General features: G+C 40.2%; 4 protein-coding genes and 2 long non-coding RNA genes across 9 annotated transcripts; 1 reads left to right on the top strand and 5 right to left on the bottom strand.

Annotated features, from left to right (window-relative positions):
- Positions 1–36,952: 36,952 nt before the first annotated feature.
- LOC105354330 lies at positions 36,953–50,168 on the bottom strand. Its single transcript, XR_002873509.1, has 3 exons — positions 49,917–50,168; positions 49,700–49,770; positions 36,953–37,666 (listed from the first exon to the last, which is right to left on the bottom strand). It is a non-coding gene; the product is annotated as an uncharacterized LOC105354330 (long non-coding RNA).
- Positions 42,924–66,161, top strand: snph (syntaphilin). 3 transcript variants are annotated; one of them, XM_023956403.1, is made up of 7 exons: positions 42,924–43,110; positions 51,343–51,451; positions 52,133–52,285; positions 55,511–55,690; positions 56,060–56,167; positions 56,578–56,721; positions 56,803–66,161. In XM_023956403.1, the coding sequence occupies exons 2-7, from the start codon at positions 51,402–51,404 to the stop codon at positions 58,745–58,747; spliced, it is 2,580 nt and encodes an 859-aa protein (XP_023812171.1). In that variant the 5' UTR covers positions 42,924–43,110; positions 51,343–51,401; the 3' UTR covers positions 58,748–66,161. The 3 variants fall into 3 exon arrangements, with proteins under 3 accessions (XP_023812171.1, XP_023812172.1, XP_023812173.1); XM_023956404.1 differs by lacking the exon at positions 52,133–52,285; XM_023956405.1 differs by lacking the exons at positions 52,133–52,285; positions 55,511–55,690.
- Positions 66,162–69,780: 3,619 nt separating this feature from the next.
- Positions 69,781–86,097, bottom strand: LOC101156166 (syntenin-1). Its single transcript, XM_004070310.4, has 9 exons — positions 85,930–86,097; positions 81,160–81,211; positions 80,688–80,784; positions 78,367–78,467; positions 77,473–77,637; positions 75,353–75,528; positions 74,026–74,197; positions 72,634–72,725; positions 69,781–70,987 (listed from the first exon to the last, which is right to left on the bottom strand). The coding sequence occupies exons 2-9, from the start codon at positions 81,208–81,210 to the stop codon at positions 70,933–70,935; spliced, it is 909 nt and encodes a 302-aa protein (XP_004070358.1). The 5' UTR covers position 81,211; positions 85,930–86,097; the 3' UTR covers positions 69,781–70,932.
- A 2,003-nt stretch (positions 86,098–88,100) lies between these two features.
- Positions 88,101–101,936, bottom strand: LOC101156407 (peptidyl-prolyl cis-trans isomerase FKBP1A). The gene is made up of 5 exons (XM_004070311.3): positions 101,765–101,936; positions 101,636–101,683; positions 94,852–94,964; positions 92,843–92,996; positions 88,101–89,233 (listed from the first exon to the last, which is right to left on the bottom strand). Exons 1-4 carry the CDS (start codon positions 101,799–101,801, stop codon positions 92,868–92,870), a joined length of 327 nt encoding a protein of 108 aa, XP_004070359.1. The 5' UTR covers positions 101,802–101,936; the 3' UTR covers positions 88,101–89,233; positions 92,843–92,867.
- Positions 101,937–103,024: 1,088 nt separating this feature from the next.
- Positions 103,025–109,468, bottom strand: nsfl1c (NSFL1 cofactor). Of its 2 annotated transcripts, none has more exons than XM_023956407.1 (9): positions 109,320–109,468; positions 108,685–108,785; positions 106,440–106,514; positions 105,159–105,321; positions 104,928–105,023; positions 104,730–104,839; positions 104,513–104,650; positions 104,209–104,379; positions 103,025–103,954 (listed from the first exon to the last, which is right to left on the bottom strand). In XM_023956407.1, exons 1-9 carry the CDS (start codon positions 109,419–109,421, stop codon positions 103,792–103,794), a joined length of 1,119 nt encoding a protein of 372 aa, XP_023812175.1. In that variant the 5' UTR covers positions 109,422–109,468; the 3' UTR covers positions 103,025–103,791. The 2 variants fall into 2 exon arrangements, with proteins under 2 accessions (XP_023812175.1, XP_023812174.1); XM_023956406.1 differs by having other exon boundaries at positions 106,440–106,517; positions 109,320–109,467.
- Positions 109,469–115,899: 6,431 nt separating this feature from the next.
- LOC110015332 lies at positions 115,900–119,021 on the bottom strand. The gene is made up of 2 exons (XR_002290517.2): positions 116,202–119,021; positions 115,900–116,122 (listed from the first exon to the last, which is right to left on the bottom strand). It is a non-coding gene; the product is annotated as an uncharacterized LOC110015332 (long non-coding RNA).
- Positions 119,022–144,179: the final 25,158 nt, after the last annotated feature.

A 144,179-nucleotide genomic window follows, 5' to 3' on the forward strand; every position in this document is an offset into this window, starting at 1 on the left:
ACCAATCTGGTTAAAATAGACAAATTGTGTAAATGATCATGCAGACTAAATGGAAAAATCTCTGGCACTGTCAGTAACCGAAGAAGCCTCTCTGGACTATTTACCAACAACGGGCCACAGAATACAGCAAAACCCCTGTTCTGTTTCTATTTACCTCATCCTTGCATCCCACCTCTTCTCTCCAATAGCCAATCAAATAATCATTGCGTAGATAAAGCCCACTTTATCTTCAATAGGTTAAACAATCAAACAATTCCTGAAAAAAAAGAACAATGGGTGGTGTGAAGACATAAGACGACGATGTCTTCAAAAAAAAAAAAACTTCATGTCCCTTCTTTAAATGGACCTGTTTGCATTATCTGGCTATTTTTACGTTTTACTCCAAAAAGACACAGAAAAATAAATTATTTTGTTAAGCATATTGGATCATATATGAAAATTCTAAAAAATATCCAAAACAACTATTCGCACAGCAAAATAATTACTTTTTTTTAATTACTAACTCACTTTTTTTAAATCAATAATTAAACATTGAGTGTGTTGTTTTTTTCTCAGGACACACTGACACATTTCTTTCATGCAAGCTGAACTTAAGCAAAATTAAGTGTAATGAGCAAATCAAAAGATGAAGACTAACAATCAGGCTTTGTGATTACCATATTACTTATCAAGGCGGCCCGCCTGATCCAGTCCTCAGAGTTATTAGACGTAATTGTTGGATGTGTGACTAATCAGTGAAACTCTGCAGAAGAAATGGATCAATGAAAGTGGTTGTGGTCGAAACAAACACAAAGTCAGAACAGCATCCCAAACTTACTTTAGGGCAGGGGTCGGGAACCTATGGCTCGCAAGCCATATATGGCTCTTTTGATGGTCACATGTGGCTCGCAGACAAATCTTTAATTATAGTTTTTTTTTTCATTAGACCAGTCCTTCTCGGGCGCGATGCGATGCCAGAGGCGCGCAGTAGTAGCGGTGCTTAGAGAGAGAAATCTGCGCCAGCGCTATCAGTTACTATTATCTATTATTTCACAGAGTTTGTACCAGCTGGAAACCTGTGAATTGACGTACCTAAAACTGCGCGCTCCCGTCTCTGAGAAAGAGCGCGCAGATGCGGGGACGGGATGTGTGAGGGAGAAAGCAGAGGGTGGGGGTGGGGGGTTGTGGGGACAGCAGGTGAATCGCGCAGGGATTATAAAAACGTAAAACCCGCTGCCTGTCACTCACTGTGGCGTGTGAGTGTGTGTTTGGCTCCAGGTCTGCATGTGATCAGTCTGTCTCACATCTACAGAACATTCAGACCTACGATCACGTTTAAAGTCTCAACGCCTGAACGAAGCAGAAACTCACCACGTATCAACCAGACTAGACCATCAGCAAAACCACCACGAGAAATACTCATCATTTATTAGCAACAGAATAACAATGTTATTAAAAAAGAATCCACAGACTTATTGTACTTTAAAAATGTTGAAATTAAATCAAATGCACACATTCATTTGTATATTTAGTTTTAAACAAATTGTCGCGGACTGAGTTGGATGGCTGTTGGGCCGCGTTAAAAGTTCTGGAGTTCATTGAACGCGTCAAGCAGAGATCTGATTGGCTCTCAGTTCTGTCGCTCAGCCTGTTGTTAGGTAGTTTGGACCAATGGGGTTCAGCTATGGGCCGAATAAGGGAAATGGGAGGGCTGCAGCGGGAGCAGGGGAATATAAAGTTGGGAGAAGCGCTCTCGTCTCGGCGGGAGAGATTCAGGAGTTGCTGAATTAATTGAACGGCGTTTGTTGCGGTCTGCAGTAATCGGAATAAAGAACTTTAAAAGAGGTTAAGTCTCCGTGCCTCAGTGTGGGAAAGGGACACTACATTATTGTATGGCTCTTTCAAAATTACATTTCAAAATATGTGGCGTTTATGGCTCTCTTGGCCAAAAAGGTTCCCGACCCCTGCTTTAGGGGAACGGAGTAAATGGAAAGAAACAATACATTTGCAAGCTGACAATTGATCTGTTAGGAGAAATCAATGAGCAGTGAAACACAAGTAACTGAGCAGTTAATAGTGGTTAAGGGTTTGTATTACCTATCCACCTGAAAATGGCCGCTTTCTCTCTTTTGCTCATTCTTGCATCATTTTGTCAGGTTTCAACCTAAATCTCTTTCTTGCTGCAAAAATCCCTCTGACGCCCTTTTCTATTCGCAGGTATTATCCAGCTTGACTTTGCTGGTTTTCATCCCCAGCGCATCTCAGGCGTCACAGAGCTGCTCTTCCGTGTGGGCGGCTGGGATTACCCAAGCAGACGGGATACGAAAATGATTTCTGTTCACTTTTCGATCAAGTAAGCTTTGGTAAATGCCTGTGGGCAACAAAAAACAAGACATTTGTTGACAGTCAAATCCATCTGGCTTGTATTTTTAACTGGAGGGATTTTGTTAGATGAAGGACAGGTTTAAAGTGTTTATTCAGTGATGGATCACAGGCTAAACATCTTGATTATATTAAAATACTATTTTTTTTCAAGCTAACAGGGGTGAAAAAAAACAATCATTCCTGATCCAAATTTAAAAAAAAAACTACATGAATGTACAAATTTTAATAGGGAAGCACCAAAAAAACATCTGAACCGAAACCCAGCCACTTAAATTCACTGAGGGTAATTATTCCAAATGAAGACATTTGTAGATAATTACCGAATGAAACCAGATGAGGCTGTGACTGGTGAGAAAAACGAGCTACATGAACCAAGAAAACAACACAATCCTCACACAGAGACTCGCACAACAATGAACGCCACAAAGGCAGAGAGAAGCAAAGGCACACTTTCTCACAATCACTAAATGAACCCTACTCGGTTTGAGCAAATCAACCGGAAAAAAACATCTCTCACGCCATTTTGACAGGTGGCTCTCAGCCGTAGATGGCCCCACTGCAGACGTCAGTCTCTGCACTGCCTGTTGCTTTGGCACAACTGAAGTACGGACTTTGAATACTTTTAGAAAGAACTCATTTTCCTTAGCTCACACAGCCTATTCGTTATCTGTGTAAGCACTTCATTTATTCAGTATGGCTTTACAGAGTAACTTGGGTAATAAGTTGTCTCTCAGCTGATTCCAATGCTGCACAAATATGTACAGTGGAGGAAAACAAGTATTGGATCCCAAACTCATTTTATAGGATTGCCCACCAAAAAACAAACTGACAGTCTGTCAACTTACTGGTAGGTGCATTTGAACAGTGAGAGATAGAAAATCAAGGAACCGTCTTTAAATAATTGATATAAATGTATTTCATCGTGGGAAAGTATTTGATCCGCTGGTAAATATTAAGAGTTCTGGTTTACACAGACCAATGCCAACTCACCACGTGTGACTCATTTAATAATGTGCTACGGACAAGCAGGAAGCAGCAGGGAGCGGCTTCCTCTTCTTTTGTTTTTCTACTGTTTACTGTTACTGTTTTCTACTGTTGTCCACCACCTACAGTTGGAAAAGGCTTGATGTGTCTTTCTCCAGGCTTTTTCTTTCACAAATCTGTTCCTGAGAATGTACGTCACTGTGCTTTTTTTATTCCAGCTGGGCAGAAAAAGTGCAACCATTAATTTCTCCTTTGTTATCATATTTATAACGGTTCTCATTCTTTGTTTTGAAAAAGACGCGACCTACACATAACTACCAAATCTGAGTCCCTAATTGGTTACAGTTGAATTAAATAATGAGTTTAAGTTTAACTGATTGAACTTCCAGCACGCGATCAATGAACGGCCGTACTGTATGTAGAGCCCACGACCGGCCCTAAAAACTCGTGTAGCGGCGCGTGAAAGCGGAAGCCCAAAATTCAGGTTGACATGTATATTTTTCCGGGAAACTGGCCGTCTAAACGCGAGTAGATGCAGCAGGCGTGAATTTAGCTTCTGAGTCTCCTAATCCACATGTCACCTGAACTGAAGATGGCAACAAATTGGCTGTCACCTCGCCCTGGTTGCTCACAATATGGGCAAACTGTAAAACTACAAGTGAGTCTCTCTGTCTGACTTACTGTGACAGTGCATGGCAATAATTGGCCCCTGTTGAGTTCCGGAGTCATCCTCAAGCATTAGTTTATGCTCAGATATCGGCAACATGGCAGACTCAAAGAATGATGACATCACCTGGAAACACCCTATAGGGAATCCTGGGAAATTTTGTGAATTTATTTGTGTAGGATTTTCCCCAGAAATTATGTTAGAACTGGACTAACAGCTGAAGAATTCTAAATCGTTCTAGAATCTTTTTTTTAGCCATGTTTTAAGGTTTTTTTCTTCCTTTTGCTTTCCAGATCATATTCTTGCTCTTTGGAACCCCCATCTCAAGACAATCGTAGTTTTACCTTTGACTGCAAAATTCAAAAAAGGGTTTCTTTTTTTGAGTCCTTCTTTAGTCCATTCTCTTTTAATTATCTATAAACTTATCTAGAAACTTACTTTAGGTGAATGGAAAAAAATATATATCTTTAAAGGGCATATATCATGCTTTTCGCCTTTCAGAGTAATCTACCAGCATATCTATCTATATGAAAATATAAATGGAAACCTTTGGCACACTGAAGAACCATTTTTCCTATCCGAAAAAAGTGGGTGTGTGTTAGCCTGGGGGCGGGGCTGGCAGCGCAGACTCTTCCTGGAAGGGGCTGTTCCTCACTTTGTAGTGAGCTTTGATAATTATTCCCCCAAATTTCTATACAGTAGGGGAAATATGGTAGTATTAAGGAGCAGTAGATATCTACTGTTGTATTCTAATATATGTTTAGATTTATTTACGATTGAAATACTTTTTGAGACTTTAGTTTGTATGTGTCTGATGTGTGGCTTCCAACTTAGTTTGTCATCGAAAAAAAACCCTAAGAATTTGATTTCTGTAACACTTTCAATGAAGACATTATTTATTTCAATTGAGAGCTCTTTTTTGCGTTGTATTTTCTAAAAAAAAAAATACTTTGGTTTTATCTAGGTTCAAAGATAATTTGTTGTAATCCATCCATAATTTTATTTTGTTTAACTCTGTGTTTACCACATTGATAAGTTCCCTATGACATGATTGTGTCATCAGCAAATAATATGAGTTTCATAAGCTTTGAAACATTGAATATATCATTTATGTAAATATTGAATAGCAGCGGGCCCAGGATTGATCCTTGTGGGACACCACAACTTATCTCTTTGGTTTCTGATGTATATCAATCAATCTTGACAAATTGTTTTCTTCCCATTAAATAGCTTTTGACCCAAGTTAACGCTTGTCCTCTTATCCCATACACTTCCTGTTTTTCAAGCAGGATGTCATGATTGAGAGTGTCAAAGGCTTTTTTTTAAGTCAATGAAAATTCCAGCTGCATATTTCTTTTTGTCCAGAGCATTTGTGATTTCTTCCACAGCATCAATGATAGCCAATGAGGTTGATCTGTTTTCTCTAAAACCATATTGGTTTTAATTTATAATGTTATGTTTGTCAATAAAGAAAACTAATTTATCATTCAACATTTTTTCTAAAATTTTTGAGAATTGTGGAAGAAGACAGACAGGTCTATAGTTTGTAAATTGGTGTTTGTCTCCATTCTTATAGATAGGAATCACTTTTGCAATTTTCATTTGATTTGGGAATCTCCCAGTTTGTAATGATAAGTTACATAATGTATGTTAGAGGCTTAGATACACTATAAATGACCTTTTTCACCACCTTCATAATCGATATCCTCACAATATTTTGAGTTTTTACTTTTGAATTTATTCACAACTGATATCAGCTCATTTTCGTTCACATCAGAGAGAAATATTGAGTTTGTGATCTTTTCAATGGGTGTATTATTGTCTTTGCTGGTTTTGCATTATGGAATTTCCGCTGCCAACTCTGGACCCACGTTTACAATATAGATATTGAGACTGTTTGCTGCTGCATTGATGTTATAGCTTTGACCCTTCTCATCTGTGAAGTACTCTAAATATGCCTCTTTTTTTGTCCCATTTTTAATGGAGAGCTATTCAGACGTACAGTTTAGATCCAGATTCCAGCTCAGACGAGGAGAACAAAGACGAACATGGATCTATTATTCTGCGAGTGGATGCATCAGAACGGAGCAGAGCAGGGAGCTTGTGGCCCACTCACCGTATTTTCTACATTACAAATAAGCTCTTCTTTAAAATAATTTTTTTGCTTTTCTTCTGCTCCTGATTCACAACAATTTTAATAAAGAAATACTCAGAATTGCAATTTTGATGTCCTCCATCACCAGTAAAATACCACAAGAGCAAGTAAAATCACCATTTTCAGACTGGGTCTTCAGCATAACTGTCATTGATTAGTTTTTTGACCGTGAAATAGTTTAACTGCACAAAGCAGACGGCGCTTAGGGAAAAAAAATCTCAGTGATGTGAATGTTAAAAACATTCCTACACACACTGCAGCTCAAGTCAGCTTTGATTTGCCAGTTTCATTTCACTTCATTTGAAAGAGATTGGGAACTGATTACCCGGCACGTTTACCTGCAAAGCAACACTCTTCGGATTTTCACTCCCCCCAGTGAACTGAAGCAAACCCTGATCTCCATCTGCCTTCATTAACCTACTGAGTCAGACCTGCTTTACGAGATGTCTCTGCACTGCTGGAAGGATTGCGGTGTGGCGGCACAGTGCTGTGAACCCATTTTTAAGTCGCTCTACATTCAGAAACACGAGGCAGACCTGATTCTGACGAGCCCTTCAGTCAGATGAACACGTACTTTCAGCTGCTGATTTCCTTGGTATTGTTTCATTGATGCTTGTGTGGCTTTCATGCAAGAACTTGGATTCTCTTGGAGAGTCTGATTCTTATTTTTGTCAAACACAGCTAAATTTCAAAGCATTTAAAGAAAAAAAATGGCTGACAAGATTTTCAGAGCCCTTCAAAACAGCCTGACTGATTATTTTTAAAGAGAAATAGATCCAAATGCAAGTAACTGGTCAACAAAGGAAATTGTAAAGCCCTGCAAAAACATTAGACAAACTCCTACACAAGCACCATTTGCAATTTCCCCACAAGTCACAGTGCAACGAGATACAAATCTCTAGCTTCCTGAGTCAGCCTTTAGATGTTTTGTTTAAATTTAAAGCTTTTATTTTGCTTTGTATGTTGTAACTGACAATAAAAGAGAAAAAATGTATGTAAATCCCTACAATCAGAGCTCGGAATTTTCAGGTTTTCACCAGCTCACCCGAGTAGAAACCTACCTCTGAAAAAAGAATTTACCTTTAGAAACAGCAGCCAAACAATATTTTGAGTCACTTTTCTTCAAACAATAGGGTGTCTAAATATCAAGTGAAAAACAAAAGCTTTTAGTCCACTTCCCATTTCAATGCCGGTCAGGAGATGAGAGATAAAATTCATTTGTTCTTTCAGCTTCAGAGAGATCGGTGAGACGCAGCACTTTTTCTTCATGGTCATGAAGTTTCAATTAAAAAAATAAGTATGAAGCAATAAAATCAACACAAAATGGTATTGATTAGTTAGAGGCACAAAGAAAGAGTCTGAAATTATTCAAGGATGATGGGAGACGGAGAGGCAACAGGAATACTAACTGGGAGATGTGTGGAAAAGTGCATACAACTGGAAGACTGATGAGGAAGCAGCTCATCATCAATCACTCATTAGAAGCCATTTATGCCAAGTCCAGGCGAAGTCTTTGTTTGAAATGCTTGTTTGACCTTCACTGAAGAGCTTTCTCTCAAGTTCATGAGACACAGAGGCTGCTTCGACTTTTTCTTCTTAGTTTTAAATGACTTTTTTTTAAACAAAACTGTTTTGATAAACATTTCTAAGCATAGCAGAAAGATTGTAAACTGTGACAGGAAGCATGAAATGAGCTCAAATTATCCGCCACGACCTGCAGTGACTGTCATTTTGCAAGAGAATTGCAGCACAATCATCTCTTTTAACAAAGGAAACACAGGACTATTCTCGGTGAGAGAAAGTTCCATCTCACAAATCTTTCCAAAGGGACGCATCCACCGATTGTTACCTGTTGCTGCTGAGCGTGATGGAAGAAACTGACATGCCATTTTCAGTTGTGTGGTCGATAAATGATGCATTCTGGAACAGAATTCATGAAAAACAAGGGTTAGGGTGGTGGGTGTGAGTCTTCTCAGGCGTATGTTGGACAAACAGACCTCTGTTGGGTTTCAGGACCCCAGCTCCTCTGGAACTCACTGTTCTGTCATCTAATTACACAGAATGGTGTCACTTTGGCATCCGGCCTACTCAGAGAAACCTTTTAAGACTGGAACATTTCTTTCATTACACACCATGCATGCATTCGTATCTGCAATATTTTCAAAAAAAAAAAAAATCAGGAACATACTGTCCCAATAACCTGTACATGTGATTTTTTCTTTTACTTTTTTTTTAATATCAGACTGTTTCAAAACTTATGGTAATCCTGTTGATGCTGCATCCAAAATCTGAAAAGAAAAATTAGAAAAGAATTAGAAAAACATTGATTTTAGCTCTTATTTTAGCATTTTTCTGTTGGCTGTCTGGAAATTAGTTTTTATTTAATTTTTTTGTAATTGTGGAGACGAGGCTCCATCTGTTCAGAATTTTTCAGAAAACTTTATAGTTGTTCATTTCCTTAAACAGGCTGTATAACCCACAGGACAAGAGAAAGATGTGACAAAAAAAATGTCTTTTCAAAATTCAAAGTGTTTCCACACATCGGACTGTAATGATGGCTTGATCATTTTTGCTGTCATCATGTGTGTAGTCCACTGTGATCTTCTTTGTCATTTTTTTAACAAGAATAGGCGGACGGCTGGTTCCAAATGCAGCAGGTTTGTCATCTCAGCTAAAAGTCCAAAAGCTAAATCAGGGTCAAGCAGGCAGGAGTCAATAACAGGCCTGAGATCATCAGAGGAGAGACAGGATAGTCAGCAGTAGCGGTTCTAGGCACGGGCCGTCCGGGCGGTGGCCTGGGGCGGAAAACTGAAGGGGGGCGGCACCGGCGGCCCTTGTAAAATATTATATGCACCACTATTGGTTTACTTATTTCACAGTTTGTGAGTTTGTAACAGCCTGAACCTGGCCGCGCCGCCGGCCTCGCCCCGCAGCTGCGCTCTCCTGTCTTTGAGAAGTAGACACAAATGTGTGTGAAGAAGGAGAAGGGAGGGGGCGAGGGGGGAGCACGGAGCGCCGCCGCGTTTGCGCATGCGTAAAACCTGGCTGGCTCATCTTTCAGGGGAGGCGACGGTCGCGGGCTTGATGAAAAAAATAAAAGTTAAAACTGCGACTGCGCCGTCATGTAGCGAATCAGCGCCCCTGGCTGTAGCTGCACGCGCTCCTGCTGGAAATGTGTGAGGGGGGGGGGGCTGCGGGGAATCAGTTCAATTGTGGGACGCTTCCAAATTAAGTGTCTAGGTGGGGACAAGGGCGGGGGTTTGAATCTACTTTATACAACCTTTTTATAAGTCAGTCATAAGGTGACATTCTATAACCTACATTTTAATAAAGGTATAGAAATATATTCTGCTTTTTTGGGTTAATTTTGTGTGAAATGCCCAAATGAAAAAATGGCAACACAAAACAATGTTGTCACTAAGGTGACAGTTGGTTCAGTCGACGGACTTGATGCCTTCTTCGTGACGTGAGGACATTTATGCCAAACAAACGCCAAAAACATCTAAAATATGGAGAAAAAAAGGTCAAAGCCATCTGGTGCCCAATTTAGAAAGAAAAGAAAAGAAGAGGAGAAAAGAGATAAAGAAAAGGGTAAATCCTCACAGCTTGATGCATGTTTTTTCTAAATTCTAATGCTACCTGCCCTACAACAACGTTGCCGATGAAAACTTTATTTTGGTCGATGACCAACACTGAAGTAGGCCCAAATGTTGCAAATAGCGTCATTTTTTATTTATTTTTTTAGATTTTATTCTTAAAAATTTGCTCTGCCTTAACTTGTAACATTAGTTATGATTCATGTGTCTGTCTGCTCTGCTGTAACACAAAGGTTTTGTTGTGTTTTGTTGTTGTATACTAGTTCATAATGTTAAAAAAGCTGTGATGGTTACACAGCATGCTGCTGCTGCCATAAGATGCTAATGGGGCAAATAATTTGAGATTGGTCATTAATTTAATAATCATTTGTGGCAGCCTAAACGTTTTCACAATGTTTTTTTGACCTTTAACTGGGGATTTAGGGGTTAATTTTGAGCCTGCATATGAAGTTTATTTTTTATTTGTTTTACAAATGTTGGGTTATATTTTTAGCCAATATAATTTCCATAAATCTGTAGGTAGTTTTAAAAATGAATATTTACCATTTACTGCAACTCTATGGGGACAAAACATAATTCAACAGGTCATAACTAAAAATGTGCCAATCAAAGGATTGAGGACGGAAAACATGAGCTAATTTTTCTTCTCTGAAGTAGAGATCATTATAGAACATGACAATTTAAATTTCCAATTCATAAATGTTTTTAAAATATTTATTTTATATTATTTATTTAATATTGATTTAATATTTCTTAGCTAACTGTATTTTTGCCATGCTTATGGTTTTTAATTTTTTGTGTTCTGATAACTATTATAATGCTGTTCAGAATTCTGACATCTTTTGTATCCACTTCTTAATTTCAATGACAATAAAACATGTCAGTTGACAAAGACAAACAAAGTTCTGTTGTGACTATGGGGGGGGGGGGGGGGGGGGGGGGGGCGCCTGGGGAGGGTCTCGCCCGGGGATTAATTCAGGGTAGAACCGCCACTGATAGTCAGGATCCAGGCAAGAGTCCCGGCAGGTAAAAAGAGTCAGAAACAGAAGACCAGGTCCAAATACAACACTCAGTAAAGAGGACAAAGTGGCACAAACAATACTTCACACTGAGTGAGGCTCAGTGCAGTGTTTATATAGACTATGATTGATTTGGCAAATGAGAGTCAGGTGTGCAGCACTCACAAACTGCAGGCTGGGGTTGCTGGGAGATGTAGTGCAGTCAGTACTCTGAAGACTGCTCCCGCCAGTGACCAGAAGGGGAGACAGAGGCCTGACCTCTGACAGTTTTTACATTATAGTGTCAATCCAAATGGTATTTTCTAGGGATGTCCCAATCAGATTGTTTTGGGCCCAATCCGATTCCGAGTCATTTGACTTTGAGTATCTGCCGATACCAATACTTTTGGAACACATTTAAAAAATGAACAGATTTAATAAACAGATCCAGGTTATTAGTCCTATTTCTATTTTATTAATCTTCTTTTATCATTTAACATTTAAACAGAGCACTTCTGTGAAGTAACCTCAACAATCAAGTTAGAATAGTGCAACTATCGACTGTGAGTAGCTAGCTATAAACTACTAAAAATAGGTGATAATTAGTGGTGTGGAGAAAGCTTGGTGACTGAAGCTTTAGTATCTTCTATCGAAGATTTTTGATGAAATGTGATTTCCGATGACGTGGTTCTGCTGACGTCTCTCCATTGTGGCAGTTGCATTTGTGACTGTAGCACTAGATTGAACTTTGATGTCATTTTAGTTTTCCTTATTTTTAATTTAAAAGTTCTACTCGACATTCTACTCTTTGAGATTTGTTGTCTGTACTGAACTCCTAAAGTGGGTTTTTAGAACCTTTTACTGTGTATTAGATGACTTAACCTGCACTAGAACAACTTCTACCTAAAATATTTTATTTGTTTGTTTTCTCCTTCAGATGAAAGTTATTTTGTGTTGCAGCTGAAAAATTGAAAACTTGTCATCTTGAATATCTGTGAACAGCTTTTTTCAGAATTCATGTTCAGTTTTTCCCATCTGCTTCCTAATTACAGTCATGATCCGTTCTTGGTCTGACTAAAAGGAGGAGCTGCAAAACTAAAGAACACACAGAACAGCTTCCTAATCCTCAAAGTAAATGGACGTCTGGACTAGGATATTTTAGGGTGGAAAATTGAAAAGCCAGTGTTTTTATTAAACCAGAGAAGCAAAGAATCTCATTTCTGGCTTCCAGCCCAGACGAGCGTACAGCTCACCTCTCCTCTCGATAAGCCCCATTCTTTCTTTGTTTTTTGCTTCAGTCTGGTGTGATTCTTCTGATCCCCTGCTCTGTCTAATTAACAGGAACATATTTCAGCAGGAACTTTGGTCATCTGTGATGTTTAACCAACACAGCTGTTCAGCCAAAGCACAGGACAAAATGTCAGCTTTTTAATTAATACCTTCTTCTTTCACTCTTTACATCTGATATAAGCTTATCAGAAATCCCTCCTGACGCGACTTTAATATTTTTGTTTAGTAATTACGACACATAGTAACTGTTGGCTGGATTTTCCCAGACTGCTTTGCGTTTAAAAAGTCACATAAAAGTTGAACGCCACTCATAAACTTAAGGTTTCATCGAATTAAGGCAGAACAGCAAATTGACTAAAACAGTAGAAGGAAAATGGTCTCTGCTCTACATACAAGGAAAACAAAAACAAAAATTTATGTCTGAGGCTAATAAATATATGAAACAATTTTTGAGTTGCTTCAGGAAAGTAAAGTTTTTCTCATTTTTTAGGAACATTTTTTAAGCCTCTCACATTGTAAACATGGTCACAAAAATAGCAAAAGCATGTGTTTATCCAATTGTTCACATATTTAGAGAAAAACATATTTACTTGTAGCTTGTTTACAATTGTTTGTCATCTTGTCTGTCAACATTTTTGTTCTTACCTCTCCTGCTGAGAAGCCCCATTCTTGCCTTGTTTTTTTTCCAGTCAGGTGTGAATATATTATTTCAAAACTCAGATTTCAGATGACTTCAAAAAGTACTTTTTGTTTTTAAATTGTATATTAAAAGGAATTTTGCGCAACAATACCAACAACAATAGAAATCCTCCCAAAAACGTATATATGCAATCATAAAACAAATCATTTGTCGTTCGTACTATATAACAAAAAGTCCTGTTGTTTTCCTGCCTTCATTATTCTGTCTTTTCATGTCAGATCTAAAGATATGTACATTACCTATCATAGAGAAAGTGAGGATATGGAATAAAAATAGCTAGATACAACATACACTGAATAAACTAAAGGCACAATCAACCCGACTTCACTCAGGATTGCATAATGTCTCGTGCACAGAGCTCGCAGCCTGCGCTGAAATTGAACAGAAAGTACACAAAATAGTGATGTTAGGGGTAAAAAGGATTGGAATCAAACTTGTAATTTGCATTTGTGGAACATGTTAGTGGACACATCTTTATTTAATGACGGCAGGTGAGGAAGTTGACAGGTGAAGCACTGCCTGTCATCTGCTTCTCCCCTGCTTGTAACGTGTTTCAACCAGGAACTAAAAGCTCCCGGACCGATCCCAAACCCGCCCAAATTATGTCCATCCACCTAAAGTCATTTTTGCTATAAAGTCAGAAAAAAACACTCTATTGAGCTAAAAACCGCCCAATCTAACAATGCTGCGTCCGATCGCTAACTTGCAAGTCTCTGGACTTGCTGTTGACTGGAATATACCATTGCTGCAGAAGGACGGGGGAGGATCAAACACTTTTCATGCATTTCTTTTATGTTAAATTTATTTTTATGTCTTTTAATTGTTTTGTGTGCATTGTGACAAATGGACATTGATTCTGTAACACCGCTGGTTACAAAAATACTATGAAAAACCTGATCTAGCCAAACAGCAAGTCATAAAGAAATAAATGTCTGTAAAACAAGCAGAGCTGTAGCTGTGGAGGACATTTGAAGGAGCAAAGCTGTCTAAACGTGTGACATTACCAAAAACCAGATTCATAAAAAAAAAAAAAGCTTTAAAGGATGAAAGACAAAACGATTGAATGTTAGGACAGGAAGTGTTCCATTTCCACAATAAAGAGTAGGAAGTGTTTCATTTACATGATTCTAGGCAGGGCGAGAGACAGCGGCCCTGCCTTCAACATGTGTCAGAATTCATCAGTCCATAATCCTTTTTTTTTACGCTGTTTTGCAAAGCTGTAAATATGTGGTGGAAATAAAAATCCAAGTTCAGAAAGGCCCAATGGAAGCATCTTTCAAAAGCAGACGCAGCCCTCAGGATCATTACCAGGCAATGCAGATAAAAGAAGACAGAACCACTGATGGGGCGTTTGCTCCAACAGTAGACCCTTTTTTTTTATAGCCTCAAAGACGTGCATTGTTGAAATATTTTTTTTAAGAAAAAGAACAAAGTTCCAAGGGTTAATTGGTTTGACTTGCATCTGAAAGACCTTTCCGACATTCTTTCACATTCACATCTACAGTTGTACTCATTTACACACCCAGGAAGAAATTGTGATTTCTTGGCCATTTTTAATAGACCATGAATGATAACAGAAAAAAATGTCCCACTCATAGTTAGTTGGGTAGTTGGGTGAAGCCGTTTTTTGGTCAAAAATTCTGTTTATCCTTTTTAAATAATAATGGCAACAAATACTTCCCAAATGACCCTGTACATACCCCAGTTCTTAATACATTGTATTGGCTCCTTTTGCATCAGTAACAATTTGAAGTTTCCTGTGGTCATTGTGGAGGAGGTTCTTTATCATCTCTAATAGCAAAGCAGCCAATTCAGATTCCATGTTGGTTTAAGACTCCCCCGTCTGATTTCATCATCAACATGCCACAGGCCAAAGCTGAGTTCCAGATTGGTTGACGAACCACAAATTCGTTGCCCAAATTCAGATATTTGATCTCTGTAAACATTGCGTTATATCGTGATGCACCGAGATGCCCGAAACCTGCTGCTTCAAGACCGCCACTCCATGGCCAACGCTCAAAATGAGCTGCAGGGCCTCTGATCATGTCTGTACATTGACTTAACATTGAAACTTGATCCCCGGTGTGAATGTGGCTTGAGACAGACACATAAATAGGTTTATGCTGTTTATTGGGGAACTAATATGCTATTTAAACAATGCACAAACACAGGTAAATTTGAAAAAAAATGTTTAAGAAACCTGTGCATTAGATGAATAAACTACGATGGAAAGCAATTAGGCTAAATCAAACTGTAAACCGGCAACTTGGATCAGTTCGGGAAGGGGTTCTGATTTAGGAAAGAAATTCTGTTTACTTACTTTTTAATAATATTGTTTGTTGTTGACATGTTGTGTTGATGTGCTGATGTTGAAGAAGCAGAAACAATAAGAAATGAATTCTGTTGAAAGGAAGCAGGCTGAAGGTATCGCGAGGATGCTGTAGTATCGCGAGACCCAGCGAGACGAGTGTGGTGAGTCGACTTGGCGGCGCGTAAGCATTTGAACAAACATTTTCGATCTTGTTTCATTTTTCCGCCATATTAAAATATTTCCTGCTAACTAACATAACCTGTTAAGAGTATTAAGCTTCTGTCAGCCTGGAGGACCTGGAGAATTTCATTGACGAGTGTTTTAATACCTGCAACATGGTGAAGCCCAGAACCGCCACCACCACCCCCTCCGCCAAGCGTGAACGGCCTGAGGACTCTCCCGGGGCTGTGTCCTCTCCGGGCAGCGGAATGAGCGATATCCTGGATTCGATTGACAAAAAGCTCTCCAGCTTTGATGGCCGCCTCAATCTGCTGGAGATCCTCCATAGAGAATTTCAAGGTCTGCGGGAGTCTCTGGAATTCAGCCAGCAGCAGGTGCGGGAGCTCGCAGCGGAGAACCAGGCCCTCAGAGAGACCGTGAAGACCCTGAGCAATGACACCGCCCGTCTCTCCGAGGAGAACCGATCCATCAAGGAAACCCTCCTGGATCTTCAGTCGAGGAGCATGAGGGACAATCTAGTGGTCGCGGGGGTTCCAGAGGAAGCAGGAGAAGACCCCGAAGCCACCGTGAGATCCTTTTTACAGGTCCACCTGAAGCTCCCCCAGGAGGAGGTGCAGAAGATCTCTTTCCACAGGGTTCACCGCCTCGGAGGAAGAAGGTCCGACCACCAGCGCCCGCGTCCTATTGTGGCTAAATTCGAACATTTCAAACAGAAGGAGTTGGTGAAGGGCCGCGGACGGGAACTGAGAGGCACGCATTACAGCGTGAATGACCAGTTCCCGGCAGAAATCCTCCGTAGAAGGAAGATCCTGTTCCCGCTGAGGAGGAAGCATCTTGCTGCTGGTTCGAGAGCGATTGTGGCCGTTGACAAACTTTACGTGGACGGCCGGCTGTTCCGGGACCCGGAGATCACCCCCTGGCTGTGCTGAAGGCTTTCAGACCCGCGCTGAGAACATCTGCGCTGCCCAGAAGAAACCCGCTAAATTTACCTCAATGAATGGAAAACCGGATCATCAATAATCCACACCTCGATCGCAGGAAAACAGTCTTTTTTTTCTTCTTCGTCACCTCAGTCCCACTGATGTTTCTATTGTTGTTTTGTTGTTGTTTTCGTTTTCCCTTCTATCTCTTTTTTTCTTTCCTTTACTCTCCCCCCCCCCCTCTCCCCCCTCATTATATGTAAATCACCTGGAAGCAACTCATCCTCGGTAAGTATTTATTTATGCACGGAACGGGCGCGCGCACACACAAGCGCACACAGGGGCGTGCACATGCGATCCCGCACACACACGCCGACATACTGCAATCACCTCACACAGGCTCTCATAGGACGCACGCGACACGCAGCTCACATAGCCAGAAAACGTTCACGCGCACAGTGCTTCTCAATGCGGGCACGCGCACACGGAACGGTACACAAGCACTACTTAGCTTTACACCTTTTCAGTCAGAGCAGTTATGAACAGTCTTAACATCGTTAGCTGGAATGTGCGTGGACTTGGCTCTGAGCCAAAGAGACTGAAAGTGTTAAATCACCTGGATGGTCTAAAAGCAGATATAGCTCTACTGCAGGAGACCCATTTATCAAATTCTTTGAATCACCTTATGTGCTGCTTACAATTTCCAGTTATATACTCTGCCAGTTACAACTCCAAACAACGAGGAGTTGCTGTTTTAATTAATAAAAATCTTAATTTTACTCATAAGGATACAGTTACTGACCCAGAAGGCAGATTTGTAATCATTAATATATCCATTCAGAATAAGGACTATTGTATAGTGAGTATTTATGGTCCTAATGTTGACGACTCTTCCTTCTTTCACAGATTCTTCACCTCACTCTCAGTTCACTCTGACTCCACAATCATTATAGGAGGAGACTTCAACCTTGTTTTGGACCCTGAACTTGACAGACTCAGCACAGCAGCAAACCAGCGTACATGGCGATCTGCAAGTATTCTAAAGCAGTACATGAATGATCTGGGTCTCTGCGACGCGTGGCGCTCATGTCACCCAAGCACTAAAGGGTTCACCTTTTTTTTCTCCAGTTCACTATTCACACTCCCGTTTAGACTATTTATTAATCAGTAACTCTCTTTTAAAAAATATTCAAAGCTCCAATATCCATCCAATCATTATCAGTGATCATGCACCAGTCTCTGTAAACATTTCTAGGGAAAAATCCACACCCTCTGGTACAACCTGGAGGTTTAATACGTCTCTGTTAAAGGACCAGGAATTTCTTGAATTCTTTAAAAAAGAGTGGGCAACCTTCTTAGACTTCAACAATACTCCAGACATCCCACCGTGCGTTCTTTGGGAAACAGCAAAGGCAGTCATGAGAGGGAAAATCATTTCTTATTCAACGCACAAAAAACGCAAAGAGAAAGCAGATTTATTAGAATTAGAAAATAAAATCAAAACCCTGGAGACTGCTTATGCTGCTTCTGCACAGGAACACATTCTGGGAGATCTGAAAAATTTAAAGCTGCGGTTAAATGACATCATTAATAAACAAACACAATTTCAAATACAAAGGCTACGACTTGAAAGATTTGAAAACTCTAATAAATCTGGCAAATTTCTGGCTAATCAGCTTAAAATTAACAGAGAAAAATCATCAATCACCTCTATTATGGACCAAACAGGAAATGTCACCCATGACCCGGTCGAAATTAATAACGCATTTGAAAACTTTTATAAAAACCTGTACACACCGCAGATCAATCCGTCAGAGCAAAGTATTGACTCATTTCTTAATAATGTAAACCTACCCAGGCTAAATGAGGATCAAATCACAAACTTAGATTCTCCGCTCTCGCCGTCTGAACTTCATGAAGCTCTGTTACTTATGCCTAATGGTAAAGCACCAGGGCCTGACGGCTTTCCTGCTGAGTTTTATAAAGAATTCTGGGAACAACTGGCACCAACATTTTATAAAACTGTCACATCTATTAATGAGAGCCAATCAATGCCACCTAACATGAACTCAGCCAACATAATTCTTCTTCTAAAACCAGACAAAGATCCCACTAGTCCTTCAAGCTATCGCCCTATTTCTCTAATCAATGCAGATGTAAAAATTATCTGCAAAGCACTAGCACAGAGAATAGAAAAAATCACTCCTCACATAATTCACTTCGACCAGACTGGATTCATCAAAGGCAGACACTCGGATGATAATGTCCGTAGACTAGTTAATATAATAGACTTTGCCACCATTAAAAACCAGGAAATGACGGTACTATCGCTGGATGCTGAAAAAGCCTTTGACAGAGTTAATTGGAAGTTCCTTATTGCTGCCCTCCATAAGTTTGGTTTTGGAGAAGCATTCATCAATTGGATCAAAATATTATATCACAACCCCAATGCATCAGTTAGAACTAATAAACAGACTTCAAACAGTTTTTTTCTTGGAAGAGGAACCAGACAGGGCTGCCCACTCTCTCCTTCTCTTTTTGCTATATTCATTGAGCCTTTAGCTGCAGCAATAAGACAGAATGAGAGCATTATAGGAATAAAAACCAAACACAGCCATCATAAAATTAGTCTTTATGCGGATGACATATTACTGTTTTTAAGGAATTTACATTCTGTAAATGAAACAGCAATGATCATAAATGAATTCTCCTCCATATCAGACTATTCCATTAATTGGAATAAGTCTGTTTTATTACCACTCAACAGGAATATGGAACAAAGACTCACAATTCCAGTTAAAACAGGAAATATCAAATATCTGGGTATCTACTTTTCCCCCAAACTATCAGAACTGGTGCAGCTAAACCACACCCCATTACTGAAAAGCATACAGGACGATCTAACACGCTGGACCAACCTGCCTTTGTCACTTATGGGCAAGGTAGCCACGGTTAAAATGAAAATCTTACCCAAAGTTAATTATCTCTTCTCAATGATTCCCACACAACCGCCATTAAAATGGTTCAAAACATTAGACTCATCCATATCAAGCTTTTTATGGAACAACAAACCTGCAAGAATTAGTCTAAAAACTTTAAAATCTGCAAAAAGCTGTGGAGGATTAGAACTACCTAATTTCCACAAATACTTTCTTGCAAATAGATTACAATATATCTTAAAATGGTTAAAAAATAATCCAGAAACCAACTCATGGTTAGACTTGGAACAGGTGTTATGTGGAAAGATCAACCTGTCACAGCTACCATTTATTAGCCAAACAGTTAAAAAACAGGATTGTTTCAAAAGCATTAATATAAATGCCACCTTAACAGCCTGGTGGGAATTTCTCAAAATATCAAAATCATCAATTCAACCGTGCAAAATGACACCCATCTGGAACAACACGGACATCCTTATTAACAAAAAAATGATTCACTTCCCAGCTTGGCAAGCAGGGGGCATAAAACAACTAGAGCACGTAATTATTGATAGAAGATTCATAACCCCCCAGGAACTTCAAGACAAACATGGAATAAATAACTTCTTGGAATATCAGCAACTTAAATCAAGTATTACTAAAAAGTATAAAATTAAAGACGACGATTTAAAGCTACCAGATGTAGTTACCACTCTGATTAATTTTTCAATGAATAGAACTCTCTCCAAAATTTACAAACTTTTATGTAATTTAGATAACAATATTGCCCTTCCAACAAAAAAATGGGATGCAGACTTGAGCATCAGCACAGATGAAAGCTTCTGGTCAGAACTTTGTCTAAACACCTTTAAACTGACAAAAAGTCCAAATCTGCAGCTAATCCATCTCAAAACTCTTCACAGAATTTACTACACTGGACAGAGGATGTTCAAGATGGGTCTCAGTAACTCAGACATTTGCGAGCACTGTGATAATAATCTACCCGACAGCTACATGCACGCACTGTGGTTCTGCACGCCTGTCCAGGCTCTCTGGCAGCAGGTATGTGCCGATTTATCAGTCTGGCTTAAGGTTTCAATCACTGCCTCACCGTCACTTTGTGTGCTTGGTGACATGAGTGCCATCGATATAGAAGAAGGATTAGCATCTATCATTTTCATAACTCTTTGTATTGCCAAAAAAACTATTTTAATAAATTGGAAAAACAAGAAAAATATAAACATAAGTCAACACAGAAATCTGCTGTTTGATCATATCAGCTTGGAAAAAATGTCAGCCCAAAGCTCAAGTAACTTTGAAAGAATTCAGTCTCTCTGGTCTCCTGTGGTTGACTCCATGACTTAGGGGGTGGAGGGTTTGGTCGTCGCTGCTCCTTGCCCTTCTGCCGTGGTTTGGGGTGGGGGTCGGGGCTTCCGGTGCCTGGCGGGGGCGGTGGGGGGCTCCGTTGGTCGGGGGGTCGGGTCCGGTGCCTGGGTGGGGCGGGCTGGGGCGCTGCGTGGTCCTCTGGGCTTGGGTGTGGGGGTGCGTGGTGGGGGGGTGGGGTGGTGGTCTGGCTTGGCTTGGGGGGGTGGTCCCTTTGCCTGTGCTGGGGGGGGTTGGCGGGGGGCCCTGCTCGGGTGGGGGGGGCCCAGCGGCGCCGGATGGGCTGCCCATCTGCACCTGGGGCTGGGATCAGCCCTTCCGTGGCTCTGGGACGGGACGGGACAACCCTCTCGGGGCCCCCGGTCGCTCTGGGTGTCACCCGCTTCGGCTGCGGGGTCTGGGGTGGGGTGGGGTGGGGGGCTTGTCGGCCCTGTCCTGTGGGGGGGCGTTCTGGGGGGGAGGGGGGGCCCATTATTAGTACGGGTCGGGGGGGGCTAGCGGGTCAGGGTCTCCGCTGAGGCAATCAGTGGTTGCCTCGGCCGGTTGGCCTCCTCGGTCCCGTCGAGGCCTGACCAGAGCTCTTCTAGGGCCGGCGTCTGGGGGTGGGGGCCTGGGCTTGCTCCGGGGGGGGGCGACGCTTTCTGGCTCCTCTCTCTCTGTGTGGGGTGGGTGGTGCCGGGCCTGGGGTGTCGGCGCCTCCGGGGGTGGGCCCCTGGGCTGGGTGGCCCTGGCCCCTTTGCTGGGGGTGGGCTGGGGGACGGCTGTTTGACCACCGGGGGACAGTCTACCAGCTGTCCCCAACTTACCCCCTTCCTTATATAACCTCATATTAGGGTGAGGGGGTGGGGGGTCTAGCCTGCGATGCGCCTTGGGGGGGGGGCTACTTGGGAGTGGCCCCCCTCCTATGGTTGCCGTATGGAGTGGGCCCCCCCTCTTTCGGTTTTATTTGCACCTTAGACATGTAGGGTCCTTGGTAGGGGGGGTGCTTGGACATCACTGCAAGCAAGCAGCAGATGTCCTCCTGGCACCCTACCCGCCAATTTTAACCGCACCTTAGACATTTAGGGCCCCTTGGTGTGGAGGGTGAGGGGACATCACTGTGAGTAATCAGGAGATGTCCCCTTAGTGCCCTACTCGCCAATTTTAACTGCACCCCCCTTAGTACACACACCCCTCCCCCTTCAATATATACATTCAAACATAAACACACACACATGCACACAAACACCCTCTCAAACACCCATACACGCACACACATTTTACAAGGAAGGTGGGACCTGGGTCCATCTGTCCCCTACCCCTTCCCTGGTGGGGGGTGCGGGCCTCTTGGCGATGGCGGCCGTGTCCCTTGGGTGCCGGCTCCCTGGGCCCGGCGGTGCTCTCTCCGCACGGTGGGGGGGTTCATATTACACCTGAGCCGGGGGTGTTCGTGTCCCTGGGGGGTGGGTCCTGGTCCTTGCCCCTGGACGCTGGGCCCCGCTAAACTTCCAACATGGCCGAGCCTGGTCGGGCCATATTTATAACATCCCTTGTGGGCCGCCCTTTTTTCCCCGGGGTTCCCCCCTCCTGGGCGGGGGCGGCGGGCCCCTGCCTTGCTCCTACCTGGACCAACCGTGGGCCGGGTGGGTGGCTGCCTGGAGTGCGGAGCGGGTCTCCCTTGGGGGGTCCTGGCTCGTACCTGGGGTCGGGGCGGGGGGATGCCCGGAACTCCTGGGTGGTGGTGGGGTGCTCGTCTGGGGCTGTGGGCGTCCCTCTCCGGTGGGGCCCTGCGTTGGGCCCCACCGGAGAGGGACGTTGGGCTGCTTTCCTGGCTGGGCTGGGGCGGCGCTCTCTTTCCCTCTGCGCCTCCCTGCTCTCTGGCTCTGGGGGCCTCGCGGCGGTCCTGCTGGCCCTGGCCTGGGTGGCGGTCTTGGTCGCCCGGGGGGCGGTTGTTCCCTGCCTGTTCCCGTGTGGCGTTGGGGGGGCTCCGGCTGCCGCTGCTGCTGCGGCGGGGGTATGGGTGTGGGGGTGGCTGGGCGCTCTTCCTCCTTCTTTTCACATTCCACCATCCATTTTAGAAGAACATAAACACTCACCTGAGCACAGGTGTTAGCTCACCTTTGCACTAATAGTTTGCATGATTGAATGAAAGATTTCACACTAGTTGGTTTAAAGGCATAGGTATGCGTTCGTGAACACTATCTGTTTTGTGTGCATGTTGACATGTGGACATTTTTGCGGCTAGCAGGTGTGTTGATAATATTTGAGTGTGTGTGAACAGGCCCCGCCCTTTTTGTACTACATTTGAACCGTACCGTAACGATAAACAACCAGTAAACCTGCCTGCTCTATGCTGCTTCATGGTCTTACCCCCCTTCCCCTCCTATTATCACCCTCCTACCCCCCCCTCTCTCTAACGTCCCTCTCTCTTCTTCCCCTCTTTCCTTTTCCGTCCGGTCCAACACCAAAGATTTTCAAACATGATTGAAATTAATAAAGTTTGGCCTCAATTACAAAAGGGGTTTATTCAGACATACCTTTGGTTTGTCTGAAGATGAATAACCCCTCTTGTTAAAATAAAATATGTCCAACACAAGAGGCCCTCAGCTCTCATCTGTTTGCCTAGCTGTTGGACAGGACAAGTTAAAGAAAAAAAAAAAAAAAAAAAAAAAAAAAAAAAAAAAAAAAAGAAATGAATTCTGTCTGACTCCTACTGTTTATACTGTTGCTTGTTTTATTTTCAAATATCTCGTATGCATAAATCACAAAATAAAACGCATGGGAGCCCACTGTTATCGTATGGGAAATGTTTAGAAACAACAAGTGCAACACTGTTTTCACTTCACTGCAACTATAAAAGAATTACCCAAATTCTTGAGAGAGAGAGAGAAAAAAGAGAAAATGACCCCTGAGTCATGAAATACATGTTTCCTCTGTTTCTATTTCATGCCTTTTAATTACGGTCGTGTTAGCCTGAATAACTTGGCAGCTCAGTTGGAGAACAAAGTCCAGCGGCTCCGACTGATGCTGTTACTGAAGGTTGTTTTGAACATCCACAGCAGCTGACGTGCAAAAAAGAGAAGAGACACATTTGGAAAAACAATAAGTAAATAAGTGAAACTGAAAATGTTTTTTGTGGCCACGTGAAGTACTAAATCTAAAATCTCCAGCGGGAATTCAGCCCATCACACCACACTCCATCTCGGCTTCTCTAATCTCATTACTCTGTCAGGGACGGGGATTAAGATTTTATCCTCTTGGCACATTGGGGATGACTGCTTGATGTTAAGATTCGCCTTCTAGTTTACTCCCTGCAGCTGAAGTTCATTCTTTGGATATCGGCTCTTATCTGAAAATCTAATCACTTCTCTCCAGCGAGCCATTTGCCTGTTTTTCTATGGATTGGAGAAAACACAAAGGTTACAGACTTTATTCAGGCTTTATTGAGGGGGAAATTTGGGGATATTTTCTAAACTCAGAGTTGATACCCTTAAGCTTTTTGTCCCTTAAAAAACACCACTATGTGCCTTCTTGCTTTACTGTTTTCAGCCACAGATGAGGACTGGGATGATTATATGTTATGATTCTAGGACTGTTTATTACTGAATAAAGAATAAAGAAGTCAACCCCTAAAAGGCCAAGTGATGCAAATATGCGTCAAACAGCTTTGGTTCCTAAATTACCTTAAAAGTAGCATTAAAAGCAGAAACACAAGGTATATTTTTTTCAAAGCTACAAATAAGGGGTTAAGCATTTACATTACTATTCAATTCAATTCAATTCAATTTTATTTGTATAGCCCAAAATCACAACAACAGTCGTCTCACTACTCAACGTCATTAAAGTTGGGAGAGTAAAACCATAAAGACATTTTTTGGATTAGCTAAAAATTGGGTCAAACCTTCATTTGAGCGATGCCTAAACGAGGACACGTAAATAATAGAGGTCAAGAACTTTGTTAAGCTATAGGCCTGTATTCTTACTAAACAAATACTGTAATTTCTGTATAATCTGATATAAGAGAAATGTATTACATATTGGAATCAAGTGATGGACAGGTGTTGCTGATTTATTGACAATTTTAAGATTAAAATATTTGAATTGCAATTGCAGAAGTATGTCTTTCTTCTGTTTTCGTGTAGCTTAAATCTTGTGAGGGCAAATCAATAAAGCACCAAAGTGGACATTTAGTGCTGATGAATATTGTGTGTGCATATATATATATATATATATATATATATATATATATATATATATATATATATATATATACACATATGTGTGCCCTGTGACAGACTGACGACCTACCCGGTATGTCCCCTGCCTTCGCCCACAATTGGCCGGGATGGGCTCCGGCTGCCCCGTGACCCCTAAAGGGACAAAACGGAAGAAGATGAATGAATGAAAATATACATGTGCCAATCATCACTTAGTGTCTTGGCATCCCTATAAATCCAGTTAGAGTGAAAATTATGATCTAATGTGATGTAGAGGTCAGAGGGTATTCAAGTAAAAGTATTACTGAAAAAATACTACTCAAGTGAATGTCACTGGTAAGTGTAAAAAGCAACTGGTAAACAAAAAGTACTGATTAACACTTTTTTTTTTTTACTAAAACTAACAAAAAAATCCTTTACAAATAGTTTATTACCAAATATTGCAATAAAAATTTAAACTAATTAAATAAACGTTTTCTTGTTTACAGTCTTTTTCCACAACACACAAGCAGCATCAGTGATGTGGTCAGCTTGTCACATTGTCAGATGGATGCAGCTTGAACTGTGCAACTGTTGCAGCCTCTGTATTGTTAAATGTGGCAATTTGTGTGTTTTTGAAGTCCTGCAGCAAAAATTTGCCTTTCCCAGCTTGTGTGCATTGTTTGCATTTGCAGGGCCTTTAGCTCTGTCGGTCGTTGCAGTAAAGAAAACCAATCTTTAGAAAAGAATGTGCTTTTGTTCAGGGCAAAGAGTGCAATTCCAGCTGTGACATTCAGCCATGAAGCAAAGACCACAGGACAAAGGGAACAAAGGAAAAACACACACAACACCCTGAACAAAACAGAAATTTTTAGCTTTCATATTCCGTTCTTTGAAAGTTGTCTTGAGATTGCTGTGAGTTTCTGTTTTGATTATTTGATAACCAACAAAGTGTTTCACCAAACTGCAGAGGGATGAGGAGAAACTTACTGACAATTAAAGACGAGTTGATGTTAAACTCCAGGTCTTTCCCACAAATCCAGTTTGCTCTTTACTCTCAGCAGTTGTCTGTTGCACGAAAAGCAGTAGTGTTGTGGTTATTGGGACTAAAACAAGGCTGAAGCAGATACCAGCAGTAGCAGGAAGTTCAACTTATTCTCGCAGGTTGAAGAAGACATAAACCAAATAAGGAATAGTGTCATCCATAATCACCTTTTCTTCAACTTTAAGCCTTGGTGATGTGCACCATACAGAGGGTTGACCCCTACATGTGCTGTAGGTTCTTGAGTTGTCTGGGCCTGTGGAGAGTCGTAGAGAGGAACTCATCTTTAGGGGAACCCAGGTGTGAATTTAAGTTCCCTCGCATGGCCACCTCAAGGGACTGGTTGTACGTAGTATTTATAAGGAAAATTAGGTAAAGGCACGTATGACATACAGGGAATGCTGTACGGAGCAGCCAGACTCTAGTACAGGGGTGGGCAATTCCAGGCCTCGAGGGCCGGTGTGTCTGCATGATTTCCAGATACTCTTGCCCTACTGATGGCTGATTACCTGGTTCAGGTGTGTCCAGCCAATAATCTTGCCCTACTCATGGCTGATTACCTGGTTCAGGTGTGTCCAGCCAATCAGAACATGCCAGAGCAGGGTATGCTGGAAAACATGCAGGACTGCGGCCCTCAGTGCCCACCTCTGCTCTAGTACAATGCGAGTACTGGCCCCTTACTGACTGCATTCAAATGTTGCAAGCACGGGGTGTACGTGCAATATTTAGTGATATTTAAGCGCCTATATGGAAGCCCACACAACCAATCCTCTTGTTGTAACATTTCCTCATGTCTGACGGCCAGGGTACAGGCAAGGAGCACTAATGGGCTCCCTACACAGTAAGTAGGTTAATTTTTTCATTTTTATTTTTTGGGGGGCTGTAAAGAAAAGAAAGTTCTGTACAATGTGCTCACGTCTCACCTACTTCAACTTTATTTGCCCTTGTGTATTGTATGTTTGCTATGACCTTTCACCCGCAGCATACCCATAGAAGAAATGTATGTTTTTTTGCTTTTTTGCTTTACAGGCTCACAGACTGGTCTACGAACTTGACATTACCTGCGGCAAAGGCTTAAGACTCATAGAAACCAAACCAATACATAACCAACGAAACTAACTTTACAAAAAAAAACTTTATTTTAAAATGACATTCAACTTCTTTTGAGCGGCATTTTATTCTGGAAAAGAAAAATTCAAGATTTAGATTCAACTCCTCAGAATGTTACTGATACCTGCATTTTTCTGAGATTTCATTAAATGTATTTATATTCCCGTCTCAACAAAGATTTTTTTATTTTTTTTTACCCCTTAACTTTTTGTTTTATCCTAATAAATCAAAAACATTTTCCCAGGCCTTGCCGATGTTTAATAAAGGGATTTTATTTAGAATTCAAAGTCTCTAAGACGTGACACATCAATAATTATAATGTCATGCTCCCCCTCTCCATCCTGCAGTGAAACATGTTTAATGAATATGGATCTTTGCAAAGTGTCAGCAAAGGGCGAGGCGGACAAAACTTCAAGCAGAAGAGCTGTTTAAAAAAGGAAAAAGTGACAGGAGAAATTATAAGAAAAAGTATTTTTGAGGTTTCGTGCAGATGGAGTGTCAGGTTTTTGTGAATAAGGGGAAAACATTTAAAAAACTTGAAGGTTTAGATTTCAGTGTTCTGCAAAGTAAACCCATGTACCACTGCTGAGCCTTGAGCTGGCTTCCCTGCAGGATTCAAAGTGGAATTAAAGCCCCTATGTCTGATCTTTTGGCCCCGGGCTGTTGAAGAAAAAGAAAACCAGAGAGCAACGGTGTTTCTGTTAGCTGTCTGCGCCTCCGCCCACAGCTTTTCGTGTGAATATAATTCACAACTCAAGATCACATGCCACGGCACAAACCTCGCACATTTATGGGCATTATTTGTGTTCAACTACAGCCGACGTTAGAGATAAAAACAAAGATGGAATGTGACAAAACAGAAAGTGAGAGGGAGAAAAGTAACCAGAAGTAACCAGATCATATTGATGCTCTCATCCAAAACCATAATTTCACAGTAATTCTAGGTAATGCGCAATTCTCAAAGATTAGTTTTTGTTTTTTATGTTGCTGTTCAATCTATCAAGATATAAGAACATTTAAACATAACTAAATAAAAAATGCATCAGAAGTTCTGGTGTGACGGTTTCTGTGGTTTTGTTCAGTGTTTCTGAGTGGCCTGACTTCAGACCACTCAGCGGAAGAAGCTGTCCTTGTGGTGAGTGGTTTTGGTGCGCATAGTCCAAAAGCGCCGCCCTGACAGGAGAAGACTGAAAAGGCAATGTCCGGGATGAGAGGTGTCCTTTTCAATTATGCAAGCCCGCTTCCTGACCCTGGACCGGTACAGGTCCTGAATGGAGGGAAGAGTGGAACCAATAATCCTCTCAGCAGATCTGATGATTCTCTGTGGTCTGTTCCTGTCGTGTGTATAGTTGCTGATGCAAACCAGACCGTGATGGATGTGGTCAGGACAGCTTGGATTAATGCCGTGTAGAAGATGGTCAGCAGCTCCTGAGGCAGGTTTAACTTCTTGAGTTGTCGCAGGAAGTACAACCTCTGCTGAGCCTTTTTCCGTAGTGAGTCAATGTGAGCGGTCCACTTAAGATCCCGTGAGATTTTGTATCATCATTCAAATAAAAATGCATTTTGCAATCTACAATTCAGTGCTGAATTTTTTCATGCATTTTTGAAATGCAGTTTAGTTCAATGATATTTTAACAAATTGTTTTGCAAAATCAACTTTTTGAGCGTTTAAGTGTATTATAATATTAATTCCTAGCAAAAAATACCCCACACCGAAAATTTTATCCATGCAAGCATTTATACGCATTCCTCTAAAAACCTGCGCTCTGAGCACCAGCCCCTCCCAATCCATGAAAACGAGCGGGTTCTCACACTCATGCGTATGAAAGTAAGGAACAGCCCCTTCCAGGAAGAGTCTGCGCTGCCAGCACCACTGTGGTTGTGATTTGATCTTTTATTGTGACAAATTGTCAAAAATTTAAAGGAAAATATCTCAAAACGAGGCTTTTCACAGAAATTATTAGGGAAAAAATAATTGTGTTTAAAATTAGATTAATTTATTACAGGTCATGATAAATTAATCGCACAAATTTTAACTGCATGACAGCACAGAAGCCCGATCATGTCCTTAGCCCAACCACCCTCACATCACTAAAAATGATAATTTTCATGATTTCCAAATTGTGATTTTTCATACTGCTATTTCATATTTATATATAGATTCGCATATACACAGTTTACTACAATATACATGTTTTGCATACTTCTTTATTTTGCTGCCAGTTTTATTCAAAGGCTTTCTCAAAAATGCCACAAGTCTCAAATGCAACTGATATTGTTGGATCCAGTAGATGTCCTACCAAAGCAAACAAAGCCTAAGCCAATTGGATGAAAGGCTTCACTGCTTCAAGAAGCTTCGTCTACCCATCCCTATGTACAATGTTAATTAGAAGAAAATTTTGGCTGTAGTTTTCCGTGTCATTTTAAGGACACACCATGAACAACAAAAAGGTGACAAAGCAGATGACTTGACACTGAAGAACTGAAAACCAGACACTTAAATACGGATCATTTCCACAAATCAAGAAAGGCGGTGGATAATTGACAGCCTGAACCTGGTGTGACCGACAGAACATGACAAGAATCAAGGAAATCAAACTCACAATCTACAACCCTCACACTTTCAACAGAAAATATACTAGTTTTTTCTCAAGAAGACCTTCTGGAGAGTCTCTTCACTTCGACCCTGATATCTGTTCTTTTTTTTCTTTGTTTTTTTTTTTGAGAGAATGTAACCCTTACAGCTTTTCAATGAGGACTTTTCTGAGCAATAACTCACAGACAGAAGACTCTTCAGTCCCCAACTGCAGGCACACTGTGAAACTGGATTAAAAAAGTATTTTCAGGTTGTAAGTTTCCATTTTCAGTCCCTTTTCACCTTTTTTTGGTCTCACTGGAGCTACGGTGCCTGAACTCCATACAACACCAAAAAACGGAATATGGACTCTTCCAGGTTCAGATTACATTATCTCAGAAGTAATCTATTTTTATCCAAAAGATTCACACTTCGAAACTTTTTACTTTGCTGTGGAGACATTTTTCATTTCTGCTTATAGAGCCAGACAGAGAGTCTGAAACTCTTTAAAATGATCCTTATAAACGTGAAGTTTATGAGTATAAAATATCTGTAGAGAAGTGACAACGCTATTAACTGCTTTAAACAAATTATATCAGCATAATTATATTTTTTGACACTTCATACAGAAGATCAAATTTTTGGCAATAAAAATATTAGGAAAAAAGTCATTTTACACTGAACAAAAATATGAACGCAACACTTTTGTTATTGCTCCCATTTTTTATGGTATGAACTCAAATATGTGAAACATTTTCCAGATACACAGAATAACCAGTTCTCTGAAATATTATTCACAAATCTGTCTAAGTCTGTGATAGTGAGCACTTCTCCTTTGCCAAGACAATCAATCCCACCTCGCAGGTGTGCCATATCAAGATGCTGATTAGACAGCATGATTATTGCACAGGTGTGCCTTAGACTGGCCACAAGAAAAGGCCACTCCGAAATCTTCAGTTTTGTTTTATTGAGTGGGTCAGGGGACCCAGACAACCAGTCAGTATCTGGTGTGAGCACCATTTGCCTCATGAAGTGCGACACATCTCCTTCGCATAGAGTTGATCAGGTTGTCTATTAGTGAAAACTAATGAAATAGGGCTGGACAAAAATGATGGTACCCATAACTTCATATTTTGTTGCACAACCTATTGAGGCAATCACTACAATTAAACGGTTTTTGTATTTGTCAATTAGCCCTCTGCACCTGTCGACAGGTATGACAGGTATTTTGGTATCTTGGGGGTTTTTGGCTGTGTGTTTTGGATCGTTGTCCTGTTGGAAGACCCATGACCTGCAACTGAGACCAAGCTTTCTGGCAGCACATTTCTATCCAGAATGCCTTGATAATCTGGAGATTTCATTTGATCTTGCACAACTTCAAGACACCCTGTGCCAGATGCAGCAAAGCAGCCCCAAAACAGAACTGAGCCTCCTCCATGTTTCACAGTAGGGAAAGTGTTCTTTTCGTTGTATGCTTCATTTTTGAGTCTACTAACATAGAGCTGATGTGCTTTACCTCCAGTTTTGTCTCATCTGTCCAAAGGACATTTTCCCAGAAGCTTTGTGGCTTGTCAACATGCATTTTTGCAAATTCCAGTCTGGCTTTTTTATGATTTCCTTTAAACAGTGGTGTCCTCCTTGGTCGTCTCCCATGAACTCTTCTCTGGCTCAAACAACGACGAATGGTGTGATCTGACACTGATGTACCTTGATCTAGGAGTTCACCTTTAATGTCTTTGGAGGTTGTTCTGGACTCTTTGGATACAGTTCCAACTATCCGTCTCCTTATCAGAGAGGCAAGATGGCGCCTGTGTTTGGCTTAGCCGCTGCCGGCAGGACACTCTCACAGAAATTTACAGTTCTGTTTCTTTCTGTGCTTATTATTTTGTTTTTTGCAAACGACGTTTTAGCTGCTTTTGTTTACGACCGCCTTACGCTGCTGTCTATTGGACTTTCGCTGATCGGGAAAGATACCTCTTCTTCCTGCGCCGGCGTTCTTCGTTCCCTGCATCTGGCGCCTCCAGCCGGTGTCCTGACTGAGGGCCTACCGGTGCCACGCGGATCTCGGTGGAGGAGGAGAGGGAAAAGAGCTGGCGTCCAGGTAAAGATCAGGCTGCGATGGAAGCGAGGAGTGTCTTGTAGACGGCGACGAGCGTTCCTGGTCAGCTGTCATCTGTCGACTTCCACCGACCCAGATGCTTTTCCCGAGTCCCTGCTTGGACACGCAGGGTCTGGATTTCTGAGGCCGTGCTACCTGAGGACCGTTCATCCAAGCTCTTCTTCGACATGGTCGCCTCTCCCTGTGGTTTCCGGATTCTCGGACTGCCTGGGTTCTAACCCTCAGCTCCTGCGGCCCCTGACGCGGGTCGCTGACAACTTGCGCAGGGCTCCCTCCCCTCTGAGCATGGCGCTCCTCAACGCCCGATCCGTGGCTAACAAATCGTTTCTGCTAAACGATCTTATCGACTCCAGGAACGTGGATCTTATGTTTCTGACTGAAACTTGGCAGCGGAATTCCGACCATTCGTCCCTCATTGAACTCTGCCCGGCCGGTTACTCCTTCATCGGACGGCCTCGGCCATCGGGTCGTGGAGGGGGAGTCGCCGCGGTCTTTCGGAATCGCCTCCTATGCCGCTCGGTGAGCGCTGTTCAATTTTCTTCATTCGAGCTCCAGGTGATCAAAGTCGGGAATAAGTACCCTCTTCACTGTGCCGTTGTCTACCGTCCACCTGGATCAAATGGTGTGTTTCTACAGGAGTTCAGCGACTTTCTTTCTTCCACTATGAAGCTGTCTAACCTGATCATAGTTGGTGATTTTAACATGCATATTAATGATGACTCTGATCTATTTGCCAGTGGTTTTATCAGCCTAATGGACTCCTTTAACTTTATTCAGCATGTGTCTGGGCCCACACATGTTAAAGGTGGCACACTCGATCTTGTTTTTAGCTTGGGTGTGCATATTGATTTTATTTTTTCTGAGGACATTTTTATTTCTGACCATCATTGCATTTTTTTTAACTTATCTTTTTCTGTATCACTTTCGCCTGTACGCAGAGAAGTCAGCTCTCGCATCCTTAACTCCTCCACAGCTGAGGTCTTTTCTAATGCTTTTAACCTGGTCCTTTCTCCGTGTACTGATGTTAATACTTTATTATGTAACTTTAACCGTTATTGTCTTTCCATCTTGGATGAAGTCTGTCCTGTTAAAACTAGACTGGCTCCTGTCACTAAGGTTTCCCCTTGGATTAACAATAGTATTCGCCGTCTGAAACAATTATGCAGAAAAGTTGAACGTTTATGGAAAAGAACTCACCTAAATGTTCATCTCCTTCATCTTAAGGATCTTTTAGTTTCTTTTAACAATGCTGTTAGAGATGCGAGGGCTGCATATTTCACTAATCTCATTTCCAAAAGCAGAGGTAATCCTAAAGTGCTGTTCAACACTATTAGTGATATTGTTATGCCCAGTCCACCTGCCGTTCCCATCCATTCAAATGATGATTGTGAAAAGTTTTTATCATTTTTTATTGAAAAGGTCAGATCTGTGAGAAGCTCTCTGTGTCACACAGCTGGTCCTGGCCCTGGTTCTTTTCCTGGTCCGCCTCGTCCTGTGATTTTAGACACTTTCTCGCCTGTTTCCCTCCCTGAGCTAGTCAGATTAGTTGGCACAATGAAGTCATCCTCTTGCTCCCTCGACACGTTGCCAACTTCTCTGCTCAAAGATGTCTTCCAGTCCATTGGTCCCTGTGTCCTGTCAATAATGAACTCGTCTCTGCTGTCTGGTCAAGTCCCTGAGCACTTTAAGGAAGCTGTTGTACTTCCTCTCCTTAAAAAACCTGGGCTTGACCCCTCCCTCTTGAGCAGTTTTAGACCCATTTCTAACCTTCCTTTCATGTCTAAAATTTTAGAAAAGGTTGTTGCCAAACAACTTACAGCTGCTCTCGACAGTCATGGGATATTTGATCATTTTCAGTCAGGTTTTCGCAGAGCTCACTCCACTGAAACAGCCCTTCTCAGAGTCACTAATGACATCCTGATGCAGGGTGATGCAGGAAAATGCTCTGTGTTACTGTTATTAGACCTGACCGCAGCCTTTGACACTGTGGACCATAACATCCTCTTGGACAGGCTGAAAAACTGGGTTGGGGTCTCCGGATCAGCCTTAAACTGGTTTTCATCATATTTGACTGGCAGATCTTTCTCTGTTGTCTTCTCCAAGTTTAAGTCTTCTTCTGCTCCTCTCACTTCTGGTGTGCCCCAAGGCTCAGTTTTGGGACCTTTATTGTTTATTTTATATCTGCTGCCTTTACAGCATATTTTAAGTTCTTTTAATTACATTTCTTATCACTTTTATGCTGACAATATTCAGCTTTATGTGTCTTTTAAACCCCAGGATGTTTTTAAAATACAGACTTTACAAAAGTGTCTGGACTCAGTTAAGAGCTGGATGAATCACAACTTTCTCCAACTCAATGAAGCCAAAACTGAGGTCCTAGTTTGTGCTCCTGACAGTTGTCTCCCCAAGATAATCCATGAGCTCGGCTCACTTGCTTCTTTTATCAAGCCCTCTGTCAGGAACCTAGGTGTAACTTTAGACCCGGCTTTATCCCTGGACTCCCATGTCGGGTCACTCGTTCGCTCTTGTTTTTATCATCTAAAAAACATTGCAAAATTGAGTCCAGTTGTGTCCCGTTCTGAGATGGAGATGCTCATTCACAGTTTTATATCCTCCCGTCTCGACTATTGCAACTCCATCTTCACATGTTTAAGTAAAAAATCTCTAGAACGGCTCCAGATTGTCCAGAACGCTGCTGCTAGGCTTTTAACCAATTCATCCAAGTTCTCACACATCACCCCGTTGTTAATGCAGCTGCACTGGCTCCCCATTCACTACAGAGTGCATTTTAAAATCCTGGTCTTAACATACAGAGCTCTTAATGACCAAGCACCAGTCTACATAAAAGACCTGGTGCAGCCATACACTCCCAGCAGGTCACTGAGGTCATGTGACCAGGGTCTGCTGGCTGTTAAGAGAACCCGTTTAAAGACTAAAGGAGACAGAGCCTTTGCCACGGTGGCCCCATCCCTCTGGAACTCTCTTCCACTCAGCCTCAGATCTGTGGACTCAGTGTTTTCTTTTAAAAAGCAGCTAAAAACATATCTTTTTAAAATAGCCTTTTCTTAATTTCTTTTTAACATGTGTTTTTACTGTGTTTTACTGTTGTTTTATCGTGTTGTACTGTGAAGCACTTTGTGATTTTTATCTGGAAAGGTGCTATACAAATAAAGTTTATTATTATTATTATTATTATTAATTTGTCATCAGTTTTCCTCTTCCGGCCACATCCAGGAAGGTTGGCTACTGTCCCATGGGTCTTAAACTTCTGAATAATATGTGCCACCGTCGTCACAGGAACTTCAAGCTGCTTAGAGATGGTTTTATAGCCTTTACCTTTACAATGTTTGTCTATCATTTTGTTTCTAATATCCTGTGACAATTCTCTCCTTTTCTATCCGTTGACCATGTTCAGTGTGGCACACACCTTTTCACCAAACAGCAACGTGACTATTTGTCTCCCTTTGAATATGCAGACTGACTGATTATGGGTTTGAAAACAGCTGTGATGTCAATTAAAGGACATACCTGCGTTCATCATGACCCCCTGGGCAATAAGTTAATCAACAACTCTAAAGTTATGGCTAATTTTCATTTTCATGCATTTCATTTTTCATTTATTTATTTGTTCCTTTCATGAAAAAGGTGAAGATGCACCATCTAAAGAGCAGCACACCCTGGAGCAACAAGTGATCCAATATATGAGAAGTAAAGACATTCATCTGGATAGTCAATACATCTCAGCATGCCACACTGCCAAGTAAGGATAAAAAAAAGAAGCCTGCGATTATTATAAGATTTGTCAACAGAAAGCACAAGGCAGAAATCCTAAAGGAGGCAAAGAAACTTTAAGGCACTGGAATTTATTTAAATGAGCACTTGACCAAGAAAAACTCAGAAATTGCTTGGACATTTCATGTCCTGAAAAAGCAACATAAAATACAAGCCACCTGGACCAGGAATGGAAAAGTGTTCATAAAACTGAATGGATCACCAGAGCAAGCTAAAGTGGTAGCAGTGAGACAAGTGAAAGACCTGGATCAGTACAAATGAAAAACTCAAAAGTTCTATTTTTGTTATTCTCTGTTGACAGAATCAGACTGTGGACTATTCTGTAGACAGTAGGACTTTATTTTCAGCACAAATGACTGACTCAGAGGTGAGTGAAAACACTTCTAAATTTCATTATACAGAACATGGACTTTATGATTTTGATAATGATGTGGATCCAGAGACATGTGTTTAATAAGTTCAAGGATACCTGCAGATATTACTGGGAGGAACAACTCAGTGAAGTTAAACTCAGGGAACATTTTCTGTTATTCATTTCAATTGTAGAAGTCTACCGAGAAATATCAATAAAATTAAATCTTTTTTGGACACATTTAAAGGAAAGTTTAAATTAATTGCTCTTTTAGAGACATGGATAATTAAAGGGAAGGAAAATAATTTGAAAGTTGAAGGTTATGATTTGTATTTCAATAGCAGAACAGATAGGATTGGAGGGGGAGTTGCCCTTTATATTGACGTTTAAAATTAAAATTAGTTTTCAATAAATTTTGATTTATTGTTACTTTTGAATGTTTCAAGTCATTTCAGTGAGCATTGTAGACTTTCTTTCTTTAACTGAGGGGTACCAACAATTTTGTCCACTACTGTATCTGTCACTCAGTCAACAACAGCTTACTTCAGCATTGCACTGAGCTGAGCTCAATCTGAAGTATTGTCTATGCCACTCTGCCTTCCTTACCGAGCGTTATATCTGGACCTGATCTTCTGTCTCCTGACTCTGACTCTGTTTGCTTCCTGCTTGCCTCGACCCTCGCCTGGATTTTGACCATCCTGTCTCTTCTCTGTTGACCTCATGCCTGTTATCAACTCCTGTCTGCTGAATCTTATTTAGCTTTGTGGACTTTTAGCTGAGCTAATAAACCTGCTGCAATTGGAATCCAGCTGTCTACCTGTTCTTGTGACACTCATAATTGATTAAAAATGTGTTCTTTAGTGTGCCAAAGGTAATATATTATCACATATATGGATATAGTTTACACGGAAAGCCTTAAGAAAAGCAGGAGACATATGATTTTTAATGGTTTGCTTCAAACGTTCTGTAGAAGTGGCTTCCTTCTTCTCTCCTTGCTAGGAGCAAAACCATGAAAAACCTTTAAGTTTTAAGCCTCAAAAGATTCAAAAGTGTACATGCAGATACATGTCCAACCACATTTTAAAAGAAACTTAAATCAATTATCCATTAGCCTTTGCTTGGCTATTAGCTTTTGATCACAGCTGTGAAGAGTGTTCTCATGGGAGAAATGTTACCATGGAAACTGATAAAGTTCACTTAAACATAAATAAACATAAATTTCTGTTGTAAAACAAAAAAAAGTAACAGAGGAAAACAGGAAGTCAAGGTTAACGCACTGATAAAACTTTTTCTGTATTATTTTTATGCTTGTGCTAAAACGTTGTATTGAATTTTCACAATAATCTTTTCTGTTTCATACCAGAAAGTTTTTTTACTGAAATTGTTTTCACTTTAATTTACTCAATAGTCTAAGTAAAAAAGGAATTGCATAAACTGGAAAAAAGGAAAGAAAGGCCTGTCAAGGTTGCATTAGACGAGGTTTTCGGTAGGAGGCAGACAGAAAGAATTCCTTCATGCATTCCTTCCTCTATGTCAGGGGTCAGCAACCTTTATGGCATGAGGCAGTTTGAAATATTCCCCGTAACAAACACCAACTAAAATGTAAACTCTAATACAAAGAAATATAAAAACATTTCCACTATACTGTATCTAAAATTGTATTGAATTCACCAAGAGCACCCAGGTCAGTTGCTTTTTCAAAACATTTTGGCATTAACCCAGAAATAGTGCTTTCATGACAGTATTGCACAAGGAATATAGGACAAAGCTGAAATAGTATTGCAACTATCTTTGTTTGACAAAGTACTGCATTTGTGGGATGTCATACCTACAGCAATAGAATTTGAAACGTCAGTACAAAATTCCATCAATTTTTACTGACTTCTTGGTTCTTTTGTTATCAGACACGGTTGTGCTTAGACATACCTGACATGCTTCGACGGACCTTTTCCGTTTTTTTCTGAGTCGTCATCAGATGGTTGTGTGTGACGAATCGACTCAGCTGATTGTGACTGAGGCGGAGTCACCTGTCAAACTTCAGAGACAAAATGAGAACAGAAATCTCTCGTAGTTGAGATACCTGTGAGGAAAATTACAGGCCTCTCTCATCTTTTCAAGTAGGAGAACTTGCAAAATTGATGGCTGACTGAAAACATTTTTGCCCCACTGTAAGTGCTTGCTACAACCTGTCACCCACAGAAAAAAGATGTGCATGAACATTTTTCTTCTATGTGCTCACAAAGAGGTCTACAACCTTGATATTTTATGTGTGTCACCTGCCTGCCCCTTATAGGTTTGCCCATTTTCCCCCCAGACACCCCTAATATCCCCCTGTGAGTGTAGTTGTAAATACAGCTTAACTTGTGTTTGTGTTTTGAATGTTCTGCTGAATTATCCTCAACCTGGTGCTGTCTTTTAAAGTGTTGTTTTTTTATAGAAGTACCTGAAGTTTCAGTGTTTGGGCCACTTCTTTCTGGTGCATAAACAGCCTTTCTGCTGTATGGATAATATTCGGCTTCATCTGTCTTCTTATTTCGCAATGAGACCACATGTTCAATCCAAGTCAAGTACAGGGACAAGAATATGCATGTTTCCCTCTTTATAAGAATATCCTACACTGCTGCCTTTTCTAATTTTGTACAAATAGGTAATTTTTTATGCAGTTTATAGCCAATACTGAAAATCCACAAGGTATACATTTCCTATCTTGAACTGCACTGAATTCATCCAAAAAGTTTATTCTAATCCTCAAACGGGCTAACTTTTTCCCCTTATTAAAAAGCACAGTTTCATAACACCTGATGATGGAATATTGACAGAATTCTTCAACCATCATTTTTCTTCTGGTAAAATAATTTCCTTTCAACATCTAATAAGATTCAAAGAAAGATCAGATTTGTGTGAAGGCCAGACTTTCTGCTGCAGAGCTCTTCAAGGTTTTCTCACTGAACTAATTTGATGCCTACATGATAGATTTTAGAGGATGAATACAAAGTGTTGACAAAACAAATTAAAATTAAGAGTTACAAAATTAAATTGAAAAGTTTTACTTTTTTCACAGCTATTGACAGCGCTAAAGACAATTTAATGGATTACAAGGGATACTCATTTCTCAGATGCTAGATCCCAATGTCAAGTGTGCTGCACTGAGTGAACAACCACAAAATGCAGCAACGTCAGAGGGTGTAAACCCCTGTAATCACAGTCGCTTTGGTAACAAAACTGTTCCTGTTTGACAGCCTTCTCTGCAGGCGGCGCAGCAGGGCAGCAGCAGCAGACAGATGTTGATTCACTTTAGACGATAATTGAACTCAATGATGCTTCAAAACTGCACAGCACATGCGTTTAACTGTCTCACATGAAAACGTCAGAGGACTAAAAACACACCCACAATGAAAAAGAGCTCAAAAGAGCCCTGTAACTAAGCTTTTATTACAAAAGCTCTCAAAGACGTTCATGTGGATCCATGGCTTTAAGAAAAATGAAGCCGCTTGAGTGATCTGTGGCCTCTTTCACACTGAACTCTGGTTCATTCTAGAATATTCATGGGATTGTCTGCTAATCTGATTCCTGATACAAACTGTTAAAGGTAATTCCCTGGTGAGTTCAATGACAGTGTCACTGCAAATAAACCTTTCTGCAAACAGAGCAGGAAAATGATTAGAATTCACATGCAGCCCCCCCCCCCCCCCCCCTCCATCACCCATCAGAGACATTAGCAAACACAAATGACATGTTTCCGTTTTATTTACCAATACTGATACCGGTAAATCATGCAAATAATGACCTGAGTCTTGAAATAAATCAGCCAAGTTTCAATATTACCACAGCAGCAGGAAACATTGTAAAAGTATGATTTGAAAGACAGCAGGTAATGCAGGTGCCACTACAGTTTCCACATCTCCACCTCTACCATCCATCAAAGTGACTTTGGCAAAATTCAAATTTTAGCATTTTGACATTCAGGCCTGGTGGGAAAAAAATGAAGAAAACTGGCTCTGCCTAGTGCCAAAGTTTTCACTCGGACAAAGACGCGCAAACATCTTCCTGACAAAATATTTGACCGGGCATGAAAACAAATGTAACCACACAGCCTTAATCACAATCGTTCTTATGGGTGGATACCAGCTGTCTAAAGGGCGCGTCGTTGGCCTGCACAAAATAAAAAAGTGGCAGACCAATTGGTGACCCTGTAGAGTGAAAATGTCCATGCACATTTTCTACTATGGGCACACTGTAGGCGACAGGTCATATGGAACACTCATACAACAACAAAGAGCGAGTAAGGGTGAAAAAGGTGAGACGTGGGCATGTCGTCTTGATTTTTCCTTTTTTCAACCCTCCAAATCCTGCGTACTGGCCAAAGGGGCCCGTTAGTGCTGTTCGTCTGATAAGTCTGCTTTCCTTTCACGCAGAATGACTGTTAGAAATGAGGATATTAGACATTGTGCAGTTTGCTCTGGCAATCCTACGGGTGTCCCAAGGGCACTTGCGCATACACACCCCTAAGCCTAGAGTCTCTGATGACGTCCACCCATTGACTGTACATGAGACCTGGAGTGAGTAAACCCTCCTCTCTCACATTCCAAACAGGAAGCACCTGTTGGCTCCAAGAAGTTAAAATCCTATACAACCCCATAGACAACTGTTACTCAGTCGTTCTATCTTTTTAATGTGTTTTAAATTATCTTACTTTTTTTATTATATTTTTTCTGCAGTGAAAGGTGGTAATTATAAATTGACCCGTCAGGAGCCTCCTAATAAGTATGTAGTCTCATGCTGAATGTTTAAAACGTTTGATTGACAGATTTCAGACCATTCACTGTTAATGACGACCCGTCCATATCCTAAAGAAATGACGACTTCATTGATTTGATTGGAGCTGGAAGTAAACCATTTTCTATTGGTGATGTCACACTAGTTCACTCAAGTCCTCAAACATTCAATGTATCTACTATGCTGCCCTCTGCTGACTAACTTTATGGAGATATAGACTTTACTTTCCTGCAGCTTCAATGGTGTTACTCTTTCAACCCTTGTGCTATCTTAGATGACCCCACCCTTACATTGACATGTTCTCCCTACCATGACAAAGGTGGATAAAGGTGGAAAGATTTCATGTAATCCATGGACACCAGTAAAGATCACAAATCATTGAAGAAAAAAAGATTCAGAGCACTGTCTAGTGGGTCTACATGACCCAACTCCCAATGTTAAAGTGCCTAGGATAGCACAAGGGCTAGATTGACTATAAAACTTGCCTGACCTGAACATGTTAGAACGTCTATTGTCAAGAGGAAGATGAAAGAAACCAGAGCCAACAACAATAAAAAAAAGTCTCAAAAGCAAGCCACTTGGGCTCCCCCACACCTACACAATGCCAAAGGGCTGACACTGGAATTCATGCAAAATGAGGCTCAACCATTGACGGTACCAGAGAACATGGACAGAAAAAAACAAAGTGAACTAAAATGCCACTCCAACGAAATGACTGGAAACTCAGTCACCTTTTCTTTTTTTTTTTGCAATATGGACACCGCCATGTTAGATCTAGACAAAGTCAGTAAGCAGTGATTGGTCCAAGTCAGTCTGAATCAACGTTTCTTTGGCAACTACTGTGGCCAATCAGGAGTGAGCTTGTTGGAAGTTCACACTGAAAATGGACTCAGGAGAATCTATCAATCGAGCATTCAAACTTTAAAGTAGATGGCCAGCAGACAACGCATGCTTCATGGAGCCAATCCGATTGGTCAGTTGAATAACTCACTATGTAAAGAAAAAATTTCATGAAAAAAATTAGGATTAGTAATAGCTGTTTTTTTGGAATTTTGGCTTCTTGGGTTAGGGTTAGGGTTAGGGTTAACCCTAACCCTAACCCAAACCCCAAGTTTCTTTTTGAATTGACAGACTGAATTAATTGAACTTATTCCACAATATTTTGCTTTTTTGAGAGATAATTGTAGAAAAACTATTTGAGCTGCTCCACGTGATGCTGCTTTGCTGACCTCTGCTGTTAGATTCAGGACTGTGCAGCTCCTGCCCACTCTGACTTCTGCAAAACACTTAATGGTGGGAAAAGTGAGGAAACATTAAAAATAAAGACCTTAAACTAGGCATGTCCAAAGTCCGGCTCGTAGGACAAATGCAGCCTGCATTCAATTTTCTACCAGCCTGCGGGATCCTCATTAAATCATTGATGTACGTCCTCCAGCACTTTCTAAAAACTGTGCCTATGATTTCTTGATTGTTCATTCATTCATCTTCTAATCCGTTTTGTCCCTTTCGGGGTCACGGGGCTGCCGGATTCTATCCCGGCCTCTTGTGGTCGAAGGCAGGGGACACCCTGGACAGGTCGCCAGTCTTTTGCAGGGATTTCTTGATTGCGATTGGCTAAATTCCATTATTAAGCATTGCAAACTTAGCACCGTCACACGACCCTTGGCCTCTCAGAGCCAGTGGGCTCCTTTCTAGCTCATTTTCAAAATGTCAACTGTAAACAAAATAGACGGATTTGTTTCTCTGATAAAAGGTACTTTGTACTTCTGAACAAGATTTGTGTCATTTTCCTGTTCATATGATTTACAAAGTTAACAGAGAGCATTGATTGATATTTCATGGGAACTTAGATTTACCATTGACAACGTTTTTTTTCCCCTCAGAGACAGACATTTTATTTCAGGTTTTCAAAAACGGTATTTATAATATTTTCATTTTCTAAAAAATGTATTAAGAAGCATTTCTTTACTATTTAGATAAATAAAAATATCATATTCCAAAAATATATATATTTTTACAGTTTATGTTATTAAAGGGGTTCAAACATGCAGGCCTAATGGTTTCCACTCACAGATTTTCACCTCACCAAATGTGGCAAATGTTGCAGAAAGTTTGGACAAAGACTTTGTTCATGCTGGAAAATCCTCGGATGTGTCAGAATAAAAGAAGAAATCTGCAAAAACAAGTGAAAAAATAAGTCAGATTTACTACCAAATAACTGGAGCCTGACTGCAGCTGCAGGCTGGAGTGTTAAAAGATTTAGGAAAAAAATTCCTAGTTATCTTTCTCTTTTTGCATGGATTTGATTTCAGGTATTTTCATGGTTTTGCCTCCGGATTGTTCAGAATTTTTTGTAATGGGACAGTCTAATCTGTTTAGAAACAAATCCCCTTTTCTGATTTGTAGATGTATTAATGTTTACTCATCTGTCGCCATCTAAATAAAAGGCATAGTTTCCCTTTAAATGCCAATCTGTTGCGTCATGACGCAGCTGCGTCGGTCAAAGTACCCTTGTGCGTCTCCTCACTCGGAGTCCATCACCTCCCGCAAACCTGTGGCCCAGCCCCTCCCTCCTGCCCTCCTCCTCCTCCCCGGGCATCGGATCAAAGATCCCCGCTCTAGTCAAACTGGGACGGGCGCAATGAGAGCCGAGGAGATGGGCGCGTGAGCACACCTGCAGTTGCACGAACAGGAGGCGCGCAGGTGAGCAGCGGGGTCTTTGTCAACTATATTAGGATGCGATGGAGACAGACGGGCGTGCACGCGCAGTGCCTGCAGGACATGTTGGTTCACTGAATGTTTCCAAAAGGCCCGTGCATTTTCTGTGCATCCTGCTCGGTGCGGCTGGTGTTGCGGGTGCTGATGCTGCGGGTGCTGATGCTTTTATTTATTTATTTATTTATTTATTTATTGTGAAACTGCGCACGGTGCATCCCGTCAGTCGCGCTCGAGCCTTCGGCCGGTTGTTGCGTCACAGTACCGTTAGTGTTTTACTCTCGGCGGAGGTTGAAGAAACGTCCTGTGCAGACACACACACGCAGATCACCCGCGTCTCTGTGCGCAGCTGCGTCGTGACAGGTTTCCTCGCGCTGCAGTTTGACCTTGCAGCATTTCTGCTTCTACGGAAGCCGCGTGCTCCTGACTCGAGGCAGGTGTGTGCTTCTGCCAGCCCTCATGAAACAAACACATTGAATGTTTGTTTGTTTTTTTTACATTGAGTTGCAGATCCATATAGAAGGAAGTTTAGCCCTGCGACCCTGCAGTCCCTCTTACTGACATCTTTAGGTCATGTTGAATCCTGAAGGCAAAGCTATGAAAAAGTTAACTTGATTAAGATTAACTTATAAAGTTAACTTATAAAGTTAATCTTAACTTATAAAGTTAATCTTAAAAAACTCAGATTTCAAAACGTAAACTTGGGGTTTTGTGTTGTGCTACATATTTGTTAGAGGGTTAATAGTAACTAGAAGGAGCTGCATTTCCAGAAGAAAATGCAGGGTTGAATGCTGTACTGCTGAATGAAAGCTAAATTTGCTGAAGAAATGTCTGAACTGTACTGGAAAAACCTTGAAAAGTTAAATGATCAAAAGTCCTAGTAGGAATAAGCTGAAAAAGGTGAACATTGTAATAGTAGAATGTCTAAAATAGGTCAAAATTTGTATAAGGAGTTAATCATTAAAGCTGAAATTGTTGAAAAAATGGCTGAACTGTTGAAAATTTGAAGATGTTGCTAAAATGGCTAAAAGTGCTAGCATTGGAATCAGCATCATCAACCGACTCAAAAAGACACATTGTTTGAGAGTATCATATTGGTAAAAGCTACATGTCTAAGTTGATAGAAAATCCACTTTTTTCAAAATGGCGGCTTTTCTATTAATTCTATCTCCATAGCAACCATTTTATGTTTGGGTCGCCTGGGGATGACGAACCAATCGACGTCAGTTTCAGACAAATCAGAAAAAGTAAACCTTTGGACGTCCATAGCAACGAAGTTTGTTTGCTAACCACGCCCACATTCCTTATATGTCCAGATCCAGTGAATTTCAATATGTTCAGTTCCAGCCATGGATGAAGTTAAATGCAATATTTGCTTCAGATTTGGTCAAAAAATGGCCACCAAACAGTAGGTTGTGTCGACATCCCATAATGATTTCTAAACCTATTTTATAGTCCAAAGCCTTGTGATCAATTTAACGTTTGAACGGTATCTCTAGCTAAAGGCATGTTGAAGTTACAATGGTTGAAAGAACCAAAGGTTTTCAAGGATTCTCAATGTATTTAAATGGAGCGAAAATCTTGGAAAATCCTGGAATATCTTGAAAAGTTCAAAGATTTGAAGGACCAAAAGTAATAGCTGAAAGGAATAAGCTGAAGGAGTTGAACATTGAAATAGTAGAATGATTGAAATAGGTGAAAGTTTGAAGAAGTTTAAAATTGCCTCACATTTTGGCAAAAAATGGCCGCCAAACTGTAGGTGGTGTTGCCATCCCATAATAATTTTGAGCCTTATATTGAAGTCCAAAACCTTGTGAACATTTCAATGTTTGAATAGTGTCTGTAGCCAAAAGAATGTTAAAGTTACAATTGTTTAAAGAAGCAAAGGTGTGGCCAATGGAGCAAAAATATTGGAAAATCTGGGAATAACCGGGACTATCTGGAAAAGTTCAAGGATTTGAAGGACAAAATGTCATAGCTGGAATAAGATGAAAGAGCTGAACATTTTAATAGTTGAATGGTTAAAATAGGTGAAAAATTGTAGAAGAAGTTTAACTGTGAACTTCTGCACGAAAAATTCTCCATGTATTTCAATGGAGAAAAAATCATGGAAAATCCTGGAATATCTTAAAAAGTTCAAGGATTTGAAAAACCAAAAGTCATAGCAGTAATAAGCTGAAAGAGCTGAACAGTTTAATAGTTGAATGGTTAAAATAGGTTGAAAATTGTTGAAGGAGTTAAGTGCCGAAAAACGGCGGAAGATAGCGTAAGAGGAAAACAAAGGGTTGAATGCTATACAGCATTCAACCAATAAAAGGTGAATAGTATCGAGACATTTTGAAATGGTATTACATTTGTGTACACTTACTAGAGTAAATGTGTAGTCAAGGGCTTAGAACTTACTTGGACTTCCAAAACAGGGCTTTTCTTATTTATAATCTAAATGTATTTCTATGTCATTGAATTCCTTTTATTGTAAAAACCCAAACACCCTGGAGTCTGCGAGTGGTCTAGGAGGCAGGCAACCGGCAGATTTCATAATAGAATCCTCTCAAGTCCCACTCTGATCCTTTCTTGATCTGCTTTTAAAGCATTGGCCTTTAAATTATAATTATGCTGTTTTTAGGCAAAAAAAAGAACTTGTCTCATTTTCTAGGATATCGTTTCAGCAGAGTGGCAGGAATTCATTCAGTATTTTTCTCAGAGTTGTGGGCAGGATTGTTGGCACAGAGTAAGCCCACCTCTATTTCCCAACATCAATTAGTTTACATCCTCTCCCATACTGGTGCGACAAAATGGCGAGCAATATCGGAGATGTACGAATTTATAGTTTTGAGCCAGATGCCAGCTCGGACGAGGAAAACAAAGACATCCGTGGATCTAGTCGTCTCCAAGTGGATGCATCAGAATGGAGTGGAGCAGGGAGCTTGAGCCCGTCATAGTAGCTTCTACGTCTCACTTTTCCAACAGCATTTTTTCGTCTGCCACCGATTTACAGCAATTTGAAGAAAAAAGTACGGTACTAAGAAATGCAATCTCAAGCTTCTTATGTCCGTCATGAGAAAAATGCCACAAAGACACACAGAGTGGGTATTCACATCAGATCAAACACTTCTCATAACTTTTGTCTAAAGTGTCACTGAAACTGTAGTTTGTATTTTTATCTTTATTTTCTAAATACAAAATTCAGCCAAGTCTGACTGAAAACATCACATTTCCTCATCTAAAACAGATATATTTTTGACATGCAACATACTTAGCTTTTGTAAAGCTCTTGTTATATAAAAATACCTTAAAAATGTAGAGCGTTGAGTCACAGCTGTCTCTTGAAACAAGACACAACATTCAGACAAGACCATCTTTCCCTTTGCTCACGTTCAACACAAGCATCGGACAGACCGTCGCCATGGTGACTTGGCAGTACTTTTTAAGGCATGGTGGGAAAAGCGTTTGCATTCTTTTATTGCATTTAATATTCAACCCTCTCCAGGAATAAGATGCAAATCTGCAACACCTAATTTGTGGCTTCAGACTCTATGACAGGAGAATGAATTGTTTTAACAGAAAAATAAATTGTTTTAACCTTTTATTTGTCCACATTTACGTTACTGAAGTCTCCCCATTAAACACGCCATAATACTCTGCTAAAAAAAGCTGTAAATAACACCATGTTATTTAGTCAATCGCTTTAAGCCCATTTCCCCCAGCATTATAATCTTCTTCCTAAATACGTGAAAAAACTTTCAAAACCAATCTGAATCACTGCTTTGGTATTATCTTCCTTTCTTTCAAAGTTCTGACCCATCCGGCTCTATAGCCTCTGACGATAATATGTTATTTTTTATATGTGAGTTTTTATAGTAGAGGCAATGCAAAGAAAAAAAAAAAGGTAAAAACAAATGTTCAAATCAGGATTTAGTTTTTTTTTAATAACTTGGAAGTTTCTTATGGAGCCCGTGTCCTCACATAGATACAATAAAATATATCTTGTTCACACAAAATAATATTCCGTTCCCACAAAATAATATTCCATTCCCTCGAAATAGTTAATTTGTGCAAACAAAATAATTATTCATGTGATTAGTCATTCATAAACACGGAGTTAGCAATATTTGGATTTACAGCAGATACCTTCGCATTTCTGTCTGTGTGTGTCTCATTACATTGCATGGAAGACACGGAGGATGTTTAATTATCAGATTTATTTATTTTAAAAAAGTACAAAAGCAACGGTAATCATGTCTCCATGTCTGCGTTCGTTCACATCCCGTCCTGCCGCAAAAGCCGCTTTCTGCGGCTACCTCCGTGTCTCTGTGACCCGCATTCGTTTAAGAGGGGAAAAATAAAAACAAGAATGATCTATTTATTCTTGTCTTGATGAAAATAAGAAAAATATAATATTTAGGATGCCAAAGCTTTCTGCTTCCTCGCGATTCTCCAGACATATCTCGCTCGAGCTATGAGCTACGAGCTCCGGCCCAGCGCGGAGCTCTTTTGCTTGTCATACCAGGCAGGTGGCTGGCCGGTAGACGGTCAGCCGTCTCCGGGATATTGTAGTTTAGGGTCGAATTCCTATTCAACCCTATTTAGGAATTGTCTTTTATCAACAGTCACTTAACATCCGAAGGCTACATGCTACTTATCCCATCATGCATCACACATATCCCATATTGCATCTCGACCAATCACCGTGGCCCTGTAACTGTGACCCATTCAAATACAACAGGACAAATGATAGCATGTAGCCTACTAGCCTTCGGATGTCACCCGAATGACGGCATGACAAGCAAAAGAGCTCTGCGGCGGAACTTGGAGCTATGTTCGGAGAATCGATTCGCTGCGGTATGGCAAAGCAGCAAGCTTCCTAATTCTTATATTTTTCTTATTTTAATAGAGACAATAATAAATGGACATTCTTGTTTTTATTTTCCCTTTCTTGAACAAATGTGAGTCACAGAGACACGGAAGTTACCGTTGAAAGCGGCTTATGGGGCAGGAGGGAGAGCATATCCGTGTTTATGAATGACTTATGACGTGAACAATTATTTCGTTCGCAGGAATTAATTATTGCGTGGGAATGAGATATTAATTTCTATGGGAACGATATTATTTCGTTCGCACAGCTTCATTATTTTGTGGGAACAAGATATTTTTTATTTTATCCATGTCAGGACACGGGCTCCGTAGCTTCTTGTTAAACAATCGACATAACATGGGGACTTTATGATCTAAAAACTGTAATTTACTAAGCTTTGTCTTGTCAATAGATTTGTGGAGGTGATTTAAAAATGTATCTAAATGTTCAGTTTGTTATGGACATAACAGACTTTGTAAGGTGGAGATTTTGCATCAAAATGTGATGGCAATGACTTAGTTTGAGTTTTCTTCTTTTGGTGTGGCACCTTGAGAGGATGTTTGTGTAAAAAAATGTCTATTTATAAAAGTATTAAATTAAAATAAACCCTAAAGAATAAAGTGTAGTTGGAGAAAATACTGCAGACGCTTTTCTGTTTTGTTAAACTAAAATATAATTTTCTTCTTTTGATTCAGGGATCAAATCTGACTGGAGCTTAAGCTTAAACCTTAAAAAACACAAATTTTTTTTAATCATGGAATCTAAGTTATTTGTTATGTAAATTAATAAAGGACTGCAGCTTGTTGGGAAAAGGCCTCGTTAAATAAAAAACTGTAAAGTCGGCACATAAACATAGATTTTCTGGCTCTTCTTTTTTTAAAGAGTAATATTATAAATTTGTCATTTTATGCTCAATAAAAATCTGACTGCAGTCTATCCACATGAGAGATTGAGTCACCATTTCTTTAAATGGAGATGCAGAGTGCTGCAGATGTTGTGAAAACAACAGAAGTATGTTGATATTTCATAATGACATCCATAATAATACAGACTTTTGAACCCCAAATGTAATTTATTTAAGGTGAATTAACATTTACTACAGCAATAGGAGTTTTATTTTGTCATCATTGATTAGAAACTGTTTAAACGCTCATTTCAACAGTCATGGACTTATTTTAAACAATCTTTTTTAGCCTCATCGTGCCTAAATTTATTTTTATTCTATAAAAAATATTTTTTTTAATATATTTTTGCCTTTCAAGCTGATGCTAAATTATGTGGAGTCCCTGATTAAATGGTACTATGTAAAGTGAGGACATACAGAGTCAAAAGTTTCAAATAAACTTTTTGTAGAGTTAGCATAAATACAAAAATCATCTATAAAGAGACTGTTTTAAAAAAAAAAACGGTTCTAACTTACTTTGACAAATAAACGTAAAGATGAACAACATTTGCCTGCAACTTGTGACACTTAACAGCTGCAGGCTGGAGGTTGATTCTTACTATAAACACCTTAGAATTCATGGAGGTTAGGTGATGCTTAGACTGCAGTAGGTGTAAATGACTTAAAAAGTGATTGCAGTCAAGTCACTCTTTTCTCCTCAGACTGTAGTCTTAAACAAATTTGGTTTTTTCAATACCGGCTTCTTTTCAGCTATCAAAGCAGCTGCTGCATGTGTGATACCCTCACTCAAGCAGATGGGGTTACATAACCAACCTAACCTTGGAAGTCCTGCATGATTAGACCTGACGAGCTTTGATCTGGTGACTCAGCAGCTGGAGCGCCTGACAGCCTGACAGTCAGGAAAAGAAAACGGAGAGTCAAATCAAACCAAAATCTTCAAAAGGTGCAAAGATACAACATTCAAGTGTTTTTTTGAAAAGATTTGCTTCTTTTAGACTCACTGAAGCATCTACCTGGGTCATGTTTTTGTGTTACCTTCTCTGTTGTTTTGATCTGCCCTCCGTGGCTCTGTGATGCTTGGTCCCTCTGTTTTAGGATTTCAGTTTTGTCTTTTTTCCTGTGTGCACACCTGTTTGGAGTTTGGTTAATTAGCTGCTTGATCTCCATCAAAGACCTGATATTCATCATAGAGCTTTCACCCGCCTCTTCCTTCATCCATTCTCTATTTATTTTTTTAAATTATGTCCTGATTTCCATATTGTTTTTAGTTTTTTTGTTATTTTTATTTTCTGTACCTTTACAACTGTCTGACTTGTTTTTTGCTCAAAAATGTTTAAAAGTGAAAATATTATCTGATGTGGAAGTTTTTCTGGAGCATAATTAAAAATAAAAGTCAAAACCAGAAATGCTTTTTCATTTTCAAAATGAAGCTGCATTTGACTCCCCCCTGGAAATGCTCACTGGAATTTTTGCGGGGTGAATTTGAAAACGAAAATGCAATCCCCTCTTTGCATTTTCACTTGAAATATGTCACAGAATGAGCGATGTTAAAGACGAAAATGAAAAAGAATTTTAAAAGACTGACATTTAATTTTATTTGTGAGTCATTTGATGCAGTTACATTGTGAAAATGAAAAAGCATTTCTGTTAATCCATTTTAATTGTCAAATTAGACATTTCTAAATGAATTTTGCTACACATTTACTAGAGAACTTTTTGAAAATGAAATGTCAAATTCCATTTTCTTTATCATTTTAATTAAGTGACAGAATAAGCGATGTTGAAGAAGAAAGACAAAAAGCGGTTTGCTTTTTCTTTCTAATTTTGAGTCAACAAATGCAGTTTCATTTTGAAAATGAAAAAAAATTTCTGGTATTGACTTTTATTTTTAGTTATGCTCCAGAAAAACTTCCATAATCTGAGGTATAGAGCATTAATAATCGGAAGAACAAAGAGTTTATCATAAACTGTAAATGAGAGCTAGAGATTCCACAGGATTGAGTCATAATCCGCTAACACCAAGCTGGCACTCAAGCCCCACCAAGTGTGTGTGATACATTATTGATAGTACTAATCTTCCTCCCCCCCTCACTTCTTCTTCACAAAAATAGATGCTGGCAGGATGTGTTTGCAGAGTATTTCTGAATAACCCCAGCCGGCAGCAGCATCTGGGTCTTTAAAAAGAAATGACGGACCGCTTAGCGCTGACGGATGACATGTCTGGACTACACCCGCCCACTGATCCAAACGTCCATCTCTGTGGTGCCCCCCCCTGCTACCGCAGATTAGAGCGATTGGTAACGATTGATCGCTTCTTCTCAGGCAGGGAGGTGGCTGAGTGCTGGACTGCGAGGTCCCTCCTGTGCCAGCTTGAGTCAGCATGCAGCAGCAGCAGCAGCAGTCTGCATGCTGCACACGCAGGAGCTGTGCAGCATCACTCAGCTGTTCTGTTTTCCTGCAGGCTCACAGGGAAAAGGCAAGAAGAAATCTGAGCTGACGCAGGAGAGGATTCCTGCCTCCATGTCGGCTCCTGCTCCAGCCAATCGTAGGTCTGCTGCGGGCTCTCGCCGGTAGGTTTGCTGATCGCCTTTTAGTTGAAAGATTCATAATGCAAACGTTCGATAAAGAGGCTGAACAGAAGGCACTTTTCATTTAGGAAATGTTTCCGTCTCTGCATGGTGGAAGTGAATCAGAGGGTGGAGAAACCGGGCTGACCTTGTTTGTGTTGTTTCTGGCAGCAGAAGCGATGACGAGTACAGTCATCCATCTGCAAACTCCAGACTCAGTTTTTTTGAATGATTAAGGGGTTTCCTATACGTTGTTTTTGCCGCAATGCCGGGTTGGATCCCTTTATGCTGAGCCCACCTGTCTTTGGATTGTGGTGAAACCTGGAAGCAGGAACCGAAAATGCAGGTTCTGAGCGGAAATGCAGCAAAGATCTTTTGCTCACAGATCAAGCAGCTTCCAAAGCTAACTTCTGACAACAAATAAAGGCGTGGGTTTGAACAATGTTTATTTATTTACATCTGGATTCAAAATATACATTTTTTAAAATGGTCGATTTTTCCTCGAGTTCATAAATATCTGCACTGATAATCCTCACGGACAGAAATGAAATTCATTTTTTTTTATTTTTGTCTAATAATCAGGGTTTACCATTTGACATGAGGTTAGCTGTAAAGGTTAGCATCTTGAGGCGTGCTGAGTCTGCAGCTCTTCTGCTCTCTTTCCTCATCTCTCCTCTTCTTCAGATTCAATCCCCTGAAAGTTCTGCAGCCCAAACCCCGCCTAGAGCAAACGGCGGTGTCCCCCCCCGTGCCGGTGCCCAAGCCGGCGCCGGGAGCGGGTTCAGCTGCACACGCTGCCGCTGCACCGGTGGCTATCCCTGTGCCAGCGCCTCCTACGTGAGACACTACTCAGTTACAGGAGCATGCTCAGTTGCTGTAGCTCCACCGCTGTAGCCACTAAAACCAAAACTGGACTCTCAATGAGCGCCTTCTCTTAAGTCTGTCAAGCTTTAGATTAACCACTAGTTTGCTGAGTGTTGGTCGGTATCATGCTTACTCACAAGAAAGCAATATTTCTGATTTGTTTGTGTTTTTATGAAAAAAATGTGCCTTTCTTTAACACATCCATATCAATATTTTAAATCTGAAATGCTACAAGGGAAGATCTTTTTAAAACAAAACAAAAATTAATGTTTTATGATTTAGATTTATATAATTTATCCATCCTCATCTGAAATGATTTTTAGAGTATGGGATGTATGTTGTCAACAAACAGCCAAGCCATTTTACAGAAACAACTGTTGTGTCCTTTAAACAGCCAGAACATGTGTTCTTTAAAAACTGTCGACCTTATTTATCACCGGATATTGAGCGATTTGTGAAAACCTTAACAATAGGGTTAGTTCCATCCTTTGCTTTTGTTATGTTTACAGTGTTTGTATGCTTTACGAAAAAAGATTATATAACATTTAGCCTAAATAGTCATAATGTTAATAATAATCAAATCAAAGGCTTGACAGACTTGCTTCACTTTAGTCTGTGAGAGCTTAAGCACAAGCTCCCCTTTAGTGGCTACAGTGTAAATGGTCTTCCTGTGGGAAAAACCCTCCTATCACCAACCAGCTCATGGCTCAGTCACTGACATCACCTCAAATCAGAAAGTGCTTTTTCTTGGTTTTTCTGAAGGTGATTTCATTTAGATGACCTGTACAGAAATATCTTTCGGACCTGTCACATTAAAATGATTCAGAGAATTAAACAAATAAATACAAATAATTTCATTCTTTGAGGGAAACGAACTGTTCAGACCTCAACAAGGCGACAGAATATGGATCTGCATGAACACACAGACTTAGCTCGTACTTGACAAAAACATCTGGATTATCTACGGAGCTTTTGGTCCAATATTCTGTGGACTGAGGGGACAAGAGAGGATCTTTCTGGAAAGCCTGCGTCCTGTTAGATTTGGAATCAGACTAAAACAACATTTAAAACAAAGAGCATCAAAGTAACTGTCAACATGGTGGTGGTATTGTCATGGTTTGGCGCTTCTTTCTAGATACAGGACCAGGGCAAACTTTTTATGATTTATAGATCTATAAATATATGTTATTTATGAAGAAAGTAAACTCAAGATAGTGAAGGATGCAAGCAAAATGTTTAAATGGAATAAAAACAGCTCGCAATTTGAAGAAGCTAAATTACAAATTTAAGTGTAAAGATAGGTAAGGAAGTGAATAGTGCAGACAATTTGGTCCGCTTCAGTTTTGTTTGCTTTAACCCTCCTAAGCGATATTCAAGTGATTCAGAATGTCTGTTTTCACGAAGACAAGACATGTCAGATGTCAAATGTTGTCTTGAATTGTCTTCATGCATTTATTCAATTTAGTTTGATCTGAATCCTTTAAGTGTGACAGACATGCAACAATCAAAACATTTTCTGCTAAGCACTATGAATTCCTGTTAGAAAGAACACCACCAAAATATCTCTGCACTCCACCTGCTCATGCTAACAACCCCCGACTGGCCCCACATAGGCCCGATGGGGCTCCGTCCATCCCCGCTGATGGATGAAAACAGAACAAGCGGTTTGTCTGCTGCAGCTGCTCCCTCCTGCCTGTTTCTGCTCCGCTCGTGTCTTGGCTTTGTCACATATTGATCCTAAGTCGTCAATATTTGACCATTTCCCTCACTATCATGTAGTCTCGATCTGTGTATTGAGAGACTGTATATTGGCCAAATAGCTGGGAATTGTTACCAAGCCTCCATGAAAAGCCCAAAACTTTGACTTTGTGGAACTATTTTAAAAAGTCTCATCAGGAAGCTCTTTTGAGAAAAATGCTTAAACCGCTAAATTGAGTCAACTGTTTTTGGTAGCAAGCACATGTTGGGGCTTGGCAGCTCTGCATATCCAAATGTAGTGGCACATTATGGAAGACGTGGAGTCATTTATTTTGTACGCTTTTTTTTTTTTTTTTTTAAGTTCTGAGGTGTCCTGATTTTTTTGTAACTGTACAGGGGTCAGGTTTTTTAATGTCTGGAATTTTATTGTGAAATTTAAGCCTTAGTGGTCTGAAATAATAATGCATCATAAAAAAGAGTTTACAATCAACTTTAAAGAGTGTGAAACAACTGAAAGCAGGTAAAATGCTTATGAAAGTGCATGCCCAAAAAAAACAAAGAAATAGTGAAATAAAGATATTAATACTTCTAACCTGCTTAATACCACCTAAGTGGCAAAAGAGGGAAGGAACTAAAATAAATAAAAAAAACTTGTGAGTAAGAGCATACACACCAGACAATCACTGTCATACCTAAAGATGTTTGACATTGGTTTCTTTTAGTCAGAGGGATCGCTCTCTTCCATTCTTGGACACAGTTGAGGAGATCATACCCCTCCTGGCTGTCACAGGTGGGCTAGAGCACACTTTAAGTGAAGTCTGTGTGACTCTGGTGTGATAAAGCCTTAGTCACATGACATACACCCGTACAGGGGGGTGACTTGTATGGGTGCTGCGGGTTTTGGGGTTGTCCGGGCCCATGGAGGGAGGTAGACAGGAACAATCACACCTTGAGACTAGTATAAAAAAGTCTTCCATTGAGTCTCATGCAGCCACCTCCAGGGGTGTCATTGAAATTGGAGGGTACGCCTTTCGTGTGTGTGTATGGTAAGTATATCATGAAATATCCGTGAGACTAATGTAAGTTACACGCACTTATGACGTACGGGTGATGCTGTCATAGTAAGGTGTGAGTACTGGCTCCTTACTGACCGCATGCGAATGCCGCACGCACAGACTATGTTCCCACCGTGCTGCACTCTAGTTGCACTACTGCTGTGAATCCCTGGCAGATGCAAACTCTGTGTCCTGAATGTTCCACAGCCAAAGCGAGGATCCTCAGCTACCAGCAGAGGGCTTTTTAGGGAGTTGCGTCTCCTAGGCCCCCTTAGCTGTTTAGTGCCTGATCACATCTGACATCTGCACTGCCTGCCAAAACATGCTGTTTTGCCTGACAGTTTTATTTCACATTAATGATGCAATGTGCATACTTGTGCACATGCAATGACTAAAATTGCAGCCAACGATGTCTGTTTTTACCCTCCTCTCTCTCCCTGGTCAGGTTCGACTACTGCAGGTTTATAGAGCTAGACTACGTTCCCATGGAAACGGGCTATATGGTCTCAATGCGTCCAACTAAAGGCTATGCATCAACTAAGTCGCCGACTAAAGGATACACATCGACAAAGTCTCCGGACAGACACAGTCGGCCAACAAACTCTCCCTCCACCCCTCGTTCTCGGTCTGTCCTGACTTCTTCTGATCAGTGTTGATCGTCTGAAGCATGAGAAGACCTTTGAGCTGCTCCTAACGTCTTCACTTTGTGATGTCACATTGTAGAAACATCAATGGTTTCCTTCATGTATGGCGTCTGCTGCTTGCTTTTTCTTTTTGTTCTTGTTCTGCATGTTTCCTGGAGTTGTTTGTTGGTTTTCACTTCAATTGTGTGAAACTCATTTCCACATTCCTCAGACACACATTTGTCTGCTGCTGTTTTCGTGATCTCTTTGACTTCGGTTTCTCATGGAACTTGCTCTGCTCAGTCACTCTCTGAGTATCTGGACTGTGCTGCCGTGGTGTTACCATGGCGTCTCCTTTGACTTTGCTCCAGGCGGACTCCAGCAGCTTCTAGCAATAGAGATCCCCATGGAAACCCAACCCTCAGCAGCAGCAGCAACTCAGGCTCCTGTAAAGGCAGCGACTGCAGCCCCACTAAAGGGTGAGGCGACCTCAAATGTGAAATCTGAGATGTTTCTTTCCAACCACAAATTCAAACTGTCAACTGTTGGACATGGGAGCTGAAGTCAGACCAGCACAGTAATTGTGCAAACATGAAGCTGAGGTGTTTAGCATGAAGGTATTTTAAATTACCCGGTAAAAGAGACAGGTTTGTTGGATTCAGTCCACCACCTGCCAACTCATCTGTGGAGAATTGTCTCCTATACTAAAATTGGCTGTAACCATCTCAAAAACCCCTAATTTCAGTCAACCAAAGACTTTCTGAACATAGAACTATGGGAAAAGTGTTTTACAATCTAACACAACCCAGCCTTCTGCAACTCAAGACCTACAAGTTCTTGCCTTTTCTCTGGTGTGTTTAATTGCTACCACATACTTTGTGTGTCGTAGACGACAGAAGTACACATGTTCGGACAACCACGGGATTCGTCCCCCTCCACCAGAGCAGTATCTCACGCCGCTGCAGCAGAAGGAGGTGTGCATCCGTCACCTACGAGCCAAACTCAAGGAAACCGTCAACACTTTGCAAGATAGGTAATTATCCAGACAACATTAGCTATCCAAAAAAAAGACTCTCATTCTAACCACTTCTCACTTTGAGTTTTTGCATTTCAGAGACACGGAGATCGATGAGCTGCGGGGTCAGCTGTACAGGATGCAGGAGGACTGGGTTGAGGAGGAGTGTCATCGCGTAGAAGCTCAGATGGCTCTGAAGGAGGCACGTCAGGAAATCCAACAGCTCAAACAGGCTGTGGATACGGTCCGGGCACGGCTCAGCGATGCCGGCGGCTTCAGCGGGGATGCAGGGGTCCAAAAGTACTTCCAAGATATCAACGCTCAAAACCACAAGCTGGAGAACCTTTTGATCAGCATGGAATTGGCTCAGGCTGGATTAGCCAAGGAGGGAAGCTCCATGCCAGGTTGTAGGACCCGTGTTGGGGGGTCAGCGCCAGCGTCTGTTTCTGGGGAAAGCCCAGGGGGTGCTCCCAAATTAACAGTTGGGGGTAGGGGGTCTTGCTCTTGCGATGCCTCTCCAGCCCGTTCTCTGACTCGAAGCTCCACCTACACAAAACTGAGTGATCAAGCCCTGGCGGACCGCAACAGCAACGGGGTTGACTTTCCTTGTCTGTCGGGAGATGGCACTCAGGACAGCGGCTTCGGGTGTTGCGGGGAAAACAGCATCCCTAGCCGGACTGATCTGCTGCTAGAAGCTGCCTACCTGTCGGAGGAAACAGCATCTTTACTCAACTCCTACACACAGGCCTTTTCACACACTCTACCACATTCTTCTCCCAAGTCTTTACCCAACACCATTCCCCACTCCTACTCCCATACCCTGCCTCATTCTTTTCCTCACAGTATGTCCCACTCCGTCCCCCACACCATGCCACACTCCTCCACCTATGAAAAGCTGTGCACGGGCGAGCATCTTCCACCATTTCATTGTGGCTTGGGTGGAATGAGTTGCATGAGCCACCCCTGCTTGTCCCACCACCTGTACCTGCACCCCCTGAGAGAGATGGGCATTCAGACAGAGAGCTGTCCTCTGCCCACCACAGCGGGGTGTCCGTCTGACCTGGACACGATAGCGGAGCAGCGCACTTTCCGCTCTCAGGCTTGCAGCCCCACGTCCACCTGGATGTCTGACGAAGGGGAGGAGGATCTGGACTCTATTACGACCACAGCTTCAGTCACCACAGCAACAGTTATGAGTACAGCCACAGAGCCCATTCCAGTGTCCAAAACACCTCTGATGCCTCCTTTGCCGCGGTCTGCCACTGTGGCATTTTCCGTGGAGAATCTTCATTGCATGGGAAACCACGGAGCTGAGGAAGTTGAAAAACAGGAGAAGGAAAAAAGGGAAAAGGAGGAAACTATGGCAGAAAGTCCAGTCAAAGAGTGGCAGCAAGGAGGCTCTGAAAGCATGGAGGTGGAGAGTAGGGGGAATGAAAGGAGAAAATCTCAGCCAAAACTGTGTGATTTGGAAAAGATTTTAGGCGGTGAGCTTCAGCTTGGAGTCTGCAGTGGAGAAACCAGGCAAGGTGAGACCAGCTTTGAAACCCCAAAAAAGGAGAACAGTCAACAGGAGGATGATGTCTCGCCTGAATCTACCTACGATGAGGCAGCTAAACCGATCTTAACCCACGCTGATTTATCTCCAGGCGTCAAAGAGCCTCACACGTCCCAACCAAGGAGATCGGCCTCAAAAGAGGAGGTAACTGGTGACGTGGTGGTGGAAGTGCATGATGAGGATGGTGAAGATAAGACTAAAGAACAAAGCGGGGATACAGATGAGGACGGGGATGGGTCAGGGTCGGGGAAAATACAAAAAAGCTACTGGAGTCGCCACTTCCTGGTGGATCTGCTGGCGGTGGCCATCCCTGTGGTGCCGACCGTGGCGTGGTTTTGCCGCGGCCCAGTTCGTGACGGACAGCCCATGTATCACATAGGTTCCCTGCTGAGAGGCTGCTGCACTGTGGCGCTGCACTCTCTGCGCAGAGGAGGGGGGCTAAGGCATTACCCTGCAGGCGGGGGAGACTTGGGGGCATCAAATATATAACTAGGCCTTCTTCTGTTTGGGGGGAACATGTATGGAAAAAAAAGGGGAGAAGAGCAACATCTCCCAGCCTTTTTGTCCTTCAGAAAAGAGTACTGGGACAGGAGAACATTGCTCTTTTTGGTCCTGCTTCTCATCGCCTCTCACAGTTTGTGCTGTAGCTACCAAAACGGTTTGTCAGCTGGCTCTAGCAAATGCAAGTAGCTGCTTGAAATGAATGATCGATGCCTGGATGTCTGAGGGGGACTGTTACTCCAAAGTGCAGGGAAAATGTTCGTTAAACTGTCAGCCATCGTTTTATCACATGTTGGTGAATGTGTACACAATTATAATAATATGTCTTTATTAGAGCATACGTCCAACCAAGTCACAACAAGATTCAGAGGAAAAACTCAAACCTGATTGCCAACATCCTCAACTTTAGATGTCAGAAGATCATTACAGACGCAGAACTCAGGGATGTTTTGAGGGTAGAAACACAGCCAGAGATGAAGAACCGCCCCAACGCCATAACCTTTCCTCTTAGTGTCTCAAAAATCAATCTTAATTTAATTAGGAGAATGTACAGTAAATGACTGTGGGAAACAGCTAGCTATGGCAGCTGGCTGTGCAAAAGAGGCAAATCAGATTTTTACAAATGTGCATTTGTAAACCTTTTTAGTCTGTGTAGACAATCTCAAAGCTATGAGAGGTTAAAAAGGAAATTGATTTTTAAAAGTTTACCCACAAAAACCTTTTAAAAACCTAAATTTGAGTTTCATTTTGCCTGTTTTTTTTAGCAAATCAAGAGTAGAAATTAGTTTTTCTAATAGTTTTTCAAATCTTTTCCTTAACATGTTTTATTTATGATCTGTGCTGACTGTGGCGTAGGGTCTCATTGATAAAAACATCTATAAACTAAAGTGTTTGCAAAACCTTTCACTATTCAAAGAAAAAACGTTTTGGTCTCTTTGGCTCATTTCACCCTGTCATAGAAACATGCAAGGTTTTCCAAAGCAAAATCAATTGATTTCATGACAAGAAAAAAAATATCACATTATAATGTGGTAAATGACTCACACGAATGTGTTCCTTTTTGTGGCCACCTTGATAAAATAAGAATATTTATCAATTAGGAGGCATAATCCTGCACTGCTGTACTGCAATCAGTTTTCCTGAAAAAAGCCGTGAGATCTAAAAGTCAGGTGAATGAGTGAAGAAGTTCCAGAAGATGCAGAATAAAAAAAGCTTTCAAAGAGTAAAAACACACAGATACATTCTTAAAATGTCAGGAAAACATATTGGACATGCAGTATTTCTACATGTAAATTGTTAACAGCATTTATGCTTTGTCTCGTGGCCGTCTTCAAAGTCAGTCACCCCCATGTTGTTAGCTACCATGGCTAAAGTGCTGAAAGGCACAGAATAAAGAAAAATCAGATCAATTTAGTCTTGAAAATGATAAATTAAGGAGATCAAACGCTGAGTGATTCTGTCCTTCAGCTTCTGTTTTACCATCAGTTTTTGAAAAATTTCCATTCAAGTGTTTTCCTCGATAAGACAGCCATCCTCTCATCCCCCCATCACACCTGCAGCTTCATCTGTGAGGCCTAGAATTTGCTCGACTTTTTACATTCGAGTCACATTTACTTTTTCATTCCTCATAGAGTGGAATCTGAATTGTTTCTCTAATAGAACATGTCTGAATGGTGGAGGATTGGAACGCAGAACATGCAGTTCAACTATTGACTGTTTATTAGAACTGGACTGAGTGACCCCCGGTGTTTCAATCCAGAATGGTAAAAATGGTGAGAGTGGTTGCCCCAGAAACCGACTCTGACCAATCACAACTTGCTGACAATGTCTGTTTCCAACATGGCGGCATCCATTTGGAGAAAAAAAGGTGCCTGAACACTTGAATGAATACATTTGGTTTAGGCCAGGAGTAAGCCATTTACTATGATTGCCGTCACACTCAGTAGGTCCAGTTCTCTTATATAGTCAATAGTACAACTGAAAACTGCTGTGTATTTACAATGAAAGCCAACATAGAAAAATGTGAAAGTCACAAGAGCACAGCTCATTTTGTTTCTCTCAACACATGAATCTCTGCTGTGCTATTTGGTGCTATCGCTATGTGCAACTGGCCAGGCGTTTGCTAATTTACTCTTAAGATGAAGGGGTAGCACAGGGCCACACCACCCTTTGAAAGAAATTACATTTCATCAGAAATGAAAGAAAGTAGAAATTTCTTTTCTATAAACTGTCAACTATAAACTAGTCTCACAACATTATATGAATGTTGTTCTAATATAAACATAGCGTTGAAGCGACTTTCCTGTTGAAGCTTCCTGAGGAGTCGATGGATTCAGTTTTGTGTCTGATGTGTTTCTATCTTATCAATATGCAAAAAACCAGTGGGAGAAAACATTAAGTTTGCTTTGTATAAGTTAATAAACCTCGTTAACAAAGGGCAGAAGAAGTGAATGCAAACAAAACTGTGGTGGCAATGTGGCATCAAAATAGAAGAAAAAGAAAGAAAATAAAGAGTGGTCAACTTAAATGAAAAGTCTAAGCTCCCCCCTCCTCCTCAATTGCAAGTGCAGGTGAGCAGGCGCTTATCAAACCTTTCTTCCAAGTGTTGCTAATTAACTAATGTACTAATCCAGTTACATTTGGTTTCCTTTCCTTCAACTCCAACTGTTCTACCCCTCTTGTTTGGTTCACTGTTGGCTGTGTTTCTACCCCGGGAATGTTCTCATTTGGTCTTAAACCATTTAAATATATAAGTTTATTGTTAGTCAGTAGAAAAACACATTTATTTTCATCTTTTTTTTTCATGAGCTTTAGGAGTGATATCATCGTGCTCATTTAACTTTAGCCTGTAAAGTGTCACGTATCTCAGAGCTTTTCTGCAAAGAAAGCTGGAACTGCAACTATAAATCTCGTAGAGAAGTCGAGTCATAACCACCTCGGGCACTTTAATGTGAATGAAGCCAGTCTTGCTCAGTCTGTGACCTGTGCTGTATATTTCTGCTGTTGTTGTATAGGCTTTTCCCGTCAGTCTGGTATAGAGTGTGTGTTCCACTGTGCAAGAGTCCGTCACCGAGAACAAACCGCTTTATTTAAAGAGAATCTCAGATCCTCCTGTGATCCTCATGGACTCTTCAAACAGATGTGGATCTGGTTGACAGAAAAAGAACAACTTTACCGTCCGTTGATCTTCTGCAGATGTTCAACTGTTTTTTGCTTTTCGGCGGAGATACACCACCCTCCCATCGATGTGGATCGAATCATCTCTAAGTCCTCTGTTCTGCCCTGAACATTGTTTTTGTTGTTACATTTATCGAGAAAAAAAACTGCTTCAGAATTTTGATCATCTCACTTTGAGATGTGTTCAAAGAAGCTCGAGTACAATGTTCAGAAAGGTTGTTTGGGTTTTGTCTTTCTTTAAAAAATTCCTATCTAGTTGTTCAAAAGGTAAAGTTCTAAAACAGATTTTCTCATCACATCCACATGAGTTTTCTTTTTCAAAAGAACAGACATCAACAGTGCTGTAGCCTTTGAGATGATTGCCTTTAACTGCTTTAGTGGACCTTTTTGCAGTTTTCAACAAAAGAAAATGCATTTTTTGTCCTTAAAATAGATTTTTGTTTGACTTTACTTGAATATTAGCTTCAGTTCCCACAGGTGTCCCCCAAGGCTCACCTCTAAGACTCCTTCTTTATTCTATCCCAGAATAGTGAACTTGTTTTTTTCTGCTGGGTTTGAGCAGCTGAAATGACTGTTTGCCCCAAACAGTCTGAAACAACAGCAAATAGTAAAAACTAAAAGGCCACACAAAACAAAGGAACATAATAAATAGCGTTAATGATTAGAGAAAGATCACAAATAAGATCTTTAATATCCAAAAATAACTTTTGCAGCAATTAATGGGATGGTTTAATTTCTGTAAAAAGGGAAAAAAAAGACAAGCAAAAAACAAATCCCGTCAAAACGTCCTCCAAAAATGGAGGTTTGAACTAACGTTCTCAACATTCTCCTCTCATATCCTGTTGGGACATGGATGTAGCTTTGGATCCCCTCTTTCAGAAAAGCATGTTTCCCACAAGAAAAACCTAAAATGGCGGCTATTTTTAAAGATACATTCAGGGTTTATTAAAAGATTCAATTCCTAGTTGGCCCAGTCACAACAATGTAGGCTGTTAATGCTCATAATACCATTATATTATATATATATCATATGTAATTGAAAATCTTGGATCGTCTTATGGTGAATGAGTTTTTCTGAAAGAGGGGATCCTAAAGTACCTTTATGACAGCTTTAGTGTTTGTGCCACAAAACGCACAATTATTTAGTTGAAGATTCTGCTTCAACTAATATGCTTATTAACAATGTGTGTACAAATGATCCGGCTGTTATCTCTGAGGCATTCTGTCAGCATTTCTCAAAATCACCTCCTATTGAATCTACTTCTCATTCCATTTCTCACTGTGTTAACTTGTCCAGTGACAGTATCTTTTCCTTCAGAATGGTCAATCCGACTGATGTAGAACAGGTCATAAATGAGCTCTCATCTACCAGTAGTGCTGGTCCAGATGGCATCGAAGCAAAATTTGTTAAACTTGCTTCCCATGTGCTTTGTTTTCCCTTGGCTGCTCTTTTAAATCTCTCTTTTACCACGGCTGAAGTCCCCTTGGCTTGGAAACGTGCAAAAGTTATACCTCTTCATAAAGGAGGGAAATCTAATGACATGAGCAATTATAGACCAATTTCAATCATCAACAGTATTGTCAAAGTATATGAAAAAAATATCTTTAATCAACTTTCAGAATACCTAACACTTAATAATATACTATCTCCTTTCCAATCCGGTTTTCGAAAACATTTCTCCACAACTTCAGCTTTGTTAAAATTCACCAATGATATTTTCTCTGGTTTTGATAATAACATGTTAACTGGCGCCTTATTTATTGATCTTACCAAAGCTTTTGACATGGTAGATCACTATCTGTTACTGGACAAACTTCATTCAATTGGCCTTGATAGATCCTCGCTCCTTTGGTTCAACTCATACCTTCATCATCGTCAGCAGTGCGTGCTTTTTAATGGCAGCTATTCCAACTTTCTAAGCGTAGACAAAGGCGTTCCACAAGGTTCTGCACTCGGTCCCCTCTTATTTTCTATTTTCATTAATGACCTTCCAACTAAATGCATTTACAGCAATATTCAACTTTATGCCGATGATACTGTCATTTACTCCTCTAAATCCAACATTGTTGACATTCAGCATTCAATTCAACATGATTTTAATTCTGTTCAATTGTGGTTACAATCCAATAAACTTCTACTCAACAAATCTAAATCCTATTTTATGTTGTTTCAAAAAAGACTACGTCCTGTAGCTGCAAGTGAAATACATTTAACTTACCTGGACATGTCACTTATTTCAGTAGCAGAAAAATTTAAATATCTTGGTTTGTGGCTTGACTCCTCTCTCTCTTTTAGTGCTCATATACAGTCCATTGTCCACAAATTTCGTATCGTTTAAAATTACTTTATCTATCAATCAATTGTTTTAGTCTCTCAGTCAGGAAGAAAATCATCTCACAACTGATTATCCCGACTTTAGATTATGGTGACATCATTTATCAAAACACTACTCTCACTAACCTCCGACCACTGAACGTTATATATAACAGCTTGTGTCGGTTTATTCTTCGTTGTCCATTTAGAACTCACCACTGTCTTATGTTTCAGCAACTGTCCTGGCTTCCCCTATCCTCTCGACGTCAATTTCACTGGCTATTGTTCATTTTCAAATGCATTAACCTTAGCTATCCAGACTATCTCAAACAATATTTAACTCCTTTTCAGTCTTCTTATAATTTACGTCATGCAGATCAAATTTTTTTTGCTGTTCCAAGAGTTAAAAAACAAATTGGAAAATATTCATTTAATTATAAGGCTCCCTCCGACTGGAACAATCTTCCTCTATCCATTCGCTCTTTAACCTCATTCTTTGCATTTAAAAATGCCTGTTTAGTTCATCTTCAACACTCATGTAACTGTTTTTGATTTAATTTGATTTCTTTTCTGCCTTTTATTTATTATTTTATTTCCTTACCTTAAATTAATTATTAATTACTAGTAGGTGCATTAAATGCCTATGTTTGTGTGTGTGTGTGTGGGTGTGTGCCTGTTTGTTGTCTTGTAAATTTTAAGTTCTTTTTGTCTTGTTTTGATATATGTAAAACTCAGCTGTATCTGTCGGTTATTTATTTGCTTGTTTTGTTGTATTTTGAGGACCCCCTTGAAAACGAGATGATACATCTCAAGGGGCTTATCCTCTAAACAAATAAATTGAAATTGAAATTGAAATTTTAATAACCAGTTCTACTATGTGGGTGAGAGTAGTTAGGGGTTTGTTGATTTATTTTCTACACAAACCCAGACCAACTCTGTAATCAGGAGTTAGTATCCAGAAAAATGACAATAAAAAGAAGGTTCTACTCAGAGAATCATGTTCTGACAGCAGCCGCATTCAAATACAAGTGTCTCTTCATAAACTGCATTACTTTGCACAATTACTTAAAGTAGAGATTGTATTTTTATGTACCGTGTAGTTATTTTTGTGTTGCCCTAAAGTCCAGCTTTTTTGGTTGAAAGAAAAGAAATGAATTTGATAAATGTTTGTCTCCACCCCTGAAGAACCATCCCAGTGAATCTCTCAGAATTAAATTTGTGGCACAGAAAGATTTTTTTTTTGAGAGTCCTGCTTTTTTTTGGTTATTCTATTCCCGCCCCCCATCAATGTTTTGTGTACTCCCACCACTAATAACTGTATGAAATGGAAAGTGAAATACAAAAAGAATAAGCCATAAACTGTAAGTAGAGTTCATGTTTGAGTGTGTATTAATCTGGAACGATCATCTGAAAGCCCCCGTTTATCTCCTATCCACAGCAACCACACGTTTGATCAAAACACGTGGTTACTGGGAGTGGGAGGGGCCTTTGTTCTTCTGAATGCCTGCTATATTTATATTATTTTGTTGTTTGTGCATCTGCTTTTATTTTCTCAGCTTTTGCATTCATTTGGCCAAAATTCTTTAAAAATTTCACATGAAATCAAGATGAATGTAAAAGAAAACACATATTTTGACAGATGGGTGGGATTGAGGACAGGGTAATTCTGCATTTATTCTACTAAATTTTAAAAACTGTATATATATTTTCTTTATTTATATAGTTTTAAAAATATTTTACTTTAAGCAAAGTAAGTAAATAAATAAAAAAAATTATCAATAAGGGATTTTAGTTTCCCAGTTCAGTGAAGTTGTAAAATGCCAAGAACTCTTTGAAAGGAAAAAAAATGAGGAACTAAAGCTGCAACAGTGTAATAAGAAACTTTACACTTGGTCGTCTGTAAGTAAAATGACCAAACAATCAACGTCAGAGTTGCAAAACTTTAATTTAATTCCAAACTTTAATCTTGTTTTTAAATAATGCAAGGTTGTGAGCTGGTTAAGATTTTCCTGTGATGTTTCATGCCACAAACGAAACAAAGACACTTTTTTTTAATTAATCCATTAAAAACTAAATATGTTACATTTGAACAAAATAACCTAATCTGGCCTTTAAAGCACAGTGGTGACACTGTGGTGGTTTGGCCTACATATTTTTCCGTATATTAAGATATACTCAGATTCTTGGTGTGTCACCACTGATTTACTATTTTTGCCTCTTTATTTTCTTAATATGAGGATGTAAAGCTTTTAATTGTTTCTATGCAAACCTAAAGAGTTACTTAAAGTATAACACGGTAGTAATTCCTCATCATTTGACCATTTTGTTCTTACCGGTCATAGAAAAAGTTTATTTTCACAGCTTTATAGTTTGTACTTTAACTTATGTTTGTAAAAATGGGAAGTTTCACTTTTTTTCACTTCAAATTCCATAAAAACAAGTTAAATGTTTCCAGGAAACCTTTAATTTTTAAGTGAAATCTTGCAGTTTTTGTTTCTGCATTATTGGATTATATAAAGTTGGACCTTTCGCTGAGTCTGAATGTTATAGAAATGCATTAAAGTATGGATATATGGCAGTCATTTCATGCTGTTCTTGACTATTGTATCCACAGATCCTCTTCTTGAACATTTTAACGCTGCAGACATTCAGTAACTGTAAAACAACAGTTTTAATGGCAATAGTAGAGTGTAAGATAAGATATCACTACGTTACTTCTGCCAAACACTGTATGAAGAAAGACAAACATTAAACATGAGCATGAAGGAAATCTTTGTCTTCATCTGTTTTTTCTCATCTTTGTTCATTTCAAACCCTAAAGACTTCAATTTTATTAATAATAAGTGTGAAGGGGTATTCCCATTAAAAAGTGGTCGATCATAATCAGTTTATTTAATGTCAAACTGGTGGATTAGTGCAGCGAGTTTTGGGATACTTTATTAAAATTATTTCATGGTTGTCTATTGATGTCAACATTGAGGATTTTAGCCTAACATCTGCTGTAAACTTGCTTGTTTTTTGTATTCACTTGATGTAGGAACATTCTATATATGCAGTATTCAGTCAGCCACCAATTGTGCAAGTTCTCCCACTAAAAAGATGAGAGGCCTGTAACTTTCATCATAGGTGTCATATGTTCTAATAAAACTGAAAAGAAATTCATCCATCTTCAGAACCCGCTTAATCCCTTTCAGGGTCACAAGCTAGCTGTTGTTGGGTAAAGATGGAGTACACCCTGAACAGGTCACCAGTCTGTTGCACTCACATACACACCAAGGGGCAAATTGGACACCAATTACCCTACAAAGCATGTTTTTGGACTGTGGAAGGAAACCGGTGTCCCGGTGGAGAAAACTTGGGGAGAACATGCAAACTCCACACAAAAAAGACGTAGATGGTTTTTCACACTATTATGCAAATAAACCCGCGAGTCATACAATGTGATTTCCAGGGTTCTTTTTTTTAACAGACATTTTATCTCAAAGTTAAAGTGTATCTATGACCTAACCGACCTCCCCCATTTTAACCCTTGTGCTGTCCTAGGCACTTTAACATTGGGAGTTGGGTCATCTAGACCCACTAGACAGTGCGTTAAACCTTTTTTTTTTTCAATGATTTGTGATCTTCACTGGTGTCCATGGATTACATGAACTCTTTCCACCTTTATCCACCTTTGTCATGGTAGGGAGAACACGTCAATGCAAGGGTGGGGTCATCTAAGATAGCACAAGGGTTAAGAAAGGCAACTTGCAGAATCCATGATACTTTTTTTCTCCAGTTTGTTTCCAAATACAGTACATGGTTAAGCACACAGAAAAAACTCTATAACAAGTTTTTAGCTCTTTTAACAGCCATACAATTGTTTGCATTTATTAATCTGCATATATCTAAAAAAAATACATTTAGTTTCATTTTTATTTTACCATTCCAGTGTTCCGCGGCACAGGTGTTCTGTGTGAAATTGTTCATTTTCACTGATCTAAAAACATTTATCATCGCCAAGATATCATCTCTGTGTTCTTCCAAAAAGGTCCTGATAAAACATCGAGTAGTAAGGATACAAAAGATCATAAAATACTTCTTTGTGTTTATTTGATTCTACGAAAGATATTTTGACAAGAATGAGAATAGCTGTTTTTTGGGGAAAAGGTCCCACCCCTTAAACTCCCTCCACCAATCATTCTTGTAGGTTTGAGCAATACGTCATCAATCCGACCAATCGGACGTGATCAATGTCCTCACTTCCTGGTGCCGACATGGCTCAACATTTCTCAGTTCCAACAAAAATAGCCGCTCAAGATCGTGTTTAGTTGTGTTTCTTCCCACAGGATCTGTTTCCAGACAGCATAAAAAGCATGTAAAAAAAAAAGTCAAACTTAAAGATGTTTGCACTACATCTTCCATGATGCATCGGGTTAAAGCGACAGCGTTACTTACTATTTACTACTGTTACCTGTCACGAGGCACCACAAATGGGCGGCCGTGGTGCAGCGGTAGGGCAGTCGACCCATAACCATGAGGTTGCAGGTTCGATTCCCGCCTTGCACATCCATGAGTCGAAGTGTCCTTGGGCTCTGGTGGTAGGGGGGCGGCTGTGTTTGGCAGCAAAGCGGGCACCAGTGTGTGAATGAGTGTGTGTGTGACTGTAAAAGCGCTTTGTCCTTGTAGGTAGAAAAGTGCTATGCGCCATTTACAAACGCAAACAGGGAATAAATTTAGTGACACATTTTAAGCACTTTTGAAAAATTTAAATTCAGGTTTTAATAAAAGTAATAAGAAACACTTATGTTTAAGTAAGAATCCATTTAGTTAGTTTTTTATTTAGGCATAAGAAAACCTTAAATGAACATGAATTTAATGTTGGTCTTTTTGTGTAAAATTGATCAAATATGTTGTCATATAATGTTCAAAAATTGCAGTTGCTTTGGCATAAACAAAACAACACATTTCAATAAATTAATCACTATAAAGAAAAAAAGATATTTTTGTTTATTATTTTTGTGAGGTTACATGTAATTGCATTGTACTATAAACTTAAAGGAAAAGTACCTGTGTAAACTTACTTAGTGATTGTAAACTATTACAACTTTTAGAAAAGACAGCTAGAACCTCAAGCTTCATGTGCTTCAGTTATTACAATAAGATGCATGTCAGATTGTGGAGAGTGTTCATCAATACAGACTACAGAGTTTCTATTTTATTAGAATCTTTTTTTTTTACATTTTTGTTTGTGTGCCTTAGAATTTTTGTCAAGGAAAGTGTTTAATTCAGCTCATAAAGGATAAAAAAATCACTGGCCTGGAAAACAGTTGCAACCAAGTAATAAAAACTTAAGCCACATGTTTCTAGAATACACACATTAAATGAAAATCTTCAACAGGAAACAGTTATTTTGGCCTCAAGATGAAACATTTTGCACATTTAACATTTTTTTCTTCTATAAAATATTTGTTTTTTGTTAGTTATGCTAGTCCAACTGGTCATTTTTATCAGCTTCATTCGGAGGACACGCTAAAAGAAGACAAACAAATGATGTGAACAGAAAGATTTTACTTGTTTTATAATATTATCTTGATTACATTCTTATAAACTTTTAGAATTTCCTAGCCTTTTTTGTACAGAATGACAGCGATGTTTATCTGATTGCATACCGAGAAAAGGATTACATGCATCCAAACATGAACAGCATTAAAAGGAGAAACTCTATTTAACAAGTAGAAATCTGCGCCGTGAGTTCTGCTCATGCTCACTGTGCTTGGGGGGTGGGGGGGTTGAAGAACAGCTAAAGAACAGCAGGTTCCCCGTTCTGACCCTGCAACGTTGGGTTAAAATGTGTTTTCTTCTGAGCAGATCATTTCCAGCATCAAAATGAAACCGTTTTTTTTTTTTTGTTTTTTTACATGAAGTTCATGATTTTTTTTTTCAGTCAACATGAGGCACCAAAAACACCACAAATAAACAAATACCATGGCTGTTGAAATGGGTACTCAAACCTCTCAGAAGGTAATGGAAAGTGCACTTAGCGGGTCAGAACAGACCCCTCACGACTGATTTCCTCGAGCGTTTGAAACCAGAGACCAAACGACACAAAGCGGCGCCCTGCTCACACTTCAACCCTGCCCCTCCCTCCCTTTAGTTCCAGCTGTGGGCCCTTCCCAACATTTATCCCTGGAATGTACACAAAGCGACCCTCGGGACAGAAGAACGCCAAAGGACAAGAGATGTTCATCACGGAAAAGCCAGAGCAAACAGCCGTTTGTACCGATTTATGGTACAAACTGAAAGGATATCAGACTGGCAGGTAAAAGACACGGGATGGGCCCCGGCCCCACCCGGACTCTGATTGGGGGCAGTGTGGAAAATCCCAGCTGAATGATGAACCGTCTCTTACTCACGAGGAAGCTCTGGACTCATGAGTTTAACACGTTTAAAGATAAAAGTCCTTGATCTTGGATAAAAAACTGACTACATGTCACGTTACAGAGTAAACGTATAAAAAGCACTAATGCCAAATGACGACATAGAAAAAAACATGAGAAAAAGCTTCTTAAAGAATATGTTAGACATGAGAAAAGGTGCAGAAGGTGATATGATATTGGATGGGTTTTGGTATAAACACAAAGAAATGAGGAAGGAAATGCAGACGTTTTTCTCAGCATCCGGACAGTTTGGGATCTGATCTTCACACCTCTGGGATGGAGTGATCCATGGATGAGCGCAGGAGACCTGACGACATCCTGGGAAGCCCAAACATTTGTGTCAGTTTCACAGAAAACACTTTATTCAGATTCACAAACACGTTATGAAATGATCTGTCTATACATCACTGATCTGATGACAAAAGTATGTTTCTAAGATGACTTCCAGGTTGTGTACTTATTGCAGCACAAACTATCACCGGAACCGGTCAGGAATCGCTCTTCTTTAGCAGAAATATTTTGTCTTTTGTCCTAAAGTTTGGGGAATAAATCGGATGTTTTTTGTCACATTTGAGAATGACTTTCACAGAGACCGCTGAGGCTCTCTGCCCAAGTTCTGCTTCTTCTAAGACCTCCCCAGGATGAGTTCTTGTTGTGCTTTTGGTTGGTCAGTAAACCCTGGGAGGGTCCTTCACTTTATGTTTTCCTTCATGAGAAGATAAAGGCTCTGAATGTGGTTCACCGAGTCAAAAAGCTGCAGAAATGTCCAGTTAACCCTTCCAAACTTCAAAATGCAGAGTTTATTCAGCTGCAGCATAAATAGTTTCTCAAAGATTCTTCAGATGGGTTAATGTCAGCCAGCTTCTGAAGAAAAACAGGCTCATCATTGAAAATTACATTTGGCATCAGTTCAGGTAGCTTGGCCAGTTACTTTTCTCCTAAGCATTTTAAATGTTCTCCAGTGATCTTTGTGTTCCCTCACAAATTCACGGTTCACCTTCCGCGGTCCATTTAGTTAGTTGTGTGCAATTTTGCAGGACTTTTACAAGTATTGAATTTAGATTTTTTTGCTGAGTCCTGATTGTCTGTTGACCTTATCAATCAATCAATCTCCTCCATGCTGTGTTACCTGTACAGATGTGTTCAGCTTGCCAGATTTACATAAATCATGTCCAAAGTTGGGCTCTTGGGTCAAATGCGGCCTTTATGACAAGCTCATGCCACAAAATCAATCATCTGCAGCCCCCAGCACTTTGTAAGAACAGTGTGTTTGATTGCTTGATTGTGATTGGCTGAAAACGAAGGCCGCTGCTTCCAGGACCAGTGGTAATTGCCTCGCTTTTTTCTTTTTATTGAAGCACATAACCGTTTTTTATTCTATAACATTTGACTTATTTTTCTACGAAGGTTTGAACTAAAGAAAAAGGGGTGATTTTAATATCCGTTAAAGAAAAGTGTATAAAGTGTGTTGTTCGGAAGCTTTAAAACATCTAGAAAAATTGTAAAATTTTAATTTTACGGGTTTGGTCTATCGCAGGTCATTTCTAAAACGCAACTCCTGCGACAAATGAGAGAACCTTATTTCAGTTTAGTTCTTCTAAACAAAGCATTTTAGCTCAAGAGATGGAAAAAAATAAAGAAATCCAGATGTTGACTTCTCCCAAAAACTCTTAAAAGCGTCCTGTTTTCTAAATCTGAAGCTTTAGGAAGGATAGATTTTGATAAATGCAGCGTTGACTCAACCTTTAGGCCTTTAATAGTTTATAGTTGCCCCAACTCCTGTAGAAAATTACATATCAGTAACATTTATTTTCCTGTTGTATTTTGACAAAAGACGCCTTAAAGCTGAACATCGATATTGTGGGATTTTTAATTCAAGGGCATAAAACTTCATGTTCAAACACTTGCATTAATCTAACAACCACTAAAAACAATTAAATAAAAAAGATAAAAGAAAAACTCACCTCTTAATCATGTGTTCATAGATGAACTTGGGCATTATGGTGATGGTCATGGCGGTGGGGGAGGAGTTCAGGATGTCTTTGATCTGAGAATCCTAAAATGATCAATACATGAAATCGATTTAATCACCATCCTTTTAACAGTAAAAGAGCAAAGTACAGTAATCTCCATAGCATCCTTCCCCCATTTTCAAATCCTTTCACCCATAAAAACTTCCCAGTCCTCCCAGTTTAAGTATCAGTTTAAGAAGGATTTTTCTGACCAAATAAAATGACTAAGTAACATGTTTATTTCTCAATACAAGTCTATGGGATTTTTGCTTCTTGGTGCCAGCGGGTACTTGTTTATAACGCCGGGGGGGGGGGGGGGGCGGCACTCAGTCAATGGTGTGTGGTTAAATGAAAAATGGCGAGTAAATCTACGTAAAGTAAATCAGGTAAAGTGTTTCCTGGAAATGGTCTTGGGTTGGTTAGGCTCTAAAATTTTTGGGGAAAGTGAGGGTAAACCAGTCTATCATGGCGCCAAAAACAGAACTGAACACATATGCGTGCACACATATTCAGTTCAATTCAGTTTTATTTATATACCTTCATATTACAACACACTTGTATCAAAGGGTTTCACTAATAGTACAGAATATAAATTCAGCCTGCGATGCACCGGGGGGGGGGGGGGGGGGGGGGCTACTTGGCAGTTTTTTCTGAAGATTCATAACCCCTGTTGTAAAATAAAATATGTCCAACACAAGAGGCATTCAGCTCTCATCTGTTTGCTGTTTGTTGGACAGGACAAGTTAAAAAAGAAAACAGAAGATCACATTTATTTTTTTGAGTGGGTAGTACTCCCGCCTGGGGGTGTGAATCTTTAGGCACCTCATGATTTTATTCAGATTCATGAGGAAAGGATTGAATATCAAACCATTATCTATGCATTCTGAGTCTATGACATCTTTCACCCATTCTAATATCAGATACTCTTTGCACTTTTGATTATGTCATGTTTTTTACTTTGTGATTTAGATGTGGCTGTAAAAATTGATTTGTGTATTTCATAAAAGAATTGACTTGAATTTGTGGGGACATATTAAAACAGATTCAACTGACGCTGAAACACAAACCTCACAAACCCCACAAACCTCACAGGGATCAGGAGCGATGGTCCTACGCGTTTGGAGCTGCAGTAACTAACACACCACATACTACAGACTTTAGCTGCTTTTACTCACTGAACCATGAACTGTGCTTCCTTAAAACTGCCCTTTTTTACTATTTTCTGGAGTCGTCTTCCTCGTGCAGGCTTTGGAAATAAAGTCAGCCACCACACATCAAAATGACAAATAGGGTTTTTGCTAATATTTTCCGCTATTGAAAACACAAACAGGACTTGTGTCTCACCTTGAGGCCGATGATGTTCTGTCCATTGATTTCACAGATGTAATGCTCGGTCAGCAGGCCGTTCCGGGCAGCAGAACCGTCTTTGACCAGTGAGGTGATCTTTCCAGACTTGTAGATGAAGCCCACATGTCCAGAGCTGTCCTTGTGCATGGTGACAGTTCGCTGAAAAGGCCTGGAGGAAAAAAACAGAGAACTGTGAATCAGCAGGAGAATTTGAGGGATTAAATGAATCTTTAGTGACATTATTAAGATGTCTAATCAAAAATGGCTGAAACTTTTTTGCTGAGAAGTTGTTAAAAAGTGAAGCAGTGTTCAGAGTTGTGTCTGTGCACCAAAATCAAAATTATGAAAGCAGCAACCATGTTTAAACAGTCTTACCCTGCATCATCGAGGTAAATGTCGTTTCATGCACATTAGGATTCAAATATAGCTTAGAGTTGGAGGTTCATAGCAATTACTACATCGTTTGCTTATGTGATTGATATTTGGACATTAAGCGAAGCTTGAAAGTGACTTTGCTTCAGATAAAAAGCCCTCTGCAGCATCTTTACATGCTTAGTTTGTTACTTTTCAAAGGATCGGAGTATCAGAGGTGATGATCAAACCCCATTGCAGGAATCATTGTCTAAATGTCTAAAGAAAAGTTCAAACAAATAAATTTTTCAACTCTAGATGATGCCCGAAACACTTGATAACATTCAAAAAAACATTCAAACTCTTGCCAACAAACAAGCGTGTTACTTGTAAAGTAATAACATCAATTCATTGTTCTGTAAAAAGGTTGTTCTGGCCAAGTTATGTATTTTTTGTGCCCAAATGGACCCAAAAGTCTCTTTTGGCCTTGAGAAGATAAGCAGAATTGAGCTGATGGCGTTTTATTGAAGCTCTCAAGACGACTGTGATGCACTTCCCTTCCTTTTCATGCTGCATTTTTAGTTTTTAAGAAAACTCTTCTGCTGACTGAACGCAGCAATATTAAAAAAGCTACTGTAGTGGGCATGGAAAATAAAAACTGAGGTTGCTAAGCAACACATCATTTGGTACACATTTTCCTCAGCACCTAATTTGAAAAAACATATATATTTGTTATCAACTAAATGTCTTTCAGGAGACTTTTCTGTCATTTTGGAGATTGCTTTCTAAGGAGATGGCAGAACATGTTTCCATAACTCTGACCAAAGGAGCCAAACACAATCCTTGCTGGCTGCTGTCAATCATCCCTCTAAACAATCCTTCAGCTGAGCAGTCAGCAAATTCTCAGCCAATCTCAGGACGAAGATGTCGAAGGTCTTTCCCGTTTATAACCTTCAGCACATTTACCACACACCTGTCCCTGACCACCATCTCAATGCGGGTCTCGGCCGCGGCCTTCAGAGCCTTGTGGGCTTTGTCCACGCTCCACCCGGCGCAGTTCTGCCCATTGATCTGCAGGACCTGATCGCCGAAGCGCAGCCCGGCCAGGGCGGCGGGGGAGTTGGCCTGCACCAGCTGGATGAACACCCCCTGAGGGAGAGGCAGGAGAAACGTTCAGGCTTTCTCAAGGAAATGAATCCGAGTAATCAGACATAAAAGTCATGAGATAAGTAAAGAAAATGACTAATCGGACTCTTCTTTTAGCAAAACTGTGAATACAGAGTTCCCTTGTTTATCGAGGACGTTGCATCTAAAAATAACCTGAAATGAGGGAAATCTGTGAAGCAGGACTACAGATGTTTTAAGGCTGTAAACCCCTGACTACACATTTTATACGCTTTTCTCAGACAGACATGAACATTTTAACACTTTTCTCTATTGTATAAACCCTGATAGTTCAAACTTTCATGGTAAAAAAGTCCAGAAATAAAGATGGGAAACAAAGATCGATTTAGATTTAGCAAACGGCACACAATCCGTAAAGAACACACGGCACAGAGGAGATTGATTAGGACGGTCAACAGCCAATCGGGATGCAGAACACAGTGTTCAGAATTGTTTTTTTTAAAAGCATGCAATATTGCACCGACATGTCAAATCAAATCAAACTTTATAAAGCACATTCCATATAAAAGCATAACTCAAAGTGCTTATATATTGTCTGCAAAACTTTGAAACCATAAAAAGTGAACTGAGATATAACGAAGGAACACTGTACATTTGAGATGAAAGCTTTTTAGTGTGATAAAAAAGCTTTTAAATCGGAGCTACAGCCATAACCATAAACACATTCAAATTTGACCTTTATTTGTAAAATTGTGTTTAATATGCTTTAAGACTGTTTTAAAACCAGAGAATGTTTGTTAAATCAGTGAGGAAAAAAGAAAAAAGGAAGAAGAAAAAAAAGAAAAGCTGCTCTAAAGAAAAAGAAAAAACTATTTTTTAGGTCATACTAAACTGGAGCTTGTTTTGCTTCAGCTGTAAGACGATCATCCTCCTTCACTGAACCGCATTCCCTGGTTCAAGGTGGAAGACGACACTCCCTCCATGTGACAAAGATGCTCTTTTGTTTACTTGAATCAAAACGAAAATGTTTTCACTCTTTCCGTTGATCCATAGATTGCCATCGAAGCCTCAACTTTACCTCTGCTTTACAACCAAATGCATTTGTTGCATCAAACATCAGTTTTTATAGCAGCTCAAATTGAGAAGATCTCAGAAGTTCCTTTTGGACCTTTTTAAATGTTCCTTCACGTCTTTTATGAGATGATGACAGTAGTCACCAAACTGAATGAAATCATTGCAAGTCCTGACTTTGAACTGACCCCATTTCCCTTTAGGAAGACAAACAGTGTTTCAGTAAATCAAAGGGAGGATCTCTATGGGGCAGAAAAATGTACAAAAGAGTAGAAAAAACAAGAATGCACAGAAGCAGAACAATACACCAGTCCAGTATTTTAACCCTTCGGTTAATTTTCACTTCAGGGAGGAAAGAGGATACATTCACCTCTGTTAAGAGGACAGAGGCATTTCTAGGCCAAACTAAAGAAAGGATTTCTCGTGGGTAATCCTTCAGCGTCTCCTGGTTTCCTCATCGTTTAAGCACCATTACCAAAATTAAGAACATCTCATAAAGATCTTCTCAGCTTTTTTTTAAGCAAAAGAAGGAAGGATGAGAGGACTTTTAGGCATTTTACATCCTACTGTAAACTCTAAATGAGATTTATTAAAGCTCAGTGATTCATAGAGAAGAGGAATCGCTGATGGGCAGAGCTTTAAAACATAAAAATGACCACCAAAATCTTCTGGGAACTTATAGGTAATGAAAGGTGAGCAAGTCAGAAGCGATTATCTACCGGAAATCATCTTTATCAGAGAATAATGGCGTGCCGTCAGGAGGGCAGAGTGAAGCAGGAATGGATCTACGTCAGAGAGGTGGAGGAGCTCCAGTTGGAAGCGAGAGCAGAGGAGCTGCAGTTATCTTTACTTGCTATCAGAGCAGAAGTGCGAGCCACGTCACACGAGCGGACTCACGTTGTCGATGGCCCGGAGCCGCAGCCCCACCTTCCTGTCCTGGTCCTTACAGAGGATCACCTCTCGGATCCCCGGGCGGATCTCAGCCCGCAGGATGCCGATGTCTGACCCGGTCACGGGCCGCACCATACCCCCGACCCCTGAGCTGGCGGGCACCGCCACTTGCTGGGAGGGGGGATAGAAGGAAGAAAAGGCTTTTTAGAAGGGGGCAGAAAAACTCAACAATCAATGAGATGTTTTTCTCTCCCTTCATCCATGAATGAAACACAAAATGCGTCAAGCTAATTGGAGACATGATAATTTCAGCACAGTGAGATCAGTAAATAAATGAATTAAAAAGTAATGACTGACATGAACATTTCTGCTGAATAAGTGACCGTTTTAGTTCCGCTTTAGAAATGTGGCCAGAATGACTCGGCACATTGACACGTAACCAAAGAGACAGACTTTGTGGTTGTACAGCTTGAAAGGCAGCAGTGATAATCTGTTTGATACTACAAGTTTAAAAATCCTAAAAAATAAATAAAAAAAAGGGGGATTTATGTTTCATCAAGAAAAATGCACTGATGTTGAAAATATTGATATTTTTATGTCAGCTACCAATTGAGCACATATGACATGCATATTTGTGCATCTTTGAAAAAAAAAATCATCTTTGAATTTAAGATGAAAAACAACAACAGAGCAGATCATCATACAATATATACAGAATATATAAAAATATACAGTTTCGGAACAGGCACTCCATATTCTAATTTTTCCATGTATTAAAAAAAAAGAAAAACATGAAAAATTAGAAAAAAGGTCACCCCATTTGTTCTTTCATTGAATGCAATACACTTCCAGACAAATATGCTTTCAAAGTGTAAAAAAACTACAAACTGCATTCCATACATTGTCCCCGACGGGCAGCAGAGCCAAGTTCTTCTGGACTTCGTCACTGTTGAGGGCCAGACCCATGTAGTCTCCCAGCTCCCCCAGATTTGGGTACAAACCTGAGAGGATAAAGAACAGAAGGAAACGGAAAGAATGTTGGTGAAAAAATACGAAGGATGGACTTTAAAGACAGGAAAAGACTGGAGATGAGAAAAATTTAAAACAATCCTAGATACTACTGATGAATAAATGTTGGGATTTTAATGAGGGCTATATCGGCCATGTTCACTCTGACAATGGAAAAACTCCACCCAGAAAAGGACATTAATTTAGTTCTACCACACGGGCGTGTTTATTGTAAAATCGTATTTTTGGTGATTGTAACAGGTTGTTGTAGCTTTTTTTTTTTTTAATTATGGAGGACATATAAGAAGAATATTTAAACTGTTTTTCTGAGTATTTCTTTATTCTAGTAGTTGTGATAAACAGAAGCAGATGGAAAATATTTTGTGAGAAAAAAGTTTGTTATTACGTAGAAACTACAATTGGTGGGCCACAAACTCCCTGCTCCGCTCTATTCAGATGCATCCACTTGTTTTTCTCGTCTGAGCTGGAATCTGGATCAAAACTCTACGGATGGATAGCTCCAATATTGCTCGCCATTTTTGCTACACTGGTAATGTGAGGTTGGGGTTGTGAAGGACTGTAAGCTAGCATAGAGAGCACGTAAACATGGGGATGATGGGAAATCAGTGCAGGCTTACTTCTGCGCCAAGAAGACAAATTTCTGATAAACTCTTGCTGCTCTGCAGAAACTATGTTCTAGAAAACAACACAGGTTTTTTGATTTTTACTAAAAACAACATAATCATAACTAAAAGGCCACGGGGAACGCTTTTAAAATGGATCAACATATGATTGGAGCGGGACTTTAACCAATGACAGAATATACTGTAGTCCAGTGTTTTTCAACCTTTTTTGAGCCACGGCACACTTTAACCTTGACGAAAATCCCGCGGCACACCAGCATCCAAAAATTTAAAAAAAAAGGAGAAAATCATACTAGTCTGTATTGATCTACAGTCCCTCCGTAATCTCACATGGATTTTTGTGATGATTGTGGCAAAAAAAGCTGGACGCTGCAGCTGTTTTTTCTAAAAGATGTAATAAAAGTTAAGTTAAAAGATTTAAAAACAGTTTGATGTGTGTTCATTGTGTTTTCAAGACGTTTAACAACAAAAAATCATTGTGCGCTGAGACGCTGTCACTTTAACCCAATGCATCATGGGAGATCTAGTGCAAACAGCTGCCGAATGCAGACAGACTAGCGTCTCTGAGCTTCATTGTTTTGTTCACTTGTTCCACGGTCTGATACCGGATCCTGCGGAAAGATACACCGCTAAAGACGAGCTTTAGCTGATATTTTTGTTAGAACTGAGCGATTTTATGAGCTGAATCAGAACAAGGAAGTGAAGACTTTAGGCCTCCAAGAATGATTGGTGGAGACAGTTAAAGGGGTGGGAATTTTCCGAAAACGTCTGAAACTACGGCTAGATTCTTATCAAAATGTCTTTAATAGAATCAAATAAACACAAAGAAAAAAGTGTTTTACAATCTTTCATATTCCTAACTACTCATTGTTTTATCAGGACCTGTTTGGATGAACAAAGAGCTGATATCCTGGAGACGGAAAATGTTTTTAGATCAGTTATTGAGGGCAATTTCCCACGGCACACTGGTTGAAAAACACTGCTGTAGATAAACAAACAAGAGGTTTCCAAACATTTGTCCCTTAAGCTTTAGATTTAAACCAAATCTCCAATCCCGTCCATATTTATGTTAACATCCTCTTTTCCCTTTCAGGTCACGTTTAAAACCTAGTCCCTTCCTTATGCCAACCCCCCCAACACCATATCCCCACTGCATTACTGCCTGAGCCAGTCACCATGGTGAGGAAACACAAAGAACCAAAAGCACTCAGGACTTTGCATCCAAATAGGGAAGAGAAAGTAAATGAAAGGAACAATAAGAGGGAAGATAATCAAAATGTTGTCCTTTGCAAAGCCTGGAGGTTGTCTGTTCGTATTTTCCATTTTATAGAATCATTAAGAGGCTTCCTGCAGACATCACTCCACATGTAAGACAACTCTACTCTGGAAGTGAAGCCTCTTGTTTTTCTAAACAACTTTAGCTCCGATCTTCAACACCAATCAGCTCCTTTAACAGACTTCATCCTCTGCAAAACTTTGTCCATACATTACCAGTTTACACTGCAGCTCAACAGAAGGGAAAGGGTCAATCTGGAAAGTGGTTCTGGAGTTCGAACCGGTCCCACTCACCGGATGCTGGCATGGCAACAGCAGCAAGCTCAGGCTGGGAGCTTCCCTCAGTGATGGCAGGCATGGGGGCAGCAGTCTGAGCGAACTGGACCTGAGCCTGAAAACAGCAAACACTTCAGTCAGCTCTGTTTAAATGCAATTTCAGATAAACATATATGGTCAGGACTTTCTGCGTTACTGAACCGTTTGCGCTTAGAGACATATATTCCATCGCCGACTGAAAAAATGTTGGTTAATCTGACCACATCCGAGGCCCATCAACCAGGTTACCACAGTGTGAAAACAGAATTTAGACCTCATGAAAAACCACGACAGTGGTCACTTTCCTTATTGTGTTTGGGATCATTGTTGAAAATCAATGCATTATAAGAGTTTTAGAGTTGATTCAAAATTTTGTCTGCATCACATAAACTATAAAAACTTCCTATAACCCAAAGTTAAAGTCACGTCACTGACACAAAGTTCCTCTTACCTTGATGACCTTGTCGACCTTGAGGTCCTCGAGGGATGGATACAGAGACATGCTGAGGAGAAAACACAAACATCTGGGAGTGAAGGTCAGGATCATGAAAAGCCTTTTTGTTTGATTTTTTTAACTTAGGTTGAAACATTTTTCATTTCGTGTATTAATGTTCAGTTCTATTTCCTGCATTTAGTTTTTATTAAATTTAACCTTTTTTGTTTTTTACATGCATGGTCTAATTTTTATGACTATGAGGGATTCAGTGGGTTCAGAAAAAGGAATATATAGTTAAAATTTGGATTACCATTTTTCTATTTTCATTGAATATTTAAAAGGAAATGTAATCTATATTCTTAGTTTTTTTGTTTTCTAGCAATATTTATACTTTCATCTCTATTTCTTTTTTTAAACGCTTCCTCATTCTGTTGTGATTTGATTGATTGATTGATTGATTGATTGATTGATTGGACAAATAGATGGATGTGTTTTAATTCTATAGATTTTTATTCTTTTTATATTGTGTGTGTTTTATATTTTATTGTACTTGGGTTATTTCCAAGGGTTTATTGTCATATGCACAGTGTGAAGCACTTTATGTTTACATGAAAAGTGTAACGTAAACATAAAAACAGTAGAATTACTTCCAGCTGACCTCAAATTCACGCCTGTGTTCACAATTCCTTTGGGTCACTGAACTGATGCTCTGGTACCAAAGTGCTTTGACCACAGCGGCAGAATCCATCACATAAACATCTTCAGTGGAGGAAAACTAACGATATTTTCAAGGTTTTGCATCACATCCGAGAAGGCCTCATATGCAGAGTCATGCTAAAATGGATTTATACAACGGCTTTGTTGTTTGTTAACTTTCTGTATGGTTTATTTTTACATGTATTCATTTAACAAAAGACTTTATTTCAAAGCAACTTGCATGTGAGATGCAAAACAAGCAAACACTGGGTCAATCGCACACTACTAGACACACTTCTAGTTCAGCTCAGAGAAAAATGTCCCGTTCTGTTTTTTTAGGCACAGGAAGCTGCGGAAGAGGTCACTCCAGACCATTTTTTTTTAAAAATAGGGAGTGAAGCAGCTGTGGGTGTAGAGTTGGAAAACTCACTGCACCTTTGTGGGTCGCAGAGCTGAAGAGTTTGAAACAGTTTCCTCGAAGCAGAGATATTTATTTGGATTTATAAATACCACATGAAGACATATATGTCCTAAACAAAGGAGTCTTTTTGGAGCTTAGCACCACAAACTTTAAGATCCGGACTGATCAGCTGCCATCAGAAGGAAGCTTTAAAAACGATCACATCCACGTCTACAGCTCATGTTTTCATCGTCCACACTCCATGAATAAATGGGTTTAATCTGCACTTATTCTCATAACATGGGAATGTGTTAAGGTCAAATGACAACAGGACGCAAACAGGCTTTGAGATTACGAAAACACAGAAATACCAAATTTGAAACAGTTTTTTTTTTAAACATTTCCACCCCCCAAAATGTGGAATCAGGAAATGAGTCAGCTGACTGAGGTTTCAAAACAACGCAGCAGCTCAGAAACCATCTGTAGTATGATGGCAGGCAGCTAATGAGCAAAGTATGTCTGAGAGTGGAATTTGACTATGCATGTTTAATTGATACCATTACTTTTATACACTAAACAACTCACATTCCACAAAGAGCCTTTGTGTTGAAAAGACTCGGACGCAAATCCTAAGCCTGCAAAGAAACAGCTGATCTCACCCTTGCCAGTTCTTCTTTTCACTTTTTTTTATGTTTGATAGAAAAAACTAAACTTACAAAGTAGGAATTACCTAAAATCATTTAGATTCCATTAGATCAAATTTCCTACATCACAATTAAGCCTTTTCTCAAATGGCGTTTTATCGTCCAGCTCCTGATTCACAGTCATTTGAATAAAGAAATACTCAGAAATTAATTTATTTTATATATGTCCTCCATCATGAGAAAACGCCACAATAACATGTTAAAAACACTGAAAACACAATTGTCGTCAGAGTGGGTCTTCAGGCAGGTTAGATTATTAACCCTTAAACCAGACAGGAACTGTTTCATTATCTAAGCGAACTACTGGCTCATCATGAAATGCTGTTATGAAAGACTTAATTACGTTTTTCTTATTAAAAAAAAGACAGAAGATGCAAAAATACTAAGTAAAAGGCAAGAAAAATTTAGCTTAGACAGAACACGTTGTACCCAAAGTATTCATCATGTATACAGTCTATTTACTGATATAGTCATCTCACATGGCATGTGTTTACGATCCAAGTGCCCGACTCTTAGTTCTCTTCTTCTGCATAGCTTCCCGTTTCAGACAGGAGCTCAATGGTAGGAAATGATAGGGACGTTTGTGTCTCCAAACAGGTGCTGTTAAAGTAAAGGCGGATGTGTTTTACACAATGTGAGATCACGAGAAATGCCAGGTGAAGTTTGCATTCTCTTTTTATTACCATTTGCGTCAGCAGATCTTATTAGATAGAAACGTGCAGCTGTTAGATCAAGTTAATGCTGCTTTTTAGGAACCTTTTTATTTTATGTGAAAACGTTTCAAATCCTCCAAAATCCGCAAAGGAATCTCAACTGATCAGAATCTATCCACCAGTTCACACACAGAATGACACTGAAACAGCGCGGTCTAATCAGGAAAAATCATGTGACACATAGACAGGAAAAGACGCTGGAGCAGGACTTTTAACATGTCGGTTAAGACCAAAGAGGCCACCGTGCAGCACTAAGTCAATCATTATATCGATGTGCATTAGGAGGCTGATGTAAAGTATGGTTCTGAGATCAGAGTAGCTCTTCTGTGAGGCAGACTGTCAGCTTTGAAGAGCTGCTGCTTCAAGTGTGAAGATTAGAAACATCAGAGCTACAAAAACAGGTCCTACAATCCAGTTTATGTAGAGAGCATAAATCAAGCAACAGTTGGTTTTTTAACATCACTGAGGGCTCACTCCATTCTGCTCATCTCAGTCCTCCAGGACAAGTGCATCATTGTGTGTGTGTGGACACAGAGAGGCCTTTTTGTTAACCTTCCACTGTTTACTCTTCAGCTATGTGTTTGCTTGCTTTGTATGCCTCTCTCATACAGACTCTCTGGCTGAACATGAATACGCCTGGAAACAAAACAGCAGCATTTGAGCAACCCTTCAGATGACATAACAGGATCATTGAGACGTCTGCCACTGCGACGGAAAACAAGGCGCAGATCATTTTACTGAAATATACAAGAAGGAACCCTTTCTGAAGGAGGTTAAAAAAGTTTTTTTTATGGATTGTTAAGGTAAAGATTTCTGATGACGGAAAATATATATGAAGGTCACATTAACAAGTGAAGGTTAACATGACAAAAGAATTTTCTTTTGTTTCAGACTGTTAAATATGTGTGTACTGGTTTCCTGTTAGTTTTTTTAAAACAAATGTTTCATCTAACTTGCTTGCAAAAAAAAGTCAAGAAACTCAAAGTAGTGTTATATTAGGAGGAATGCCAAAGAAAGCTTGTGCAAAGGCTCAGACACACCAGGCCTGGCATGTGTTTGCTCCCATTCAACATATTTTGGTGTGAGCAGCCCATTCAGCAGAACTCGATCTAAAGCTTCTGCTTTATTCTGAAAATCTAGCAGATTATTCATTTACTGTTTTTTTTTTTTTTTTTATAAACTTTACTTCTACTTGAGTCTATAAATATAATGTCAAACTAACAAATTCCTTTAAAAACATGAACGGAAAACAAACAAATGAAAACATGTTAAAGCAGCCCTTAACTTCTAAGAATTATATTTGGTTTGGTTTAAGATGGACTCACCACACACTTAAAATAACCAAAAATGACAGGCTTAAATAATTAAAAAGGTTTAATTTATAAGTGATAGTTCATCCCTGTTCTTACCAGTGTTGTGCCTCAGTTCTTATAACAATTAGCTTATTTTTTTTCTTATTAACCATTAGCCAAACTTTTTGAGTGATCCACTTTGATTGGAAACTTGAGATATACATTTTTTTTATAGTTAGCCACTCTGATATAATTATTTTTCCTATTTTAAATGATATAAGCTTTAAATTTAAACTCTTATCCTATCAAAATAATACATTTTCACTGATCACCATTTATTTTGATAAAGGTACAGCCGGAAGAAACGAGAAACATGACTTATTAAGACTGGAAAGGGGGAAAAAATGCTGACGTCTTCGGGAATCAAGGAAAGAAAAAGGGGAAACTAAAGCAAAAGCATTCAAATTAATTGGCCCGCGTGCTCAAAACTGAGAACAGTTGTGTTGATCAGACACTAATCTCCACAAAGGCCGCTTTGGGTGGGTTTTTAAATAAGTTAACAACCCACAACACTATAAATAAATCAGCAGAATAATCAAATTCTTTATACTCTTGTGATGATGATATTTTAAAACAGACTCTCGTTTCGAGGCGAAGCTAACTTGAGACGCGCGAGATGTTCCTGAACGTTACCCGAAACTGTACACACATATAAGAAGCAGCATTGTTGATATAGAAAACATATATTTTTCACGTTCATAAATACAATAGCATGAGACTGAAGCGAGCGCGTGGATTAAAATAGAATAAAATTTGAAGAAGAAGGAGCTCAAAGAAGCGTCTTTGTTCCGGCATAAACAGCTAGAGGGAGGTTAGCTAACGGCGTTAGCATGTAGGTAAAAACAGAAATTCACCTCAGTTACAGCTACGTACGACAGATGGCCTCGCGGCGATACTTAAAAAAATTAAACATAGCTCACCTGTAGATGTGAATTTGTTTCAAAGTCCAAAAAAAGATGAGCACTCCGTTATTTTCTGCCTCTTCGGTCTTCTCGTCGCAGACACCTTAAGGGGACTTCTAGAAAGTGACGTCACTGTTGGCTTCCTGCTCCTGTGCACCATGTCAATCACAGCTGACGTTATAAGACACGCCCAGTTTCAGTCACATGACCCCTGACTCAGGCTGGTTTTATGAAGGTCTTGTGACTGAACTTCTGTGTGATATAAGGTCATAATAAGTGATACTTATATAAATTAATGTTAGAAGAGAATTGTGTTAATTTAGCTGATAAATTAAATTCCCAAATGATCTTTGACGTGTGTGTAACTGTTCAGTGTTAGGCTTTTCAAGAATGTCTCTGGAAAAAGTTTGTAGATGTTCCAAAATCCTCCATAACCTAGGGCATTAGAAGCATTTTTTATTCTCTTTCCATTTTCTTACATTTTTATACTGTTATAAACCAACATTAGTAATATTTTTTACATCAAATTTCTCCTGGTTTTATCTCAGATGTTGATGTTTGTTTATTACAGTTGTATGACATAGTCTGATTTTGCTGGAGGTTATTTATGAGTCATTCCTTCCGACTGTCACCTCATGCAGGCTTAGTAAAAAAAAAAAAAAAAACACCTTTTATGAGTTGATAGGAGCTCAGATTTGCACACGGTCTCATGGATAAATATTCTTTTTTTTTTTTTTAGGCGGATAAATCCATTTGTCAACCAGTTGATAATTGTTCTTTCTTATTAATGAAACTACACAGTTAAAGTTGGTATGCTCCAGTCAGCTACACTTTAAGCTCCTTAACTCTCCCCTCTGCACCCTTTGGGTGACTGTAGAGATTATTTATGTCTGAAACGTAGGAATAAAATGTCTTTATTGCATTTATGTATAATCAGTAAACATAACTGTTTAAAAAAAATATGTTTACTCTGTTTTTGTGAGCAACATTAACATCATTTTGATGTTCCAAAGGTTGTGGTCGTATTAATGTCTTCAAAGACCTGTGCTCTGCTTTTTCACATATACAGTGGGGCAAAAAAGTATTTGTTACTTATCAATCCTGCAAGTTGTCCCCCTTAAAACGATGAGAGGTCTGTAATGTTCATCATAGGTAAACTTACAACAATATTGCCTCTGGTGTCCTGAGACAGCTCTTAGGTATTGGTCGCGGAGACGTGTCTTTTACACAGGTAACCAATTTAAACTCGTGCCATCAATACAGACCACTGAAGGATGGAGGAGCTTCTTACCTTATATAACCATTCATATTATGTTAGATACCTGCATTTCTGAGAACCCTACCGCATTATCAAACTTTATTTAAAACCCATTGTATAGAACCTGGTCCATGTTTTTTGTTGTGGATCATCATTTCACCTTTTTCTGTTCATTTCCAATTGGCTGCTTCCATGAAATCTCAAAAACACTTGACAGGGATAATGTTGCTAATTGAAAAAGAAAAAAAAAACATGACTCATTGTTATTCATTGAAAAATTACTACTTCTTGTATTGAAAGAATGCAACATTTGTTGACAAATTCTTCTCAATACAGTTACACCATGTTAGAAATGTGTGAATTTAAATTCAAACAGTGGGTAAAGTTGCTTTTTTCCCCAAACATGTATTTTTGCATCTTAAACTAACATCGTTGTAGGCAAAAACATATTGATACCATCTAAAAAAAACATGTTGCAATTTTGCTTTTCTAGATTTCATCAGAAGGTTTAAAAACGTCTTAATTCCAAATAATTTGAATTTAAACTAAATTCTTAGATGCAGTGGGCTTCACAGGGTTAAAGTAGTCGTAACAGGTCTGTGAAGAACAGAAACCTTGCTTGTTTATTGGAGCTAAACACCAATTTTAAGCTCCAAACCTCTCCCATCTTTTTAAGTGGGAGAACTCGGAGAATCTGCTACTGCTTTGCCGCACTGCACTCGTCTGTGCAATCCTGCTGCTGCGTACTTGAATCAGTGTTCTTCTAATATGGTGCAGCACGCCTGGGATGTCTGGAGAATAGAACAGCGGCTCACAAGTCAGACCCTCCAATGTAAAAAATAAAATAAAAAAATATCCAAATACAGCAAACACACAATAAATAAAGGGAGCAATTTTTTTTTTTTTACTACATAATGAAAAATACCAGAGATTGCATAAACAGGTGTAGAGCACCTCTTTTATTTTTTAAATACTTCATCATTGGTTTAGCCTGAATACGGTAACATATCAGCACAGAACTACACAGCACAGAGGCGCTCTGCTGCCATACCGGTCACAGCTCGGCCGATATGCGACACGGACAGTCACTATGATACAGCCAGGCCAGCAAATTCCTGCATTTAAACTCCATTTAAAACTATTTCAGATATAAAAACCATGTGGATGCCTGGATTTTAGCCTTTTATTTCTACAAAAACATTTAACTACCCAACTAAAGCTATTTAAAAGAGGAAAAAAAAATTTGCTTACTTTATTCTTGGTAGATAGATACCTGGCCTTTAAAAACTAATGATTCCAAATGTTACACAGAAAGAAAAGGACCAGGGAAGGTATGATCTCATTCCATAGCCCTCTTTTGTCAGTTTCAAGCATTTCAGAGCTTTTTAAAAAACGAAATCAGACTTCAATTAGTGTGTCAATGCAGTCCCAGCTGCGTATGGCTTTAAATGGGGTTTTAAAAAAAAAGGTGAAAAGGCAGCCGCAAAGGAAAAGTGGATGCAAGGCGATTACATGTAGATTTCCCATCAGGCGCCATTAAACCATGCAGACAGGGCAAGGGGGTAACATGTTTAGGCACAAATTATTAACAACAATGTCCTGGTCACTCTTCAGCGAGCGTTATCACGAGGAAAAACAGTTCAGAGCAGAAACGTTTAAACTGGGGAGGGACACAAATGTGTGCTTTTCATTTTCATACGTGTTTGTTTCTGATACGACGAGGTTCCTGCTATTCTAACACCAGTACAGTTCTCTGAAGAGGTGAATGTCGCTGCAAGTGGTTCATTGGTATTTTTGCTCATCTGAGCGTCATTTTGCACAAACGGCAACAACCCCCCCCTTCCACCCCCACCACCAAAAAACCACAACAACAAAAAAAAAGGTTATGCGTTTGCGTAAAAGGTTTGAGGTTATGCTTCAGCAAGAAAGATTATCATGAAGAAACATGGAAACAAAAACACAAAACAGTCTTAATTTGATTAAATGAATGGTGGAACAGTAAAGTCAAGCCTCTTAAGCAAAGACTCCAAGCTTTTTCTCCAGATTGCTGTAGTGTGACATCACCTGTGAAGAAAACAAAGACAGAGTCATGGAATTACCTTGGTTCAGACCTTTGACTGTATCTGAGAACTGGACTGAGTGATACCCTCTCCCTGGCGTTCCAAACAGGAAGTTCCTGTTGGTTCCAAAAAAAACCAACATAGTCCCATAGACTTCTATTGAGAAATAAACAGCTATAACTCAGTCTATTTATCAGAGTACCGTAATTTCCGGACTACAAGCCGCTACTTTTTTTCTGCGCTTACAGCCCTGCGGCTTATTCAGTGACGCGGCTAATTTATGGATTTAATTAGCGGCCGCCATGTACGTACTTTCGAACTCAGTGAATAGTTTGAATTCTTTACCTAACACCAAGCACAAGACATTTATATTCTACACACCTCTAAGCAGCCAAACAGCATGGACTTGACTTCAGGTCTTAGACACTTCAGTCATGGTTCAACAAAATGAAACACGCATGCCCAGCCGCATCCCAGAATCCTTTGGGGCCATTAGACCCAACGCGCACGTGATCGCCGCTACAATATGATGAAGCATCAAGTTAAAAGCAATCGTTAAAAGCAGCGTAAAAAAGTCCACCGTCACCAACGGGTTTGGAAAAGCCGGTTTGCTGCGTGACGGAGAGAACAGCGCATGGAGTGAATTTACACTCCATTTACGGTTTCTAAGGAAACCGTAAAAGCGGAATTTTGCTTTGAAAAACTCACAGCCTCCGTGTGAGCTGGAGACATCTTCTCCTGCTGATTTAGCTGCGGGGCCGATGGCAGTCTGAAGGCTCCCACACGTAACAACGCATCCGCCCCTCATACACAAAACGTACAGTATTAAGTCCGATTGCTTTGCACAGAAACGATTTGCTCCGTTCACCGGCGCAATGGGGACGAAGCGCTCCTCCTTGAAGCAGCCCTGGCCAGAAGTGTCGGAGTAGATAGGAAGGGGAGACAAGGAGCGCGCGGGGCGGGAGCGGAGCGCAGAGGCTTCTGAATTCTGACGCACGCGCCGCACTGAGGCGCGCGTATCACGCTGAGGCGCACGCTTTTCAGTCGCCGCTGCTGTATTTTACCGGTGTGTTTTTTAACCAGCCCTGTTACTCCCATAACGCTGCTGCGACACAAGCGGAAGGAGAGCTGTACCCGTTCACCCCTCCATGCACTGCTGATACTTGCTCATTCTTAAACACGTACAACAGAATGGCGAGCCGGGCGTTGGCCCCGCCTTTAGCCCCTAAGACTCATGGGAAATGTGGAATCGCGGATGTAAATTTCCTCATCATAACTGAGGGATGTAATGTTGATTATATGGTTACTGTTTGTAATTTTATGTATGATACCTAGATTGTCAATAAGTAAAAAAAAAATGAAATAAAAACACCATAACTGAGGAACTTGTGAACAGAATAGAGGTCCATGCTGTTTGACAGATGTCGATACACTCAAATACATGAGCCAGAGGCAAAGCTGGAACCACCCACAATGTGCTAATGAATTGCACTCACACTGGGATTCTGGCCGTGATCTGTCAGGACGACAATATCGCCTAACACATGCGCGGCTTGTACTCTGCCGCGGCTTGTGTATGTATAAAACTAATTTAGCCATTCTGGCTCTGCTACCTTTTTTTAAAGTCCCACTCCGATAATCTTTTGATCTAATGGCGTTCTTCAAATTATCATTCTGTTTTTAGTCAAAAGACAAAACCAGGGTCGTTTCCTAAGCCATATTTTCTGTAGAGCAGCAGTAGCTCATTTGAAAGTCATCTCTGAGTTGTTGGCTAGACCGTAGCCACGGAGAAAACCCGTAACCGAGTTCTTTGTTTTGTGTTCTTCCACTAGCTTACAGCTCCTCACAACCCCAACCCAACATTACTGCTGCAGCAAAAATGGCGAGCACTGCTGGAGCTATCCAGCCATACAGTTTTGAGACAGATGCCAGCGTGGATGAGGAAAACAAAGACATACATGCATCTATTTGTCTGCAAGTGGATGTATCAGAACAGAGCGGAGCAGGGAGCGTGTGACCTACCATTGTAGCTTCTACATCACAGCTACAAGCTTTTTTAAACTGTCATTTTCTTCATTCATAATGATTTGAATATAGAAACACTCAGAAATGCAGAGCCCACATGGTCATAGTCCATGCTATGAAAAAATGGTGACCAGATTTACTTTAATTTGTCGGAGCCAGAAGAAAGCCATTTTCTATGGGTGACATCACACCTAGTCCAGTTCTTCTATGCAGTCAATGGTTCCGACATACCATAACATAATGCAAATCCCCCCCCAATATTAGACATATGAAGATGCAAAATGGGAATGAATTTCTAATTCTTGTGTTGGTTTTAAGCAGTCAGACTCTTTTATAATGTGATAGAAAAGCTTTTACCTCTCCAGACTTCCTGAAGGACTCTCAAAGCTGTGATTGCAGGTTCTTTAAAAAGTTTTGGTCTTAAACTTTGTGCCAGGCTATTTTCAGAGAAATGTCTTTAGTTTTATTTGCCAAGACTCTTCACAATAACCTACAGATGACTTCAGTATGACTATATCTGATCAAGACAGTGCTTGTAAAAGTGCTTTTCTGTTTTATTAAAAAAAAATGTTTGGATGTTTAAATTTCTGCTAAAGCAGGAATCTATGGCTTTTTCCCATCCTATGATGTTGACATTAAACAGAGGTGGAGTTTGACATTGCGTGTTTCAGTCATACACAATTCAATAATGAGTGTGACGTCTCAACCCATTGGTTTCAGATTGGGACAGACTTTAATCCTATGCAAGTGTTTCCTAACCCTGGTGATCGGGTAAAACTGTCCTGCATGTTTTCCATGTTTCACTGCGTGAGCAAACCGGACTCTGATCATCATCAAGCTCCACAGAGGATACAGGAAAATACAACTGAGAAAACAGGAACGTGTTCCCCGAGGACCAAAGTTTGGAAACAGCTCTACTCGGATCTGAAACAGGGAAAAACAAGATGTATTTTTGCCCAATATGACTGACATTTTTGCCTTTCATAAAATATTTTTTAACGCTTTAAGTTTTTAAAACAAAGAAACCTAATTTTAGAAATAGTGAGAAATCAATAAAAAGTAGAAAAGCCTTTCAAAGGAAGATCAGAAGAGCATCTGCCGTCTATTGAAATTAGATCAATATTAAATCAATAAAAGTCAATCCTGCAAGGTGCAGTGTAGATTCTGGAGAAGTTAAGAACTAAAAAATCTATTGAAACCGTTTTTTCGTGAACAAAACACAATATCGATTTGTGAAGATTGGTTTGCTATTGATGCCATTTCTTGTAGTTTTATAAAAGAAATTAGCATTTTTCTTAGTTTCAATGTAAACATCGTATTAATGCAAGCTCCACCCTTGTTCACGTCAAATCATTAGTACTGTGAAAACTATATTTACATTAAATCAATATTAGAATGAACTAAATCCCTATTGAACAATATCTGATCAGAAATGTAACTGAACTGTAACTTCATCCATTTGAATGGACTCAGAAATCTGTCAGTAACATTCAGCCAACCCCTGCTCTTATTTATTGGAACTTTGGTTTTTGGTTTTTATCAATCTAAAAATGCAAGGAAACTGTAAAGTACAAAGCAGACGACTTACGCAGCAGCCGGCCTGCAGGACGGCTTCATTCCAAACCGAGAAGCTCAACGTCAAAGACGAGCGTGGCGTTAGGAGGGATGATGCCTGGGTGGCCTTTGTTTCCATACGCAAAGTCTGATGAGCAGGTCAGCTTGGCTCTCTGACCAACGCTCATCTGGAAAAAAGACAGAAAAGGGCTAAGCACACGAGGTGCGACCAGAGTCTGCTTAAAGCTTTAAAACGTCTGCATGAATCTGCAGGACCTGCGTTCACCCGATTGGTTGGTTGGTAATGGAACCAATAAATGATACCCGTCCAGCACGCCGCCAACCACATCAGCAACAACTCAATTATGTCTGCATCTGAAACTATAGAGCTGCTAAGAGCAGACGGCTCCCCTATAAACACATCAGTAAATATACTATAATGGTTTTATGGTTCAAAGAGGATGAGCCTGAAAGAATGGCTATTTGGTGCAAATTATCCGTCTAAAAATATGGCAGATTTAAGACCAAACGTCTCATAAAAATTCCTTTTATCTTGTTTTCCTCAACAAAACGGATTTTTTTTAACGACAATCATGTGAAAGCTCACAGCTTTAGTGAAAAGCTGGAATTTCTGACAGCTAAATTGACAAGTTTGGCTTTTTACTGTTGGACTGAGTCCATTTTCCATCTGCAAATACTCTGCTGTGTTTTACTGACAAATGAAACTTCAAGATACCTACAACCCTCCACTTTGCTCTGGAACTGACTCCAACCCCCCCCTAAAAAAAAGTGATGCACACAAACCAAAACCTAAAACGTTGGGGGAGCCAAATTTCATCAAACCAATTTCATCAAAACTCCTCAGTTCTAGAAACCACCATGGTTCACCAACGCAGTTTCTGCATTGGTGAATCCCGGGGGTTTCTAGAACTGAGGAGTAGTAGTAGTAGTAGTACATCGGTTGGTTGTAGTAAAGACTACTGTTATACCATGGTCTGGTTGAATACTCGATTCTGATTGGCTGCTGGGTGTGCATTAAAACCTGATAACCGCACGGTGAAAAAAGAAGTTCCGGTCACCTAGCTTAAATGTTTTGTATCGCTGCGCCGGCTTCTTTAAAACAACCTTTTGCTTCATCATTTGGACAAAAGCAAGCGGTAAGAGGTGAACTTTCTCTCTGAACTGATGCTTTATTCAACCCATCGGGACGATCAGCATATATATATATCGCTGAATCTTGACTGCAGCGGTGGTGCTGCGCGACGCGGCCTATATGTTACGTAACATATAGTCCGCTTTTTGTGAGAAAAGCGATCCAAATTGAAAAAAAAAAACAAGAATTAACAACTAAAACCTGGTTAATATGTATTGCTTTTGTAAGTGACCATAGTATTAGCGGGTTAATGGCCTTTGAAGTGTGCGTTATTACTTTTTAACGCACTTCGCAGAAGCAACCGCCCGACTTTTTAACGGCGTGCGTAAGAAAGTAATAACGCACACTTCGTCGGCCATTAACCCTTACTTATGTAGGACCTTTCCTGAAAATATCATTTGTATCAGCAGAACAAGTAAAAGGCTGATATTTCATGAGAAGAGGGCCATTTGGACTTGTGCGACGGCGTGATAGCTCCAAACGTGGAGCTCCGGAGTTCGTTCTTAAGACATCCACCTGTCCAAATGGTTCATGTCTGCCCCGTAAAATAACCCACTGCATGGGTGGTGGACGTTTGGGAATGAGTGTGGTTGAGGAGTGAGGGCTCAATAGTGTTATCTATCAGAAACCAGCAGTCCTGCTCCTTCATTTTCTCTCCTCTACAGATGTGGTTTGAAACCCTGGACTTCAAGAGCAACAAACCTGCCCATCTGCAGATTATTGCTGCAGACTCACCTGGAACAGGTGTGTTCAGTCAATCGGAGCCTGATATCACCTGACCCAGCTGATCACCTTGCAAACATGCGTCCACCTCTTTAACAAAACATTTCAAAGCTGAACTTCTGTTTCTGCCGCCGAACTGTTGTGTTCAACAACATCCCGCAGCCCACCTGCACGACACCTTCCTCCCAGCCTCGGATCACTTCCTGTTTGCCAATCTTGAAGCGGAAAGGTTTGTCCCGGTCCCGAGAGGAGTCAAACTTCCGTCCATCTGTAAGGCAGCCTGAAGGAGAATGAGTCATTGTCAGGTGCAAAACGTCACGTCTGAGGGAGACACTTCAATAGTAATCACAGATTTGTCATCTTATTTTCTCATTAGGAATAGACGAACATTGTGAAATGCGGTTTACAAATCCCAGAGTAGAAAAAACTGCTGGAAGGCTTTCATTAAAAAAAAAAAACACACATAAGAGGAATGGTTGTTCTGCAAGTCAGTGGAACTGTTGCTTAAAGGCACTTGAAAAGTTTTCTAAGAAAGTCTGGCCTCTCTGAATTCTGCTTCAAATTAGAAATCCAAGAATTGTAGATAGAATCGGATGCCGTCTCAGTCCGCTGAGGAATTTGTGACAACGACCAACGGTAGCCGGGACAGGCAAGGGACCCCGAAATGGAGATGGCGAGTTAGGAAGATGGATAGATGCACGGACAAATAGCCACAAAGAATAATGGAAAAATACCCTTTTTGCAGCATTTAAGTAAACTGATGGAGGCAGTGGCTAGAAAAGCATTTTGATATGCATTTGTTTCACTTTTCTTTTGACACATTTAGATGAAGTAAAGGTCAGTGTCACACAGACAACATGAACACTCATTAGGCAAAACAACTTTTCCCTTTTATGCTATGTTTATGCAGTGTCTTACTAATGTTTAAATACTTTTTAAAGGATTGTTGTTGTTTTTAAGGATTTTATTATTCATTTTTAATTTATAATGTGTGTTTTTTAACAATGCTTTTTTATGGGGCGTGCCACTCTTTGCGTGATGAGTAAACAGACTGCTATTCAATTTCCCCTCGAGATCAATAAAGTCTTATTCAATCAATTATTCTTCTGAACCCAACTGAAAACAGCAAGTGCTATTCGACGTTCCCGAAACCCATCATGTCTTATTCCCTCACACTCCTCTAAGCAGAATTGTTTTTGAACTCAGACAGATGTTTACGCTTTCCAGCAGGAACAAACATTTAATAATTACAGTGAATTTCGGTCAGATTTAGTTTTGAATTATGACTGGAACCGCCCAGAACCATTCGGATCCGTGCAGCCGAGCTTGGATCATTACATTATGTAATGTAGTTTTAGGGAAACATGGGTACAGGAGAAGTTTGACAGTGATATTCTTGCTGCTTATTATGATCGCATGTCATAGTGAGCAGGTTTACCACAAACTGGGGTTTCTCCAGCTGCCTGTTTGTGAGGAATGTCAGGCTCTTCCCTCTGCATTTTATGTAGAAAGCTCCTCTGGGTGAAGCTTTTCGAGTCCACAGCGCCTCGGTGGCCTCTCATAAAGTGATTTTAGCACAGTCTGCCCACACAGCAAAGCGCCTGTGGAGGCCTGCACCACTCCTACAGAGCTAACAGCTTTACATAGAAGGTTTGCTGATGTTTTATGAAGACGTTTGATCCTCAGAAACCCCTTTTTTTTCCTTTTCATTGTTTCCTGCTTAAAGCTGTGCTTCAGGGCCGTTGTTTGGGACCGACAGGAAAGGAGTCTGCACAGGAAATCCTGCCGATGGCGTGATATTCTTTTTTAAAAAAAAGGATAAAAACATTGTGATATAATCTTGAAATAAACAGACTTGTCATTGTTTTTACCATCCAGGCCCACATTTCTGCTTTTTTTATTATTACTTTTTAGAGAAAAGTTTTTTTCCCCGAGCACAATAAGAAGACTGAATCCACCGACTGCACCCAACTTCCTGCACAACACACTTTTCTGCAGCTGCGTGACTCTTCAACATTTTGCAGATGATTGTCACCTTCAGTGATGTGCAAAATGTTGATTTTATCAAAGAAAAAAATAAACATTTAAAATTATGAAAACACATCCTGATGAACAAAGCTACATATTAAAGAGGTTTTTAACTTGACATAAATAAATGGCTCCTACTGCTCCCGACAAAACTCACAGGCTGCAGAGCAACAAGGGTTCCTGCAGGGGGAGCTGAAGAGCTTTACACCACTTCCTCTCCTTTTTTGAGGAGCACTTTTCACAGGAGGGACCGTTCTTGGGCTTTTTTAAATCAAAGGCGGTGCCAGCAACAACACTGACTCCCTGCCAGAGAGATTGAGTCAGTCTGTGTCGCGACAGCTCTCTTAATGTGGCCCTCTGGAGACCCCCGCACTGTTGAGTCATTCACTTCAGGGAACTGATATGTTCACACTCATTCAGCCGTGGCTTTTCCTCCACATGGCCCTCTGCCCCTGAACGGATGCCTGGTCTCTCAACAGTGACGAACATTTTTAACACAGAGCTGTGTCCTATTGTTTTACGTGTGCAGCACCTGCAGAGCAGGTAAAAGCATTTGGGTTCCAGTATGTTCAGGTTCAGCCGTTTGAACTCCGACCTACTTTCTAGTTTAAGCATGAAAGCCTGGGAGAGATTTGAGTTGGAATAACAGTTTTTGTTATGTACTTCAGGATTTTTGCTCTGAGTCACGGCAGCATTGTTGTTTGCATTGTTGACATAGAGGGCGTCTCACCTGTAGCCAACAGAAGCTGGAGCTTCAAGTCTGCAGAATAATGGAGGAATTCTTTGAGATTAGCGAGGAATGCCTTGTGGTAAAACAGCAATAAAGAGTAGACATAATGCAAAAATAATACGTTTTATAACTTTTTCAATTTTTTTATTTAAAATAAAAAACAGCAAAGGGAAAAAACTACTTTGACTTAATAAATTGCCTTGGAATATTTCACAGTTAGCATTGATTTGGCTTTTGTAGTATTGCTCTTTTATTTAGACACAGGGGTTCAATATTTGTTAGTGAGCCATTTAGACTTAATTTAGCAGTTTATTGAGTTAAAAACCGACTCAGATCATCTTTTGATCCATCTTAAAGGCGCTCCCGGTGGCCTTTTAATTATGTTTATGCTGTTTTTAGCCAAAATTATTAAACCTGTGTGGTTTTCTGCAGAGCAGCAGTAGTTCACTAGAAACTGCCCTCTGAGTTGTGAGGGCTGCTGAGAGCTTTCCGTTTACATGCTGTCCCGCTAGCTTACCGGCCCTCACACACCGGTGAGCCAGATGCCAGCTCAGATGAGGAAGAAAAAGACGTCTGTGGAGGCATCAGAATGAAGCAGAGCACGGAGCTTGTGGACCGCCCAGTGTTTACGTCACAAACACGCTTTTAACAACAGAATTATTTTCGTCATTCACAACAATTTGAACAAAGAAATACAATTTTCAGCAAAACTTTCTTCAAACATGACCTCCATCACCAGAAAAATGTCACAAGAACAGGTTAAAAACACTAAAAATACCATTTGAGTGGGAACACTGTTAACTATAGGCCATAATGACTCATTTAACTAATTTGACCTTTAAAAATAATTTGATCTTGCCAAGATTTTCTTTTTACTGCAATGATAGGCTGGAATTTTGTTCTTTTTAGGTTGTGTTAACGTCTTATTTGTTAGGGATCATCTCTGCCCTTTACTAAATGAAGAGCATGACCTCAGCTTGACCTCCTATTAGGGACTTGGATTCTGCTTTGCAGCCAACCGGCTCATTAGACAGGAATGTACCACAGGGACCATCAGGGCCACACATAGATAATGAACTAATACGAGTTCATCCTTATCCATGGGGAGGAACACAAAATAGATGGACAGTGAGGAACTGAGCTGAATCCTATAGTTTATAGACCAACTCTGATGAAAATCCTTTTTTTTTTGTTTTTAACATGTTCTTGTGGCGTTTTTCTGATGAGGGAGGACAAATATTAAGAGACTGAAGCTCAAAATTGCATTTCTAAGCATTCCTTTATTTAAATTGTTGTGAAGCAGGAGCAGCTGAAAAAATGCCATTTGAAGTGGGTGTTTGTGCCACAGACGACATGCTGGGCGGATCATAAGCTGCCTGCTCCACTCCATTCTGATGCATCCACTTTCAGACAAATAGATAAACGTGTGTCTTTGTTTTCCTCGTCTGAGCTGGCGTCTGGCTCCAAACTGTACGGCTGGATAGCCGCAATATTGCTCGCCATTTTTGTTGAACCAGTAGTGTGAGGTTGGGGGTGTGAGGGGCTGTAAGCTAGTGGGAGAACATGTAAACAAATAGGTGATGGGGAAGAGAGGGCGGAGTTACTCCACGCCGGAGGTCGCGCCCACAACTCAGAGGCGAATTTCTAATGAAACCTTGACGCTCTGCAGAAACTTTGTCCTAAAGAATGACAATGTTTTAAATGTTGGCATATTGATAATTAAAAGACCCCTGGAAACGCATTTAAAATAAATCAAAAGATGATCAGAGAGGGTCTTTTACTGAAGACGCCTTTAAAAAATGAATAAAGACGGGCTGAGCATCGAATAAGTAATAATTTCATCATCATTTAGCATTTGTAGCAGTTATGTTATAAACCCTAAGCAACCATAAGATAAATGCATTTTAGTTCATGCAATATTTGGAGGCCAACTAAGCAAATGTTGAGAAACAATGACAATTTTCAACGCCACTTTGCTAGCCAAGTTAGTAACTTTAGGTTTATCAAGCATTTGTTAGTTTAGAAACCAATCTTTCTATTAAGATATTTAGCTTGTCATGTTTTCTGTAACTAATTTAGCAGTTAGAACACGTAGAAACTAAAATAGCATAAAATAACTTTTAAGAAACTTTTTTTTTAATACAGATATAAAATCATTAGTTGCCTGGGCTACTGTTAATAACAATTAGCAGAAGTAAAGTAAAATAGTCCATCTGAATAAAAATATAACACAGGTGTTTCTTCTTTTGGTAATGTTCAGCAGTAAAGATCATTTTATCAGAGTTGTGTTCCAGCTGTGAGTTTTTTCTCAGTTTCTGGTGTTTTCCTTGATGAGGTCACTAAAGGCTACAGGTCAACGCTTTGAAAGCTGAGGAATCAAAGCTCAGGCTGTTACTCTATAAAGATCCTGAAGAGACCCCCCAAATCCTCCTCAGTCTGTGTGAGTGAGCGTCAGAGTGCTCCTTTTGAGGGCGGGGGTTGATGGACAGGTAGGACGGGCTACTCTGCATATTCTACATATGTCATATAGAACAGGTAAGCTAGTTGTTGTCACCTATTGTAGGTTTTAGTAAACAGCTTAAAAATCCAGGCAAACTTTTGTTTTTCTCTGTATTTAAGTGACATGATAGTTAGATCTGGTTTTGTTTCGCTTTCTCTCATTTCTTCAGCTTAATCCTAGTCCCTTCGTCTTCTCTTTTTGATTTATTCTTAAGGGGTGTAACGATTCGATTCGTATCATAATTTGTGGTTGACAATAAAACTCGTTATTGGTTCTTTAAGAGCGATCTGATTCATTGACCTAAATTGGATCCAGGACGTCTTTAACCAAAACTTTAACCAGAGTGACTCAGAGAGAAATACTGATCAGTGCAGGTGAAGTTTTCCACATTCCTCGGATTTCTTGAAAGATAATCAAGTGTAAATTCGATATGTGTCCAAACAAACAAGTATAAAATTATCAATGTCAAATCCATTCACAATTTATTTTTCTCAAGTTCAGCCCACTGTTGTTTTTTCCACAGGGAACATTATTAGTATATTATCATTTTTTTTCTGCCATCACTTGTGTGTCGTCTGCTGTGATAACATTTGGTCGTTTTTATAGTAAAACAAACTTAAAAGTTCTCAATCCAAGTGGTATTTTCCAATCAGTTTATTTCATCTTAGAATGGTATATAGATAGATTCCATTAACAATTTCAAATCTATTTATCAATTAAGTCAATTAAACGTTGCACCCCTATATATATATATTAGTAATAAAAGTCCTTTGAGACATTTGTATTTTGACTTATGCTCTTATTAATGTATAATTTTATGTTAAATGTCAATTAAGACATTATTATTATTTAATTATTATTATAAAATGTTGGATTCAAGGCACTTTAAAAAACATTTTTTCATCAGGGTTTTTAGCAGTCGGGTCATTTAGTCAGGAAGTCCATCAGCAGCAGAGGAAGATCAAATTCTCAGGCATTTCCGCAGGAAATCCATTCGTTCTTCTTGCCCGTTCGCCGGAGCTCGCGCTCCCGGTGTCAGAGCAGAGATGTCAAACGTGGAGGGATGTTTTTTTATGGCCGAGACGGACCTCGTGCTGTGAGGTGGGAACCCTCCTAAATATCAACTGTCCCTGGGGGAAATATTACAGGAATAACAAGGCGAGGGTGCCATTATTCCCGCAGACCAGACGGTTATAATCCGCTCAACTAAATGCCGCCGTGCCCCCTCCCCTCCCAGCTCACGCCCACCCCCACGAACCCAAAGAAACTAACAAAGACAGAAAATCAGACGGGATTTAAACCCCCGGCGGTCTGCTGTCTGTCTGTCTACGGAGCAGGAGCTCTTTTTTTTTTCTTCCGCCGTCTTCTGTCGTCCACTGATGTTCACGAGGCTTTAAAAGGAGAAGTCGGGGCTGACCGGAGCCGCGCGGCTGCTAAAAGGAGCGCGCGCGTCCCTAAATGTGCTCTAGGGGGGCGAAAAAGATGTGTTTCAAAATCACAGCCGAGAACATAAGGGGTAAAAATGTCTTCCGTGCATTAAATGGCTCCGACAACCCTATTTGCGGTTATATTGTGACCATTTTGGGCCATGTTTCGGGTCTTCCCCCTTCCCTAAACCGTTTTTGCTCTGAACGGTCTTCGGGGGACCCCCGCAGGAGAAACCCCATATCCAGGATAAGTTTAAAAAACTCACCAACATAATGCACCACACACGTCTGCCCTTTTTTGGGGAAAGTCCTTCCTGTGAAGAAACCATATAAAGAAGGATATTCAAATAAACAGGCGCGCCGCCGTTCGATTTGAGCGCACGCGCGGGTTTTACCGTCACCCGGAGTGATCGTCTCGATCTCCACTCCCATTTCTGCGGTTCTCCTTCTGGTGTCCCTACGCCCGGTGCTCTCCTCCCGCAGTTCGCCTGTCTGCCACCTCCCCCGATGGATGTTCTCAGCTGGATCTCTCCACTCGACAAGTCAATATCCGGAAAGGTACGGCACTTCCGGCTGATATCTTCAAAATAAAACGAGTGGCAAGCTGGGGAGTCACATCGCCCCCTGTTGGTGAGATAATTTCAGAATCAGAATTTCCTTTACTATTGTCTTCACAATGAAATTATGATACTCCCAGTGTGCGTAAAAGAACATATATGTTAGTATTAGACATGAAAAAATCCAATTTAAAAACAAAAAAGAATGTAAAGTCTACAAAAAGTAGCATATTCTTAGAGATTAATTTTTCAAAATATAAACTCAGGTGATTTTTTTAAACACCTGTTTTTAAACACTTATAAGATAGAACATCTTTTTAACACACTGAATTTATTGGTGTGGTTTTTGTTTGATAAAGAGTTGGGTCTTTTGGTTAACTTACACGTTCAAAGAGGATGTGTTCAAGATCATCTTTTATTATTGTATTTTTTTATTGATTATTGATAAGATTTCCCCAAGGGTTTAAAGTGCCACTTAAAAAGCAAAAGAATATTTTAAGGCACTTAAGGTCAAAATCAAAACAGTGTACCCCAGGGAATCAATTGGAGGTCAGTAAAGGCAACCAGAATTAAGAGGCATGGCATTATAAGGCAGAGTTTTGATTTTGGAACAAATTCAAGGATTTTAAGTGTGCCTTATCGTTTAAAAAATACTTTAAGGGGAGCTCTGAATTAATTTTTGTTTGTTAGATTTATGAATTAATGACTGAGGCGCACTATAAAAAATAAAATAAACCTAATTTTTACTGGCATTTCCTGCACTGAGATGATCTATGTGGCGCTGGGTGTCTTATTTCGAAAGAAAGTAGTGGTAACCTGTCAAAAGTTAGTCTTAATTTGAAAAAAATAAAATGAATTTTCTCAATTTTTTTTGTTGCCAAAAACTTTTCATTTATATTTATCCTAATAGCAACCATAACATAAATGCAAAGGCTTATTTTTTCTAAAGGTTGAATTAAGACCGTGCTTCCTACGGGGGGTTGTCGTCAGTGAGAAATCGACCCGAAAGGCTCTTTAACCGTTGAAAGTTGCAGTCCCCTGCACCAAATGGTTTAGTCTTCACACAAAGGAAAAAACAAAAAACACACAAGACCATAGTTTGTTATACATCAACCATAAAATGGATTTATTTAATCAGAGGTCCCAACATATTTCTGTGTTGCCCCGAGATGCATAGAAGATGTCAGTGTTTTCAAATTCTACGATAATAACCAGCGGTCACGTCCGTTCTGCCGTCCATCTGATAAGACTGGCTTTCCCCCTTACATCAGGCTGTATGAAAACGCTGCAATCTAACTGGGACAAATCTGTAAAAGAGAAAACTAGGAGAAAAAGGCAGTTTAAAAAAATAATTCCTTCTGCTTTTCCACAAAGGGAAGGGGGGTGATTCTGGAGGAGGAAAAGGAAAATAAGGCTACTGGTATCAGTTAGAGTGAGGAAAAGATTTTCATCTGTTTTGAACTGTCGTGTATGAGGAGAATTTAAAAAACCTAGGACCAAACTTTGAGCATCACTACAGGGTCAGATTGGGATTAACAGGAGAAGAACTTGGTCCAGGTTCAGTGAAGATCTCAACAGCTAGAGAGACTCTCAGAGAGCTGGACTGTGAAGGAGAAACCCTAAGCACAGATTTCCTCCTAAAACCACAGTTTAGCAGCATTTGCAGGCTCCTCTGGGATTCTGCCGCTGTGGTTGCACTGAACGCCTCAACGCTGGGCGCAGACAGGGATGAGGCGGGGACGCTCAACGTTACGTTTCATTTAAGAAAAACGAAAATCAGAAATGAAGCAGTCTGTGTGTAAGTTCATGTTTGGGTCCTAAGCAGGTCCACGCGGCCGCAGAGCAGGGTTGCTTGATTGACCGCCTCACTTTAGCCGCTGGACGATGACGGCATTGAGGAGGTTGGCCTGCTGCAGCGTTTGGCTCTCATCCGACAGCTCCTTGTTAGGAAAGGTGGTCATGAGGACAAACTCTCTGGCAGCCATGGTGGGCCGGGCCGCCGCCACAAACTGCCGGAGGTCTGACACCCTGAGGAAAAGAGAGAAGCACTTACAAGATGAACTCCTTTTTGTTCATTAAAATGAAAACATTCTACCAACATTCACGTCACCAACAACCACATTTCTTGTTCAAACAAAGAAAAACTGAACCAAAACAAACAGATTATGAATCTTCTTTTACATTGACATTTTGACTCTTCCTACTTCAACCAAAAACTATAAAAAAAGTCTTAGAATACGAAGCAGTTGGACCATCAGCAGGACTTTAGGTGAAGGGCACACCTGTGGGTGTGGTTGAACTTCTGGACCAGCTTCCCGCCGTCAGCCAGACGGATCTGGATGTTGGTTGTGGGCTGGGAGGGGTCGAGGTTTACAGAGGCGCTGGCTTGAGCCTCGATGGCAGCCTGGTCCTGCTGGGACAAGGTCGGAACTGTGACCAGTTCTGGAGTGGCGCTGGAAGGAGGAGCAAAAAAAAAAAAAAAAAAACCAGGGTCACCGAAAAGATACCAGTTTTCTACTTCCTGACTAGAAGAAGAAAAAACACACACACACACACACAATTGTAGTATAAAAGGTCAAACTGCACCTTCCCAGCTTTTGCCCTTCACCCTCAAAGGCTTTAAAGGCCACTTTGGGCTTGAAGTAATCTTCGTCTCGGTGGTCTTCCATATCCAGGTTGACCTGGCCCCCCCGAGCACGCTGCCTGAGCTCCAGAGGGATCTCCCTGAAGAGCGTGAGCGGCAGGTTAACAGCTGGACCAATCACCATCATCAGAGCAACATCCACATTTCCACCGTTCTCACCCTCTTCTGATGGCTTCCAGGAAGCTTGCGTTTCCAGGGTCACTGTAGTTCCTGAGCTCGCCGTCGTCCAGACTAAAGCCGCTCTTCCACAGCTTCAGAACCACGTGGACCTGAGTCGTACACATATACCATGCATGTCTACAGGAGTTTGCTCCTCTGCAGAAAAGCCGTGTTCCCTAGAAACAGCTCTGCACTCACGTCGTGTTGACTGCTGGAGGCGCGACGCTCTCCGGCCACATAGGCGGACTCCTCCTCAGGAGCTGCTCCCAGCCTATAACCTCCACCAATAAAGGCCTGTGAGGAGACGCAGTCAAACACCATTAGAGAAAAAAAAAAGACCCCAAATGAACTCATTTACAAAATTCGCAGACTTTTTTTTTTCTTTTTCGGATACTTTATTTATCCCTCAATGGGGAAATTCTTCTCCACCTTTGCCCTGCTCGTTTCTGGTCCTTTCCCGCTGCGGTCCAAAGGCACGGCTCCATGTTCTTTGGCTCCTTTGAACAGATCCTCCACCACCTCATTGGAGCTCTTCTTCTTAGGAGGTCCCACGATCTGCTGTCCGCTGCGCTCTGATCCGCCCGCAAAAAACCTGGAATAAAATACAAGGCAGGTTCCTCCGTCATTTAAAAACCATAAAGCTGAAATTACAGAGAGGAAGGGCGAAGGGAACCTAAAGATCCAAACAGACCGAGGAAACAAAACCCATGTATGGTTGAAGCTCAGCTTTAACAGGACTTGTATTAAGACACCAGAACCTGTTTACATGCACACAGAAAATCTGATCATTTGTTGTCTGAACTTTAAAGTAGACAACATCATGTTTCTATGGAATACCAGCAGGTATCTGACCTCGTTTTCTTTTCAATAACCTGTTTTAGCAGTTTTCCTGCATGTTCACTGGCTTATTTTGTTCTTGTACACATCAGCATCAGCCTAGAAAATCAGATAAGAGGCATTTACATCAGAACAAAAGAGCAAAGGCAGGTGTAATGTGGTTTTTGTTTTTATGGAGCATAAGTAAAGAACAATAGCTCCATGTTTTTCCAGCTCTCACACGATAAGAAGAGACTAGAAATTTTACAATCTCACTCAATAAAAATTGTGTTATTTTAATGGAGCGAGGCAGTGAAGCTTGGGCCGACTGCTACAGGTTTTACCCAACGGCCTTTTCACCTATTCTTGATTCACAACCATTTGAATAAGAAGGAATAAACAGAAATGCAATATTAAGCTTAATGTCTTTCTATATGTCCTCCATCATGGGAAAATGACACAAGAACATGTTAAAAACTCCACGGTTTCATTGAAGTGGGTCTTTAAAGCAACAGAATCAGCAGAAACACTGAATTATCAAACATCTTAAAATGTAAGTTCCCTTCAAGTCAAGTTTGACAAGGAAATGCAAAAATAAAATGCATGTAAACTAATTAAAAAGCACCAAAAAGAAAAAAAACTGCATAAAAAGCTGATCATTCTGTGCGTTCAGCTCCGCCACGCTGCAGTGAACTGCCAGCAGAATCTGTTGATGCAGCACAAAAGCCAGCAGCTCCCTCGCAATGACTAGAGAGCAAAAATAGTTTGGTGCATTCAGGAGTCAGAAGGTGTGCAGCTCTGTCAGCAGCTGAGCCACAGCAGCACAACCACGTCACACACGGACACAACTCTAGCGGAACCAGCAACTACCACCTGTCCTTTCAGGAAACTCACCGCTGGCCTTCCTCCTCGTCACTCTCATCCTCTGCCTCGTGCATCAGGTCTCTGAAGGAAGTCACTCTGGGCTGACTGCTGTGGACCAAAGTTTCAGTTATCATCATATCAATTTAAAGTTTTGTGTCATTTCTGATTTGATTGTTTGAAATAAACAATTTCCAATCCAATGAAATCATAAAAACAACAACTAAGGGAAAAAAAAGTCTTATTTTGAAATATTCAAAATTATTAGGTGGCTTTTCGTCCTGAATTCACTGTAAACATATCAACTCGTAAACTTTCAGTTCCTGATTTCAAAAAACAAGATGTTGCATTGTATATCACTTCATTCACAGAAAACAGAATTTTTACTCATTCATCTACGGTACATGTTTTGTCTGTGTAAATGCAGCTCTAGTCAAACAGTATTTACAAAAACCACACCCACATCATAACCTTGATAACAGGAATTTTGGGTACAGGTACAGCCATTGACTGTATGTCAGAACTGGACTGAGTAACCTTGCCACCCTCGCATTCCAAACAGGAAGTACCCGCTGGGTCCAAGAAGCCAAAGAATTCCCATATGCTTCTACTTAGAAATAAACAAGTATTACTCAGTCCTTCTATTTGTCTCTACTACATTTCTCTTAGCATCTTCTTGCTTATCATAACTTTTTCTTTCCCTTTTCTTCTGTAGTGAAAGTTATTTGAACTGACCAATCAGATTTCTCCATGAAAGTTTGTGGTTTCATGCCCAACTTTAGATTGGCAGACTCTCCCAAGTCCGCTTTCAAGAAGTAGGGGTGTGGTCTTCCAACAAGCTCACTTCTGATTGGCACGAGTGGTTGCCATAAAAATATCTACTCAGACCAACTGCTTACTGACCATCTCTGGGTCAAACATGGCGGTGTCCGCATTCTGAAAATATGACGGCTGAATTTACTTCTGCTCATGGCGACCAGAAATAAGCAATTTTCTAAGGGTGACGTCACACTCACTCACTCAGTCCCGTTCTCTGATTCAGCCAATGGTTACAGATGAAGAGCAGAACACTAAAATCCCTTTGAGGCACGTTCACACTGTTTGGTCCACAGTGGAATCAGTCTAAGATTAGTCTTGTTTGTCTGGCTAGTATGAAGGAACACATGATGGTGTAGTTCACTTCAGTGTGAATGGAGATGAACTTTCTTCAGACTAAGAGTTGAAGTGAATCAGACAACATAAATGAAGAAGGATCAGTATTCTAGGAGATGAAAAATATATAGTAGCGTGAAACATGAAAAGGTTTCAGTTTTCTAATTGATGCCTAATGTGATTGTCTGGGGATCAGCAGGGTTTTCTTTTTCAAACCCCCCATACATCTTCGTCAGAAACTACATAGGGTGATACCACTTTCAAATAGGTGACTGTTGGAATTGTTTGATGTATGAATGTCGAATCAAAATGAATCAAGTGAAAGTGAAATTGATCCCCATTTAAACTGTTTAAGGGAATGCCCTAATGTGGCAAAAACAATCTTTTAGTTCCACCTAAGGATTTGGTTTTTCTGTGCAGCAGCATCTGGACTCTTAAGTTTAACCTTTCTTCCAATTTCAAAATCTTAAAGCATGTTTATTTTTGCTCTATCAACAACTAATCCTAGTTTAAAGCCACTGCTTTTCCAAGCCACCGCTTCCTTCTGAAGCAGTTTAATATGCCACAAAAAATAAAATAGCTTTGCATACATATAACACAATAACTTATTTTTAATATTAAAGTCAGCCACAATCCATCCTAACACTAAATATAAAGCCATTTTCCATCATCTTTGCCACAACAAGCGTTGTACCACGGTAGCCAGAATTTGTTTCCCCTCGGTCGTGGTGCTCATTTTCCTTCTTGAAAAGCAGAAAGAGGAGGTGGATGTTCACCATGTGTTTTATGCTAAGGCTGTTGTAATGTTTGCTATGGTGTTTCCAGTTTTTTTCAAGTTTTCAGCGTTCAACAACAGTCAGTGACGAAAAGAGTAACAATTAATTTCTAACGGAAAATTAATAACTATATGTTTAGTAGCTACATGATGGTTTACAGAGCAGAATACTGGAGATCTGAGAGAGTCCCCTCTTGTACACGGGGATGCAAATTCTGCCAGGGATGGCTACTTTGACTGACACCTGACAGTGGATTTGAAATCATTCCGTCTTGAGGCGGCATCCATAATCTAAATTTACCTCTTTGGTATTGATAAATTATTCACTATCCCCCCGGTTGGAGAGCCTACCTGGGCCCTGCGGACCTGGAAACCGAGGATCCTCCCTCTGGTTGGGGAAGAGTTACTATGTCGTCGTCGGCGCCATCTTCAAAGAAGCTGGCAAGAGCAAGCTGGAGAACGATAAAGATCCATCAATACAGCAGACGACACGAGTTTATTATTTACTGGTTCTTTGACAGCTGAGCAGAAGAATCCAACCAGCTCTATCAACCAGTTACAGTTTTAAGCTCTATGTTACCTAAAAATTCTAAATAAATGTGTTTTTCCCTAAATCATTTTTCAAAACTAACGCACAAGAGGCAACCGAAATAATACGCCACCTAATCTCTGCACGAGCACTGAAGCTAAACTCGACATAACGGTTCGCCGGGTTTGACGCAGAACCGGCCGAACTTCACCGACAAGCCATTTATGATAAGGAGAAAAAAAAGGTTTTTCCAAATTCAGCCAGAGGATCTGAACTCCGACCGCGGCGGCTCCACTGGTGCCGTCAGAAATCGCCGTTCATTGTCAAAGAGTGACTTGCATTAATTACCGGTACCACAGGCTAACGCTAGCCGGTACGGCACATGAGCGCCGTTTTCTCCGGACAGACGGTTGGTCAGCCCGCCGCCGCTGTGTTACAAAACACGGACAAGATGTACCTGTAGGTTCCAGCCCGCGGACTCCAGGAAGAAGCGGGCTCTCTCCTCGTCCACATCTGTAACAGCCACGAACTCTCTGATAGACTCCTCTTGACTCGCCATTTTGATTTGGCTCCTTCGGTGACCTGTCCGTGTCTTCCCAAGGAAACAAGTAACAGGTATTGGTTCCTACCCAGGATTAAAAAAAGGAACGCACACGTTTCCCTTTCTTTAAAAAAAGAATCAGGCAAACTATTAAATTATGACTCATGAAAAATTAGTTGATCCCGACATACGTTAATAATATTCATACCATTTGCGTTTTCTTTTCAATTTTTGATTTGGCAGCTGTTTATTTTAAACACACGGGGGCGGTGCAAGCACGTTTTATGAAATGATTTAAAAAAATAAAGAAATCAATAGGGGAAAAAGGGGGATGTTTTCGTGACGTTTACCCATCCAAGGAATTTTTGAGGCTTCGTTTTGGGTTTGAAGAGAATGACTGCAGTTTTTGTTTAAATGACATTGAGACTGTGGGTCATTTATTCTTTAACTGTGGAGTAATAAAAACATTATGGGAAGAGTTCTGCTGTGGTAGACTTCCAAAATTGCAAAGCCTGTTCATTTAGACGCAAAACATATTTTATTCGGGGTGGCATCATCTAATTGACCAGAAAATATTGTTCTTAATTCCCTGATATTGCAAGAAAAGTTTTATATTCATAAAAATAAATATTTGAAGACCAAACCACTTTTTATTACATTTCTTGAAGAGCTCTGTTTTTATTTCCAATCACTTCGTTATATGAAAAAGAAGAATGGCTTGAAATTACTTAGTTTTGTTCAGACATACAAACTTAATTAGTACCCCTAACCAGTATTAAACTATTTAGATGGATCTATGTTCTATTTAATTTAATTTAATTTAATTTTTTTTGTGTGTGTTATGTTCATTCGTTTTTTCTATTTTTTTTATGTTTATATGTTATGTTCGGCAATGGTGATTGTTATTCGAGGTAATGTTGATTATTTAGTTACTGTTCGTTATTTTATGTATGATAACTCAATTGTCAATAAAGTTTTGAAAAAAAAGGGGGGATGTTTTTCTGCGCATTTTCACAAAGCAGTTTTCTATTACCATCTTAGTAATAACATTATTTATTTTGTTTATACTCAAAACACACCTTGGTGCTTTTATTCTTATGATTATGTTTGATTTCATTTTTGTCTCATTATGAAAAAAATGGCAAGAGATACTAAGCTCAAACAAATAAATAAAATAAAACCAAAAATCCAACAACAGTGAAAATAAAAACTTAAAGCTCAAACACTAGAATTTTGAAATTGTACTCTTTTTGTATTATACTTGGGCCTACATTTTTGTCTAATTAATCTATTAATTTTTGTAATTATTTTATATTATTATTATACAGTAAGGAACATTTTGAAATAAACTGTACATCATTTATTCTGAAAAAATAAAGCAAAAAAAACTAAACATATACAAAAATAAAAGTAACATGTTAATCCATATAAAGCTGAAAGGTTTTTCCTGCCTTTTTGTTTGTGCTGGAAAAATAGTATGTAAATGATGTCTTATTCAGGCAATTCATTCATATAAATTTGTAGTTGTATTGCTAAATTTAGTTTTATGAATATAATATTTTGTTACTAAAATCAGAAGATTTATCATCTAGAATTGTGAATATAGCTTCTTATATTATTTACTTTTCCTGTATCTGTGTGAGAAAGCAACAGCCCCCAAAACAAGACGAAAGTCATTAAAACAGGTGAACACAACAGCAAGATGCTACACACTTTTTCTGAACACACTCTTCACAGCTGCATGTGCGTCAGCCACAACTTTGAAGTCAGTTTCAACATGAATACGTTTTCCATTTGGAATCCCGAATGGAAAATGTATGAGACTCGATGAAACATGAAACTGTTTATGTTTCCTGTGAAACATTCCCACACATTTTTACAGTTACAAAATTGTTGTGAGGTGACTGAGAGACAGTTTCAGGTGTCAAATCAATCAGTCAAATGAAAAGAAAAGAAAGTGAAACAAATTCATTTAATAAACGCTGTTTACTAAGTTTGACAGACAAGATTTTTCTGTAACCGTTTTCTGAGATACAGAAAAGAAAATTCTTTCTTTGTTATTGAAGTTTGTAGCTTTCGTTTGTTTAAAGAGTTTGCAAAAAAATAGACATCAGACTAAACCTCTGAGGTGCTAAAGCAGAAATAGTTTAATTCATCCATATGCATTACAACTTCAGAAATAGGGAGTCAAAAGAAATGTTATTATTTTAAAGTTACTGGAGAATATAAAAAACACTTGGGTTGTTTCTTCAACACCCTTCTTGGGTTATTCCTGTTGGAATGTTTTTTAGGTTACTTTTTGGAGCAATACTAATTTTCTGGGCGTGGTTTACCTGTGCAACCCCTGGCGACCCCTGAAGGCATGTGCCAAATGGGGAACAAAAATAGTGATTTCATTTTAACCCATTTTTTTCCTGACTTAATATAACCCAGAAAAAAATTCCCTTATCCTCAGAGTTGGGTTAAAAGCGACTCAACTTGGGTTATTTTTAACTATGGCAATCTGAGTACATGACAATAACATCCTTCATCTTTTGTTTTTTCTGGACCTGGTGGAAGCACAAGGCTAACACTAGCTTCTCCTGCAGCCTCCACACTTTTCACATTCCCATATTCCCTGCTATAAGCCTTTCAGTGGAGTTCAGCTGAGGCCATTCCTGACAGTGCCAGGATTTCTTCTGCAGCACTTTTCCACTGATGCCCAAACCTTGTGTTCCAAACAGGAACAATTTCTTCCTGGCTCTCCCAAAACTTGATGAATCATCTCATCAGAGTGAATGGGAGCAAAGCAGCTTGAAAAAAGCCAGTCCTAAAAGGTTGCAGTTTGTGCCGTGGCTCCACAGAATCTAAAACTGCTGTTTTAAAACGTATTAGAAGTGAAGTTTCTTGTTCCTTAGCACTGGTTGAGATGTAAACTTTGGACTTTTGTTACTGTTTAAGTAAAATTGAATAATATATTTTGCTACTGGCACTATTACCCGATGTTTTTTTATTTTATTGTGTTTATTTATTTTCTGTCAGTCCGGTGCATTGATTGTAGATGTACAGATAATGGTCTGTTGGCAAACATTGGTGGCGCCTTCTGTCTGCTTCCTCCAGGGGGCGCAGCTAGTGTTTTTGGTTTTTCAGCCTTCAGTGAAGTCTTCCTCTATCTGCATCTCTAAAACTCTTGGTCCTTTAAGAGAAGTTATTACCAGTTGTCACAACATTTTATAAATATAAATTTTTGATGTAGAGTGAAAAGTAGTGCTTCAAGTTTCTACTATTATGGATTCAATTTTCTTGATTTTTACCAATCAAAATCAGGTCAAATTAGGCTGTGGTGCAGAGGTAGAGTGGCTGATCTCTAGTTGAAGGTTGCATGTTTGAAGGTTGATTCCTGCCAAGTGTCCTTGGGCAAGACACCAAATTCCACATAACTCCTGATGTTAGACCCTTGTACTTTGTCACCAAAAGTGAGTGAATGCGTGTCTATATGGGTGAATTGGACTTGTGACTTGAGTGTTAATGTAGGTAGAAAATCATTTTAGAAACACATGCTTTTTACTATTTTTGACATTTTAAAAACCCGCTGTGATGAAATTTTGGGTGTTTTTAACCTGTTCTTGTGGCATTTTTCTAATGCTTGAGGACACATACTAAGAAAATTAAGCTAAAATTTGCATTTCGAAGTATTTCTTTACTTGAAAAATGCAATTCGAAAAACAGCATGAAAGGCCACAAGCTCCCAATGAACTCCTAACGCTCTGCAGAAATTATGTTCTAGGAAATGACACATTTAAAAAAATTCTTTTCAAATTTAGGCTAAAAATCATTAATAAAAGATTGTTGGGAAGATTTTAAAAATAGATCAAAAGATGATCAGATTGGAATTTTAACTACCTAGGAGTATTTGACTTTCTGAATGTTTAACACAACTGCCACTCACTCAAAAGTGGTAACATTTTGTGTCAAACAAACAAATAAATAGACTTGAAACTGTTGCTCTGAAGATTTTGCAACGCTTTGTCAGGATGAACTACAACAAAAAAATCTCACCAAAAAAAAAAGAAGAAAAAATCCACACATAATGCTCACATGAAAATACTGGAAAAAAAAATCCACTGTCGAACAACACATTGGCGTCATTCCCCTTCAGTTAAAATTTGTGCAATAAGCCTTTTTTAAAAGTAAAAACTTACGTTGGAAATGGGACATGAATAGTCCATAATATAATCCACAAGTTGCTCAAACATGGTCCAATCAACGCTGAACTTTATAGGTTAAAAGTCTGTCAAGTCACAATCTGATGGGTCAATGGAAAGCCACAATGACACACGATTGTTGTGCTGCTGTTTAACAAGGTTAATCGTCAGAAGATCTGCTGCTGTCCAGAGATACACTGATTGTTTCCCCAGATTTTGTGGGAGACAGGGTGTGTGGAGGGGTGGGGGGGGGGGGGGGGTGGACTGCTGTCACTAAGAATCTTATTGAAGTTCAGGTGTATAAGCTCAGTCAGTCCTTGAACTGTCATCAGAGAAAAAAAACCTGGACATTCACCTCTGGTGGTCAACTGACCTCATTTTTGCAAAGAAAAGCTGGACACAAGGAAAAGAAAAAAGTTTGGTGCTGTGAACTTATGCAGGATTACAACATTTGCTGCTTGCACCTCCATGACACCCAAAGCTCACTCAAAGCATCATGTGATGGAAGGGGGTCCCTGCCCATGCAACCATATATGACGAGTTGGGGTGAGAAAGTGTTGGTTTGCATGTTCTCCTCGCGCTTGTCTGGGTTTTCTCTTGGCGGTTTCCTTCCACACTCCAAAAACATGTCTCAGAGGTCAATTTGTTACTGTAACCCTTGTGCTATCCTAGGCACTTTAACATTGGGAGCTGGGTCATCTAGACCCACTAGACAGTGCTCTGAAGCTTTTTTCTTGACTTGTAAAAGAATTACAGCGTTAAGGATACTGGCAGAGGCTGTTTAGAGGTTTCTTTCGTGATGATTTGTGATCTTCACTGGTGTCCATGGATTACATGAAATCTTTCCACCTTTATCCACCTTTGTCATGGTAGGGAGAACACGTCAATGTAAGGGTGGGGTCATCTAAGGTAGCACAACCGTTAAATTGTCCCTCAGGTGTGAATGTGTGTGTGCTTGGTTGTCTATCTCTGCATGGCCCTTTGATGGACTGGGAGGGTGTGCATTGCCTTTGTCCGACAGTCACTGGGTATAGGCTCCAGCAACCCTATGGCACTGAACAAAAAGAAGTGGGTATAGAAAATGCATGGATGGTGCAACCTTTACTAAAAGTGGTGTAAATAATTACACCTATCTCATTATTCACTTTTGGTAAGACATTTTGACAACACAAAAACAATGAAATTAGACTTTTTGTCAACTTTAATTCTTCCACTTTCGGCTTCTCCCATCAGGGGTCGCCACAGCGAACAAGTCGCATGGTAAATTTGGCAATGTTTTACGCCGCAACCTTCTCTGACCGGGCTTGGAACCGGCAGAGGTAGAGAAGGGAACAGGGAGCAGCCTGGAGTCGAACCCGGGTTTCACGGACGGAAGGCGCCGCAAACCAGCACGAGCTAAACTGGCTCCCCCTTTTTGTCAATTTTAATACGAGCATTAAAAGCTGTGTGTGAAGCACTAAGTGGGCAAACGTGAAGGTATTTCCTAGTAACACTGTTGTTTCTGGATTTAAATTACTGTTTGTTCCAAAAGCACAGCGCAACTGACTCCACACATTTGAACGGCTAAATGTATGTGGGAAACAGAAATACACCCCTCTGTAGCAGGAGTTTGAGCTTGAGCGGCAGATCAATACGCAGCCACCAGATCGTCTTGGCCATCATTTGTGGCAGTTCATAAACCAAAGCTCTTGAAAGGGGTCATTTAGGATGAGAAACCATAAACCCAAAGACCTCAGAGCATGCCTTTACCTCCGTGTCCCCCACCCCTCTAAATTACACTCTGAGCAATCATCCTCTTTCCTCCCTGAGGCAGCGCTGGTACGCCAAAAACTCTAGACAGTTAGCGGTGAAGAGCCAAATCGTTTCGACAAAGAAGGAGAGTAATGAAACTGCATGGAAAGAAAACATTTCGTCCACATGAGTCATGTTTGTTATTTGTTCTCATGCAATCACAGATGCTCTTTTTCATGCAAAATTGTCAAGAAAACATGTCCAAGATTTCTGTGTGGTGTTACTCCCCAGCCAATAATCACTGAGAGAAAAGAATTTCAATAGTCTGATATGAATTCCTAACTTGTCTTACACTGTTTGGCAATGTTATTATCAAGCAGACAATCATCTTGCGTTCGTCATTCATCAGTGTGTGCAGATGTGCGTCAAGGGTTTCAGCTGATGGATCTTTGCACAAATTCGGTTTTAGGAAGTTCAAAAGTTTTGGTCAGTTGAGGATTTTGCAGTTTACTCTGTCATGGCTAGCAGAGCAAACAGACCCAGACAGTGGAACCCGGAAGAAAACACAGGTGAGTATGATGGTAAGTAAAGTATTTTAATTTTCGGTTCTTGGTTTTGTAGATGGTGGGCGGAGCTGTAACATCTGAGGGGAACCCACGACGATGATGGATAATTTCTGCGGCCCATGGCGTCACCGGTGGAAACAACCTTGAGATGGCAGAGGCTCGTGGCGAAACAGGAAGTGTTCTGAGGCTTGGATCTGGAACGAAGATGACTTGTGCGACCACTCCTGGTGATGGAATCCTGAGGACAGACGGAGAGCAAGACTTAGGCAAGAGCTATAAACAACTAGGTCTATGAACGAGGCGAACATACTATGCACCATAGAGGAGCAACGAACTGGTGATGAATACTGGTCCTGGATGTCCTTTTGAAGGCAGGCGGGTGATGAGGTGAGTGGACGCAGCTGTGTTGAGTCAGGAGCCAAGCAAAGAGGGAGGGGGAGGATATCTGACAGAGGCACCATGACATACACATGTATAATGTTGTTCATATGCAATCAAATTTGTGGCTTTCCACAACCATTCCACGTATGTCTAACAGACTTTTCACTCATGTACCATTGATGTATGACTGTCATATTACGTATACGGCACACGTATCAGATTACATATCACTTACGAATCACCAATGAATTGCATTTTAAACAGCACAATAATGATGCACGGTTCATGTTCTACGTTCAAGTCAATTTTTTTAGATAGCCCAATATTACAACAATAGTCGTCTCAATGGGCTTCATACCAATAATTGTATAATGAACAAAAAATCATAATGAACATGAAGTTATAGAGTTCAATAGGTAATGGTTAATCTAAACTAAACAGACTATGCTAAACTGGGCATCCTTCTCTGTAAGAAATTCTCCTGAAACAACAGATTCCAGAAAAAAAAGAAGAAACTTCAGGGATGGAAGGAGGGATCCTCTCCAAGGATGGACAGGCGATGTACAAGAACTTTTAAAGAAGAATTACCTTATTTTAATTCTACAACCACATGTTTGAATAGTCCAGCAGATTCATCCAGATGGAGTTGTGGGACGGCTTGGGGCCGCGAGGCACGGTCCACAACCAAGTGTGGGAGCTGGAGCAGAGACGAGATCCACAGGTATGGAAGATGTAGAAATCGGGCTTTGTACTGAAATTGGGAAATTATATTTTTGGGGACCTGGCCACAAAAGTGCCTCCCCCCACTCAAGTTCACAGAATATGCTATCACAGTATCCCCCAGATCTAAGAAAAGAGCCCGTGACCCAGTTGACTTAGAAGGGTCAGTCACGGATTTGGAGGATCCCCCTGAGGAAAACACTGGAGATACAACTAAAATGTAAAAGGAATAAAAAATGAAAGTTAAAAAAGATATACATAACCAGATAAGTAAATAAATAAGCCTTAATAGAGAGATATAAATCGGTAAACGAGAATAAAAATAATCAAATTAGTAAAAAAAGAGAACATAAAATACTTAAAATATCAAGTAAATCAATAAATTTCAACTAAAAGCTAGATTGAAAAGGCAGATCTTGAGCCTTCTTTTAAAAACATGAATGGTCTCTGCGGCCCTGAGGCTCTCCGGGAGGCGGTTTCATAGGCAAGGTCCAATAAAACCTGAATGAGACCTTACCGTATGTTTTAGTTCTGACTTTTGGACTAACCAAAAGGCCTGTCCCAGAGGACCTCAAAGGTCAGCGAGGGCTCATACTAAAGGTCATGTCAGATAAATATGAATACCCAAGACCACACAAAGATTAATAATCCAATAAAAGAACTTTAAAATCAGTCCTGAATTGCACGGGGAGCCAATGTAGCAATTTTAAAATGGGTGTAATGTGTTTTGTCCCGTGGTCAGCAAGTGTGCTGCTGAATTTTGCAGCAGTTGAAGGTTTGATATCCTTCTTATGGGAAGACCAGAAGAAGGCTATCAGAAGAAGACACAATTCTTTTGTTACACTTTGTAAACAGATCTGGAAGACTCTTCATGCTTATGCACAACAGTATCCTCTCTGCCGGTGTCACTGTCATTACCACAGGCGCCTGCCTGACTGAAAGCTCAAAACATGGACGGTGTTACATTGGTATTTCCCTTTGGGAGAACATCTCACCCCATCAGTCAGATGTCATCACACAAACCCAGGTGAAGTTGGTTTCAACAATGGTTATCCTGAGGGCCACCAACATCATAGGCTATTGTTCACAGGGGTTACCAGCTTAGCTGTGACACAGACTTAAAGGCTCATTTCATCTGGGTGACATAGTTCTTAAGGCATCTGCATTACATCTTCAGAATGAAAGACTGTGATCATGGATTAAGGATTTGGTGGGACCCTGTTTGAAAATGTCTCCAGCGGGCATTGTTCTTATTAATTTCTGATAAAATGGGAACTAAACTCAGTTGTTGACGGACTAATACATGTTAATTTGCTGAAGTCGACATAGAAGAACACAATCCACAATCCATGGCCCGCACCGAGTACATAGGTGTTCTTTATTGCAGAGCAAATCGAAACCATGATTCTATCGCCACCATGCTTTACAGTTGATATGAGATGCTTTTCATTGTGTTACAAATGTTTTCCTTGTTTGTCATGATCTGATCCAAGTCTGACACAGAAACAAGCTGTCGCCTGAAAACGTAAGCCTACATTTTGACATTCGGCTCGCTGAGACACAATGAGCTGAGGCCGTGCAGTAGGTAAATTATATCTTAGCTCCAGAGAATAACAGACTTTTCCATTTAGATAAACGGGAAGGGGTGGATCTCCAAAAACACTTGGTGTCTAATTATCTTCTCATTTTGTCATAGCTAGTGTAGCTTTACAGTGTGTGTACAAGGCAAGCAATCTGCCATCAACAGGAAGAAACTAAAAGGAAGGGTTTTATTATCTCTGTAGTCATTATGCTATCAGTTTGGACCCCATACCGATAAGCGTCACATGCTGAGATTGTTATTAAAAAGTCTAAAACAAAGCTGATCCTTTTTGATCTCTAAGACAGCAGATAATCAACCAGGGGCAGGGGTTTGCCCGAAGGGAACAAAGCCTCAAAGCAAAAATCTTTTCTTCTTTCTTTCTAATTTTTTTGTTTTCTGAAAACACTGAAATAATACTTGAGCATTTATGATAATGTTCTAATTTTTTGACAATTTCATCCTGTTAGGGGAAATATTTAATAATCTCACAGAGTGAACGCCGATCATGAAATAGTGGCCACCATGCTGCGAATAAATTGCTGTCCAATCCCGATGATCCCAGCAGGCATCACTGCTCTCACAGGATTTCTCCCACATTTTCGCCGTTAGACAGAACTGCATCAGAACAAGGAGCTCTTCATTTTTAGATTATTTTCACACCACTTCTTCTCATTTGCCCTTTTCTGCTTCATTTGCTTCCTGTGCCCCCTGTCTTTAGGTCGCCCGTTCTCCTGCTCCACACTCCACGGTCATGGATCAGTCGGCATTCGTCACTTGCCGAATTTATCATGATGTTGAACTTATGCAAAAAGTATGAAGTTAGTCATGTAAAAATAAATTCATATTTGTGCCCCCTTAAGTTTTAAAGTTAACATCCTTTTATATATGTTTATATCTAATTTTTGATTGATCTTAGGAAACCACACAACATTTGAGACCCTTAAAAGTGTTTATAAACCCAGACTCAACATGCTGTTTGGGATAATACAACATGACAACTCTCTAAATGCCTCCAGACAACCCCCCACCCTTCTTTTACAGAGCATTTCAGCCATTTTATTGGAGGTGAAAGATAGAGGCTGAGGTCACCGTGGCAACCACATGCTTGGATGGATGCAGGAGCTCATCTGGCTGCATACTTGCATCCGTTCAGGGAAGAACGCGCCCCAGATTTGGCTGACATTTGGCAGCCTTTGGGGTCTGCTGCCTGTGAGTTACTGAGCATTAGAAGCTTTTACATTGGGGGAAGGGTGACAGACTCTGTTCATTTAGACTCTGTTCATTTTTTACATTTGTCACATCAAACATTTTATGCCTGGGAATTAATTTATGTGATCTCCATTTCTGGGTTATATTCTCTATTGCAAAAGCTTATGTAATTCTCTGACTCTGCACTGCTGCAAAACAATGACAGCAAAGAAAAAGTGAGGCGGCGAAAGGGTTTAACGGGATTATACAGAAGTGTGAAAGTCACCAGAGGCCTCTGAATCATTGTCCTCACTGATGTCCACAGCCGAAAAACAATTGAATAAAAGAACACACTGCAGACATGCAGCAAAATAAAACGCAGTGGATCACAAACCAAAGTCAACAAAATGTTCGAGTTAGCTGCACCCAACAATAAAAGTCTTGAATTTTCAAAATTGTTTATTATATAACTTTTTTTTATTTCAACAAATTTAAGCTGTCTAACAAGTTTTGATGAAAGCTGTATTCAGTGTACCAGTGAAATGCGAGAGCAGGACTTGAAACCAAACCAAATTTTTCTGTTTCCGTGGCTCAAAAAACTCAACGGAATTTTCCACAAAAAAGCAGGCTGCAGATTTAGCGTTTTTACCACAAGTGCTCTGATTTATGGGATCAGATTCAGATTGGAGAGCAATCAGATTGAAACTGTCCTTCATTTTAATATATTCTTAATCCCCAAAAACACAAGAAGCAGCAGCTAAAACAGCAAAATTATCTGGAAACACAGATTACAGAAAGCATCTCAGTAAACAAAAGAAAACGCCAGGCCTGAAGCTGGGATGAAAATTATGAGATGATAATAAAAATTGTCACAAGAACGGGCAGACGGCTGGTTCCTATTGCAGCAGGGTTTATTAGTACGGCTAATAGTACTAATTTTTGTTTTCTAGAATTTAGTTTCTGCAGAGCGGCAGTAGTTTGTAGGCGCGACTGCTGGACCAGAGCCCCCTTCCTGTCCCCCATAACTAGGCTCTCTGTTTACGCATTCTCCCGCTAGCTAAAGGCCCCTCACATCCACAGCTGAACATCACCGAACATCGGAGCCATCCGAGGAAAACAAAGACGTCCATGGATCTGTTTGTGGATGCATCAGAAAGGAGCGGAGCAGGAAGCTTGTGGCTCACTCAGCGTGTTTACGTCACAAATACGATGTTTTTTAAACTATATTGTTTCATCTGCTCCTGATTCACTGCAATTTCAATAAAGAAATACTCAATATGCAAGTTTGAGTTTGATTTTCTTAATGTATGTTCTCCATCGTGAGTAAAAGAACATGTTAAAAACAAAGTTTTCATTAAAGTATGACTTCTTATAAATGTGTACGATCTGATTCTCTCTGTAGGATAAAACACGCTGAAACGACGACCTATGAAAACAAAGGTTATTTTAGAAATTTAGCAAAAGTTAAAAAACTGAAAACATAACAAATACTAAAGGCCATGTCCATAGGGCTAAATATTTTAAAAACCAAGCAGAAGTTTTAAGTTGACAGGAAGTCTCCAAATCTTTCCAGAAGTTGGTGTCACACCAGGAGGTCATTTTAGAAAAATATGCTTTGCCTTGTCCTGCAGGTCAAAAAAACAGAGTTTTGAACCGCAGCAGTTATTATAATAATGAGGTCAGAGGTCAGGTTCCTTGTTTGTATTTTTTTTTAAATCACCTAAAACAAAAAAGCACTTTTATTGGTTAGTTCATTTCAAAGAATAAATAGTTTGTCAAAGTTTTAAAAACAAAATGTATATTTAAAAAATCTCTTTTAACTATAAAGTAACGAGACGTTTCATGTGCTGAGACTTGTTCAGGGTGCACCCCGTCTTCACCCAGCATCTGGGATAGGCTCCAGCAACCCGTGACCTCCAAACAGATTAATCAGGTTTAGAAAATTGTGGCTGAAGAAAAAAAAGTTGTCCATTTTCTCCAGTTTGATTCAGTCTTTTTTTTAATTAAGCTTGAATTAAATTTTCTAAGGAAAAGCAGGGAAGCAGGAAGAACTTGTGCAGCAGACACAGTTAACTGGCACAGAGAAAGTGATACCCGGTCTGCAAAGAGAGATAACGAGGAGACAGAAACACGGCCCCAATCACACATGAAAGGGATTTATAGAGGCTGAGGGGAGTCTCCGTCTCCCCTGAGTGCCTCCACCCTCCGTCTCTCATCGGGCAACTCGCACTTTTCCCTCACTCTCACACAAACACGTGTCGCTCCTGGCTCCCTCATCACCTCTCTGATTTTCACAAAGACAAAACAAGTCCTTGGATCTTGTGACAGTGCTGCTGGCGTGCAATCTTTGTGTGTTTTCGTGCTGTCTTCATCTTTTTATGCCTCTCCTTCAGACTGACTATCACCCCACTCTTGTCACAAATCCTGATGTGCTTTCTCTTACATGTGTCCGTGCCCGTTTTCTCAGCCTTTTATCCCGCCGTGACGTGACTGTGACAGGTCCCGTTTTGTCTTTTAGCCACGAGGCAGTAACTGAGCATCGGCAGAAAAGATATTATTTTCTAAATCCCTCCAAGATAAAAACTTCTCTGTTTCTGTCAAACCCCCAGATTTGAGGTTCACCATGCAAACAGATTCATTATCTGTGTTTTCTTGTCTTTTTTTTCCTGGCTTGTTTCCTGCAGGTCTTCAACCGCTGTTATCAGACAGGAAGTTGTGGAGAGCTGCTTCCTGCCCCTTAAACCCAGCTCAACATAATGAAGCCAGAGTAAATAGAAAAAAAGTCAAGACTGTTCATGAAATATTTAATGAAAAAAACAACAAGGGTATCGAAGAGCATCAAATGCATGTTTAATGAGTCTAAAAAATTGCTTTTCTGTAGTATTTTAATGTGTTTTTCTGTTCATATAATTACCTAATTCATTCAACACTTCATCTGCACAACTTCTAATCTAGAATAAAAGATGATTTTCTGCTGTAAATACTGACTTTGAGCAAAGCTAATCAGGAATGTAAAGGTGTTTACAATTTTAAACACTAGCATTTTCAAACACTAGCATTTAGCACTTATGTGTGAAAGGTCATGCCCAAAGTTGAGTTTTGTTTTGTCTCTATGTATGTAGATGAAAGGAACTGCTGGTTCTATTAACCTGACCTTTGCAGGGTCAAAAGGATACAAAAAGTCAGAATATCTTAGACTGCTTTAGCACTTCCTGTGACAAACAGGTATGCATCAGGAGTCAGAGCTTGCACATCTTTTTTTCATAACTCATATTAACTGTATTCATTTAAATAATTAAAATTCCATTTTTATTTGTCTGTAGCCACATAGGTACCGAGTCCAAGTCCGGATAGTTGTGTGTGTGTGTGTGAATGTGCGAGTATTTAACTTGTTAAACGTTATTACTACTTTTCAGAAAATAAAATGCAATTATGACTGCATTTATAAGTCTCAGATGTCTTTAGGCTCCAAAGTATCTTAACTATTATCACTAAAAAAGATTCAGTTTCTGTGAAAAGAACAAAAAACTGTTATCTAATTGTGACATAATCATTTTCACTAGTTTGCGATAAAAACAGTATTGCAGAGGTTTTTATGCCTTGTATGGAGCATAACTTTACACTATATTACCAAAAGTATTGGCTCACCCATCCAAATGATCAGAATCAGGTGTCCTAACCACTTGGCGTGGCCACAGGTGAATACAATCAAACACTCATTGATGCAGACGGTTTTCACCAACATTTGTGAAAAAATGAACCGCTCACAGGAGCTCAGTGAATTCCAGCGTGGAACTGTTAACAAATCCAGTCATGAAATCTCCTTGCTCCTAAATATTTCACCTTCAACTGTCAGCACTGTCATCACAAAATGGAAGAGTTTGGGAACAACAGCCATTCAGCCACCAAGTGGTAGACCACGTAAACTGACGGAGAGGGGTCAGCGGATGCTGAAGCGCATAAAGCAAAGAGATTTTTACAGAGCTCCAAACGTCATGTGATCTTCAGATGAGCCCAGGTACAGAACACAGAGAGCTTCACGGAATGGGTTTTGGTGGCCGAGCAGCTGCATCCAGACCACACATTACCAAGTGCAACGCAAAGCGTTGGATGAAGTGGTGTAAAGCACTGGACTCTAGAGCAGTGGAGACGCTTTCTGTGGAGTGATGAATCACATTTTCCATCTCACAGTCTGGTAGACCAGTCTGGGTTTGGGGGTTGCCAGGAGAACGGTACATTTCGGACTGCATGGCGAGCGTGAGATTTGGTGGAGGAGGAATTATGGTGTGGGGTTGTTTTTTTTTTTTTTTGGAGAAAGATTAATTTGTCAAAAATAAAACTAACTTTTTATGAGTTTTTTATTATTTTCGAACAAATAAAAAAGTTTATGCCCAAAAAAAGTGAAATGAGTTGAATATGTTAAAAGTAAAGGTGAAATATCAATTAAAGAAGGATGTTATAATTTTATTAAAAAAATAAACACAGCTAGAACAGTTCAATTATAATTTTGACGATAAATTGCTAAGAGTAATTGATCAGGGTCTTGACTTTGACCTGAACTTTATTCTCCAGTACATTGTGTCACTAACAGCTGATGGGAGTTTGACGTAACTCTTTGCTCAATGACCTATGGAAATAGGAAGTAAAATTACATTTAGGGAAGAAAGGCAACAGAAGAACGGCTAACTAAAAACCAGGAAGGACGTTGTGTTTTCAGTCGTTACACAAATGTTGATTTACTGTCTGCAGGCAGAGGAGGTGAAGGACTCGGGGTTGACAAGAATCCCCTCAGATAAACACTGCTGGGGGCGCTTTTTTCTGAGTGAGAGTGTGTGTTTGCACTGCTGCAAATCCCACGATTGCTTTTCGGAGTGTGGCTGAGTCAGAGCCGCTCCCTCCGAATGTCAGATTGCCACAGTCACTGAGTCATGTGCGAGACTGAGTGTTCTGCAGAAATAAAATTGGAAGGAGCTGACAGCTCAGTTAAGATGAAAGAAGAAACTCCAAGGAATCCACACAAGGAGGTGAAGTAAGACTCAAAGCTTTGAAAATGATGCAACTCAGTAAAGCCAGGTGACAAATAACTGATTTTGGCTTATGGAAGAAGACGTTTTTTGTTACTTAAACCTCTGACCTCAAAAGGGCATCATGGAGCAGCTGGAAAAATAATGCATTTTTTGGGAGGTTAATGAGTGAGAATGAATACAAATTGGAGGAGAGCTGTGACGTCAAACCCCAACATAAACAGAAACTGGATCAGGCCTCCTGACAGACAGCAGTGATGCTGAAACATGATAGAGGAAGGCGAGAACAAGGCCTCAGTGAGGAGGGAATGAGAAACCAACAGGCTGTAATAACACGCTGCCAATGTCACAGTGTGTTGACATCTCGTCTGAGCTGGAAAAGACATTAGCACACTGTGACACTAGTGGCTCTTACCTGGAGGAGACTGCTAAAGATCAAGTTGGTCTTAAATCCAAATAAAATGTAAAACAATTTGATATTTCTCTCTTTTTCTTGGTAACAAAACAAGAGGACTTTATGATCTGGCTCTGTTTGTAAAAGAGTGGTTCAGCAAGCATAACACGTGTATTTTGTCAAATCTGACAGTTTTTGCTTCATTTCTTTGCAGTCGACACTTAACTCTACCTGTCAATCCCATCATTTCATTCCACTTCTCTGTCCAAGTTGGTTAACAAATCTTTGTGTCATGATTGATCGGCTGTCCTCTTCTAACAGCTTCAACTCTGCCTCCAGTTTGTGCAGGTTTGCATTATTTACCACACGGAAAAAGCAGGTCTTATGTAATGCTGTATAGTTTTCTCCTGCTTTGACTTCTGGTGTGTGCTGAGAGCTGCTCCGTCAGGATCTGCTGTCAAAAACGTTCCAGATGCTCCAGAAAACAGCGGCATGTCTGGTCTTCAGTTAGCCCTGAAACATCTCATCTTGATCTCTCATGAGTCCTCAATAGTTATCTGCCTGTTAGAATCAAATTTAGAGTCATATATGTGTTTTCTGTGATTGAAAACTCGTCTTAAAAATTGAGAAAAAGGAGCCAGATAACAAGCTTGTTATTTTTCTGGCCACTAATGACCTTACCCTCCTCTTGTAACCCATCCACACCCAGGCTGAGATAGAAGCACCTTTCTGAAGGCTACTACGCAGTCAACCTTGAACTGTATGTGATCTGTCTAAGCTTGTTTTGGAACCGATTTTAACTTTGGGTTAATTTAGCTGTGGGAATTAATAAAGTTCTATTCTATTCTATTCTATTATAAGAAGTTATTACACTTGTACATAAGTACAATGCTTCAAAAAAGCTTAAAGTAGCAGAAAAAGATAACAAAGGAACAATATTGTAAGACATTTGTCCTCAAGTGAACTTGTCTTGTTTTAAAAACAAGAGATTTTTCTTTCATTGATCCATTTGTATTCATACTTTAATTAATAAAGTAGAAAACAAATACAAATAACTTTTGACTGTTTGGTTATTTGGATTGTTAGCTACATCAATAGTTCAGCATAAAAAAGACTAAGGAAGTGAAATGCAAACTGAAATCTGTTCAAAGTGTGATGAAGGTTATACATGTGTGCTGAACCATGAGACATCAACAGAAAAGTTCATGAAGGCATAAGATCCTATCAGTTACACACATATTGTCTGAGACACAAGCAACTTTCCACTTTAATCCAGACGTTGAGACAAAATGTGCAAAGAGAAGTAAATAAGTCACTCACACTGTCCCCTGTGAAATTCCACCCCAGCCCAGTCCTGTTTCAGTTTCCTCTCAGGTGAGTTAATGGCTGTTAGAACAACACATCTAGTAAAATACTTCATAAACTTGAATACATTTTCTCTGAGTGTTTTTTTTCTAGTATTACTACTTTTACTTTCAAACGTTACAAAAACTCACAAAAAGAACAACAAAAACTTGTATTGACTTAGATGAATGTAGCACCAGATCAGATTTCTGGGTCTAGACTGCAATAATTTGTAACTTAACTTTTAGGTGAAGAAGGTCCCTCCTGATTCAGCCTAAATACTTCTGATGTTTGTCCACACCGCTGCTTTAACGGCAGAATATTGTCATCTTTATGAGTATGTTCACACTGAATAACAAAACTGCAAAAGTTCAATAAAAGATTGTAACTGATGAGCCCTTGCAGAACAACAGCACCAAAAATAACAGGCTGCAAGGCGTGTGCAGGTTTCTGTGCACATGTACTGAATACTGCATAGTCCTGAAAGATAAGGTTGCATGATCATGGCCAATTTAAACACTTTGGTCCAATCGGAATTCCTTCCCCTACCCGTCTGGCTCCTCCCTATTGTTTCAATTGTAGGGGCATTTGAAACTGTAGTGGGGTCCAAAATAGTTTTTTAAGGAGGAGCCTTAAAGTGGAGTGGAGAAGAAACACAGTTCTTCACGTGGGTGTGCGCTGCAGCACAGAAGCTCACATTTAAATGTAAATAATGACTTTTTTGTTTTTGCACGACTTTTCAAAGTTATTAAACTGATGTTGTTGTGTATTTTCCGAGCGTTGGCAGATTCGCACTACTGTAGATGACCGGTCGAATATTGATGACATCATCGAGTGGTAACTTTCAAATCTGAAGGCACAATTTTTTAATATCTCTCCACTTAGGGCTGAATGTTGGGGTAGGGAGAAGCCGTTAGGGGTAGGGAAGCAACTCAGATTCCAGCCTTACTCAGTACTGCAACAAGCCATCTGCAGTCAGGATTTCTTTGGAGGAGAGTACCGGTAAATAATAATAATAATGGATTGGATTTATCTGTGCTTTTCAAGACACCCAAAGCGCTTACATTATGGCCATTATTCATTCACTCCTCATTCATACTTGGTGATGGTAAGCTATGGTTGTAGCCACAGCTGCCCTGGGGCAGACTGACAGAGGCGTGGCTGCCAGTTCGCGCCTACGGCCCCTCTGACCATCACCGGGATCATTCATGCACTTTCACACACCAGTGGAGCCACACTGGAGGCAAGGAGGGTGAAGTGTCTTGCCCAAGGACACAACAACAATATGAATATGAGTTGGGAGTAGCTTAACCGACAGGTGAACAGACCTGGTGAAACCAAAAAGCACAATCACAAACAAAATCACAACAAAATATGTTAAATTAAAGCAACAGTGAGCCTCCATCAGCAATCTACCCATTTACCAAACTTGCTTAATATCTTCTGGAGTCACCGAGTTGCTGGAGGCGAAGTACATCCAGGACAGGTTACCGATCTGTTTCAGGGTTGAACAATCACATGAACACCTAGGGACAAATTAGAGGCACCAATGAACCCATGTAGCGTGTTTTTGGACTGTGGGAGGAAGCCGGCGTGTCCAGAGAGAACCCATGCATGCACGGGGAGAACATGCAAAGCCCATGCAGAAAGAGAGTGCCAACCACTACACCACCAATGAGCAGTATGTGCTACAGAACATTAACCATCCTTCTTGTTTTCAGTGTCAGAGTTTGTTATCAATACCTGATGAAAACAACAGCTTTTCTCCATGCAAGTGGAGCTGGCTCTGGATAAAAGAGCATGGATTAGATGGGCGCAGGTCGGATACGTGTAAGAGGATTGGTCATGCGTCCAATGGTCTGTGGGGGAAACAGACAGATGAACAATCAGCCAGCTGTAAGCTACAGCTCAACAACTGTTTACCATAATCTGTTGTCATCTTTTTCTCCTCAATCAACAATCTTTATGCAATCAATGTGGGTTATTGGTCTTTCTAAATAAACTTTAACCTTTTCCCATAAAACTTTCCAGAGTATTTAGAAATTCCCTCATTTCTTTATTCACTGGCCTCATTTTCTCCCTCATCTAACCCCCTTTTCCTTCCTCTAACCCCCTTATAGCCTGTAGCCAGCAGACAACAAAGAGGTTTAGTCTGGTCTCCCTTTGAACGCAGAAAAACAGCATATTTTTTAATGAATATTGAGCATATAAAAAGTTATATTATGTCTTAGAAGCTTTTTTAAAAACTTCAACAAAAAAAGACGTTTTATGAGACATCAAAATCATTTAAACTTGATAAAAATAATAATAGGAATGATATAAACACACATCCTTAGAATATGTCCTTTGTAGAGTCAGCCTCTCATCAGATATCCTCTTTCTGGGACAGCCTCTGTAAACTATACTGAAGCAACCCTTTTAAAAGGTTTTCAAGAAAAATCAACGTCTCTAATGTTTAACTAAAAGCCACAAAGTCCGGTTCAGAAAAGCTCCAAACAGACAAATGAATCCAACAAGGACAGAAGCAGCCATGCAGTCTGACACCAAAGACGCAGAAACATTCAGAAGGCAAGAGGCGGCACACACTTCAACACAATAAGCTGTCACAGCTATAAACAAACTGATCGTTCACTTAAATGCTGTAGAAGAAGAAAAAATCAGAAAATAGTTTGGGTCTCTGTGGATACATTCATAACGTTTGCAGGAGGAGGTTTGCTAATAAGTGAAAACAATTTTAGGCCATAAAAAAAGAGTCTTTAAAGACCCACTCCAATGAAAATGGTGTTTTTACCATGTTCTTGTGACACATGTCGAAAATGTTAAGCTTAAAGTTGCACTTCTGAGTATTTTTCATGCAAATTATTGTGAGTCAGGAGCAAATAAAATGCAGTTTGAAAAGCTTGTGGCTGTGGTTAACAAGCCTCAAGCTACCTGCTCTGCCTGATACATCCACTTGACATCAAATAGATCTATGTCCGTCTTTGTTTTTCACCTCTGAGCCGGCATCTGAATCTAAACTCTGTGGCTGGATAGCTCCAATAGTACTCACCCCAGGTAACGTTAGGTTGACTGTAAGCCAGCTGGAGAGAGTGTAAACACAGGGATGATGGGAATTTAGGGTAGGCTTACTCCCCACCAATAGTCATGCCCATAAATCATAGGCGAATTTCTAATGAACTACTGCTGCTCTGAAGAAACTATGTCCTACAAAAGAATACAGGTTTCCTGATTTTGGCTAAAAAGTACATAATCATAAGTAAGAGATTACTGGGAACACTTTAAAGATAGATTAGAATTGATTTATTGATTTACTTATTTCAAATAAATCAATATATAAATGGAGTGTGACTTTAACAGGAAGTATGTTTAAACAGAAGCTGATTTGCAGTCTACAGCAATTATGCAGCTGTAACATTTACATTCCATCATCCACCCCATAAGAACATAAACACTCACTCGAGCACAGGTGCTATCTCACCTTTGCAGAAAAAGTTTGCGTGACTGAATGAAATGTTTGACATGTGTTAGTCTCAATGTATAAGGATGCGTGTGTGAATGTTAGTGGTAGTATGTCCATGTAGACTTGTTTGTGTGTGAACACCTTTGGAGCCAACAGGTGTGTTTGTAACGTTTGAGTGTGTGTGTGTGTGTGGACAGGCCCCGCCCATTTTAGACTTTTCATGCATCTTAACCTGTCAGTTGTGATTATAAAGCTCCAGCAACTTGTTGCTTTCTGACGCTTCATGATCTTACCCTCGCAATTATAATCACCCCTCTACCCCCCCCCCCCCCCTGCTTTTATCTGTCATCCATCTCTCTTCTTTCCTCCTTTTATTTTCTGTCCGGGCGGTCCAACAAAAAATATTTACCAATATAATTAACATGAATAAAGTTTAGCTGAAATCACAAAAGGGGTTTATTTAAATATACATCTGGTGTATCATAAGATTCATAACCCCTGTTGTAAAAGTAAAAAATGTCCAACACAAAAGGCTTTCAGCTCTCATCTGTTTGCTTAGCTGTTGGCAGGACAAGTTAAAAAAAGAAAAACAAAAAAAACAACAACAAAGTTGCGCTTTATCCCTTACATATTTGACCCCATCACTTGCTGCTTCTACGAAAACTGCTGCCTCCATTATCCGTCTGAACACTGTCTGTACATTCATGCACGTAGGGACACATCATCTAAGACTGCCAGGGTTACAGCGAAACTGCTGGCAGAGCCCGTGTTTACATATTTCATGAGTCTAGTGAGCAGCTCAGCGTCATAATGGAGAAACACAGCAAAATGTGAGTCCCTCAGGTTGGACATTTTACTGGTCACACAGTAATGGAGGATGTCACTGACCTGTAGCCTTCTAATGGACAGCAGAGAACTTCTGGGATCCTATTTTGCTCACGTTGAAGCTTTAAATCTGATCTTTGCACTTATATAGGACAGAAAAGAAAAGAGACTTTCAAAATAGCAAAAAGCTCTTCTGGCAAAAAACGTAGTTCTGGAGAAACAAAGCAGGCAGCAAAAAGCCACAGCATGTTAAACAAAACAACAGATTCAATACGGTGACGCCATGGAGACAAAATGCTCCCATTTCAGCTCTTTTAATCGTTCTAAAATTACAGATAATTTGGATAATTCCCCTCCTCCACAGATTCATTTCCTTGTGACCTTTTTGTTTTTTGAAGCATTCACAATTGGAGCTCATCTCCCAAATACATCAAACCAGAGGCGTTCACTCGTGCCCAAGCTAACACACCTTAATAATGCACTATTTCAGCCCCCTTGTGCACACAAAATCTCAATTCCAGTCTTGCAAAATTCCTTGGCTCGTTTCTCATTTCGGCGACCTAGTTTACAGCTCTCGTCTGTAAGCCACAGAGAGTTGGTGCCTTTTGAAGATGCATTGAGCAGCTCAGCACGACAAGCCCATTATAGAGCTGCAGGAGGAGAAATCACTCAATTACCGAGTGGCAAATCTCAAGAGAAAAAGCAACGTGCACTTTTCACTTAGGCAGGTTGGCTTTTATGGGTTTTACTATAAAAATTCTCAACTGCCGGGCTGAAGTCATTTGTTTTGTGTTTGTCTGAGAGCATGAGGGCTTTGTCCCAAAATGCGTGTTTTTTTCTATCACAGGCAGACTTCAGCTAAGATGTACGGGTCTACGACACTGTTTGATGTCCTGTAATTTAATTTTACATCCTTCATGTCTATTTCTCAACTCCTTCTTTTGTTCTTCAAAATACAAAATATGACTCTTGAGAGGACTAAAATATAGCCTAAAATCTTTGCTTTTATGACAGATCTTCAGCTCGAATGTCTAATATAAAAGTAAAATATTGTAAAAGTAAAGTTAATTAAGTACATGTAAGTAAGTACTGTAATTGTAACTCATTACTTCTCACCTCTGCAAAAGAATATGAAATGAAACTTTATAAATAACCAGCTCCATTGGTTATCTATCTCCCCATCTGATGAGACCTGAGGTGGACCTTCCGCATAGACTGACTCCACCTTGAAGAAGACCCAGAGGCAGAGGTTGCACTTCCTGCATCATCTAAAGAAGTTCGACCTGCCTCAGGAGCAGCTAACTATCTTCTACTCTGCAATAATCCAGCCTGTCCTGACCACATCCATCATGGTCTGGTTTGGATCTACAACCAAACCCGACAGAGACAGACTGCAGAGAACCATCAGGCCTGCTGAGTTGGATTATTGGTTCCAATTTTCCCTCCATCCAGGATCTGTACCCACTCAGGGTTAGTAAGTGGGCTGGTAAATGTCCAAAGACCCCCCAGACCGCAGACACAATCGGTTTAGACTCCTCCCCTCAGGTTGGCGTTTCAGAGCTCTGTATGACAAAAAGATGGCTTTTTCCGCTGAGCTTTGATGAACTCTTGAGACAAACATGAGAATTTTAAAACTGATTAAAATGTTATCAATATTATTTTTTTCCACATTTTTATTTTTAAGACCTATTTATGTTTTGTTTTTGTACACAATAATAGAAGTCACCAGAGTCAAATTGTGCACTCATACTTGGTCAATAAAGCTGATTCAGATATTTTGGGTAAATTACCTAAATTAGGGTTAGCCTAATGTTTGAAGTCATCATAAGTATGGTCCATTAGGATGTTTGTGTTCGTTTATCTTGCTGTGTTATCATAGCTACACAAAATGTGGTCTTGAGGTCAAATGTTTGACTCGTCTGGGGTTCTGAGAATAACTTTGGAACAGTTCCTTTCTCTCCATTTGGCTTAAACTGACATGTCACATTTCTTTTGGAGTACAAACAACTCATAATGGAAAAGAAGCAGCAGGGGTCAATGTCTGCACCTCAGGTGTCGTGAAAACAGAACAAACGGTTATTGCACGTGTGATAAGTTTATTGTGAAGTTAAGTATTTATGAGAATAATGTAAGTTGCACATGTACAGAATCATGTACAGAAACAGGGGAGCTTAAAGAGAACACAACAACTTACCCAGAGTGTAGGCAGGTGTGAGCCACTCCAGGTACCGACGGGTGAGGGGGCGGAGCCTTCCAGGAGCCACAGCCAACCTGCATAAAAAACAAAGGACTAAGAACAAAACAAGTGGAAATGGACAGACTGTGTCATTAACACATTTAAAAGTTGATTTAGATAAAAAAAATAAAAATAAAAAAACAAGTCTATCTCAGGTTTGTCCTGATATGAATTTATTTGATGGAAAAACGCAATGGTGTTAATCTGGACAGAACAATAAATGTAGTAAATCAAAAATTATGATTTTAATATTGGTTTGAATAATATGCGTAGCTAAAAGAACAAAACATTAGCTTTTTTTCATTTATTTCAATGTGACAAACAAAACAACAACTAAATTTGAAAAGAATATTTTAAATGACTAAAACCCAGAAGTCAAAATCATGAGTCCTCAGTCCTGAGCTCTCCTGAACCTTAAATCCTCAGTAAGTCCGTAATTATTTTTAGAAGTTCTGATTTTACATGTTTGAACTGTAATGAAATGCTCAAATCGACAATTTAATTTAATTTTAAACAAAAATCCAAAATGTGCATTCCTATGTGCATTCCTATTTGGTTTATAAGGCGCAACTAAGATATGTTAGTGTTTCCTTCTATCCTGCAGGAACAACATAGAACTGAAAACCCCCCACACAAATGCATTTCTGAATGCATTCACTGAATTAATCAGGCAGACATGCAGGACAGGAACTGCACTAACCAAAGACACGCTCATGTGAATGCACACACCAGGCCCATCCGAATGCCTGCAACGAACACAAGTTCAGACACACACAAAATCCTTTTTACAACAATAGTGAAATATTAATCCCAGCTTGCAGGCAGACTCTTCCTCTGTAAGATGAGTGGAAAACCGAGCTCAACACAAGACTCAACACAATGCAGTGACCTGTATATAGGACAGTGAATCTGCAGCTTACTTTACTTTAAAGTCTCTTTGTCCTTTTTTCTTTTTTTGCCACCGAGTTTACAACAGCTATTGGTGTATTACTAAAAATGGAGGGTAAAGATAAAATAAAGAAGCTATGTCGTATTTTTAGCATCAGTGGCAATAATGTCTGTTTGTGTTTTAGAGCTGCTCTTTTGCCCTGAAGGTTCATCTGAGAGGAAAACAGGCCAAAGTCATTTGACTCTAATTTGAATAATAAAAATCGTCATCTTCTCCTCTGAAAACCGCTCTGCTGAAGCTGTTATGGTTAAACACCGATTAGGTCATAAAGTCTTCTTGGCCTGCAGTTGGGGATTTGTGAGGCATGTAAATATTACCGTCAGATTAAACACTGACGTATGGCTTTCTCATGCGCAACATTTCCATTGGCCGGACCACAGCGCACTTGGCAGCCGCTTGCATGGTTTTGCTGTGTGCCGGGAGACCAGCTGTGGTCCAAAGGGCCGACTCTGAGCGACAACTGCCAAAGACTCTCAGGGCACACGAGGCCTGAGACACCAGACCCATAATGACCTGAAGGAAGCACTGCAGACCTGTGCTGGTCAGATTTGTCCAGAACAACCTGTGTAAGCAGAAATAATGGATTTCGCCTTCACACAAGGTTGTTGGTTTTTTTCAAAGCCTCAGTCGTGTGACCCTTATGGGGGCTGTGGGGTTTTGGGTTGTCCGGGTCTGAGGACGATCTTAGAGTGAAGCGGTTGCATCTTAAGGGAAGCCATGAGACTTGTATGACCATTTTATGGGGACGCCATGAAAATGGAATGTACCATTGTCGTGCGTGTGGTATCGGGTGTTGCTGTTGTCACGCCCTAGTCGTTAGTAAGATGCGAATTTTGGGCGTTATACGCAAGTACCCGTAGGATGCTCACAGAAACTACACTCTGATTGTCTTATTTCCTTATTACAACCCACCTGCGTCTCACCTACTTCAAGCTTACTTACCTGTAGGTATTGTAGAAGTGCCTGCTATGACCTGTACTGGGCAGTAGGCCCGTAGAGAAATAGGGGCATCAACAATTTTGCTCCCTGAGGGGTCTATGAGCCTGATATTTCCTGGGGGCCACCTGCCCTGCATGCCCTGTACAGGTTTGCCAATTTTTCAGCCGCAGACAGCCTATATTCACACGTAAGGGCAGTTGTGACCAAGGCTGCAGTCTGTTTATCAGTTTAGATGATGCAAGATCTTCTTGTCTTTAGCCAGGCCAAAGGAGGCAGGACTTTGCATATTGGTCTTGACTTGGTTTGGGATGCTCCTGTCAAAAGTTTTCAAACCCACAAGAAGTTCAGCTGATATAACTAAACTCTCAGATAAGTCCACCTGGACCACTGAGAAACTTTATCGACATCAGTGGTTGCTGATCATCATATTTCTTAGGGTTTGCTGCTCTGTTGACGATCATAAACGTCCTTTTCACTTTGCTTTTTCCTTGTCAGCAGACCCCAGTGTTCCCTCTTCTCCAGCTCGGGAACTGCAGAGACAGGATCTTCATGAGAGCAGAGAACGTTAAACTGTTCCAGCTCAGCCTGTAGGGCTTGTGGTTTGCATGCGGAGCTGTTTTCATGTCAGAGACCAACAGATCTATTTACAGATTTACTTGGCTGAGCTTCAAGCTCTCAGGTTTCAGCACCAGTCAGTACAAACCTTCTGCAAGACCAGGTGCAGATCCCAGATGCATGAGTCATAAAAATGCCAAAAGAAAGTCATGAAATTCTCATCAACAGTTTACATTGCAAATGACAGTAGAGAGAAGAGGCTTTTTAGTGTGTTTGTCTGTCAAGATTATCAGTGGTGAAGCAAAATTAGTCTTAGATGAACACATTTTTGAGCATTACCCTAAAGAGCACACTTTAATCTAAGAAGCTGAAAGTGAGGAGCTGGCATGTTGTGCTGAAACACATCAGTGGTAAAGAGCTTAGCCCACACATGGCTAGCTTAACGCTTTATGAAGACTTTCCATGATCACATGGGACTCTCGCTACCTGATTTCTAACAGCTACCCGATTTGTCCCCGCTGAATCATTTTACGGTCAGAGTATGTCTTCAACTGCTAATAACAATAACAACATCCTAAACTCCGATCAGGCGTTCTTTCTGATTACTTTTGCCCATGTAAACACGGATATTATCACTTCTCTTCACAGCTCCCTAACTAAAGGTGTGGGAATCAACACTTCCCATGAGTCTTGGTTGCCATGGGCGGGGCTTAGGCCCAGTTCACCAAAACGTTGTTTACAAAATGGCTGAAGCCCTGGGGAGTGTTCCAGAAAGCAGGTTATAGTTATAACGGTAAGTTTGAGGCTAAGGAAGTTGATAACCTCAGCTTTCAGTTCCAGAAATGGAGGTATGTTTCAGGATATGTCAAGTTGCCATAGCAACTCATGCTCTGAACATAACCTTGTCTGGAGCAGGTTTAGTTGAAGGTTAGTTTGTTTACAGAGAGGTGAAGCAGCATGCCGTGTCCATTTGAAGATGATTTAGTGGATGAAGAAGCTCAGATAATACTTTTTCCACCATGAGAGGGTGATAAGACCACTTTGACTACTCTGATCTAACTTAATTATTTGCTTCAGTTAAGATAAATATATTTTTTTGTTTAGTCAGCTTAAAAATAACATGTAGTTATCAGACAGTTATTTTACTTTCATTCAAATTAATTCAATTAAGTAGGTGTAACTTTGATGCTGCTGTTAGATCAGCACCGCAAGGAATTGTGGGATACAACGTACTTTATGTACTTGCTGTGCACGTGCATTAACCCAGGGTTACCAAGTCAAGCGTAATTACTCTAACTCATATCCGGTCTTTAGGAACCGACATAGGATTTCAGCCAGAGTTCAGGGTTAAAGTCAGGGTAGTTTAAACATGCTTCCTGGAATACCCCCTGGTTCGTATCTGTAAACTAACACACACACAAACACACATATCTATAACTGATTCTAATACTTATGTCATTAAATAAGAGTTAAAACTTCTGCAGACGCTTCTTGACAAACCACTCAATCAGTGGACAATGCCAACTCCAAAAGTTGGCATTCCCGCATTTCACAATTAAAAAAGATAAGTTCACAGAACTTTATCACACTGTAATGAACTGCAACTTAGATATATAAGTACAGACAACTCAATAAATGTTGAACTGTACGACTACCTTAACTTGCTGAACTGACTTAAATTGTTGAATTGATTAGTACAACTTAGATTATAGAGTTATTACAACATAAAAGATTTTGTTAAGTCAAAAAATTTAAGTTGGATTTATTACAGTGTGGGTGATTCTAGCAAAAGCATAAAATTTGCAAGTTGAAACTCTTAATTTTTCACTCCATTTTTTTTGTTTAGTAATACATAGTTACAAGGAATGACACAATTATCAACCGTAAACCAAACCGTCTATGTTACAGCAATAAACCAGATCGTGGAGAAAGTGAATTGTTGCATCCTTACTCCAGTATGTTTACGTTGAAAGTGTCAAGCAATTTTATGATTTAGTATTTATTCTTATAACATAACACCAGGCTTAATATGAGGCCACCTTTTATTCTTGCTTATTGGCAAATTATTTTTTTTTTTAACCAAATCATGGGGAAAGTGAATCGTTGCATCCCCAATATTCCCCCATTTAAAATACTGGTCCATCAGATGATACTTGTCTGTCCTGGGGGAGGATCCCTCCTTCATGTGGGCACCCCTGAGGTTTCTTCGTTTTTTCCGGAATCTGTTTTTTTTAGGAGTTTCTCCTTACCGCGAAGAAGGGTCAAAGGGCAGGGATTTCTAGTTTAGTTTAGTCTGTTTGTTAATTCAATTTAGTATTTTCCTATTGAATTCTATGTATTCATGATCCTTTGATTTTATCTTTTACTTTTTCAATTACCGACACAAAGCCCATCGAGACGACTGTTGTTGTGAATTTGGGCTATACAAATAAGATTTAGTTCAATCAAAATACTTAATCAATTTAAAGTATTGCAACTTTTAAAAGTTTTTTATTATCACCTTTTCTTCTCTGATGTTCCTAAAACTCAAATGCCATTCTAAAACCATTTTTTATAAAAAATATCAACCACATTGTTTTCATTTAGAAAAACAAGTTAATGTAAAAGAAATGGTTAGTTGCTTGATGAAAATGATTATATTTTTAACATGAATGACACTAGTTGTGTTTCTCTAAGAATGCAACTAAAACGTTTCCCTTTACAGGACATTAAAATGGGTTTCTTAAGGAACACTTCTGTTTTAAAGTTGTTGTTTTTTTCAAAGCTTTCCCAATCTTTCTGTCTTTTATCTGTGTGTCTTGTCTCTGTCCTATCATTGCACATTGCTTTAGTCCCAAAGTATGCCAGCCTTTTAAAAACAACCCACTTCCTTCTTGCAGAAGCACAACCACAACTGCCTTCCCACATACTCCTCTAAGCAAGGAAAACATACTACTAATAATGTTCCTGCTGGTGGACGGTGCACAGTATTTACAAAACATCAGGGCTCCTGCCTTAGACCGTGCAGGTACGCTTCTTATTTAATTAAAAAACAAAAATCATTACTTACTGAAGAATCTTTAAATAAACTGAGCTGAATTAGTGGGGAACTGAGCGCCATCAGCTACAAACATCATCAGCTCCGCCTGACATGAAAAAAACTGTCAGCGTAGAGGAAACCCGTTTATTCCTTTCTTGTGTGTAACTTTTCAATAGATGCTGAAAATAAACAATCAAAAGAATGTATTCTATTTCTGAGGGAAGAAAGTTGTGCACTATCAGGAATCTTCCAAAAACCTAGCCAGGGCTGACAATAAACCCGCTTATCTCAATCTCAACCTACAACATTACAAAAGCTTTCAGAGGTATGCAACAAGTTTTATGTTGGAAAAAAAAAAGACGGAGTTTTCTTTCATATTTGGGGGACAGAAAAACATAAAAATTCCTGCTAGTGGACATTTGCCTCCTCATTTAAGAGATAAAAATCCATGTTTGTTTGCATTTCATGCTGAGCGTGACCAGACATCCTCAGACATGTCCATCTATCATTGGAGCGCCTACATGAAAAACAGGCCCACACAGGTTCTTCTGCATAGACTGTTGGGATAAAATAAAAGATTTCAGGGTTAAAAAAGTATCAGTAGCATAACCCAAGACCAAGATCAGAGTCCATGGTTATTTGGCAGAAAGAGAGGATGTTCTCAGGGGATTTAAACGCTAATTGATAACAGTTTTTCTAGCTGTAACAACCATTAGGTATTGGAAATCACTCCATAAATGTGATACATAACGTGCATCGTGTAAAGAATTGTATTTTCTGCACTACAGGAACGTTAATTTTGTTTTGTTTTTAACGACAGAGCGGCTTACATGAAGTCATAATTCTGGTTTCCCACCAATGAAAATGGTGTATTCAACATGTTCTTCAGTCAATCCACGAAACTGTGATAATTTGTGTCCCTCTCTTCCTTCAAGCTGTATTTAATATAATTAGTCATCAAGCTTTATATTCAAACAGCTCAATGTATACAATAAAATATTAATTTTAATACTTCTTTAAAAATAATAATGGAATTATGTGTTTTAATTAAAAATAATATTTATTTTCCACCATCAATTTTGTCATGTCCCTCGTGACCTAAATGAAAGTTTACATTGCAAATACCAACCAATTTTATAATAAAAAGTCAATCATTTTTACATGAATCTAAAGTTTTTTTGTTACTCTTTTGATAGCAATGATTTTTATGTTTTAACATTAAAATGAAGTTGTTATTTAAAGTAGTTTTAGTTTTGTCCGTGAGTAACGCCTCAACACTGTAACACACAACAATTCCACCCCTTATATAAAAAATTATATGATCCATGATTGCATAAACACCAGGAAGTGACAACAGTGGAGTCTTTTGGCCCTGGAGCCACAGAGGAAGCAAGGAAGTTCCAGCCTTTTTGGTATTTGTCATTTATTTGGTGAAGTTGATGTGGTCAAGCGCAGTGACTCAACCCCATAACATGAAAAAATTATAGAAAACTACCACTTGCTAAAAAGGTTTTTTATTATTTAAATAAACAATGTAATTCTGAACTTTATGGATGTTTTCCGCCCTCTTCTTAGCGCTTAATATATGAAACAACCCCATTACACTCAAACCTGTAACGTTTTAATGTCACGGGGTTGAGATTTTAATATTTGTGTTGTTAGAAATATAATACGAGACATAAACTCAAGAGGCAAATACAGTGCCTTAAAAAAGAAAGAAAATCTATAGAAAAATACAAAAAAAAGATGCCAATGTTTAACGTATTCTGATTCCCCACGTTCAAAGCCACCAAAGACAAAGGATAGCAGCTGATGGCTAAAGTCATAACAGGAAAAATCATTTAAAAAAATATATGTTTTGGAAGTGACTCACTTGGATTCTCAAACAATAAAATTAAAAATCATGAGTCTTCTTCTTGAAAGGAAGGTTTTCTGAAACGGTAAAAGAAAAATCAAGCGATATATCTAAGAGATGATGTGAGTAGAATGACCACAGGAACCAAACAAACACTAATGAGGAAAAATGCAGAAAAGGTACTTCCTTATGTTCATATGCTGTTGTAGTTGTTCTTGAATATTATTTTTATAAACTCCATTAAACTACAATTTGAGCCGGTTTAGCTCGTGCTGGTTTGCGGCGCCTTCCGTCCGTGAACCCAGGGTTCGACTCCGGGCTGCTCCCTGTTCCCTTCTCTACTTCTGTGCCGGTCCCAAGCCCGGTTGCTTTGAGAGGGTTGCGTCAGGAAGGGCATCCGGCGTAAAACATTGCCAAGTTTACCATGCGACTCGTTCGCTGTGGCGACCCCTGATGGGAAAAGCCGAAAGGGAAACTACCATTAAACTACAATTTACATCTAATGTTGTGGATATGAAATGAAAACGCTCCTAGAAACTCCTAGCAGAGTATGGAATTACAAGTAAATCTGTTTTTGTCCCTTCAATCCCATCATTACCCTGTAGCGCAACAATTGTCATATATTTATTAATAAAAATAATAATACATCATTGTTTGTAGACTGTTGTCGAAAATTATGAAAACTATCTTAAAGTCTGTATTTTTGGATTGCAAATCTTCCAATAAATTGCTTATTTCATGAAAATTACCTCAGTGAATTTCACCTGTTATTTACATTTTAAGATTTTAGAGAAGAAAAACCTTTATTTGAGAGAAACTTTCCATTTTAAATTATTTAACTAGAACAGGGCACATTTGAAAACATTTAAATAGTAATAAACAATTTGCATTATAATAATCATGGAGATTCCATATTGTACGTAACGGGGTTGAAAATTTACTTCAACCACAACTAGAAATAAGGAAAATGTACAAAATAAAAATAATGGCTGAGATGGGAAAATGTTATTTTGTGAAAGTTAAACACATTTCCAATAACTTAGAACATATTAAAAAAAAGGAAACTGTCATGATTTCTCAAGGATGAGGAACCCAGATGCTGCAACCCAGAAGGAAGACAGGTAAGTGGAGGATGAGAATGGATTTATTGTTTGCTCCAGATGTGAAGATGGCTGGTTTGAGGAGTGTCCAGGTTAGACGTGGCTGTGGCGTGGCTGGAGGGTCTTGAAGCGGTTAGCGGCTGCCGAGAGTTTCCGTGCTCCTGAGGCGTAGAATGGAAGGTCCGTGCTGCCGTCACTCGTGAGCGGTAGGATCCTGAGACAGGGAGCAAAGAATTAGTTAGAGCCAGAGACTTGGAACAAAGCTGTAACGAGGCTAGAACCAGAGCAGTCACCATAAGGGGTAACAAACTGGCGTCGAGTAGTGGCGTTGATCTCCTTTTGAATCCACAGAAGATGATCAGGAGAGTGATGGCAGCTGGTGGCAATCAGGAACATTAGGGCAGAGCTGGAGGGGGGAGGAGACCGCCAGGCACCGTGACAGTACCCCCCCCTCAACGACCGCCTCCAGGCGGTCCGGGACGCCGATCCGGGTGGGCACGGAAAAAGTCAGCAAGGAGGGCACAGTCCAGGATCAGGGAACGGGAGACCCAAGAGCGTTCCTCCGGACCGTAACCCTCCCAATCCACGAGGAACTGGTGGCCGCGACCCCGGCGGCGGACATCCAAAATCCGACTGACCGTATAAGCCGGGGCACCATCGATGAGCCGGGCGGGTGGAGGGGAGGCGGATGGCGGGCAAAGCGCGCTGTCAACGACAGGCTTGACCTGAGAGACATGAAAGGTGGGATGGACTTTGAGAGCCGCTGGGAGGCGGAGGCGGACACAGGTGGGATTGATGACCTTCTCCACAGTATAGGGACCGATGAAGCGGGGGGCGAGCTTGCGGGAGGTGGCCTGAAGAGGAATATTACGGGATGACAACCAGACTTTCTGACCAGGGTGATATGTAGGACCCACCACACGATGACGGTTGGCCGTACGGCGATTGGTCTCCTTAGTCTGGAGCAGAGCAGCCTTGGTCTGATGCCAGATGCTCTGGCATCGGCGGAGATGGTCCTGAACAGAGGGGACAGCGAGGTCTAACTCGTGGGAAGGAAACAGCGGAGGCGGGAACCCCAGAGCAGCCTCGAACGGGGACAGGCCTGTGGCAGAAGAGGGGTGAGTGTTGTGTGCATATTCGGCCCAAACCAGATACCTGGACCAGTCAGAGGAGTTCCGGTCGGCGAGACAACGCAGTGATGTTTCGAGCTCCTGGTTAGCCCTTTCAGCTTGGCCGTTAGATTGGGGATGATAGCCTGAGGACAGGCTGACTGTGGCCCCCAAGGCCCCACAGAAAGCCTTCCAAACCTGGGAGACAAACTGGGGGCCCCGATCCGAGACAATGTCCACAGGAATACCATGGTGACGGAATACATGCTGGACCAGGATCTCCGTGGTTTCGGTGGCCGTGGGCAACTGTGGGAGCGGGATGAAAAGGACAAATTTAGAGAAGCGGTCTATGACGGTGAGGACGACCGTGTTTCCCTGAGAAGGAGGGAGACCGGTTACAAAGTCCAGGGCAATGTGGGACCAAGGACGCCCGGGAGTGGACAGCGGATGGAGGAGACCAGACGGTGGTGAGTTGGAGGTCTTGGAGCGGGCGCAGGTGGTACAGGCAGCCACATACTCCTTAACGTCCTTAGTCATGGAGGGCCAGAAAAAACGCCGACGGAGGAGGCAGAGAGTCCTGGTGACCCCGCCGTGACAGGCAAGACGTGAGGCGTGGGCCCACGTGATGACGTCGGACCTGAGAGATCGGGGTACATAAAGTGTTCCGTCAGGAGGTTCTGGGTGATTGGGTTCCTCACCTTGAGCTTGCATCACTTTATTCTCAATGTCCCAGGTAACGTTTCCAACGATGCAGGTGGAGGGAATGATGGGGTTCGTGGTGCCGTCCTGGTCATCAGAGGAGCAGTACTTCCGTGAGAGGGTGTCGGGCTTAATATTGCGGCTTCCTGGTCTGTAGGTTATGGTGAAATTGAAACGGTCAAAGAACAGGCACCAGCGGGCTTGACGGGAATTCAGTCTCTTGGCGGAGCGAAGATATGAAAGGTTCCTGTGATCAGTCCAGACAATAAATGGATGAACCGCACCCTCCAGCCAGTGTCGCCATTCTTCCAATGCTAATTTAATAGCGAGAAGTTCACGGTTGCCCACATCATAGTTGCGCTCAGCAGGGGTCAGTTTCTTAGAAAAGAAAGCGCAGGGCTTCAATTTGTTGGAGGACTCTTCCCGCTGAGATAATACTGCCCCGACGCCTGAGTCGGAGGCGTCAACCTCGACCACGAATTGTCTAGCTGGGTCGGGTTGTATTAGTATGGGGGCTGTAACGAAGAGGTTCTTGAGAGTGTCAAAAGCTTCTTGGGCATCCGAGTTCCATTGGTAGGCCCGAACAGTGGAAGTGAGTCGCGTGAGGGGAGCCGCGATGGAGCTGTAATTTCTAATAAACCGCCTATAGAAATTAGCGAACCCTAAAAATTGCTGAAGTTTCTTACGCGTGGTAGGGGGTTCCCACTTAGAGACAGCCTCGATTTTAGCGGGGTCGGGTCGAATGCTACCTGCCTCGAAGATGTACCCTAAGAAGGGGACGACGGTGGAATGAAACAGACATTTTTCGGCTTTGACAAAAAGCTGATTTTCAGACAATCGTTGGAGTACCTGACGAACGTGGTTTCTGTGCTGATCAGGATGTTTAGAGTAGATCAGTATGTCGTCAAGGTAGACA

Source organism: Oryzias latipes, chromosome 7, assembly GCF_002234675.1.
Source record: "Oryzias latipes chromosome 7, ASM223467v1".
NCBI classification, from domain to species: domain Eukaryota; kingdom Metazoa; phylum Chordata; class Actinopteri; order Beloniformes; family Adrianichthyidae; genus Oryzias; species Oryzias latipes.

What these genes read in the sequence shown, in the direction of transcription:
- nsfl1c (XM_023956406.1), bottom strand. Translation starts at nt 109,421, where the DNA reads ATGGCGAGTCAAGAGGAGTCTATCAGAGAGTTCGTGGCTGTTACAGAT. An exon ending in CCTCCAGCAGTCAACACGAC is followed by an intron (nt 104,840 to 104,927) that starts GTGAGTGCAGAG and finishes TGTACGACTCAG; the next exon opens with GTCCACGTGGTTCTGAAGCT. An exon ending in AAGTTCAACCACACCCACAG is followed by an intron (nt 103,955 to 104,208) that starts GTGTGCCCTTCA and finishes TCTTTTCCTCAG; the next exon opens with GGTGTCAGACCTCCGGCAGT.
- LOC101156166 (XM_004070310.4), bottom strand. Translation starts at nt 81,210, where the DNA reads ATGTCTCTGTATCCATCCCTCGAGGACCTCAAGGTCGACAAGGTCATC. An exon ending in GGCTCCGGGCCATCGACAAC is followed by an intron (nt 75,529 to 77,472) that starts GTGAGTCCGCTC and finishes CCTCTCCCTCAG; the next exon opens with GGGGTGTTCATCCAGCTGGT. An exon ending in TATGAACACATGATTAAGAG is followed by an intron (nt 70,988 to 72,633) that starts GTGAGTTTTTCT and finishes TGGGCTTCCCAG; the next exon opens with GATGTCGTCAGGTCTCCTGC.
- snph (XM_023956403.1), top strand. Translation starts at nt 51,402, where the DNA reads ATGTCGGCTCCTGCTCCAGCCAATCGTAGGTCTGCTGCGGGCTCTCGC. An exon ending in CCTGTGCCAGCGCCTCCTAC is followed by an intron (nt 52,286 to 55,510) that starts GTGAGACACTAC and finishes CTCCCTGGTCAG; the next exon opens with GTTCGACTACTGCAGGTTTA. An exon ending in GACTGCAGCCCCACTAAAGG is followed by an intron (nt 56,168 to 56,577) that starts GTGAGGCGACCT and finishes TGTGTGTCGTAG; the next exon opens with ACGACAGAAGTACACATGTT.
- LOC101156407 (XM_004070311.3), bottom strand. Translation starts at nt 101,801, where the DNA reads ATGGGAGTGGAGATCGAGACGATCACTCCGGGTGACG. An exon ending in GACGATCACTCCGGGTGACG is followed by an intron (nt 101,684 to 101,764) that starts GTAAAACCCGCG and finishes GTTTCTTCACAG; the next exon opens with GAAGGACTTTCCCCAAAAAA. An exon ending in GGGAGGAAGGTGTCGTGCAG is followed by an intron (nt 92,997 to 94,851) that starts GTGGGCTGCGGG and finishes TCTTTTTTCCAG; the next exon opens with ATGAGCGTTGGTCAGAGAGC.